This window comes from Ursus americanus, chromosome 14 (assembly GCF_024610735.1).
Source record: "Ursus americanus isolate L20-20 chromosome 14, mUrsAme1.1.p, whole genome shotgun sequence".
NCBI classification, from domain to species: Eukaryota; Metazoa; Chordata; class Mammalia; order Carnivora; family Ursidae; genus Ursus; species Ursus americanus.
Window position 1 is genome coordinate 41,985,272 of NC_142140.1, and position 104,309 is coordinate 42,089,580.

General features: G+C 48.5%; 2 protein-coding genes and 1 non-coding gene across 8 annotated transcripts; 2 read left to right on the top strand and 1 right to left on the bottom strand.

Annotated features, from left to right (window-relative positions):
- The first annotated feature begins 4,017 nt into the window (after positions 1–4,017).
- SLC6A20 (solute carrier family 6 member 20) lies at positions 4,018–37,301 on the top strand. 6 transcript variants are annotated; one of them, XR_006776301.2, is made up of 11 exons: positions 4,018–4,202; positions 17,641–17,781; positions 19,284–19,375; positions 21,586–21,813; positions 25,468–25,578; positions 26,429–26,670; positions 27,599–27,761; positions 30,672–30,876; positions 32,670–32,829; positions 33,055–33,960; positions 34,961–35,058. XR_006776301.2 is itself a non-coding variant. In XM_045778545.2 (11 exons), exons 1-10 carry the CDS (start codon positions 4,082–4,084, stop codon positions 33,068–33,070), a joined length of 1,479 nt encoding a protein of 492 aa, XP_045634501.2. In that variant the 5' UTR covers positions 4,018–4,081; the 3' UTR covers positions 33,071–33,112; positions 33,830–34,954. The 6 variants fall into 6 exon arrangements, 4 of the variants coding, with proteins under 4 accessions (XP_045634501.2, XP_045634499.2, XP_045634502.2 ...); XR_006776300.2 differs by lacking the exon at positions 34,961–35,058 and having other exon boundaries at positions 33,055–33,590; positions 33,830–34,954; XM_045778545.2 differs by lacking the exon at positions 34,961–35,058 and having other exon boundaries at positions 33,055–33,112; positions 33,830–34,954.
- A 5,748-nt stretch (positions 37,302–43,049) lies between these two features.
- Positions 43,050–101,997, bottom strand: SACM1L (SAC1 like phosphatidylinositide phosphatase). The gene is made up of 20 exons (XM_045778415.2): positions 101,846–101,997; positions 85,385–85,482; positions 82,745–82,819; positions 81,179–81,306; positions 78,962–79,111; positions 76,443–76,502; positions 75,534–75,567; positions 70,123–70,224; positions 67,891–67,976; positions 67,001–67,087; positions 66,428–66,496; positions 60,590–60,669; positions 56,817–56,915; positions 54,284–54,422; positions 52,076–52,145; positions 51,882–51,954; positions 51,068–51,161; positions 50,859–50,951; positions 49,689–49,746; positions 43,050–44,909 (listed from the first exon to the last, which is right to left on the bottom strand). Exons 1-20 carry the CDS (start codon positions 101,875–101,877, stop codon positions 44,773–44,775), a joined length of 1,764 nt encoding a protein of 587 aa, XP_045634371.1. The 5' UTR covers positions 101,878–101,997; the 3' UTR covers positions 43,050–44,772.
- Positions 101,998–102,283: 286 nt separating this feature from the next.
- On the top strand, positions 102,284–102,356 carry TRNAR-ACG (transfer RNA arginine (anticodon ACG)). The gene has a single exon. It is a non-coding gene; the product is annotated as a tRNA-Arg (tRNA).
- Positions 102,357–104,309: the final 1,953 nt, after the last annotated feature.

Genomic DNA, 104,309 nt, shown 5'->3' on the forward strand with positions numbered 1-104,309 from the left:
TGCCTCTGCCTTCCACTCCCCCTGCTTGTGCTCTTACAGGCTCTCTCCCTCCCTCTCTCTCTCTCTGTTAAATAAATAAAATCTTTAAAAAAAAAAAAAAGTGACACCAGCCATGGAGCAGAGGGGACACATATCTTGCACTCTTCGTGACAAGGCTACCGGACATCGGACAGGACAGCGTTAGAAACTGGATGTGCAGCCCCAGGCTGGGGGGCAGGAAGAGGGAGCCGCATAGCCTGGCCCCAGGGCGGGCAGGGTGCTGGGCTTCCAAGGAAGGGTAGTATTTCACCTGGGTCAAGAAGAATGGAGAGGCTTCTCCCAGGTCAAGAAGGGAGAAGGTGTTCCTGGCTTAGGGAACAGCCCAGGAGTATAAAATGCACCGTGTTTTCCGGAAGGTGAAAAGTCTAGGTGAGCAAGGGTCAAATTCCTCCTGGCCCAATTTAAAAATAAATTCCTCAGGGCCGAACAGACCAGGCTCAGGAGTTTGGACTTTATCTCGTGGGGAACCAGGGATTGATGGGGGGTTAAGTGGCAGCATTATCTCGAGGGCGAGCACATTAATTATTGAAAGTGGCGTGGCTGGAATTGGTGCGGAAGAGTCTAGAACCCTGGCACGGGGCCATGACCACACCCGTGCAACTGAATCAGGACCGCCCTTCCTTTCTCCACCACCTTCCTCCCCACATCAGATAACTGGGGCGGGCTGGCCTTCTGTCCTGATTGACAAGACACCTGATGAGACCAGACGGGCGGGTCGGAGGGGAAGATTTCTTCCATGCTGGCAGTGGGAGCTCCCAGGGAGCACTCAGGGTGGGGCTTCCCTTGGGCACCGGACTGCCCAGACCTGGACTCGCTCCCCTGGCCCCTGCCACACAGAAGTTGCTCCCCCATCCCCGAGGCCCTGTGAGGTGCTGGCCCCAGCTCCCACAGACTCGCGAGGGCCGCTGGTACCCCTTCCAGAATCTCATGAGCTGATTGTTAAGGGCAGCCATTATTAAAACTTCAGTTAGAGAAACTAACAGGTAAATGGTGTAAAACAGGGGTGATCAATGCCTTCAAACCCCACTACTTCCTAATTATTCACTGCACCTCCCCCATGCTCTCGAGCTGGGTCTACCGCGCGTGTGTAATGGAGACCCAGACCACGGTGCGCTCCCCCGCGTCTCCGCCCCACTCCACGTTCAGTGGCAACCTGCTGGAAACTTGGACTTGGCCACAGGGGGAGCATTAACACCGGCGACATCGGCGAGCACCATGAACAAGAGTTCTGTAGGAGCCCGTGGCTTTAGCATTTGCCACCACTCTCCACCCCCCTGCTTTGCTGGTTCCCCTGGAAGCGCATCCGCCCCTCCCAGGCCTTTATGCCTCCAGCAGCACAACCGGTCTTGTGAGATCAGAGAGAGCTGTCAGGTGGGTGTCAGGAAGGAGTGAGGACCTTACGGGGAGTCCTGAGCAACTGCCCCTGAGGATTTACTTGGTCCTACTGTGCGCTTCCCACAGCCTCCCCCCAGGTCCCCACCCCCCACCCTGATCAGGCTCCTGGGGCGTCTGTCGGTGTGACTGCTGGGACCCGCTGCCCTGACCTCTGGGGGTGGGGAATGGACGAGGGGCACTGCCTTTGTCCCACCAACCACCTGCAAGCAGGTCACTGGCAACCTGCGTCCATCCGGGGTGCCAAGCTCCTGAATGCCACCATGGGGCCAGGAAAACTCATCTACCAGAGTTGTCCGTGAAGAGTTTGTTAAAATCAAGACCGTCCGTTCATCAGGAGACGCCACTGATGGGAAAAAAATACAACCTGCAAACATAATACCTAAAACTGACACGGGGCTCACATCCAGGAGGCATACGGAACTATCTAGGCCACAGGAGGAAGAGACAAGTCAATGACAAGCTGGCAGAAGGACACGCACTTCATGATGGAGGATGTCCTGATGACCCAGTTAGCCTATGGAAAGGAATGCAGCCTCCTTCGTACGCAGGGAAATTAAAATGAAAAGTCACAGTGAACCATCACGACACACCCACTAAGTCAGGTAGCACTTTTAAAACAGAAGGACAGATGTTGGGGAGGATACGCAACAACCGAAACTCTCGTGGGAGTGCAAACTGGTACTACCTCTCCGGGCAACAGTTTGGCAATATCTGCTCGCCCTCAACCTCCAGTTCCCAGCCAGCCCGGAGTTCCAGGCGGTGAGTGTCGTCCCTTGGTGGCACTAGAATGTTCATCCCCACCTTATTCACAACTGCCCCAAACTGGAGACAGTACCATGACCTTGGGGCATCGCCTAGAGTCGGTTCACAGCATGGAGAACCATGCAACGAGCGGCGCGCACTGGAGCCCAGTGACTCGCACAAGGACGCCGGGCGCAGAAGAGCACCTGCTGCCCGAGTTCATGCGTGCAGACGTCCAAACAGCAGAAACTAACTTAGAGCCACAGACCCCAGGATGGTGGGTCCCTCTGGGGAGGAGGCAAGCTGTAGGAAAAAACACTCACTAGAATCCCACGGTTGAAAAAGCACAAAGACTCTCCCTTGTTGCATCACGGACTTCGGCTGCGTTGGCTGTGGGAGGTAGAAAGTTCTAGGACAGGCAGCATGTCCGAGGAGTCTCCACCTTCCCCACGGCATCGCCCTTCCTGAGCCACCGGCTGGGCAGGGTCTCTGGGGAACCCAGAGGGGTGATTTCATTTTGGCTTCAAGGAAGACGTCTCCTGGCAACTCCGCTTTTCGTCTCTTTTTAATTTTATATATGTCTCCAGCATTTTCCCACCAGGCACTGTACCGGGCACTGTTCGGAGTATACCATTATTATTAACTGATTTAGGGGGCTGCCTTTTCCATTCACCCAGACCTCCGGGGACTTATGTCTGTGGCCCCTTTATCGAGCACGTACCACGTGGCAGGTCGTGAGCTAAGTTATCGATTAATTCTCACATGAGCCCTTGGGAGGGGCATATGTTTGTTTCCATTACAGATTAGGCGACAGAGGCTCAGAGAGGCGAAGTGACGTGTCCGAGGTCGCACAGCCCAGTGGCAGAGCTGAGATCCAAAGCCGGCTCCTGCACTTCTCCAAAGCACCAGGCTTAGGTCTAGTGACCACCTTGAACCAAACAACCTGTCCAGACTTCCCTGTAATGAATCAGAATCTTTAGCCCTTAGACCCACTTGAGTATCCCACAGAGGTTGTTCAAAACTGGATTCCTGACCGGCACCCGGCACGACAGAGCCAGACTCCCCGCCCAGCACACAGTAGGCAATTAGGGCCTGTCTGTGGATGGAGGGAAACCTGGCTGCCGGGCTGCTCTTCCTCCAAGAAGTGTGTGTGTGCGCAGGAGCGGGGCACTGGAAAGCCCCTCCCTCCCTCCTTCCTTCCTCCCTTCCTTCCATCCTCCCTTCCTTCCAGTATCTGGGCAAATGGCATGTCTCCTCCTCTGGGAAGCCCTCCAGGACCACCCCAGCCTACCTCCACGGTACTGCTCACCCTTTTGCTTTGCCTTAGTTCCCTTCCTCGAGCCTCAGCCTTTTATACGGACTAAAATGAACCACATGAAATTGTCCTTTCTGTTGGTCAACAGTAGTTGAAAATGAGACCTTTTATCCCCGGTCAATTTAAGCCTTTCCCTTCCCGGAGTGTCAGTTCCCGGAAGGGTTGGGGGGTGTGCGTGTGGCTCACAGCTGGTCCCCAGACGAAGCCTAGCACCCAGTAGGCACCCAGGAAACGATGGGTAGGTGGCTGGGAGAACCTGACAGCCCCGAAGAGCCGCGCAGCAGCACACGGGCCCGACGTGCAGCCGGAGAGCCCCCGGCGCCGCCCCGTGCCCCGCCATCCCGGGCGCAATCCCGGGCGCCTGCCCGGCCGCGGCGGCCGGGCGGGGTGGGGCTCGCCGTCATCCATTTACCAGCCTCGCCCCTCCGGCGGGCGCGCGTTAATGAGATTAGCAATTAAAAAGCGAGCGAGCGGCGGCGGCCAAGGCGCGGGGCCACCCCCAGGCCGAGCGGGCGGGACGCGCCGGGCAGCCGCGCTCCGAAACAGCCCCGCGCGGCGCCCGAGGGGGGACCCGGCGCCCAGCTCGCGGCCATGGAGAAGGCGCGGCCGCTGTGGGCCAACCCGCTGCAGTTCGTCTTCGCCTGCATCTCGTACGCCGTGGGCCTGGGCAACGTGTGGCGCTTCCCCTACCTGTGCCAGATGTACGGCGGAGGTGAGTACGGTCCGCGCGGGGGCACCGGGGTCCCCGGGCTGCGAGCGCGCGGGGACTGCTGCTCCGACTCCAGGCCGGTAAACTGAGGCCCGCCGCGAGCGAGCGGCAAGAGAGTGCAGAGCCCGCCGTCTCGGACCCAGCACGTCCCAGTCCCCCAGTCCGCTGCCGAGCTGTTCTGCAAAACCGCGCTCCCGCGCCCCCTGCAACCCCCCACCGCACCCGGGGCCGCCGAGCTCCTCCGCACCCCTGCTCTTTGCACCCCCGCTCTGTGAGCCCCCCGAGGCTCTGGACGGTTTCCCCCACCCCCACCCCGAGCAAGAGTCTGACTTCTAGTGAGTAAAGCTGACATTTAAGTGTAAAAACTGAGCAGGAAATTGGCTTGTTCAACAGAAACTCCTGCGACAGTTTTCAGATCCGGAACGTGTTCCCGGCAGTTCGGTTTGAAGCCGGTTAAAGGATCCTGAGCCAGTTCTTTAAATTTTTTTATTAAAACATTGGTTTGGATTGGGAGCCACGGATAGCAGGAAAAGCAAATCATTCAATTTCTAGTTTTCGTTTTGTTTTGTTTTTTGGTTTTGTTTTGGGGTTTTTTGGTTTGGTTTAAAAATGTTTCCTCTAAAGCGTCAGGGCGCACTCGCTACATAGACCCACCCACGCCCCTGGAATTCCCTTAAGGTCACAGGGAGCTGGGGACATCTCCGTGAGGTGCGGGAGAGCCTGTGTGCAGGCCAGCCTGTGGCTTCGCAGGGCAGTGTGGCGAGAGGGATTGAAGTCTCAGCATTAAACAGAGTTTTCCTCCTTGGTCCCATTTCTAGAATTCTGCCGAGAGGAATTTATCAGAGGTCTGACCGAGGGTGGCGATGGGAGGACGGTGTCAAGCTTTTAATAAGAGTAGAACGTTAGAAACTTCCTGAGCCCTCAGCGAAAGGGATTTTGGTTCAGTTAGTTACAGAACATCCTAGCAATGGTGCTCTTTGCAGCTGCCGAGATGGAGTTTTCAGAAACTTTCATAGTTTTCTCCTGTCATATACTCAGCGGAGGGAGGGGAAGTTTGATTCAAAACTGTATAAAAGGAATGGCCTCAGTTATGTTTAAAAATAGGCCAAGAAAAGAGAATGTGAAAAAAAATACACCAAAATGTCAACAATAGTTATCTCAGGGTGATTTTTCTTTGCCTTGGACTGTGTGTGTCCGTGTGTGTGTGTGTGTGTGTGTGTGTATGTGTGTGTAAGAGAGAGAGAGAGAGAGAGAGAGAGATGTCCTCTATAATCGGGAATGTTTTCTCACCATAAAGGACAGTAAAAGGGGCGCCTGGGTGGCTCAGTCCGTTAAGCATCTGCCTTCGGCTCAAGTCATGATCCCAGGCTCCTGGGATCGAGCCCCGTGTGGGGCTCCCTGCTCAGCAGGGAGCCTGCTAGTCCCTTTCCCGTTCCCCCTGCTTGTGCTTTCTCTGTCTCTGTCAAATAAATAAATAGATAAAATCTTTAAAAAATAATAAAGGACAAGTAAAAGATGTTAAACCAAAGTATTAACCAGATTTAACCCATTTAAGAAGGACCAGGACCTAAAGTACTGCTCCCCTTTCCCCTCCCCCTCCCTGCTCAAAAAAAAAAAACTTGACAAAAAGTTAATTCTCTGATTCCTTTTTTTATTTGAAGGGCATTAATACATCATAATTGTGGGAAGGGCATGCATTGCCATGTGTTGTAACAGCTTTATAACTGACTTTTGAAAGAATTGCTTGTCAGGATGAGGTTTCCAGGTCCTTCTGTGCTCAGCACACCTACCTGCGGTATCTTTGTCCTGGCTGCGTGTTTTCCTGCCGTCGGGCCAGGTGAGCCTTGCTGTCACATGACTGTTAATTCCTTGTTTCCAACAACACCATCCCTGGAATAGTCTGCAGGTGACACAGGTTGGAAATAGAATATATGTAAGGAGTTGCTAGGGGAACCGCAGGACCTTCAGGACCCGGAAAAGGAAAGTAGAAATCCTGTGTCTGGTCCAGAGTATACTCGGGCTGCTGGCTGGGTGGATGCAGAGAGTTGCATGATGGCTTGCGGACGGGCAGACACCGAGGAGAGGCTGGACGGGTGGCTGGCTGGGTCTGGGGCGGGCTAGATGTAGGCTGGGTGGGTGGCACCCTCTTAAGCCTAAATGTCTACAGAATAAAGACCCAACAGCTTATCCTGGCCCACTGAGGGCTTCATCACCCACCACCTGCTCCTTTTTCCACCCTATTTCCCACCACTCATCTTCCAGCCCCACCAAATGTTCTGGACAGTTCTCTGTCGGCGAATGCCTACTCTCTGCCTCCACATGTTGCACGAGCTGTTTCCTCTCCCTGGGAAGCTGTCGGGAGCCTGGAGCCCTCCTTTCTCTGCCTCCTACCAGCCCCACTGGTGCGGTCAGAGAGGCACCGATGAGTGTCCGTTAGACGGCCGCGCAGGCTCTGTTAGGAAAAGCGCGGGGCACGTGAGGCGGGGATGCTAGTGGTTTTCCCCGAGCCTTTCCCTGTCCAGGGGTGTTGCCTATTAATAAGTGATTTATGTGGCCCGAAACCCAGGCCGTTTGCAGACCCATTCTTTACCTAAAGCTAAAGGATAAACCAAGCACATCAGGAAAGCTTCCAGAGGAGTGTTTCCCTGCTTCCGCACAGCGCTGTGACCCGCCGCCTTGGGCCAACAAAGAGCTTGTTTATAAAGTACCGAGGCAAGCTGTGTCAAAAGACTTCCCAGAATAAAGCGGATTAGGGGTCCGCGCTCCCTTCCCCGGGGCTGGGCCTGTGACTGGGGAGGCTTGTGTCCTTCCTGCTATCCAGGCCGGGCCCAGCACGAGGAATGTTAATTCTGCAGATTACGTTTCGGGTACAGCACGCCATAGCTGGAGGGAAAAATCAAAGGCCGCCCTGAACCGCTTCTGGAACGAGTCAGCAGGTCTCGGCCACCGCGGCAGCGCCTAAGGCAGTATTGTTCTGGAAGAAATCCGGGATGCAGATATGCGCGCACGCCCTTGTAGAAAAGAAATGCCCCAGCAACTGCTTCTTATACAAACGTGCTCGAATCATGGAAGAGACGAGGACAAATGGGAACATTTGCGTGGCTGGTGGCAACGTGGATGCTTTTCCTTCTAAGTTTTCTCTCTATTCTATGTGACTGTGAGGAGGAGGAAGTTGGAGGACACCTGCCTGTATTGGTTGGATGACATTCAGTCTGGATGTCCCATGTCCCCTTGAAGCCCCGTCCGCTCCTCTGTGGTGCTTACAGCATCACGCCTCTGACACCTCCGACCATAGCCTCCGACCGTAGCCTCCAACGGTAACCTCCGACCGTAGCCTCCGACCGTAACCTCCGACCATAGCCTCCGACCGTAGCCTCCGACCGTAACCTCCGACCGTAGCCTCCGACCGTAACCTTCTGTGGGAGCCTGAGGGACCGCAGGTCTCTGGCCCCTGACCCCAAGGGATTCTGCCTGAGACACCTGCCGTGAGACAGGGGCAGGATCTGTCTAGCAAGGTCCTAAGTGGTGCCGATGCTGCTGGTCCTTGGAGCACACCTTAGACCGAGGTTAGGGTTGTTCTCATGCCGTCCCCAGGTCACCAGCTGCGGGGAGCCAGGGAGCAGGGTGCTGGGAAAATGTTGAGTAGCTGGCTTTTGCTGGGAGAAATAAGACCTAATTTGTAGCATCCAATGATTATCGCTGTGTAAATACTGCCACCATGGCCGATTTCACACTTGAGTGTCCTGGGACATGTCCAACGTGAGGTCCTGGGATGCGGGGCTGGCAGAGGGGTGCACCGCCGGCTCTCTGAGCTGGTCTGAGATGGCCCCACAGGCCACTGCAGCCACGGCCCTCCAGGCCAGCGCCCGGCCTGGGACGGAGCCACAGCGGCTCAGCACACGGACAGACAGGTGGATGGCACCTGCTGCGGCTCATTGTACAGTGTGTGTGTGTGTGTGTGTGTGTGTGTGTGTGTGTGTGTTTCTACAATTCTCCTGGGTGGGACGGAAACCTGAGGTTCAAAGGTTATAGTGCGTGGAGCCCATAAAATTTCCAAAGTCAACTCCAGATGGTGGGTGAGAGCATGTGCTCGGTGAGTCCCTTGAAAAGCCACATCTGGCGCTGCTGCTGCTGGGGCTTCTAGACTCAGTGCGGGGAGCCAGCACGTCTGGGCTCCTAGCGGCGGCTGCTCAACGTCCTCCTCCCAGCACCCCTGCAGTCGGTCCTGTCCGCCCCACTCAGAGATGGGAGACAAGTCCAGAGAAGACAAGGGGGCTCCTGGAAGCAGAGCTGGGGCTCAGCCCTGCTGTCCCCAGACACCCTGGTGTCAGGGTTCCCTGTTCTGATAAAGGCAAGACAGAAGTGACCGCTGCAGAGGCCCGGGCCTCCTCCCAGGTCTGGACTTGCCCTGGCTCAGGGCCCTTCCCCACACGGTTTGCTGAGACACTGAAGCACAGCTTCCTTGCACACCAGAGGGGCCGGCCAAGCACCTGCTGTCTGCCATGTCCACCCAGGAGAAGCACCTTCGCTTGCAGGCCAGCCATCCCTTCGCTCCTCCCTTCCCCCAAATGTCTGGTGCCCCTCTCTGCGGGGGCTACCCATGCTCCTCGCCCTCTCCAGGACACGTCCTCGTCCCTAAGTTAAAAGTGGCTCTAAAGCCATGTCTCACCGTGCACAGCACCGTGCACTCTGACGCGGCTCACACCCATCCCCCACAGTGGGGAGGACCACCTGCCAGTGGAGAAGCCTCTATCCCATCTGCATGTTAGCATCCGCCAGGAGCTGGGCGACACGCTGACCTCTGGGTCCCAGCCCCACATCCTGACGGAGCTGGTCTCACGCGTGGCCGGACCAGTAGGCGTTTTAAAGCTCCCGGGGGGTCCTGCTGTGCACCGGGATGAGAACCACTGTCACAGGTCCTTTCCCAAACAGGCACGAGCGCAGAAAATGAAACAGTCAACAGTACAAACCTCTTAGGAGTTTAATTTCAGCCCCTCAACAAGCGTGGATTGAGGATGTGCTGCTGGCCAGGGACAAAGACAGCCATCGCCCTTGAGGGTGCGACACCAGGACAAAGTCCCTTCCGCTCGGAGGCGCAAGAGCGTCCACAGAGGGCTGTTCGGGAGGCTGGACTGGAGTGATTCAAGAGGAAAGGCTAACGGCCCGAGAGAACCCAGGAAGGCTTCCGGCGGTGGTGGCATTCTGTCTAGGCCTGGACAGATAAGTGTGAGCTCAGCAGGTAGACGGAGGGACAAAATCATTCCGGGCAGAAGAAACCATGTGTGAAAAAGACGCAGAAGGGTGTGCATCTGAGGGGAGGGGCTGGAAATGCTCCGTGGCCAGGAGGTCTGGGGTGGGGGCAGGGCCACGGCGGGAGGGCATGAATGCAAAACGAAGGGCCTTGACTAACGGGGCCGGCAAGACGGAACTTCACTCGGGCAGCAAGGCCAGGATATCAAGCAGGGAAGCGGTGCCGTCGGAGCTCACAGAGCCAGTGCCAAGACGGACGCCAGGACCGCGTTCGCCAGGGCGGCTGGTGAAGTGATGCTGCTGGCGGAGGGGCTGGGCCAGGAGGGGAGGGGGCCGGTGGGATGGGCATCTACGAGTTCTGGACCAAGGCACCAGGCAGGGGAAGCGGGACTTTCATTCTTCTTACTTGTATCTCTGTTCTTTGTTTCCAGAAGTTGACCAGAGTTGACTCCAAATAACAAACATTTTGGGGAAAGCCAAGATGGGAGGGGGAGAAGGAGGAAGAGGGAGGCGGTGGGATGGGGTGCTGCCGAGACTGGTCCTCGGACTGGCAGCTTCCGCATCACCTGGGAACTTGGGGCCTGTACCCCTTAAACACACAAACACACACGCACACACACACCCCAAAAAGAAAAAAAGTCAGGTTAAAAAGCCCCTATGTGGTTTTGTAGAGACAAAGGTGTGGCGGTGGAAAGAGCATGAGTTCGAAAGCCCGAGCAGACTTTCCCCTGCATCTGATTGTTCGGGCTCTTTGTGGGTCTCGAAGGACAGAGCGAGATTTGCAGAGATAAATTCCATACAGAGAGGAATTTCTCTTGCAGGACTTCTTGGCTCTAGCAAACAGCTATGGGACTGACGGCGATCATTAGAAAAATACGTAGCAACGTGCCCTAGAATGACACATCCGTGCGTGTATGTTGGGGGAGGTCACGACGTAATAATACATGCTCAGGGTAGAAAATTTGGAAAATAGAGAAATATAAAAAGCAATAAAATACCAAATCACCCCAATTCCAGTATCCAAAAAGTCATGACTATTCCTTTTTTTTTTCCCCGAAACAACTAGAGGATATTTTGTATGTGATTTCGTGTCTTGCTGATTTTACTTTCCCTGCAACAATCCACGATCGTTTACAAAATCATTTAATATTCTTTGAAGCTGGGGACTGACACAGCTCTCCAGACTCCATTTGCAGAGATAGCCCATTCTCCAGGGCGGGACTCGAACTCACACACCTGGCGGGCTGTGCGTCTAGGTAATAAGTACGTTCTCATCAGTGTTGCCTCGGGCTAGTATGGCTCCTGGCCTGCAGGGTGCAGACCCTTCCCCATGTTCCCTGCTGATGACAAACATCTCGAGCCAGCTGTCGACCCCCTGGAGCATGCACCAGAGCTCCTTCTGAGAAGTCAGTCCTTTTTGCAGATATTAGCCCACTCGTCCTTGTGAATGGGCTGCTGGGGCTGCCTGATGGGCCGGCTGACAAGGTGAAACCCTCAAGGGTGAAACCCTCGCTTCCCTGGCAAGAGGGTCCAGGCGTCCCCCCTGCCGGAAAAGGCTGCTCTGTCCCTGGGTCCTCTCCTCCCCCCTTTCTTGCAACATGACGCTCTGCGGGTCCAGGTTGGTCAGCGGCAGACAGGGCTGAATGACCCGAGTGTTCGGCAGGGGAATCCTGCCGGTGGGGACACTCAGAAGGGCGCCTCCAGGGAGCCCACCGCGTTGCCTCCCTGCTTCTTTTGCTTACAAAACTTTTTAAAAAATGTTTACGTGGGACTAGCGAGCCCTTTCAGTGACACGGCCAGGGAAGCATCTGGTAGAATTTGTTGTTGCAGCTGCTGTGTCCACAGCCTTCTCTCCTGCTTGGTTCTTTCTAGAGACACAGGAGACGCAGGCTTGCCGTCCGTGCCTCGACTCCTGTCATTTCTGCTTTATCCTCTTCCCCTGGGCTATGGGGTAATTTTTTTTACTTTTTACTTATAGCCTCCATTGGCTTTAAATTCATCTGCCATATTTTTTTTTGTCTTCATAAAATCTTTTTCCTCCTTAAATTGTCCTTTCTTCCTCATTGCCTGGTGCTGTTCCTTAAACACAGTGTCTTGTTGACTCTTAGAGACCAGGTGCTAGAAGTTTGCTACCAATTTCTTCTGCTTCTCACAGCAAATTGATTTGGGAGAAAGACATTTGCTCAAGATGCCTTGAAGGGGCCCTCGTGTCTTGATCAGCTCTATTATCCGAGGGCCAAAGACGGCCTTCTGAGGGCTCATCCTTTCTGAGGGAGGTGCAGGCCAATATAGACTCGCCCAAGGTCCCTATTACCTAACGCAGCCACAAATGAAGCAAGAGTTCAAAGGAACCTTCTGTGAAATGTTATGGTTTTAACATGACGGTTTTAGCAACCATGATGCTTTCCCAGACCTCTGTCGTCGGCCTCTGGTAAGAGCTTCACAGATTGCCCACCCACGTAGAACCACCACCAAAACCACTTACCATCAAGCAGTCACTCAGCAAACACTCCCTGAGCCGGCACCGACTCCGTATCGGGCCCTGTGGTGGGAACTGGAGATCCAGGCAGACCCCATCTCTGCACTTGCGAGCTGTTGAGGGAAGTAGGGTGGACAGAGCAGTAGACGGTGAGTAGGGGCTGTGAGGGGGGCACCCCAACTTAGCTTTGGGTGATCTGGAGAGTTTGCTAGAGGAAGCCATGTGCGTGGAAGGTCCAGTGAGCCTGAAGGATTCTGTCCCGCACCCACCAAGTAGCCACCATGCTCTGCGCTCTGCCCAGCTCTGTCCCGAGCAGACGAGCGAGCGAGAGCATCCGATGTAAGGGGAGACAGGCGGCATGGAAACAGCTAAGATGACAGCATCATTTCACACGGGTAACTGCTCGGAAGGAAGGTCCAGCGGGGTGAGAAGTTGCAGGGTCACTCTGGCGTGGGGGCCGCGGTCACTAAGGCAGACCAGGAGGCAGGCTCGGCAGAGAAATGAGAGAAGGGAGAAAGCGTTCCAGGCAGAGGAAACAGCGAGGGCAAGTGTGCGGAGGCCGGACCAGAGGGCAGGGCCCCGGGGCTGCAGTGGCGCGAGGGAGGAGAGGGGAGCTCTGTGTCTCAGAGTCTCAGAGGCCACAGGAGGGAGTGGGGGTGCTATTCTAGGTGTGAGGAGAGCCAAAGAGGCTTTGACCAGGTGTGGGGGGTATGGGGGAGGCAGAGAGTGACACAGTCAGACCATCAGCTGTCGGGGGGCAGCTGTGGCGTGGGCGGACGCCAGGAAGACCAGCCCCAAGCATAATGGTGGGCACTGGGGAGGTGGCAGTAAGTAAGAGTTCTCCGGGCTCAGAGCTGTCTTTCCAACCTTGGAATGGAAGTGTCCTCTGTGACTGTAAACATCCTCCTGGCCCAGGGTTGTGCGGACGCACACAGGCCTGCGCCACCCGCGCTCCCTGACCCATCTCGGCACCCCAGAGCGCTCTGGAACCTAAGGACTTAGAAAGAATGATGGAATTAGAGGGTCACCTGTCGGCAGCCAGCACGACGGTGTTTCTGTCCCACAAGAGTCCTCAGGGGCTGCTGAATCTAGCAGACGGAGGTTTGATGGGAAACAGGAAGGCGACCCCGGCTCAAAATATCCCAGCAAAGTCACAGCATCGTTTCCAAGGGCCAGACCCGGAACTTTCCGCAGAGAAACCTGGTAGAGAGCCCACCTTCACCAGGGGAGCCAAGTGAACCCGGCCGTGAACAGGGCACGGCAGCATCACGGGTCCCTGGACGAAGACCCAGGTGGCTTCGGTGTTCCTGCCAAAACCCAAAGCGAGGGACATTCCACAGAAGAACTGGCAAGGACTCTCCAGCAGGTCAAGGTCATGAAAGACGAAGAGAGCCCGAGAGGCTGTCCTGGGTTGAAGCTACGCGGTGAGACGTAGGCCACGCGTCTCCTGGTTCTGCTCATGGCCCTGGGATTATGCAAGACAATGTCCTTGTTTTAGGAGCTGTGCGATGAAGTATTGAGAGGTAAAAAAGGGGAAAAAACCCCAAAGTAGTGGCTAGAGCAGTGAATTCTTTCTCGCAGTTCTGTGGGTGCCAGGCCTGGCTGTTGCGGGGATGTCCGCTTGGAAGCCCTCACGCGAGGGCACCTGGCGCTGAGTTGAATGGGCCCTCGGGTCACCTCCACGTGGCTTCTCATCCCCAGGCCACAGGGAGCAAAGGACCTTCGTCCGCCTCCCCCTGGAGGGGGGGGGTCTCCTCCTACTAAGGCAGGGCCAGAGGTTTTATATCAAAGGCGTGCGGAGAGCAGTCCAGACAAAGAGCGTGGGTTCGTGGACTTGTTTTCAAACTGATCACAAAACTAATTTTTCTGTTCTGAGATGTGCAGAAAAATACACTTTTTTTTGGTGTCCCGTTCTAAGAATTCTAATAAATGCGTGGTTGCATTACCACCACCATGCCCCTTACAGTCAGCCCTTCCCTTCCCAACCCCCAGCAACCCCAGATCTGTGTTCTGTCCCCATAGGTTTGCCTTTTCCAGAACGCCCTATAAACAGAGTCCTACAGTATGGAGCCTTTTGAACCTGGCATTTTTAACGGAGCGTAATGTTTCTGAGGGTCTCCGGTGCTGTTGCGTGGATCAGTACTCTGTTCCTTTTTGCTGGCTGAGTGGTATTTCATCGTACGGCTGTCCCACGATTGATTCATCCACTCACCCAGCGGAGAACCATTTAGTTCCCAGTTTCTGACAACTCTGAACAGAGCCGCTATAAACGTTCCTGTGAAGGTTTTTGTGCGAACGCTGTCACTTGTCTAGAGTAGACACGTAGGAGCACAATGGCTGGGTCACACAGTGAGTGTGTGCTTTACTTATAAGAAACCGCCAAACGCTTTTCCAGAGTGGCCATACCATCTTACACGCCACCCGCAATGCACAAGAGTTCCCCCGGATCCTTGCCAGCACTTGGTATTGTCAGCCTTTTTAATTTTAGCCACCCTGATAGGTGTGCGGTGGCATCTCACTGGGATTGGAATGTGCTCGTTTTCGTAGTGAACGCCGACGTTAAGCATCTTTTCATGGGCTAATTTGCCATTCGTATATTTTCTTCGGTGAAACGTCCGTTCAGATCTTTTGCTCACTTTTTGAATGGGTTCTTCATTTTCTCGTTGAGTTTTGAGCATCCTTTATAAATTCTAGATACTGTCTTTGTCAGATACGTGTTTTGCAAAGGTGGCTCCCAGTCTTTAGCTCGCCTTTTTCATTTTCCTTTTTTTTTTTTTAAAGATTTTATTTATTTATGTGACAGAGAGACAGCCAGCGAGAGAGGGAACACAAGCAGGGGGAGTGGGAGAGGAAGAAGCAGGCTCCCAGCAGAGGAGCCCGATGTGGGACTCGATCCCCGAACACTGGGATCACGCCCTGAGCTGAAGGCAGACGCTTAATGACTGTGCCACCCAGGCGCCCCCTTTTTCATTTTCCTAACCATGTCTTTCACAGAACACAATTTTAAAACAAAATCCGATGTATTGATACCTTCTTCCATAGATCGTGCTTTTGTTGTGGTAGCCAAGAAATCTTGGCCTAGCTTGCGGTCAGAAAGTTTTTCGCCTGGGCTATCTTCTAGAAGTGTTATAGTTTTGAGTTGTTCATATAGGTCTGTGATCCACTTTGAGATATTGGGGGGGGCGGTTCTAAAATGTAACATGTGGGTTACAATTCACTTTTTTCTGCACATGGGTGTTCAGTTGCTTTAACACCATTTGTTGAGAAGACGGTTGCAGAGCAAAGTCACTGGGATCATGTGTTTGGAGAGTTGGAGGATGGGCGGTGATAGAAATGTCTGATGGGCAGGCCTTGAGAGCCCACATGCCCCCATGTCCCCACCTGGGCATGAGGCCTTGGGTTTCCAGCCTTCCCATGGGCAGTAGGCCATCGGGCAGGGCCTGTCAAAGAGAAAATCCGCCATGGACCTTGCCAGGCCTCGTGTGGTTACTGTTTAACACCTTGGGTGAAAATGAGCTTTCCTTGCAACCGCTGAGGGTTTGAATGTTGTTCCAAGCAGGCAGTGCCAACACAGCCTTTGTTGCTAGGTTGGTGGTGGGCGGGACCCCCCAGCAGCCTGCCTCTTGGACTCCCAGCTCCAAGAAGAACGTGGTGAGATGCCAAAACACGTTTCTGCAGGGCAGGGTGGGAGGGGCCTGGCAGAGTCGTCCGAGCAGAGTCCAGAAGTGAGAGGGGAGCGCTTGTTGTAGGCCCCGGTGTGAGCAGGGAGGACGGAGCCGGGAATGCGAGGCCTGGGCGTCCCCTGCCCACAGCCGGTGCCTTTCTTTCCGTGGTGGGAGATGGCCTCTGCTTGGTCTCTGCTTGGTCTTGGCTCCAGCCATCCTCCTTCTGGGATTTTTATCCTGAGGAAAGAACCAAACACGTGGGCCAGGCTTTGGCCCCCTGCTCTGTTTAGCATGGCAGGAAACTGGCTACGGCTAAGTGTCCAAGGACGGATGAAATGAGTCTGGGCGCGTTTTCCTAGTGGGATGCTGGGCAGCTGCTGGAGGGGTGATGCACACAGACGTGCTGTGGTCTCCCGCCGCCAGGGGGAGAAAAGTGAGCTCTGGGACCGCACGTACGTACAGTGAGGGCATTTTTATAAATATTAGATGTTCGTGTAAGCATCTGTATTTCATTCTTTACCTGAACACTTTAGGAACCAGTTCCTTCTGTAACCAGCCCTTAATCCCCACAGCTGTAGTGTCAGGGTTTTATTTTAATCAGGAGTCCCGCCCTCTTCTCCTCCTGGACCTTTTCTCAGGTCCACTGCCAAGGAGCCAGGAGCTGGGGGAGAGATGAACAGAACTTCAGAGAAGAAGGGAAGAAGGGGTGAGAAGGGAGAAGCAACAGGGCAGCGCTCTGCAGGGCGGGGTGAGGGGAGCCCCCAGCAGGTTGCCCACCTCTGTCCAGGTGTCAGCAGCGGGGAGGGCTCCCGTAGCTCCAGCCGCACCCCTGGGTCCCCACTATCATCACGGCACTTGTCTGCAGCTGGCTCCTTGGGAACCAGTGGGCTGTAAATGTGTGTAAATCATGGTACTCTTTATTAAAATAAAATTTTAGGCTGAGAGCCCCTGTATAAAACAGATACGCATGCAATAAAGGTTCTCTGTAACAGAAGGTGGTGGCCTAGGCTCTGTCGGTTGGGGACCCCTTGTTTCCCCATACGTACTCACCAAGCCCCTGCCTCTGCCATGGTTGCGACAACACAAGATGGACTAGGGTTTCTGGCAGAGGAGCTTGGGCAGATGAAGCGTTGAGGAAGGCAGTCAAGGGGCTTGGGACAGTGGCAATGTACCATCCGGGATGGAAGTATTTAAACATTTTAACTGTCAAGTCCACATGTCATCCATGGATGATGGATGAACAGACGGATGGATAAGTAGAAAGATGAATGGATAGAAGGATAGATGGATAGATGGGTGGATGGATGGATGGATGGATGGATGGATGGATGGATGACTGGGTGGTTGGATGGGTGGATGGATGTATCAATGGATAGAAGAATGGTTGGATGGTGGATGGATGGATGGATCAATGGATGGAAGAATGGTTGGATGGTGGATGGATGGATGGTTGGATGGGTGGGTGGGTGGATGAGGAGTGGATGGATGGATGGGGGAGTAGATGGATGGGTGGGTGGGTGGATGTTTGGGGGAGTAGATGGGTGGATGGGGGAGTGGATGGATGGGTGGGTGGGTGGGTGGATGTTTGGGGGAGTAGATGGGTGGATGGGGGAGTGGATGGATGGGTGGGTGGGTGGGTGGATGTTTGGGGGGGTGGATGGGTGGATGGGTGGGTGGATGGATAGATGGATGGATGGTTGGATGGGTGGATCGATGGACGGGTAATGGGTGGATGGATAATGGATAGATGGATGGTTGGATGGGTGGGTGGATTGATGGATGAATGAAAGAACACAGATGGATGAATGACAGATGGGTAAGAGGAATGAAAGAACACTGGGTTGTGGAATAAGGTAGAGGCAGAAGGATGGAGGATGGAGGAAAGGTGGGAGGATGGGTGGGTGGAAAGGTAGAAGGATGATTGGACATGTGGAAAGACTGAAGGAAGGGAGGGAGGGTGGATGGAAGGACACGTGCATGGAGGTGCTGTGGGCTCCAGAGGAAAACCCATCAGTGATGGCCTGATCTTGGCTCTGGATGCCCGCAGGTAGCTTCCTGGTGCCCTACGTCATCATGCTTATTGTAGAGGGCATGCCGCTCCTGTACCTGGAACTGGCGGTGGGGCAGCGCATGCGACAGGGCAGCATCGGTGCCTGGAGGACCGTCAGCCCCTACCTTGGTGGTGTCGGTAAGTGGGTCCTCTCCCATCCTTGGCCACCTGGAGACCCCCTGCTGCATCCCGGACAGCAGGGGCTGGGGGTGGGAGCCCATTGCCCAGCTGGAGCAAGGAGCAAACACGAGGCCTAAGAGAGAGCCCTTGAGTGGGTGGACACATGGCCAGGAGGGGGTGCCACAGAACGCCGGCTGAGCGGGGCTGGATTTCTTACCCACAGGCCAGTGAGAAAGGGGGGACGCCCCCCCGCTGGGGAGCTGACGCCACATGGCTTCTCTTCTCCAGGGAACTAGCGGCCCCACCAAGGAGCTAGAACTCAGTGTCCCAGCCAGCTACAAATCTGGGAGCTCATCTAGCTAACTGCTCCCGACTAACTGTTAGGAACAAGGTCTCCCTGTCCGTGAGCACCTACCCCGTGCCAGGTGCCAGCCTGTAACATGATGCACGTGAGCCCACGCGATCTTTGTCACAGCACCGAGAGGGCGCGCGGTGCCGCTGACCCCTCCAGGGCACAGAGGCGCGTGGGTGCGGCTGCACGTCCAGCTGCCGCTGAGCGACTTGGAGCTGGTGTCCCGGGCACCTCTCGGGGGTGGTTAACCTGTCCGCACAACCCTCACGTTCCAGGGCTGCCTGGGAGGGAAGGAACTTTGACCCGCATTGGCCGTGGTCTCTTCTGCTCCACCCTCCAGCCCCCAGACAGGAAGGCAGGGGGGGAAGCAGACTGGTGTTTCGGGGGCAAGGAGAGGACATACAGGGCACAGGGGTTTCGCCTCCGATGCAGAAGCAGCGTGTCCGTGGCCTCCCAAACCATCTCTAACCCCGACTGCCTCTTCATCTTGAAGGGCTGTTAATTTCTAACAAGAAGGCGTGTGGTTTTACAATCTGCCCAAGTAATCAATCACAGAGGGCTTCTCCGAAGTGGCATTTGCTGCCTAATAGGAAAGATACCCGATGCTTGTGCCAAGCAGGGTTGCGGGTGAATGTTTAACCACCAGCCCTCGAGGAGGGGAGGGGGCAGGGAGGGCCTGGCTGCGGCGTTCACGAGGCGGATGGTGTAAATACTTGTACCGGGCAGATTGCAGACCCCCCACGGGATGTCCCACAGGGTGGAGCTGGGCAGAGACACACACAGTGGCTCTGCGGGGCTTGGGCAGGTGGGCTCCATGCCCTCGTGCCCCAGGGCCCTGCAGGCTGGCAGGGTCAGAGATCCCTTCCCCTCCTGACATCCTGCCCCACACCCCTGCTCCCTGCCACCACGAGGGCACAAGGGAACCCACTTCAGGGGAACCCCAGGGGAAGCATCTGTGATGTCCAGCATCCAGGTGGCCCTGGGCAGGGTCAGCAGGCTGCTTACACTCCGCGCTGAGCAATCTCGGTGCCTCGTTTTCTCCTCTGGGAAGTGAGGTAATAACGCCCCCCCCATCCCACCCCTTGACCACGTTGTTGCGAAGACCTAAAGCCCATCAAACGCTCAGCGGCCCCGGGGCAGGCCTCAGTGCCCCTCTCCCTCCTCACAGGCCTGGCCAGCGTGGTGGTGTCCTTCTTCCTGTCCACGTACTACAACATCATCAATGCCTGGGCCTTCTGGTACCTCTTCCACTCCTTCCAGGTGAGCCGGCCCAGGCGGCCACCCCCAGGGGGCAGCCTCGGGGCCGGGGGGCGGGGGGCAGGCTGAGCACCCCATGCCAAGCAGAGGGTTTGCAAGCCCGGCCTCCACAGGCGCCTGCCGTTGTGTGTGCCCGCGTGTGGGTCCACATTTCTGGGGAGCAAGCTTCTGGCTTTCATTGGGTTCTCTCTGAAAGATGTGACCCCCCCACCCCCCTGCAAAATATTGAGCACCACCCCCAGAGAATCTGTGGAGAGAGCCAATGGGGAGGGATTCCCCCAACCCAGCAAGACAGGAGGAGGCCTTCCACCTCCTCGGGTTCCCCCCCCTTGTCCTTCCAGCTTTCGAACTCCAGGCCAAGCCCCACTTCTCCCTGCAGACCAGAGTTCTCCTAGAAGGACCACTGGCACCCCTGTAACACAATAGGAGCTACTCCCAAAGAGAAACATTTTAAACTCGTATTTCTGATTATGGCCACAGCGGACGCTCATGGTAGCAAATGGGAGGGGGCCGAAAATCATAGAGAAGAGAGAACCCCAATTCCTCACTGAGAGGTACTCTTTGTATCCAAGCCAAGAGGGGTCTTCCCGTCTGTCGCCTATACTCACTGCTTTTCCTCAGTGCCTGCCCACTGCCCCCTCGTGCCCTCCAGCAGCCCCCTCTGTCTCAGACATAAGGTCACTGGGCTGATGCCACACCCTTTGCCCCTGAACCAGGCCTTCACAGGACAGACACTGTCCCCCGATTCCAAAAGCAAGGCAGGGCTGGCCATGCACTGTGGACTAACCCCAACTTGTGGGGCCACTCTCCGGAGCACTGGGGCACAGCCTTGACTCTTTGGCACCCCAAGGAATACTGGGGTGAATGACCTCAATAATTGGAACTTGACATCTACGCTAGGAAGATACTACATTCCCTCCCCACTCTGGCTACCCAATCAGCCCTACCTGGTCACCCCACTGGAAAATGCCCTGTGTACATCCTTGACAGCTTAGTTGAAGCCCCACATCCTCTCCCTGACTCCACAGCCCTGCCTCTCCTCCACCTTCTGGGTAGAAACAGCAGTTCCTCTCACTCTCCACTCTGGTGATGATTCTTCCTCCTCTGTGCAGAGCTGTCATATCTAGTTGGGCAGGTTGTGCACTGCACAACAGCACTCCAACTAAAGACTTGCCATACCCATCGCCGGCATTACAGATCTGTATACTCATAAAGACAGTTTTCCAAAGGTGGAAGCAACGTGTCTTGTTCTAACAAAATCAGAATAATTTGACCATCCTCCAAGGCGAAAATAAGGTGGTCTCAAGAAATGAGACCCATCTTCCTAACTCTCAGAAGTTCGAGGACCAGCAATTTATTGCTTGTCCATTCATTCCATCCTTCACCCTCAGTCCCTCTATTCTGGAGCTGTCTTCCGTGTTCACATAAGGAAAGTACCAGCCGCCGACACTCACTCACACTTGCTCTGGGCCAAGCATAGTTGCAAACGCTTGAGTAGCTGTGAGCTTGGACACCGCCGGCAGCCTGGCCTCAGGGGCCCTGCTCCCGTCCATCCCACTACCTGGCGGGCTTCCCCGCCTCCTGTCTAACGTTCCCGCAGTGGCACCAGGGGCTATTGGAAATGCAGATGCAAGGGATGCCTGGGTGGCTCAGTCGGTTAAGCGACTGCCTTCAGCTTAGGTCATGATCTCAGAGTCCTGGCATCGAGTCCATGTCGGGCTCCCTGCTCAACAGGGAGTCTGCTTCTCCCTCTGCCTCCGCCTATCCCCTGCTTGTGTTCTTTCTGTCTTGCAAATAAATAAATAAAATCTAGAAGGAAGGAAAGAAAGAAAGAAAGAAAGAAAGGAAAGAAAGAAAGAAAGAAAGAAAGAAAGAAAGAAAGAAAGAAAGAAAGAAAGAGGCAGATGCAAAGACCCCAGCCGGACCCAGAGGCCGCAGTTCCCACAGACGCTGTGGCTGGAGTCCCCGGGGCCCGTTGCTACAGAGGTGTGGAGCCCTCGGCCCACCTCTCTCCTACCCCTGACCCCATCTGTGCACTTGACCAGCCCCCCCTTCCCTGTCTGCCTTCAGGCATCAGGCTGCCTGTGCTTTGGGGACCAGCACCCTTCTCCACCCCTGAGCCGCCCCCCCATCAGGGCTATCCCCATCCTTCCCACTCTGCCCTCCGGCCTCAGCCCTCACCTGTCTGCCTAATGCTGCTTTTGATCCCAAAGGAGCCCCTGCCGTGGGCCGTGTGTCCGCTGAACGACAACCGCACGGGCTATGATGAGGAGTGCGAGAAGGCGTCCTCCACGCAGTACTTCTGGTACCGGAAGACCCTCAACATCTCCCCGTCCATCCAGGACAGCGGGCGCGTGCAGTGGGAGCCGGCGCTCTGCCTCATCCTGGCCTGGCTCGTGGTCTACCTGTGTATCCTGCGGGGCACCGAGACCACCGGCAAGGTGGGGACAGCAGAGCCGCTGCCCGGGCCCGGGCAGTGCCAGCGGGCTGCCCGCCACCCTCGGGGGAGGGGGGCGCGGGGGAGGACCTGCGCTGGGGAGGAGGGTACGGACACGAGTCACCGGCCAGGCCACCAGGCACATGGCCAGTGGTGCTCGAAGTTGCAATCTTGAAAGGAAGCCTTTCCCACCACCTCAAGAGATGAGCAAGTCTGCACCCGCCAGCCCCAAATCCGTACCACGCAAGGGGCACCCAGCAGCTAGGCAGTGAGCTTTCCCTTCCCTGGAGATGTCCCCGAGATGCCCTAGCCGCTGGCCCTCAATTTAGCAGCCCATCAGTGTTATCCAGAGAGCTTCTAGAACTCTGGTGTCTCCGTCCTCCCCGCCCCCGGGAGGCCCTGGAGTCATCAGTGTGGGGAGGGACCTGAGCATCGGGATGATACAAGCTCCCCCAGGTGGGTCTAATCGGCTGCTGAGTCTGAGAACCTTCGCTCTAAGCTGCTGTCGATGACCCTGCAGAGCTGTCCGGCCTGATTTACGAACCTTCTCTCCTTGGTGCACCCCCAGGTTTATACTCTTGCAGGGGCTGAGATGCTCTTTAATCTGCCCCATGGGGAAAGTGTTCCTGCAGTCTCTCCGGCACCTGGCATCTTTCTGGAGCTGCAGCAGACGTCCTGGCCCCCAGGGGCGCGCCCCGTCCTCATACTCGCGCAATCATTCTGGCTAATCCCCTGGGGGTTGGGCGTGTACCTCGTCTCCATCTGGCAGGAGCCCTTCATAGTAGAGTTCATCACCCCACTCACGTGAGGCATCAAGGGGCGCAGGGACCTGCCCAAGGGCACCAACCAGTGAGGGCAGACCCGGGGGCAGACCCACCTTGGCCCCTGAGACGCCCCCTCCTCTTGGTCTGGTGAGCTACCTCCTGTTTGTTCTCTCCATACTTTCAAGACAGAATTCATCCCAACTTTTCCCTTCAGAAGGTCCTAAGAGGCCTCCTGTCCTCATCCTCTTGACCACCTGGGTCGCCTCCTCCAGCCCCACCATGTTTTCTCTTGAGGCAGCAGGACTAGAACTACTCATGATATTCTAGGTACACTGGGATGACCCCAGTACCGCGCCCATCCCATGGCCAAGCCGAGGGACTAGTGACTCTTCTCCGGAAGAACTTACAGCCTGCAGCTACTCGCTCTGTCCCATCTCAAAGCTTGGCTCCTCTTTGGTGCTCAAAAAAAAAAAGTTTTTTGCAATTTGTCTTTGCCAGATTATTAGGAACGTGACAAAAGATCTGAGGGTTGCGTCTGTAAACTTGGAGATTTTGTGAGGCCTTCTCTTTTCGAGATCATTTATAAATGTGCGAAACAAGGTCATGTCATGCCGTGAACTCTTTACTCTTACTGTTTCCTCTGCTCGAGCCACAGCCCCGTCTCCATGCAGAAGTGCCCCAACAGCTTTATTTATGGGGAGTAATTCTGTGTGCCATTTCCTGGCCTCTTCTCTTGGAATCTCCCCCCCACACACACACACGCGCCAAGAGATGTCATAGGTGGGTCAGAAATGGTTTCTCCCGGGGCGCCTGAGTGGCACAGCGGTTAAAGCGTCTGCCTTCGGCTCAGGGCATGATCCCGGCGTTCTGGGATCGAGCCCCACATCAGGCTCCTCCGCTGTGAGCCTGCTTCTTCCTCTCCCACTCCCCCTGCTTGTGTTCCCTCTCTCGCTGGCTGTCTCTATCTCTGTCAAATAAATAAATAAAATCTTTAAAAAAAAAAAAAAAAGAAATGGTTTCTCCCCATGGTGTAGGCCGGATCACATGTCCAGCTTCCCTAATGGGGGAGGAATGAGCCCAGAGTGCTTCCAGGAAACTTACTGACCTGAGGGGAAGGAGGGGAGTTCCAAGGGCCTGCCCTCAGTATCCCCTAAGTGTCCCCTGGTTATGGACATTGGTCAGCCCTCTCCTGTCCCCCTCAATGTTCTTCAGCTCCCTGGCCCGGTGTCCTCGCCGTTATAAAACCCGTCTCCATCTCGCTCCTGGATTATTTTCTTGTCAAGTCAGCGGCTTGATGACTCTTCTCAAGTTAGGACAACCTCAGGAAAGAGTCAGCGATAAGAGATGCGCCCCCTCTCTGCCTGCTGTGCCCCCAGGGTGAAAGGGCACGGACCCCTCCTCTAGTGGCCTTGGAAGTTTCCAGGGAAGATGGGGCCACACCTCCACAGGAATGGAGGGCCGAGTGCAATCCAGTCCAAGCCCACCTGGACAGGGGCCTCCAACCAGATGCCTCACAGGAGGACCCAACCTTCAAGCAAACTGCTTTCGCAAGAAGAATTTTTGCAAAATATTCCTGTGCGTTACGCAAAAAGGCTCTGGTGCCTATAAGAGTCCATTCAGAGAGGACGTGCCGGGCCTGGACGGACACGTGTGCACCTGGAGGTCCCCGTTTGAAGGCCGTGTAAGACTTCGCGTGAGCAGGACCAGAGTAGCGACTCCTGCCGAAACCACCACGGAAACCAAGGATCAGACGTCTTTGAGCTTGTGATGCTTCTCAGCAGGAAAAGATTTGGTGGACCAAAAATTCCGTTCATGTGCAGTTTTAAAGCCCGCGAGAGGGAAGCCTTTCATAGAAAAAAAAATCAGATCGTTGAATTTCTGTCGTATTTCTAATAGGGACATCGCCCCCACACCAACATCGTCACTTTTCCTTCACGAGCCCTCATGGCCAAACTTCTCTTGGGTCTCAGTGCTGGAGAGACATGCCCTTGCTCCAAGCCCCTGAGGTTTTGGGGTTTTTTTTCCCTCTCAAGACAATATCAGAGGTGTGAGTACTGGTGCTTTCTGCAGAGCTGGGGCCGCTGGGAAGCTCAGAGAGGAAGGAGGCTGGCTCCCGAAGGGTCTAGCCTCACACACACAGCCTGTGGGCTGCCTTTCTTTCTTTCTTTCTTTCTTTCTTTCTTTCTTTCTTTCTTTCTTCTTTCTTTCTTTCTTTCTTTCTTTCTTTCTTTCTTTCTTTCTTTCTTTCTTTCTTTCTTTCTTTCTTTCTTTCTTTCTTTCTTTCTTTCTTTCTTTTTCTTTCTTCTTTTTTTTAAAGATTTTATTTATTTACTTGACAGAGATAGAGACAGCCAGCGAGAGAGGGAACGCAAGCAGGGGGAGTGGGAGAGGAAGAAGCAGGCTCATAGTGGAGGAGCCTGATGTGGGGCTCGATCCTATAACGCGGGGATCACGCCCTGAGCCGAAGGCAGACGCTTAACCGCTGTGCCACCCAGGCGCCCCTGCCTTTCTTTTTGGGCTCATCTTACTGGATCGCTCACACTGTCTCTCGTCTAGCAATTAAAAATAGCAATGTGCTAAGTCTACTCAAATCCTTTCTGGAATAAGGTCCAGTCGAAGGGAGGGTGGAAGGCAGAGGCCTCCTACCCATTTTCCTCTGGTCTACGGACACACATTTCCTGGCAGTTACAGAGGCAGGCAAATGCGCCCGTGCGCCAGCTCCCCAGCCCAGACTCAGAACCAGTGGTCCTGCCTTTCCAGCCGTCAGTAGCCTGTGCCGGAGACAGTGTGCTATGCTCTATGGGGACCACGGGTCTGTCCCAGGGACAGAGGGGCCCGGTGGGCGGGTCCCCGGGAGGCTGACTCTGCTCTCTGGTGCCCTCTGGTGCCCGCAGGTGGTATACTTCACCGCGTTGCTGCCTTACTGTGTGCTCATCATTTACCTGGTCAGGGGCCTCACGCTCCACGGAGCCACCAACGGCCTGGCGTACATGTTCACACCCAAGGTAGGGACTGGAGGGAGGAGGACATGCCGTCTTCCAGGATGGGTGGAAAGGGGGAGACCCGGGAAGGTGGGTGGGACCCCATCAGGCTGGGTGGGGGAGCTGTGTGGATTACCTGTGGCTCTGGGTCCCCTCCCCAGCCAGGCTGGCCCCAAGCCCTGTTCATTCTGGGGGCACTGGCCTCTGGGCCCCCACTCTCAACCTCGCACCCCCCTGGCAGCCTGTGGACCAGGTGATTTATCATCCAGCCTCCTCTCTCTCCTGCCTGCGCACCTCCACGCACCCCTTTCCCTACAGGGGTGAATCCACACTCTGCAGGGTATTCTGTGATCCCTCCCCACCCCCCCTGCTCCCTGGCCCCCCGCAGCTGATGCTCGTCCATTGGCAGGGTATTGGAGATAAGGGGGGCACTATTGCCTTTTGGACAAAATGGTTCTTCATTTAGCAAATCTGGTCCCTGGAAACAAAATGACTATGGCTCTGGCCCCCCCCCCGCCCCGAAATGCCCCCCACATTCCAAATGGCCCCCGGTGTCAACCCAGACATAGACCTCCCGCACCAGGCCGCGCCACCTCCATCTCGGGCGTGCAGCCCCCCGCGGCACCTGGTCATGGATCAGGGGCTCAGTGCCTTTTTAACACACTTGACCTTGCACGTTTCGACGGCACACGTCCCCGGGAAAAGCGCTGTGGAGGATCGGACGTGAGCGATGCATGTGTGTGTCAGCTGCTGGGGTGTGGACAGGCTCTGGCCCGGGGGGCACAGGCATGCTCGGACCCCCGCCAGGCCTCCCGCCCCCAGGCAGTGGGTCACAGTGTTGGTTCAGCGGCCCCGTCCCCTGCCGGCTTTGCAGTTGGAGCAGCTGGGCAACCCCAAGGCCTGGATCAACGCGGCCACCCAGATCTTCTTCTCCCTGGGCCTGGGCTTCGGCAGCCTGATCGCCTTCGCCAGCTACAACGAGCCGTCCAACAACTGCCAGAAGCACGCCGTCATCGTGTCCCTCATCAACAGCGCCACCTCCATCTTTGCCAGCATCGTGACCTTCTCCATCTATGGCTTCAAGGCCACCTTCAACTACGAGAGCTGTTTGAACAAGTAAGCCCGGCCCGGGTCTGCCCCAGGAGCCCTGGGGCCTCGGGTGGGGGCACGCCCCCCACGCTTCCAGGGCCACCTGGGAAGAGGTGGGTGCCGGGAAGGCAAGGGGTGAGGGGCAGAGGGCACCGGCCTTGCAACCCTCCAGCCAGGGCCCCAACCCGGGCACCCCTGCCTGAGTGCTGAGGGCAGTTCATCAGACAAACCTTAGTGTCTTCTGCCCCGTCTCCCTGACTTCGAAGTAACCGAGCGCTCTCCGGGTGAGCCGTGGAGGGGATAGAATCTGCTCTCTGAGCCCCCCTTTACCCAAAACACGACAAACCTCATCCCCATCCCATATGGGAGTCACTAGCCACAAGCGGCTACTTACAGATTTAAATGGGATGGATTTACATAATTAATTAAAATTTTGATTAAACCAATTAAATTAGTTGATTAAATTTTTAATTAATCGAAACAGTTGTGATTTTAGTTCAATTAAGTCCATTAATTAAATTTTTGTTTAAGTTGGTTTCCATTTAAATGTGAATGAATTCAAGTGGGTTTCTCAGTTAGACTTGCCACATTCAAGCGCTCAGCCGCCCCCGCCCCCCCCCCCCCCCCCCGTGGCTAGTGGGGGCCGCACTGGGCAGCGCTGACATAGACTGTTCCCATCATCGCAGACATCCTGTCGGACAATGCTGGCCCAGGGGTGAATGTGGTCTAGCCGGGCTGGTTGGTTTCTCATCTCTGGTCCTCCTTGAGGCTCCTTCAAAGCCATTCAAAATCCGCTTCCCCTAACCTTTAAAAGGTCACCGATGCACAGAGTCCCTTTGTTGGAGAGACCGTGCTCCATCAAAGGGGAGGGACCCCCGGCAGCCAGGCTTCAAGAGGGTTCGGTGACCGTGGCCTTTCTAATCAGCGACGGTCCATCTGGTGCTCTGCTCTGCAGGGTGATTCTGCTGCTGACCAATGCTTTCGACCTGGAAGATGGCTTTCTGACAACAAGCAACCTGGAGCAGGTGAAGGGCTACCTGGCATCCGCCTTCCCCGACAAATACAGCGAGGTGCTCCCGCAAATGAAAAACTGCAGCTTGCAGTCAGAGCTGGCCACGGTAAGGCGCGGGCAAGGTCTTGGCTTGCTTCTCTCCGCCGAGAGCCGCCCACCGGGGACAAGGGCAAGGCGAGGAGGGTTCTCCAGTCAGCCTTAGTGTCAAACCTGTGTGTCATTTCCCAGATGCAGTGACACCATCTTTGCAAATGCCTAGGACAGCGGGGGCACTGTGAGTGGGGGAACCTGCAGGTTCATACCCAGCGGGAGGCCTTTTGTCCTCCTGAGTCCATCCGAGGGTGCCACATTTGAGGAACCCCAGGGCCTGGAGCTGTTTCTGTCACCGTCATGCTGGGATCACGAGCCTTCTTGTCTAAGCCATGGCTAGAGGTGTCTGTCTCCATGGCCAACCGGCCAACGGGTGGCTAAACAGCTTAAAGCAACTGGGAATGCGGGTGCCCCAGGGCTCCTTCTCCTGTGGCTGACGAGCTTGATGGGCCCAGCCTCCCTGCAGCTGTGCTTGGTGGCTTGAACCCTGGCACCCTGTCCACGTGGGTCACCTTCCCCGGGAACCTTGGCTCTGGCTCTGGCAGTCGGCTTGCATCACTAGTATTGACCCGCCCATTGCAGGCACGAAGCAGCACTGTCTTTCCTGGCTCCCTGCCCACCCTTGGCCTGTGGCCTGACCCCCAGCCCCTCGCCCCCACCGCCTGGCCCCCAGCCCCCAGCCTTTGAGGCCTTGATCCATTCCCTTTGGGCCTCAGCTCCTGTTGGGTGTTCTCATTTCAAAGTTCCTTTTTGTTTGGGGGCCCCTGGGAGGTTTCCTCCCTGACTTCTGAGCTTGGCTCAGTGTCCGAGAATGAGGGGGTTACTGATTTATTCAGACTTTTTCTTTTATGTTCGTTGCTGGTTTTTCCCTCCACATGCAGCTTTATTCTCTGCTGTTTGGAACTGACCTAGCGAATTGCTCCTCTCGAATTTGTCCTGTGCCTATTTGACCCAGATCTGAAATTCAACAAGATCTTGACTTCCCGCCCAAACAGCACAAGGACGTAGCACGCATTCATCTCGTCCCTCTAGTTTGAAATACCATCTGTGTCCACGTCTGTCTTTTCCTCAGCCCCCACGTAGAAGCTGGGCTGTCTCACAGGACAGTGTGTGTCTTTCCCCGTGTGTTTGCCTTTTTACCGGTTCACCATTTCCTCCGGCACCAGACGTCTTCCAGGATTGTTTTCTCCCTTAAAATGCATTCCTTTAGAGTGCTTGCTTTTCCCCCCCTTTTAATTTTAATTCCAGTATAACTGCAGCACTATATTCATTTCAGGTGCATAGCACCTGTTTCTTGAGGATAAATTTCCTCCGGTGTCGTCTGTATGCAAATGTTCAGTCCCCTCTTTTTGAAGACCGTCTCCCCTGCATAGAACATCCCAGGTTTACAGTTACCTTCTTGGGACACTTCGGAGATGTTTGCCATGTGATTCTGGCTTCCACTGTTGCTTTGGAAATGCCTGTCCTTCTTGGAAGCAATCGGCTGCCCAGTGCTTTCGCTCTGATTTCTCTGTGCCCTTCCCTTGGACTCTGGCCTTAGCCACCTAAGCGCGGATGTATTTTTTATCTATCCAGCGTGGGCTTGGGTGAGGTTGGGCTTCCTGGATCCACAGATCCGCGTGTCTTATCAGTTCTGGGAAATTCATACCTGTTACCTCTTAATCATTGCCTGTACTTCTGTCTCTCTGCTCCAGAATTCCTTCCAGACCTTTGTACCCCACCCTTCGTGTCCGCTCGTTTCTCCTTTATGTTTTCCCAACTTCTTATCTTTTTTTTCCCCTTCATTTTGGATCCATTTCTGGGATGCACCTCCCAGTTCGCTAATTTTCTCTTCAGCTCTATGTGGTATTTAGCTGTCGATGGAGCCTTTTGGTCCGATAACTTGTTAGACAGGATTTTTTTTTCTCGAATTTGCTTTGCATGCTAATAGTTTCTTGTGCTACATTTATCTTGGCAATTTTATCTGCTTCTTTGAAAAGGTCACACGTAGCTGTTCCGAGGGTGGCCTTGGGCAGGAGAGGGAAGGCAGTCTGTGTTATCGTTGACGCTGTTGAGAATTTGTTGGCTCATATTAATGATAAAAAGCAAGGCAACTTTAGCAGGTTTTGTTGCCGTTTGTAGATTCTCTGCGAGGGCTCACGCCCTGCTGTCCGCACCCAGAGCCGGAGAACCCCACTACGCTCATTGGCATGCCATGAGTCTGCCGGTCCAACCAACATCGGCCATTCTTGGGGAATTATTCTTGCTGACTCCTTCCTCAGTGGCTGTCTTCTCGTGGGTGTATAAATGTGTTTGCAAGCTCGATGCTTGATCCTCTCTGGTGGTCCCTCGGGTCTAAATTGGGGGAACTTGCCCCCAGCGAGGGTTTGCTTCTGCTGCTGGTAGCCAGGGGGCATCCCCCCAACCGAAGACCTCTTCCAACCCTCTTGGAGGGTCTGTCTTTAAGCAGGAGCGCCGGGGTCTGTTTCCGTGGGTCGATATCTCCACACCAGTGGTATCCCTGCAGGGATCTGACCATGGAGCAACCCTGTCCTCCCAGGTCCTGTGACTCCACCCGCCCACCTCTCCTCCCAGCCACTGAGGCTTCAGAACACCTCGGTGGTCATGATATTGGAAGCAGAAATTATCCAAACCTTGTTGACTGTATTTCATCCAGAATTAATGTGAGTTGGAACCGGAGAGGGGAGCTCAGTGTTCCAAAATGACTGAAATATCTCCTCCCACTTTGCAAACACGGGCTCCTGACAACTCACATTTCTACCCAGCTCCGCTAAGCCCGAGGGGCCGGTGTGCAGATGGCAAAGCCAACTCAACCATGTGGTTTCTCCTGGCCACCCCCAGGTCCCTCAAGTAGCTTCGCATCAGGTGTGCCTAAGGAGTCCTAAGCCCCTTGGGTGTGTAACTGGTGTCTTCTTACCACGGGCAGGCGGTCCAGGGCACTGGCCTGTCTTTCATCGTCTACACCGAGGCCATTAAAAACATGGAGGTGTCCCAGCTGTGGTCGGTGCTCTACTTCTTCATGCTGCTGATGCTCGGCATTGGGAGCATGCTGGGGAACACGGCGGCCATCCTCACGCCTCTGACCGACAGCAAGGTCATCTCCAGCCACTTGCCCAAGGAGGCCATCTCCGGTGAGGGGGCCCGTCCGTGGAGGAGGTCGGGGCTCAGGGAGGGCTGGGCGTGGGGGCTCGAGCAGATGGACGAGCTGTGTGCTTCAGGCGGCCACCTCCCAGCGGGTCTGCCACCGTCTCTCCTCCTCGGGGCCATCTGGGACCTGGTGCGCGTGACTCACCCGTGCCTCTGGTTCTCCATCATGGGGAAGCATGGTGGCCACCCCAGCCTTGGGGAAGGCCAAACCCACCAGTATGGTGCTCAAAACTCTTCAGGCTAGAAGAGAATCTGCTTTGATCTTTGTTTCAAATGAGAGTAACAATGATAACATGTACATTTCTTAAACAGAGATTCAATGATTTTTACATGTTTTCACCCAAGTAACCACCACCTAAGTCAAGATACAGAGCATTTCCAGCACCCCCGAGAGCCCCTCCCCGCCCCTTCCCAGTCAGTACGCCCCCAGCCTCAAAAGCCACCTCTCTCTGACTGCTACCATTTTAGGATTGTTTTTCCCACTCTTGAACTTCATATAAATGAAATCACACCATCTGTGCTCTCTGTGTCTCTTGTCTTCACCAAACTCTGTACAGACCACCCCGTTGTTACAAGTGGCCGTTGGTCTGTCACTTTCGCGCCTGCCTGGTAACTGATCCCCTGTAAGACCACCCACCACCGTGTATCTCCCATTCTGCTACTGGGGGGCATTTGGGTTGTTAGGGAAAGAACCTGTTTTTCTAATCACCCCTCTCCCTGATTCATTCCACCATCCATCTGCTCCAACATCCTAGCTGGTGGGGTCTGGGGGACCCTGTGGCCCCCACCCCTGCCCACGATGACGCCATCCCACCACATGTAGGATGTCCCTTCTCCCAGCCCGAATCCTAGCCAGCTCCCATCCCATCCCCTTAAAGTCCTGACCAGCCAGGTGGAGCTGCCCGCCCTTTGTCGGAACGCTCTAGCACTGAGCATCGCTCCTCACACCTGGTCTCTGTAGCAGCAGGATGTCTGCTGTTAGCTCCCGGCCAGCACGGAGCCCCTTCTCCTGGTGTGTCCCCTCAAGATGGCATGGGGGCTTGGTGTCTGGTGGGACATGGTGTGGCAGTGGGAAGAGCAGGTGGGAGCTTGAGAGTCAAATACTTTGTGGGGTCCCTGGGGGACTCAGCCAGTAGAGACTGGGACAAGAACCTGGGTTATGGAGGCAGAAGAGCCTCTGTCTGAATCCTGACTCCACCTCTTACATGCTGTGGGATGTTGGGACAGTTCCTCCATATGTCTGAGCCTTGGCTTCCCCGTCTGTTAAAGGGGGTTCCCCAGGCTATCAGACCCAATGCATAACATGTGCCTGGGGAATGTATAGTGGGAGCTGGGGAAACATTCCTGTCTTCCTCTCCACTCCCTACTCCCTCTTCTGGCCAGCCATAAGTCCTCTCTAGGAGGTTCTGAGAGGGGTACCCCAATTCGCCTCCCATGAGCTCAGGGGCTGAGTTGTTGGGGGTAAACAGCATCACCAGACCCACAGGCCAGCTGGGACTCCTCCACCAGGACAGCAGTGCCCACAACTTTCTTTTTTCCACCCAGCTCGATGCCCCCTGCAGGACAGCTCCCTGAATTAACATCAGTGACTTGTGCAGACACACACTCCTTGGGACACCTTTGCGGCCCCCTGAACACACACACCTGTGACATACACAGGCAGAGAGGCCAGTCCATGGCCGAGTCCCCGTGGGGTCCATGGCTCTGCTGGTGCATGGGAAACTGGATGAACGGGTGGGGGTCTCAGGCAGGTGAGCATGTGGTCTCGTGGCCCTAGGTCTGGTGTGCCTTGTCAACTGCGTCATCGGCCTGGTGTTCACCATGGAGTCTGGCAACTACTGGTTCGACATATTCAATGACTACGCTGCCACGCTGTCCCTGCTGCTCATTGTCCTGGTGGAGACCATCGCCGTGTGCTATGTGTACGGGCTGAGGAGGTGAGGAGGCCCCGCCCCTGACACCTGCTGGGAGACGTGCCCACGAAGGCCACGCCCCCACAGAGGCCACGCCCCATAAGGACGATGGGGGGCTTCCCACATGCACTTGGCTTTTCTCTTCCAGCTTGGCATTGCTTTTCCCTTTGCCCGGCTTTCTCTGCCTGGCTCCCACCTTCAACCAGTATCTCCTCTCCCCGCTTTCTGTATTTTTACTTTTTATCATAGCATGTTCGCCTGTTAACCCTGCTGGACCCCAGTGGCTTTTTCGAACACGCTGACCAAAGTAAGTCCAGTTGATACACCCTAGAAAATGTGGCAAATTCAGCATGTCCGGTTCTCGATCCCAGGGCATGATACAGCCCTAGAACGTTTTCAGTCTCCCCAGATGACGGCATGTGCTGCTGGGCTGAGACCAGGGGTCTAGAGCGGCTTCCAAAATTGAGCGCAGAGGACTGGTTCTGACGTTGACCTCTGGGCCTCACCCCAGGGCTTCTGATCACATAGGTGCAGAGAGCCGCCCAAGGACTCACGTTGCTAACGAGCTCCCAGGGGAGTCCGGCATTCTCGCTCTGAGAACCACTGGTCTAGAGAGCCTTGCTGCTCCAGGTGTGGTCCCAGAGCAGCAGCCGCAGCGTCCTCAGGGAGCTGGTTGAAAATGGGCGGGGGGGGTCTTGGCCCGCCCAGGCCCGCTGACTCGGACCCTGTACTCTAACATATGAGGAGCCCAAGGCACATGACACTTTGGGAGGCGCTACTTAGAGGTGAGCTGATTACTAAAGGAGTGTCAAGTTGTCTCAGTCTTTTCCAATCCTCCAGACCGGTCTGGAGGATGGTGAGGGTGGGGAAGACCAGCCATGACCCTAAAAACCAGACCCCTTGAGCCACGTTTCCCACCGTGTCCCTGGAAGCTCTGGGGTTCCCTGTCACACCAAGGGATTTCCATGATCAAATAATTTCGGGACATCACAAGTTAAACAAAGCCAACATTTCTTTCCTATAGGATTTCTTGGAGCCTCGAAGACCATTGTGAATCTCAAAGACGGGGTATAACGTGTAGCATTTCCAAAAGGTTTTCGGTCAAGAAAGACTAGTGTCCATCCTTCCCATTTGCTACCTGTCGAGAACATTCAGGTTAAAGTGACTCATTCTCCCTGTTTTCCCGGGACCAAGGGATTTCCCGGGATGTGGGACATTGGGTGCCAGCACTGGGGACGTCCTGGGTCCACCTGGACAAGTTGGGTACCTAGGAATTGGCAGTCTAGAGGGAGAAACAGATTGGTCTCCTGAAAGAGTAGGTGTTTCCCAGGAAGTGAGAAGGTTGAGGAAAGAGGAACAGAAGGCAGGGCCCAGGGGAGGTGCCGGAGAAGGGACACAAGTCCATGCAAAGGGGTGATGCTAAGTGGTGAGGGCTGGAGGGAGGGAGAAGCAAAAGGTGTCTCAGGTGTCTTGCAGAGTTTGTAAGCAGCAGGATCCGGGAATGGCCGGGAGAGGGGAGTCCCTCTGCTCGCTCAGGGGACAGCGCCATCTAGTGACCATCGAGCAACAGTGCCATGTCACCCTTGCTTCTGCAGCCAGCTAGCTCTTCCCACCTTTCTCTATGCAGGAAAGTGGGGGGCAGGGGATGGGAAGGGACAAAAGAACCCCAACTCCTTCTGCCGCGTGTCATCTTGAACACCCCAGGTATGCACATTAATTCACACCCAGGGTCCAGCTAGGTCACCAGCAGCATGGGAGCAGGGGGCGGTCTGCAGGCTTATGTGGGAACTCAGGACAAGCCACAGACCCCACCCCACCCTGGCCCCTCTCCATGCCTACTTCTCCCTCCATGGGGCGTGGCCCCCTGGTCTACACCAGCGGCCTTCATCTGAAGGTGGAACCAGGAAGGTATCTTCTGATGTCCCCATAATTATGGGGTCGTTGCTTTGCTTCCCCGCTCTGTGGCGGCCTCAGCCCTTCTCCCCTCCCCACCCGGCACAGCCTCTCCCCAGGAGGTATCAGACAGGGACCCCGAGAGGTCATCGTCATCGGTGGTGCTCAGAACAGAATCTTCCTAAGCAAAGGGATGTGACCCCCGGAGCCCCCTCCCCCAACAGCGTGGATAATCCAGACTTTCTCCCCCTTTTCCAAATAGGTTCGAAAGTGACCTCAAGGCCATGACTGGCCGCGCCCTGAGCTGGTACTGGAAGGCCATGTGGGCCGGCGTGAGCCCGCTCCTCATCGTCAGCCTCTTCGTCTTCTACCTGAGTGACTACATCCTCACGGGGACCCTGCAGTACCAAGCCTGGGACGCCGTCCAGGTACCCTCCGTCTCGGGGCCCCCAGGCTCGCTCTCCAGCACCAGCTTCACGTTTTCTGAAACCAAAGACCCACTTCCCTGGCGTGAGTAGGCTATTTGTCACGACACAGAGACATCAGCCAGGTATTGAAAGCACTCAGCCCGGGACAGCAGAAGTGGGCCTTGGTTTTTCGACAGGTGCTCCAGTAAAGTGAGTAGGATTCCTTCCAGAACTTCCCAGGGGGCCTTTCTGGCAGCTGGGAGAAGGTCTCCTGCAAGGTGCTGGTTCCCGCCCCGGGCAGTGCCCTCCTCCCCCTCCCCTGCAGGGCCTCTGACCTCTGTCCACTTCCACCTCCTCGGGGAAGGCAGAGCGAGGCTGGAGGCCCTGGCCCCTGACCTCTGGAAGGGACGTTGCAGGAGCCCGAGGGGACCTGCGTTAGCACTTGGTGGCCGGATCCTGGCAGGGCCTGGCTCCGGGTGTGGCTGGGACACAACAGGCTCGCTCAGGGCACGAGCAGCCTCTGTGCCCCAACCAGGACAGTGTGTCAGTATCCGCACAGCCAGGGCGGTCACACAGGGGCCCTCGGCCTGAGCGCCAGCCCGGCTGTCCCTACACAGACGCGCTTTCATAGCGACCATGGGAAGGCGCCCCCACCCCTGGTTCCAGCAGTGGTGCCCAGCAGGGCTTCTCCAGCCGTGGTTGGGGGACTGGGGTGTCTTCCCCAATCCAGAGCAGCCTGGTAGTTTCATAAAATGCAAGGACAGTGAACCACTTGAAAAGTGAAATGAAAACAAGACCTACAGACTATAAGCTGCAATTATTCATTATATTCAACCGACATAAGACGAAGCTGTCAGATTGCTGCAGCAGCTTCTAAATGCCCCCGCCCCCCAGTTTCTTCACCGGCCAGGACAGAACGAAAAAGGGGACTAGGCGAGTAACAAAAAGTTTGTGGGCTGGTTTCGCACACCACACTGAGCGGCATTTGGTTTACAAACAACACTGGGTTGACAGCCAACACCTGCCCCGCCCCCGCCCCCCCCACCCCCACGGTGCCTTTCTTGGCTTTTTGGCCTCATTCCTCATCAGCTTTAATTTGCATTCAGGGCAACATCCACCAGCTGAATCCAGAGGTCCATCAGGCCTTCTAGACCAGGGCTGTGCCCTCCAAGATGGCAGCCAACAGCCGCATGCGGCTATTTCCATTTAAATGCACTGCAGCTGAATGACATTTAAAATTCAGTGCTTCCCTCTCACTGGCCACGGTTCAAGCGCTCGGTAGCCCCCTGTCTGGTGGCTGCCATGTTGGACACCACCAATATGGCGCATTTCTGTCATCACAGAAGGTTCTGTTGGCCAGCACTGGGCTAAGGCTAGCCCCCTACATGGAGGTGCCCCGACCCGTGCCTTGCAGGGAAGGCCCCTGATTATTCTTGGGGTGACCCTTTGGGGATAGTGCCAAAATAGCGGTTGTACGCACGCGGGCTGACGTTTACGGCAGTGAAAGAAGGCGCCGGGGACCAGTCTACCCAGCACACGTGCTAGTGAGCCACATGGCCCCAGACACACCCACCGCACACAGCCTCTCCGCCAAGCCAAGCTCTGCCCGCAGTGGCCCCTCCTGCTGACCCTCAGTTTCTCCTTTCAGGGTCAGCTTGTGACCAAGGATTACCCCCCATATGCCCTGGCCATCATCGGCCTGCTGGTGGCCGCCTCCATCATGTGCATCCCCCTGGTGGCCCTGGGGACTTTCGTCACGCGCTGCCTCAAGAGGGGAGACACGCCCCCCGTGGCCTGAGGACTGGGCTTCCCAGAGACTGTGGTCAGCTGCTCCCTGTCCTGCAGCTACGATTTACAGGTGGAATCTCCTTGGCTGCTTGTAAAATATTTACTCCAGAAATTCTCAGCCTGTCGTCTTCCTGGATCCATCGAGAACAATTGTGGAGGAAGAAGGCTCCCTTGGGGGGACCCACACCCCCACCTGCGGAGCAGGCCCCTGCTCCCCTCTGAGTCCCCCCCAAGGTCGCATCGTGCTGCCTCCTTGTCACCAGAGTCGCGGGCTTTTCAAGGCCAGTCTTGAAGACAATTGCTTTCCTGAGTCTAGAGAGGTCCTACAGTTAGGACTTGCTGTGAGTTGAAATTGGACTATAATTTTTATGGAATAAAATTTAAGTGGTTTATTTTCTTCTGAAGAAATCCCCGAATATTAGAGGGCAATCGTTTTTAGATCAGCAGGGAAAGAGGTTTTTGCAAGTGCCTGAGGTCACAGATCTGAATGTCACTGGTGCAAAGTCACGTCTCCTTTTTCTTTTCGTCATAGCAAGTATGCAGCTGCTGTGTTCTTTACTAACAGGACTGACTGGCCATGCAGAGGGGAGGCCTTGGTTGGGGTCCACAAAGGGGGTCGCTTCTGGGATCTGAGGTCTCTCACAGTGGGTCCAGGACCAGTCCCCCCAACTCCAGTACGCGGTCCATGCAGACGGCCCCTACCCCAGGGTGTGGCGCATTGGAAAAGGTGCCCCAGCCACGTCCAGGGTGAAGGGAAATCCAACTTCCCCATAGACGGTGCCATATTTGGACATGGCGGCCCACTCTTTAGAGCAAAGACGGTGAACATCACTTACAGTCCATTTTAAATTATTTGTACCTAAGTTTTCCAGAGTGTGTATAACTCCAACAGAGCATCTTGTAATGAAGACGCCGTGTTTACGACACAGCATCAGTCCACCGTGCCAACGTCGCCTGTCTTAACTGCAATAAGTAGGTCAAGGTTATCCCTAAGCGGAGAGGGCCCCTGCCTGCCCTAACACTCTGTGCTTCCCCCACATACGGAATTCGGGGAAGTTTCTTTGGGTAAATTTGTACAAACATTTTTGTGGGGCATCAGTTGGAGGTGGGTTTTTTTGTTTTTAGGGTTTTTTTCACCTCTTTTTCGTGCTCTAAGTGTCCTATGTAACAAAAATAGGCATTAGGAAGGCCTTCTGCCGTCTTTTACAACCATCTCATCAACATTTCGCAGCTTCACCTCACGGCCAGTTATAAAAAGTCACTTGCCTTTAAAACGTGCGCACCAGCCTGCACGAACCACAAATACGCAGTCCTCTGATTTCTCATCAGAGCGTTTAGTGTCGACGAACCTTCCAGACCAGGGCTTGGAGAGTGGGCACACTCAAGGTCAAATACACGGCATGCACAGTCTGTTCCTGAATCCCTACAGCGAGGCTCCCTCTGAGCCCGCAGGCACGGTCACGGTCACAGTCACGGTCACAGAACACGGGCCGCCCCTCCTGGGGTCCGGCATCGGCAGGGTGTGTCAGCCCCAAATGCCAAGTATCCTCAGGACCGTGGAGGCCAACACTGTCCTAACTCATCCGTGTACTCGGTTACTGTGTGTCACTGCTTTTACCCCTGGCCGCCCATCCGAAGCACCTGCGAGCCAGCCTTGACATCTCCCTGTGCCTACCCAGGCCCCGCCCGGAGCCAGCCAAACCCAAGGGCCAGGGCCCCATGATGTCATGCATTTAGGAATATTTACATCAAAAATGAACTTCAGACCTTTGAAAGCATTTTTGAGCACTTCAATTGTATGGAAAAGCCACTTCTGCTGAATGATTTTTGTGCCTCAAAGTCGGACAGGTGAAGTCACGCTGTTTTAGAATAATGTACTCCAGAGGAAAAGGCCTCAGGCCTTGGCTCGGTTTTACTCTGGTCTCTGTGAACTTCACGGAGAGCAGAACAGTTCTCAAGTATCCTCTTGAACCCGTAGTAAGTCCTGTCTCAAAAAAATCCTTGGCTGAGCATTTTCTAGGTACTGCACGAAAGTGGCCATCTGGCGTTCGTCCACCCTCCTCCCAGAGGACTGGAGGGGGAAAGGGACGTTCCATCCCTGTCCACGTAACAGTCACCTGGATGCCACGGCCAGATCGTGGGCTCCAGGAAGCTTTCTATTAATGCTGGAGACATAATGGCCCTTGGCTTAGCTCTACGAAATCAGGGAGGGAAATAGCTGGATTTTTAGCAATTGTCTTCATAAATAAACGCCTAGCCAAGTGTATCTGTAGGTTTTCGGTCACATACTGGCTGCAGTTTTAACAGCTCTCTCTTCACACGTGATTTTCCTTCATTATGTAAATGGACGAGCTGATTCGGAAAACACGGCAAATAAGGAGAATCCACCTAGTCTTGTTTCCATCACCTTCCCCGTGTTTCCCCCCATACAGCCAGTGAAGCCAGACTGACGCAGCGTACAAAGACCCTCACGTGATGGTTAGAGTCCCTAAGAAAAATCAGAAAAATAATGTCTAATTCGCTGGGTGTAAAACAGGGTGTGAGCTCAGTATCTTTTCAACCCTTCTGAGTGGTGTCCTGGGCAGCCTGCCCGTGTCAGGGTCTCTCTCTGGCTGAGGCCATGAGAGACCACATTAGGCATGAGTGTGCCCTTACAACAGTCCTGGGGGCGGAGGGGGCGTGTGCAAACTATTGTGTTAGACTTTTGTCCGAGTTATGTAGAAAAATTAATTTGTGGCTGTTCCACTTCATTGACAGAAAAGGGGGGCAGAGAATTAACTCCCCATCAGCTTCTACTCAACATTAGTCCGGGGAAGAAAAATAAATAACAGATTTAAACATCCACTTGTAAGGCCATAACGTCATCGACAAATAGGAAATTCTTAACCAGAATGTCCTGACCAGTCTCTGACACGGGAACCACTTCCCTTCCTGACTGTGGCCCATCTGCATAGTATCAGCCTTTATTGAGAACACCCACTGGTGTATTACAAGCCAGTCCTAGGGTAGGTGCTGGGGACGGTGCTGAACAAAACAGACATGGTCCCTGGCCTTTATGGCACTTACATTCTGGGAGGGAAGAGTGACCATCATGGGGAACAAATGAGTACAGACCGTGATTGTTTCTAAGGCAAGAAATGGGTCAAGGGGTGGGGTGAGAGGGAGGTGGTGGAGGAGGAGCTCTGAGGACGGAATGTCTCTCTAGGCAGAGGCAAGAGCAGGTGCAAAGGCCCAGGGGTGAGAAAGCAGAAAGGAGGCCAGTGGTTGGAATGGGGAGAGTGATCAGAGGTGGGCTTGGAGGGGTGGGCAGAGTCAGGTCAATAAGGCCTTGTGGGCCAGGCAAGGGGCTTAGGCTTTCTTCAAAGAGCAACAGAACCCCACTGAGGGTTTAACATGGGAGCCCTGCCCTGCATGATCTGTGGGAGATTTACACAGCACATATACCCAACAAGCAATTCCCTAGAACATAAAGTTGACAAGAAATCAAGAAGGCCAGACAATCTAACAGAAACCGGCAAAAGATCTCAACAAGGCACAGGACGGGAACACCGATGAGCAAAGAAAGAATTATGAAAAGATGCTCAGGCTCGTCCGTGATTGGAGAAATGCCAGAATGAGATACCACGTTATACCTACTGGATGAAAAAATTAGGCAGTCTGGCATACCGAGCATCGGTCGTCACGTGGAACCACTAGGCACATAAATGGCACAACCCATTCAGAAAACGATTTCATGTTATTCTGGTGTATTTCTGGCTCCTCGTTCTCCCACCGGGCAGACAACAGGGAGAAACACGCTCCCATGTGAGCCAGGAGGTGTGGAGAAGGCGCACAGCCGCAGGAAGTAGGAAGTGCAAGAGCTACCAGCCAGAAACCACCGAAATGTCCATCAGCATCAGACCGGATAAAAAGGGAACTGGGATCTATAAATCCGAATGAACACAGAGACTGTCGTAAATCCATTCCCTACAAACAAGCTGGCAGGAAGGGATGACAGTGGGGTCCGCCAACGTGGATGGGCCCTAGAAACATCAGGCCGAGTGCACGCACGATACACCTGCTTAGGGATACACGGATGTGCCGGACTCGTAAGGCGTGCGAGGAAACGAGAAGCAAGAAGGGCAAGCAAGGCCCGTGGTGACCTCTCCGGGAGGACGCAGGGGTGGCCCTGGGAAGAACACAGGCATCCACAGCGGCAGGGCCTGGTCACCCCCATTCTGTTCTGGGCCCCAAAACACAGGAGGGAAGCAATGAGGCTTTAGACTAAGCCCCAGAGGGAAGGGAGCCCAGAGCCACGGTAGCAGCGGTGAGGCTGTGCCCGGCGCGGGGCACCCGGGCAGTGGCTCTGGACGGGGAGGTCCTGGCACACAGCCGTGTCTGTCTCCTCCTCCGCCCTCCCCACCCCCTTCTGCTTGCACTCCCTCTCTCCCCCCTCTCCCCTTCCCCCGAGATGCCCACCTCCTGGCACTTGAGCTCCCATGCAGTTCCTCCCCTCCCCTCGCGTGAGCTGGGGCCAGTGACTGGTTTCGGAGCCACAGAGAATAGCAGACGTGATGGGACGACACTTCTGAGATGAGGTTACGAGAAAGACGGGCACTTCGGTCTTGCTGGCTTCCATGGGCCAAGCGGCCATGCTGGGGAGCCTCACGGGACAAGAGACATGGGATCCTAACAACTTATCATAACATATCCTTATTGGGAGACTTTCTTCTGACATCAGGACTCTTGGGACGATAAAACCCCAAGACCCTGATTTAAGCTGCTTCCCCCTACACCAGCCCCAGTGCACCTCCAGTTCCAATCCTAACTGACCCCACAAGTCCATCCCAGTCCATCAGGACTGACCAATCTTCGTCACAGGACTCTGGGGACCGGCCCCACCCCTGTCCACCCCCAGCCCCGGTCCCAGAACCTCAACAGGACAAAGCTCGTCATTCGGGAGCTGCAAGGAAGAGCAGACGCCGTGGGCAACACAGTCTGACACCTCGTTCGTACTGAAGTATAACCAGGCCATCGGAGCATCGTTAACCTTTCTCTTTGCCCCACGGAAAGAAGGAGCTGGAGATGACTGGGCACACAACACCGACTGGTGTATTGGAGGGAAGGACAGAAGGTCACAGGCGTGGGTGGTAGAGAATTCCTGAAAACCCTTTGGCAGGAAGCCGCTAGGGCGCCTCCATGTTCACCAGTCTGGGCAGGAAAGGAAGCTGCTAGAGCCCGGGCAGACAGCCGACACCGGGGCCGGGCACAACACAGCCCGAGGCGGCTCTGCTCGGCTCACAAGGGGGACGGTAGGCCCATATCCATCTGCAAGGACTTTCGCCTCATTCCCCACGTGGGTGGAGGCCTCCGAGGTGCATTCCCACTTTGTCACGGACACATTCCCGGGGCCCGAGAGATCAGTCTCTAATCGGCAACACGGTCCCTCTGCCCAGGTGAGACCTGTATTGTTTTGAAAAACTAGCGGTGGGGGTGTGGGGAGTGCGGGGGACATCTTTTTATGGACAACATACTTTACTATTTTCCTGGTTTTATCTTTAAGAAATAATTATACAGAGGGGCGCCTGGGTGGCACAGCGGTTAAGCGTCTGCCTTCAGCTCAGGGCGTGATCCGGCGTTGTGGGATCGAGCCCCACATCAGGCTTCTCTGCTATGAGCCTGCTTCTTCCTCTCCCACTCCCCCTGCTTGTGTTCCCTCTCTCGCTGGCTGTCTCTATCTCTGTCAAATAAATAAATAAAATCTTTAAAAAAAAAAAAAGAAATAATTACACAGACAAACACAATTTCTCAAGTGATAACTGGAAAGCAGGATTTCAGAAGCTATGGATTTTCTTGCTTACTTACACTACTTTTCTATAAAGCCCCTGCACGCGCTGCTCTGTGTGAGTTCTAAAATTCTAAAATCAAGGGGCGCCTGGGTGGCTCAGTCAGTTGAGCATCTGCTTTCGGCTCAGGTTGTGATCCCAGGGTCCTGGATCGAGCCCAGTGTCGGGCTCCCTGCTCAGCGGAGAACCCGCTTCTCCCTCCCGGCGCCCCCCCGCCTGCTGCTCCCCCTGCTTGTGTTCTCTCTCGCTCTCAAATAAAGTCTTTAAAAAAAATGGTAAAATAAGAAAAGAATATCCCTTTCAAGACAAAGTATGGGAACGATACCACCGGTGGTTAGAAAAGAGTACGACATTTATTTTCACTTAAGGATGTACAGTACATGAATTTAGAAATAAAATCACGGCAGGGCTCTGCATACGGACACGTTAGGCTCTGACACACCAGCGTCAGTCCATCCGCTGGGAGCAGCCACACGAGCCACATGAGCGGCTCTCAGCTGGTCTTTGCTGTGGTCGTGGAAGTCGGTTCTTCACGGGAAATGCCCAGTAGCACTTGAGTAATGTATGACAGTAGACATGAACCAAGTTTCAAACATTTCATCTTTGGAACAAATTATGCTTATTTACATGTTAAGAACAGGTAGTTCTAATTACTTACCCTACTGGAAGTTTTAATGACTGATTTTAAGCTACAGAGGGCTTCCAGCTATTATCTCCTTTAGAGTTTCTAGAAGCAACGACTCTTATTAATGTTATAAAAAGATAATGTTGAAAAAAAAAAGTCATGTTGAAATAAAGGCGCTTTGAGAGATATTTAAGGACCACAGAAGGTCTTACTGTCGAAAAAAACTGTACATATTTTCAAGCACAACACAAGTATTGTAGCAGTATTTAATCGAACGGTTTTAAAATAGTGACAAGTGTACTACCCTACACACATTGCTAATATTTAAACTTCATAATTACAGTTTGAATATACAGTCCAACTTATAATTAGAACTATGCGCAGATTCGAAATCGTATTTTTCAGGCTTGTTTTTGCACATAAATTAACAATGAAAGTTGGTCCTTGATTTGCAGAACTCTGACTCCTGGAAGCACTAAATTTCACACACTTATTGAAAGCTAACAGGAGCCTTTACAGAGTGAGAAGCGCGGACGGTGCCGTGCGTGGAAAGCAGCTGCTGTCCGCCAGTGCAAGACCACGTCCAGCGAAGAGCCCCCGAGAGGCTCTCGCGGCTCGATGAACGCACCCCAAGGGAACCAACCCAGCCGGGAGGGAGGAGCTGACCCACCGAGGGTCTTTCCCACGCGGGGGCAAATCCTTCACACAGAGGCGGCTTTGGACCTTTAGCATAAGACACAGACTTTACATTCTTTGATTTCATTTACACCTTTAAAAAAGATAAAGTCTATCTGAACTTCTTTACACTCAAGTTCAAGCTGAACTCAGAAGGCAGCCCAGCCGGAACTCCCACGGAACGCCGGAGTCGGCTCCCCTGCGCCTTACCGGGGGGTCACAGGCTCTTTCAGCAAACTCCCTACGCCTGCGACGTCTGAGAGACTCACGCTGCATAAACATAGGTGCGTCAGCTTATTACCCAACTTCAGAGAAAAGTCCAAAGACGTGTGGGGTCGTCTGCTTGCAACAGCAACTGCCTCTACAGTGACAATGAGGAAACTGAGCTAGAAAAATAATTTTACCATTTTAAATAAGGAAAGAAGCTAGATTTCTTAAATATATTACTTATTCTGCAACAGTTGATTAAATCGACAGGGAAGAGGAATTCCTTCTGTTCCAGGAGCTGGATTCAGGTTATGTTTTAATTACAGAAGAGCTTCCAATTATAACTAGAGCCGTGCCAGCAGCAAGGAGATGGTCAAGGCAGGAACATGGGGCTGATTGTAGGTCCTCCCCCCACATGGAGCACAGGGCTGGCTTCTGGAGAAAGGCTTTCGAAAGACCTCGGGCTGATGTGGAAAGCGGGTCAGTAAAGACTCCAGTTCTGCATAATGGAATCTTCCAAGCCAAGCCGCTTTCCACAGACACAAATTCAGTCCATCTTTTCTTTCTGGACCAATCTGGGAGCATCGACAAAATCTTTGCCATTATAAAGAATAATGAAAAATGTTCCAATGCTTGCAACTCCCCAGAAGAGCACATAGGCCAGTGTTTCTGTCCAAGTGTCACCTGTTGATATAAAAAAACAAAGAGCTGGGGCACCCAGGTGGCTCAGTCAGTTAAGCCTTCGGCTCAGGTCATGATCCCGGGTTCCTGGGATCGAGCCCCACATGAGGCTCCCTGCTCAGTGGGGAGTCTGCTTATCCCTCTGCACCTCCCCCTGCTTGCATTCTCTCTCTCAAATAAAAAAATCTTTAAAACTAAAAAAAAATAGAAAAATATTTTAAAAAAACAAAGAGCTGATAAATAAAAATCATTTTACTGAGGGGAGCCTGGGTGGCTCAGATGGTTGGGTGTCTGCCTCTGGCTCAGGTCACGTTCTCTGGGTCCTGGGATCGAGCCTTGCATCGGGCTCCCTGCTCAGCAGGGAGTCTGCTTCTCCCTCTCCCTCCGCCCCTTCCTCCACTCCTACTCTCTGTCTCAAGTGAATAAATGGGATATTTAAAAAAAAAATTTTATTGATCCCAGATCCAGCTTTCAGCTGCTTAGCAACATTAAAGTCTAGCATTTAAACATTAAAATTTAAAGTTTAATCTTAACATCAAAGTTTATCAGCACATCTACAAGAAAAATACAAGAACCTCTCAATTCAGGTTTGAATGAGTCGTTCTTGAACTCTGGCTGGCATCAGAATCCTTTCCAGGGCTGGGTAAGACATCAGCGGCCAGGCCAACCCGAGATTCTGACTCGGCAGGGCGGGGTGGGGCCCAAGAATCTGCATTTCTAACAAGTTCCCAGATAGCGTCACTGCCACTGGCCCAGAGCCACAGCACGAGAACCACCTGACTGTTCTACGTGACATCACGCAAATGATTACTTACTTTTAGATCACGTGCCGGCAGACTGCAAGAAGCTATTACTAATACACTTGCCACACTCAAAATGCCTACACAAAAAATAACTTTATAAAACATACATGCTTCAGGAAAGCTATGTATGAAAGTGTATAAGACAAAACTCAGTAACGTATTTTAATGACCTGTTTCACACAACGCTCCTCATAGGCATTTTTTTGCAACACCTGGAGTTCATGAAGGTGAGCAGTGGCGGGAAAAGATCTACTCTGTTCTACTCCTTGCACAGTTGAACCGAGTGCTGCTTCTCTCCCGTGACAGGACCCGCTGCGGCTGCTAACAGGGGGCCGGAGACGTGGGGGGGGGCGCAGAGGAGGAGACAGTGAGCGCTCGCCAGGGGAGAAGAGCAGGCCCCGCGCTCCTCCCTCAGCCGCTGTCGGAGCTCGTGCTGTGCTTATTTCCTCCCCGCGCTCTAAACCCAAAGTACAGGCTAGAAACCAGACGCTACCCTATCTAAACATCACAGCGCTCAGCACCTTATGGCAACGAACTGCCGGGAGACGGTGCCACCCACGGCATCAATCTCTGTACGCAAAACCACATACAAATCTACGTGATCGCTAACGGTCACACCTTTGAGTTTTAACATTCTTCTCGGACAAAGAAGAACGGCAGCTCCTCACAAGCCCAACCGGGGCACCCCCAAAGGAACTGTCCATCTGTTCCGGCCGAGCTCTGTGTCTTGGCCTGCCTGCCTCTCCAGACGTTCCACAGCGAAGTCAAGGAAACAGATCAAAGCAACAAAACGAATTCAACAGGACACAGGCCCCCAGAAAACGGCATCCACAGGCAGTGTTTTAAAGAAGTCAGAGAGTGTAGGGAGCGAAGAGCATGGGCCTCGGAGGAATCGTGAGCGGCACGGCACGTGCTGGCTGGCCCTGTCCTCTTCCTTCCTGCCCCCAAACCAGACCTGGGCCCCGAGTTACACCACACAGCTCTGCCTGTGCTCTAGAGCCCTCGGCCTGTTTTTGTAGTCTGAGCTAAGAATGGTTTTCACATTTTTAAGGAGTTGTAAAAACAATGTGCAACAGAGATAATACGTAGTTTAGGACATCTAAACCAGTCATTATCTTGCTCTTTACAGAAAATGTTTGCTAACTCCTGCCCGAGAGTACCAACAGGGTGGCTCCTTCCCCTACGTGGTGACTGTCTATGGCGCTGAACCCCGAGCAGATTACGGGGATGACAGAGACCATCAGGAGCCTACCGAGCCTCCCCTCTAGAATGCGTGTGGGGGGTGGGGTTAAGAGTCCTTAGCTCATCTTTGGGCAACTAATATTTGATAAAGCAGGAAAAAACATCCGGTGGGAAAAAGACAGTCTCTTCAATAAATGGTGCTGGGAAAATTGGACAGCTACATGCAAAAGAATGAAACTTGACCACTATCTCACACCATACACAAAAATAAACTCCAAATGGATGAAAGACCTCGATGTGAGACAGGAATCCATCAAAATTCTAGAGGAGAACATAGGCAGCAACCTCTATGACATCGGCCAAAGCAACCTTTTTCATGACACATCTCCAAAGGCAAGAGAAACAAAAGATAAAATGAATTTATGGGACTTCATCAAGATTAAAAGTTTCTGCACAGCCAAGGAAACAGTCAGAAAAACTAAGAGGCAGCCCACGGAATGGGAGAATATATTTGCAAATGACACTACAGATAAAGGACTGGTATCCAAGATCTACAAAGAACTTCTCAAACTCAATACACGAGAAACAAATAAACAAATCAAGAAATGGGCAGAAGATATGAGCAGACACTTTTCCAATGAAGACATACAAATGGCTAACAGACACATGAAAAAATGTTCAAAATCATTAGCCATCAAGGAAATTCAAATCAAAACCACACTGAGATACCACCTTACGCCAGTTAGAATGGCAAAAATAGACAAGGCAAGAAACAACAATTGTTGGAGAGGATGTGGAGAAAGGGGATCCCTCCTGCATTGTTGGTGGGAATGCAAGTTGGTACAGCCACTCTGGAAAACAGTGTGGAGGTCCCTTAAAAAGTTAAAAATTGAGCTACCCTATGATCCAGCCATTGCACTACTGGGTGTTTACCCCAAAGATACAGACGTAGTAAAGAGAAGGGCCATATGCACACCAATGTTCATAGCAGCAATGTCCACAATAGCTAAATCATGGAAGGAGCCGAGATGCCCTTCAACAGATGACTGGATTAAGAAGTTGTGGTCCATACATACAATGGAATATTACTCAGCTATCAGAAAGAACGAGTTCTCAACATTTGCTACAACATGGACGGCACTGGAGGAGATAATGCTAAGTGAAATAAGTCAAGCAGAGAAAGACAACTATCATATGATTTCTCTCATCTATGGAACATAAGAACTAGAATGATCAGTAGGGGAAGAAAGGGATAAAGAAAGGGGGGGTAATCAGAAGGGGGAATGAAACATGAGAGACTATGGACTATGAGAAACAAACTGAGGGCTACAGAGGGGAGGGGCGTGGGGGAATGGGATAGGCCGGTGATGGGTAGTAAGGAGGGCACGTATTGCATGGTGCACTGGGTGTTATACACAACTAATGAATCATCGAGCCTTACATCGGAAACCGGGGATGTACTGTATGGTGACTAACATAATATAATAAAAAAATCATAAAAAAAAAAAAAAAAAGAGTCCTTAGCTCAGCAAACTTTTGCTGAGGGCTTACTCTATCCCAGACACAGGAGGAAAAACAATGAGAAAGACACAGTCTCTGCCCTCAAAGAGTTGCTCATCCAGCGAGAAAGACGAGTATACAACTCATGACTCAGAAAGAGAAATACACTCTGGGGACACCGGAGAGGAGAGATGCACCACCTCTACCGAAGAGATCCCCAGGGGCTTCTGCGGTCGGAGGACCACGTGCTGTAGGACAGGGACACAATGCTGTGGCGGTGAGAAGGGGGTAAGGTCTGTGGGAGAACAAAGGGTCACGGTGAGAGGGGCGCGTGGGAATGGGGCCCTGACGGTGGGTGGGGCTCAGACAAGACAGCCCCGAGTGCACAATACAGCCAACTCACACACTCCTACCCCACAGCACCGAGGAGTACTTAACCGACACACTTCCATCCTAAATGCTCATTAGCTTAGTAACACAGGAAAACACTGAGAGCAAAACAGAAAACCAGTAAAGACCTTGTTAGCGCAAGTTCCTATTAGGCAATTCTGCTCTCAATCTACCAAAAAAAATTTTTTTTTTAAGAGATGGGGAGAGAGAGAATATCTTAAGCAGGCTCCAAGCTCAGCATGGAGCCCAGTGCGGGGCTCAATCTCACAACCCTGAGATCATGACCTGAGCTGAAATCAAGAGTCAGACGCTTAACTGACTGCACCACCCAGGCACCCCTCAACCTACTAAAATTTAATGACAAGGAGTGGGTTATCTATTAATAACATTTGTCTGATAATAGGCGGTTGGTTAAATAAACTATATATCCATAAATGCATTTTAATGCGGCCATTAAAAATAAACGGGGGGAAGTGCTTCTATTGCTCAGTGAAAACAGATGATAAAAAAATGCATCTTTCACTTGTGAAAAAAAATTACACACACTTACAAAGATTAAAACATCAAAATGTTAGCAGTAGTTAGCTTATCTCTAGAAGACAGGATGATAAATTACATTTTCTTTTTTCTTGCCTAAGTGTATTTTCTATAATTCCTACGTATTACTTGGGTGATAAGGAAAAAAAAAAGTTTAAATCTTAAGGAAAAAAACAAAAAACAAAACAACAATTGTCAGTATACGTGAGTGTATGTTCTTCCTCCCGCCACATGTAAGGACTGATCGCATTGGCTCACTCTGCTCACTAAACATCAAGTGCCGAGCACACTCGCAGGGTCAAGATGCCGTACAGGGAAGGGCCACGTCCTCAGAAATCAGCGTGAGTCTGGGAGGGAAGAGCAGACTTACCGGCCATCAGCAAACAGATAATGCACATCGAGAAGGCAACAACCATGATTATAGGCAACTGGAAAGAAAAATGGAGAGACAAGCCATCACTTAAGAATGCCACTCAATGGTTGTGAAGTCAGTGGCGCTTGGAAAAGAATAAAACCCTTCTGTAACCTAATATGCAAAGTATCTTTTCCCAACGAAACATCATTATCTTGGGGGTTCAGTCACAACTGCCCAAGTCTTCAGACCGGTTAGGTCACAGCCGCTGAAGAAGCACGGCTCCGGTCCAAACCCGGGAGTGCTAGGTGAGGGGGCGCCCGCAGGAGAAGCCGGGACGCCAGCCCGGGCCATTCGGGGACACGCTGCTCACTAGATGAGACCCCAGAGGGGCTCTGGCAAAGTCTGGGGGGCAGAGGAGTCCAAAAGGAGAGAAGTGTCAAAAACACACTCTGCATTCCGTGTTACAGGTTGGCCCCCAGCAACCCCAAACCGTGATGGGAGCGGAGTCTTCCGGAAACGAGAACCTTCCACGCTCCCTTTTGCTCATGTGTTCTCACATAAAACGACAGTGAAGTGTGACAGAGAACGAACACCCCACAGTTACTTTACTCCTTTCCCTCATCTCCTCCTCAGGGAAACAAAGTATTTACAGTCCATTTAGAACAATGTATAAAGCTTTCAATCAAGGGGAGTTGGCACAATCTATACCCTCAGACATAATGCTTTTAAAATCTTGAAAAACAGGGGCGCCTGCGTGTCGATTAAGAGTCCGACTCTTGGGGCACCTGGGTGGCAGAGCGGTTAAGCGTCTGCCTTTGGCTCAGGGCGTGATCCCGGCGTTATGGGATCGAGCCCCACATCAGGCTCCTCTGCTATGAGCCTGCTTCTTCCTCTCCCACTCCCCCTGCTTGTGTTCCCTCTCTCGCTGGCTGTCTCTATCTCTGTCGAATAAATAAATAAAATCTTTAAAAAAAAAAAAAAAGAGTCCAACTCTTGACTTCAGCTCAGGTCATGATCTCAGGGCTGTGAGATGAAGCCCCGAGTCAGGCTCCAAGCTCAGCGGGGAGTCTGCTTGAGATTCTCTCTCCCTCCCGCTCCCCTCTGCCGCTTGGACGCTCTCTCTCTAAAATCAATCAATCTTAAAAAAATAAAATAAAAAAAGCTTGAAAAACAAAGGTTTCTTACAGCCAGGAATTTCAAATCCCGTGGAACACTTAAAGGACTATGAGCTTCTAATTCGTCCACTGAGTAGTTCCCAAGAAACAAGTCTATGGAATCCTAGAACAGAGGAAGGAAATTAGTAACTGCCCAGTGCGATGTGAGTCCATGACTCAGGAACAGTACAAAGATCCAGCCACCCCAGGACCAAACATGAGCCCCAAATACAAACCTACCTGCCTAAAGCCATCCGAGAAGTTGTTCTTGTAATACCGTATCAGTGAGTTCCAGCCGTCCATTAGAAGTCCCAGCTGGGTTCTCTTCCCGGTTCTGGTGAAAAGAGGTGAATTCCGAGTTACAGCTCTGTCTATTAAATTCTCCCCCAGTTTTGTGGCCAGTATGTGCTATGGAGATAAGTGAGTTACAAAGACTTTAAAAATCACCCCTGAAAGTATAAAGGAGACACCTCACGAAGGAAACCTCTAGCGGGCCCAAGACATATGCGTTCTTTTTCTAAAATATTACCTAAGTAGGCACAGAGAGAAAAACACTCAGGGCCAGCTGCAAAGGTAAGAAATGAGAAGAGAAACACCCAGCCCAGGTTAGGAGGTCAGAACACGGCAGAGACCAGGAATCTTCGTTTGCTCCCAGGGAGTCCCTATGGCAGAAAAAGACCCACGTCTCTAACAAATCCCCAACGTCCTGACCTCTCACTAACCAGCGCGGTTCTGGAAAGCCACACGGGCATCACCTGGCTGCCTCCCCCCAAGGTTCAGAGTCTCAGCCCCACCCCGGATCGCAGTGACCAGGGTGCATGACAAGGTCTGGGAGGGGCTGAGGGGCCACGGCTGCCTCTCCATGGCACGACCACCTAGGGAGACTAGTAACCCTCCAGTGCCCGGGCCTCTCCCCTCCCAGCAAGCCTGACTCCACTGCTGTGACCCGAGGCCCTGGGGGCTGGAGTTCTGCTGCGGTCCGAAAGCTGCCGGGGCATCCTGAGGGGACTTGAGACCCGCAGACCTGCAGTGCTACTTGAAAAGCGCGGCTTGCCTGGTAAAGTCCGTCTTCAAGGCACCGGTGCCCGCATACTGTTTGGCACAAGCATTTGCGTTGTCAGCCCAGGCTGTGAAAACAAGGAAAAGTCAACAGACAGTGATTTACGTGACAACCAGAGTTCCTAAATCCAAAATATTAATTTACTTCACCATTTGAGTAACTCTGCCTCTATTAAAGAAATTACCTACCGTTTTTGTAAATCTTCTCAAATTCATTTTGTTCTTCAAGCTTCTGTCCCACATGCAAAACTCCTAGTCTCTGGAATCAGAAGCACACCATATTCAGTGCACCAAAAGCAGACAGTCCCACACGGTATCACACGGTTCCTGGCCGCAGCCGGGAGATGCAGTCCTTGCCTACGCGGGGGCCCCAGCTCACCACGGCCTCCCCCTCTGAAGACTCCTCCCCCTGCAGCCCCCCTCCCCCGCGCCCCAGCCCCACAGGAACAGAGAGGCAAAAGGGAGAGCAGCGGTAGGCCCCCAGCCATCACCTCCTCCTTCCCGGCCGCCCCCCAACCTCCCACTGCCTCCACCCTCTAGCCTCCCCTCTAGCTTCCCTCGGCCCAGCCCTCTCGCGGCCTAATGCTACACACCTCCCTCCCGACAAAGTGCACATACACAGCGCCCTTCACACATCATCTCAGAGGATTCCTGGACATGCTGAATCCCACTATGGACTCCCCTTCGGGGGTCACTGAGCACAGACTAGGAGCCCCTGCCTTGGTCCTCGTCTCGGACCTCAACCACCTTAGAGCCCCCATCGTCACTGTGCACCTCAGATGACAGCTCACAAACTCTACCCGAGAATGGCGCTCCCACCTCAGGGCAGGAGCCGCCCTCGGTGACCCTCAGCTGGCAGGGGGAGGCACAACTGAAGGCCCCCCAGCAGCTGGCACTGACACCCCAAGACGCTCTGAAGGTTGGCTAGATTTTATAATATTACATTCAGCACATGAAATAGTTAAGTACAGATTACAGAACTTAGTTCGATACGCTTTCGTTCACTGCGCTTGGAAACAACCGTTGCTGCTACTGTTTTGTTTTGTTTGCTACTATTGCTTCTATTAAAAAATCCACCTGAAGTCAACCCAGCAGACTGAGAAGGACAGGGTCCGATACAAACCGGAGCGCTCTCAAACAGGGAAACCGCTCCTCCAGCCTGTGTTACTTCGGGTTCAAGGGCAATCCATTGTATTTTTTTTTATTTATTTTTTAAAGATTTTATTTATTTATTTGACAGAGAGACAGCGAGAGAGGGAACACAAGCAGGGAATGGGAGAGGGAGAAGCAGACTCCCCGCTGAGCAGGGAATCCGACGCAGGGCTCGATCCCAGGTCCCTGAGATCATGACCTGAGCCAAAGGCAGAGGCTCAACGACTGAGCCCCCAGGCGCCCCAAGGGCAATTCATTTTAAAAGAGGTGTTTTACTTCCATAATTCCTTCCTGTATCATAAAATTATCATAAACAAAGCTGAATTGTCATAAACGAAGGTTACCATTTAGGCAAGAAACCACTTAGCACGCGTTTTGTTTGCCCCTCGTGATAAATGCCAATGTGATCCGGAAACCTGGGCTTTACGTTTTTAATTCCAAGTACAAACACAAGAAAATATTTATAGCTATTTTTCTCAATAGCCCAATCTTAGCGGTAAAGCAAAGCTGTGTCAGAAACTTCTTACCTGGAGGTTAGTATCGCTTGCCAGTAATAAAATATGCAAATGAAAACAACCTTGAGGCTCTACTATTTACTAACGGGAAAAAAAGTTTTAAATAAAAACATCTCACGCTGGCAAGAGCTCAATGAAACGGATTCACTTATCATGCTCGCTGGTGTCAGTGGAAACTACTGTGACCCCCTTGGAAAGCATATTCTCTTTAACACCGTAAATTCCACTTCTAGCAATTAACCCGAAGGGAAGAATTCAAGTTAATAATAACATATGCAGATCTGGTCTCTACAGTGCAATTTATAAGCCAAAAATGTAGCAACTTCGTAAGTGCAACTCTTACAACAACTAGGGCTCCACAACATGCTGGAGGAAAAGGCAAAATTAAAAACCCTGGAAAGGGGCACCTGGCTGGCTCAGTCAGTAGAGCACGCGACTCGATCTCAGGGTCGTGAGTTCAAGCCCCACACTGTGTGCAGAGATTACTTAAAAATAAAATCTTGAAAAGAAGGCCCCCGAACTGCGTACATACGCTGACCACAGGTATGGAGATGTGCACACCCACGGATGGAAAGACACAAATACAAACGAAAGCTGGGTTAGGGTGGGGAGCAATGTGAACGTTTTGTCATTTGCTTCTGTAACGTTTTTTGTCAAGGTTTTTAAGGATGCAGCTTCTTTCATTTGGGGCTCTATGGCTGCTTTAGTAAGAGAGACAAAGCGCGTGCACCTGGAGCTGGGCCTGCAGCGAGCGGCGGGCCAGCAGGCTCTGGATCACGTTGGTTCTGTCTAGACAGTCCATGCAGTTGCTGCGGAACACGCCCTCCTGGCTCGTCACCACCATCCCAGCCGTGTCCACTAGAAAATAACTAAAACATATTTGTATAAGCACCCTCATACCAGTCAGTCCGGTGCACTGACGACCACCTCTTGCGTCACGGCTCCCGTCGGTAACGTTAGGGAAACTGGCGCATTCCAAGGTCAGACGGAAGTGTGTGGCCCAGGGGTATGGGATGACCAGAGCGCCAAAAGAAGTTTGAAGAGCTGAGGCCAGAAGCAGGCCCCCCTCTGACAGCTGTTCATCATTGGTCCCGTGTATCGAGATTTCTCAAAGCATGGCCCTACACTGTCCGTATCAGTATTCCCTGAGCTGTTTGCTAAAAAATGAACATACTTGGCCTTGAGATAAATTCAAGTCAGAGTCTCTGAGGCAAGGGCTGGAAATTGTGCATTAAGAACATTTTTAAAAACCTTTCTTAAAATGGGTAATACATGCAAATACCATGAAGTTTAAAAGGTTCAACAGGGTATTGTTTGAAAAATCAAGTTCCCTTTCTCCCCTTCACCACCCAGGTGTCCGCACTGGAGCCAACCATGGTCACCAGTTCCTGTGTTTCATTAACTTTTAACAATTTCCTCAGATAATTCTGTGGACTCAAAAACTGGACAACGCGCAGCACGGTGGGGAAGAGCGTGGGCCCCGGCAGCAGACAACTGGCTTGCGAGCCCCAGCTCCTCCGGCAACGTGCTGGCTGTGCAACTTCAGATAATCACCCTCATCTCTCTAAACCTAAGTTTTTCATCCACAAAATGGAGGTGACGCTGCTCCGAGGTCTGAATGAGGTCACGCACAGGCATAAAGTGCTCCGCAGAGTGCATGGGACAGAGCGCACAATGAATAATTTTATTGCAATTACTCCCCAAAATCAAAATGGGCAGGGACACACAACAGATTTACCACGGCCACATAAAAATCATGACCTTAAAAGTAAGGGCCTAGGAGCATGTGCTGAGGCTCAGAATCCACACGAGGTGCATGCAGAGCTGGTGAGGGTCGTCTGGAGCTGGTGTGTGTACGTACGTAGGCATGAGTGCCTGCGGGCGCTGGCACCCCATGAGGACGTAAAAAATAAATACTAGGGATTTTACAAATGTTATTTCTTCAACTATACACTGAGTCTATGAGGTAGTAATATTATCTCCACTTTACAAATGGAGAAACCAAGGTTTGAAGGTAACTAACTTGCCCCTGGGTCACATGGCTAATAAGAAACGAACAGATTTCGGGGCACCTGGGTGGCTCAGTCAGTTAAGTGTCCGACCCTTGACCTGGGCTCAGGTCATGATCTCAGGGTCATGAGACTGAGCCCCAAGTCAGGCTCCACACTCAGCGGGGAGTCTGCTTGTCCCTCTCCCTCTGCTCCTCCCTCTGCTTGCACTCCCTCTGTGTGCGCTCTAATAAATAAATAAAAATCTTTTTTTAAAAAACCAACAAATTTCAAAATAAGACGTGTCATACCCCGAAGCCCAGATTCTTTCCACTTCCCCAAAAACCCCTGGGAAAAATGTCCAGAGAGGTCATATGCAGGTCACTGTCCCCATGGAACACAGCGGGTGGGGAGGGAGAGAGATCCTGGGGTCAATCCTCCTTTCTCACTCTTGCGTGGCAGCAATTAATGGGCAAATCCAAGGAGCCCTCTCCTCTAACAGTGTCCCAGGTCCAGCCGGTGTCACTCTAGCCCAATAATGACATACGCAATCCCCCTTCACTAGCTGTTCCTGACAAAACCTCGCAGGAAAAAAAGCAGATTTAACTAACTGTAAGCTGACTACTTCATATGTATTAAATATATTTCTAAAAACTGAGAAACGCCTAGAGGAGAAGTTTTACTATGTTAACGTGTACTAACGTGAAAACATGCCCATGGGTTGCCAGGGTCAGAACTATTCACAGGCAGAACAACACGACTTCTTCTGGCTTTAAGATAAGTAAAGACAGACACAGGCCAAAGGGACCAAACACCTGGGCGCCAACATGGTAAATAACACAGTAAACACACATGGAAAGTACCGTAAGTTATTCAGACCCTTCGAACCATTAATCCCACTCTCAAGAATTTATTTTAGGAAATAATTTAACACACACACAAGTAAGAATATATATACCCAGAGCGACTCACTGCAGCTCAGTCTTTTGTGGTAGAAAGAGAAAAGAAATTAAGTAAAGCTTTGTAAACCAGTGGCAACTGATTCATAAACATGTGAAAATACCTGCCCTTGGGTTGCTTTTAAGAATTTAAAAACATTCTTCAATCGTTAAGCCTCATCTTTCCAATGAAAAAACTAAAAATAGTGGGACAGACAAGTGCTGTGAAGCCAGAGACCTGGATCTGCGTAAGTCTGCTGGGTAAGGCATAATAACGATGCTTCATACACGCACGGCCCTCTTCCCTCGCACTCACGGGGGGAACAAGATAGCTTACCTTAGCTCGTCCTGTATTTCCGCCACCTGATCCAACAGAATACTCAGTCGATCCCACCTCATATTTTTACACTCTTTATGGAAGTCAAAGGCAATATATCTACCAAAACAAAAGATATGCAGAAACTGACCAAAGGTTAGTCATTTTCCTTCTACTACTATGCTCATAAGCTGAGTTTCCTCTCTTTGAGCGTACAGATTTCTTCTTCACTGCGGGTTTACACACACACACACACACACACACACACGTACGCACGCTCGCTCGCTCTCTCTCTCCTACCTTCACAAGTTCTTCTAGAGGCCCTGAGATGGCAGTAGGGAAGAAACCCCGCAAAAAGCAGAAGTGAGCTCAGGTACCACAACTGGGTATATAACATAAAGTAGCCTTATCCAAATGAACAGCCAGGGTATATTCACTACCCCCATGTACAAAGAACAGGGTCTCTTGGTTTTATTTTTCAAAGCAATTAAAATGTTGAAAATGCTCAAACTCAAATGAGTGCGAGGAGGATTCGACGAGTGTCAGATGTGTACTGGGGTTTGTCAGAAGCACAGAGGCGGCATGGCCCCCACGCTGGTTACATACTGTCCATCACCTTTAACGACTCAAAACATCCGCTGTCTTTATCACTATCTGTACATCTCAGATGTGGTAGAGGGACTTTTCCTGTCGATCTGTAATGGGTTGTTTTTGTTACCTGGTATTTAACACATCTGACAGTGAAGGTGTCCTACCAAGAGCTGGAAAATGTTGCCCACTGACAGGGGAAAAAAACCCATGAGCCAGTTCCTGAAAGTTCAGGGAGTCAGGAACCAAGTCAAGCCGTAACTAGGAGGACTGGAAGGACATCGAGCTCTGGTCTACAGAGTGAAATGCAGATGAGGCGTCTGCCCTCGTGGGACTCCCCTGGCTCCAACAGACTGAAGGAGCATCAGCAGGGCACGGGCTTCTAAGCAAGTCCGGAGGGGCTCCTGCCACCTCAATGGTCATCTCACTGATGAGGGGAGAATGGTCTCCTTAGAAATCAGTACAAAAACAGAGGTCAGCTAACCTCGAGGCTAGACTCGGTGAAGACTGGGAGTGGGGGAAGCACTTCCAGAGGCCGCTCCCACAAGAGTGACAGAGTGACAGTCCCTTTGGGGTACTCCCACCAGAAGCGAAAGCCCTAGACTGGCTTGAAGAACTTAAGCAGCTGGCCAGCACCTAAATGCATTTGGATTCTTAGCGTACACCCTTCTAAAATCACACTGGTATCTTCTAAGAATGAACTGCACAGTTATATTTTGACAATGCATGACTGTAAATATATTATTTTACTTCTGACCCCAATAGTCAAGAAGTTGTGCTTCTTTCCAAGCTCTAGGAAGAAACCCTCAGAGACACATCACCTTGCACGGCTCATTTTCTCATCCAGTTCCCAAAAGAAAAACTTCCCATTGCTAACGAGTCCCACCATTCTTCACAAGTGCAACCACACGATCTTTCTCCTTCAGATCATTCACCAATCCATCAACTTCATTCATTTAATTTACACAAAGCCACAATCATTAAACAACTAAAAAGTGAATCAGTCCAGTAGACCGATTATCTGAAACATGACAATAAGTCTACCGTTTAATTTCACTTTAACCAACAAACTGATTTTTCCAACTGCCAGAACGTGGATTTACTAAATTAAAAAATATTAAAATATACTTTTTTAAGATGCTTCTCTGTCCGGTGATCTTTAGAGCTCACGGAAGGAAAATGACAACAGCTCTGGGTGTTCACTCTTAAGTGAAGGCTATGGGTGCCCTCCAAGCTCCCTGGAACACCAAGAGCGTAACTCTAGACTCTGACTGATGCCGCAAGTTCTCGAAGTTAGCTGCTGCTACAAACTCAGATGACTCTGGAAACAAGTGCATCCGTGGAAACACCCTGGGGCAGACAGAGGACCTTAACAAGGGGCGGACACAGCAGCCAGCACACAAACTTCTCTCAGAGTCCACATGCTGGACTCCAAACCCAGGGCTCTCATTTTTCAGGTCTAAGGTATATTCTAAGTTCCTCTGAGTCCTCCAAAGAGTGTTGAAGAAAGTTCCACTGTGAGAAGGCAGAATTGGGCATGCAGTAGAGGTCTGATGAATTTGCTAGAGCCTTTGAGTTGGACAGAAGACACTTAACATTCTTCCCCAAAGGTTCATTATATCATTCTATTTTTGTGGATGTTTAAAATTTCTCGTAGGTTAAAAAAATTCCTCCCCAAATAACCCCATACCATTTCTTTGGAAAGTTCCCCCCCCCAGTGCCTGTGACCACTTCCTACCACAGTGCACCCTCACCTCCTGCCCAGTTTCCTGCTGCAGAAAGCACCAAGTGGGCTGACTCATCACCCCACCTTTCCACAGGGTAACTGTTGGATGTTTTAGGATCCCCCCCTTTTGACAAGGCTGCCCAGTTTGCAACTGCAGCCTGGTGACTGCTCCGGACAAGGCCACCAGCAAGTGTAACTTTCTCCACCTCACGTGGTGGTCAGGAGCACAGAGATCACGCCAAACGGTCACGAGGAACTGAGATTCATGACCCGGGGCCATGCGACACAAAGCCTCAAGGAGGGGATTTTGATCAGGGACTGAACTTCCACAAAATTCAAATTAAAATCTGACTGTTAAGAAGTTATTCTGCAGTACCAGGGCGCCTGGGTGGCTCAGTCGGTTAAGCCTCTGCCTTCGGCTCAGGTCATGATCCCAGCGTCCTGGGATCGAGCCCCACATCAGGTTCCCTGCTCAGTGGGGACCCTGCTTCCCCCTTTCCCTCTGCTTGCTCTCTCTCTCTCCTCTCAAATAAATAAATAAAACACTTTTTAAAAAGTTATTCTGCAATATAATTATGCCAGAGAAAAATTTCAAGTCAACAAAATCCTGCTTTGATCTAGTATTGGAAACAAACAAACAAACAAAAAGCCGAGCTGTAATTCAGGTTTCCTCTACTATCCAAAAGCAGAGTGTTCCTAGGGAACTTCTCGTGACCTGAAGTAGCCTAAAGCGAAGAGCGCCCCCTGCTTTCCAAAAGTCCGCCTCACGCCACGGGCCGCTCTTAGGAAAGACCTCCATCAGTGTGGTAATGACCGTCTCATGAAAGCGCAAAATCGTCTTTGGCTTTCTTTCGGTCAGTGACAACACGTACCAACGCGGGTCTTTTATAAAACGAAGTGGTGTGATGCAGACTTTTGAAAAGTGGGGTCACCCGTATGTCTCGTGAGAGCCACGTACTGGTGATGACAGTCGTCTCCCCTTATCCACGGTTTCACGTCCCACAGCTCAGTTCCCTGCAGCCAACCACCGTCTGAAAGCAGATGATGTTCCTCCTGACACGCAGTCAGGTCGCTCGTGGCCTGACGCGCCATCACAGTGCCTACGTCACTGGGCTTACTTTATCGCGAGGCGTCTATCCCCTCACGTCATCACAAGACACACAACGACAGTATGGCAGGTATTTTGAGAGAGACCACAACCACATAGCTCTTATTACAGCATATTGTTTTAATTGTTCTATTATTATTGTTATGATTCCATGATCAGTTTATCTGCTACCGTGCCTACAGTATTTACTGAGATTTATCACAGGTGTGCGTATCTCAGGAAAATCACAGCACACACAGGCCTCAGTACCATGTGTGGTCCCAGGCGTCCACCGGGGGTCTGGGAACGGATGCCCACGGATGAGGAGGGACGGCTGGATGTGTAAGTGCACATCTAATCTGAAAAGACCTGCGCAGATGTCTAGGGAGGTACCTGATCATTCCACTGCCCAAGGAAGACACCATTGTTGCAAATGCCTGTTCGAGTGGTTTCTCTGAGCCCTTCTGATTCACCTGGAAAAAATTAAAAACACCACAGCTTGCTTTTAGGTTCCTTTAAAAGGACAGAGCGACATCAGCAAAATGGTGGACCAGGAAGCTCCAAGCTCTTGTTCTCGCACAGAAACACTGAAAACAACGGAAGCTGTCTGAGCCAACTCTGTAGGAGCTCTGGAAAACAATGAAAAGTTTCAAGCAATGAAGCAAATGCCCAGGCAAAAAACAAACAAACAAACAAAAAAACCTTCAAAACTGCAGGACAGTTTTGTGACACTGTTACTTGGCCTTACCCCCACCCCATCCCTGGGGCAGTGACGGTCTCAGTAGTAAGAAGTGGCAACCAGGTTCTCAGTTCACCTCTTCAAACCGGAGAGAGGGCCTCAGACCTTATCTGCAAGTTATCACATATGTTTTGTTCTGACCTGAAGAATGGGTTTGTCTGTCTCTGCCTTGCATAACTCTGAACACAAGCAGGGGAAGAGTGAACATGGCTCATACAAGCTACAAGAGGACTATAAACCAATAGCCGCCTAGAGCAAGGGATTTCGGAAAACATAAAACAGACCACGGACAAGCGGCAGGAGAAGCTGGGGTGATACTCTGGGAAATTAGGACATTCCAAAGCAGCCATGTGTAAGGAGGATTTTAGAAAGCCACATGCACACCCAGGCAAGAGGCACATCTGAAAGTTCCTGCGAAGACCTGGAGCCCTCACCTGAGGCTGACCGCTACACGCTCGAGCAAGCCTGGCTAACCAGACAAAAACTGCTCCAGCACAGAACCAGTGTGGAGAGACTGAGAGATGGGGCTGTTCTCTCTTTTTCGGTTTTTGCCTTTGTCTGTTTCAGTTCCTGGCATTCAAAGAAATCTCTGTCAAAACAGCTGAACATGAGCTCAAAGAATAGAGGGTTCAGTGAGCATAAACAAGGGAGTCTTTTCAAAAATGGCTGGGAAACAACTGAAAACAAACAGATTACTACAGCCTTCGACAATCAAAAACTAAAATAAAAACACCGCAAAATCCCGGGAAAGGAGAATCCAACTTCCAGAGTTACCATATTATAACCACCGAGTGCCTATTTTTCAACAACAAAAATATCAAGGCCTACAAAAAAATAGGAAAACAAGGCTTATTCAGTGGAAAAGGATAAACTGACAGAAACCATCCCGTAGAAGACTTGTCATAAGAAGGGTTTCAAACGAGTGTCTTGAATATGCTCAGAGCTAAAGGAAAACACAGGGTATGAAAGGAAACCAGGAAAACGGTACATGAACAATAGATTACCAGCAAGCAAACAAAAATCACTCAAAGGAACTAAACAGTAAGTCTCAAGTTGAAAAGTACAAAACAAATTAAACACACACTAGAGGAGTTCAAGAGCACATTTGCGCAGGAAGAAAATCAAATCAGCATGCTTGAAGACGAGACAAATGAACTAAGTCTGAGGAGCAGAAAGAAAAAGGAATAAGGAAAAGTAAGCAGAGCCCTGGAGACGTGTGGGATACCACCAGGAGACAACACACCCATTCCAAGAGTCCCAGAAGGAAAAGAGAGAGAAAAAGGGCTAGAGATCTTTATTAAAGAAAAAAAAAATGGCCCCAAACTTCCCAGATTTGATGAAAGACATATTCAAATCCAAGATCACCCAATTCCAAGTATGATAAAAGAAACCCACACTAAGCACATTCTAATCAAACTACTGAGACAACGAGAGGATCTTGAAAGCAACAAGAGGGAAGAGACGTATCATATACAAAGTATTCTCAATAGGATTACGGGCCAGTTTCTTTTCAGAAAACTTGGAAGCTAGAAGGCAGTGGACTGATATATTTAAAGTACTGAAAGAAAAGAACCCTAAACCAAAAATTCTGTATCTGGCAAAACTGTCCTTCAAAAATTAGAGAGACATTAAGACATTCTTGGATAAATGAAAGCTGAGAGAGTTCATTATCACTGGGCCTACCCTACAAGAAAAGCTAACAGGGATCCTTCAGGTTGAAATGAAAGAATGCTATAAAGCAGCCTGAAGCCACATGAAGGTATTCAGATTTCCCATAAAGGTAATATAAAAGGCAACATTACTGTAATCTTGGTCTAGACCTCCATTTTTTAAAAATATATATATTCTACAAGACTCAGAAGTCAAACACATGTAAGAAATTATACACCTATGTTACTGGGAACAAAATGTATAAAGATGTAATCTGTGATATTAATAAAAAGAGGAGGGACAAAGCTTTATAGGAATCAAGCTTTTGTTCGCAAACTGAAGTTAGGTTGGTATCGATTCAAATTACATATTACAACTTTAAAACATTATACGTAATCCTCAGGGTAACCAAAAAGAATATATCTGTAGAATATAAACAAAAGAAAATGAGAAGGTAATCGAAACGTGTAACTACAAAAAAATTCAACACAAAAGAAGACAGTAATAGAGGAAGACAAGGGTTAAAAAACTAAGACGTACAGAAAACAAATAGCAAAATGGCAGAAATAAGTCTCTATAAACACGTAATTACTTTAAACATAAACAGATTAACTCTCCAATCAAAAGGCACAGATTGGCAGAATGAATTAAAAAACATGATCCAACCATACGCTGTACAAACATTCACTTTAGATCCAAAGACACAAGTAAGCTGGAAGTGAAAGGATGGAAAGATATTCCATGCAAACAGTTAGTAATCAAACAGGGCAAGGCTATCAATCTATCAATACCAAACAAAACAGACTTTTTTTTTTTTAAAGATTTTATTTATTTATTTGACAGAGAGAGAGAGGGAACACAGGCAGGAGGAGTGGGAGAGGAAGAAGCAGGCTCATAGCAGAGGAGCCTGATGTGGGGCTCGATCCCATAACGCCGGGATCACGCCCTGAGCCGAAGGCAGACGCTTAACCGCTGTGCCACCCAGGCGCCCCCAAACAAAATAGACTTTAAGTCAAAAGCTGTTGTAAAGACAAAGAACATTATGTAGTGGTAAAAGAGTCAACTCACCAATAAGGTAAAAACAGTTAAGATATATATGCCCCCAACATCAGAGCCCAAAAATGTATGAAACGACACTGAAAGAACTGAAGGGAGAAATAAGCATTTCTACAGTAGTTGGAGACATCAACGGCTCCCTTCCAGTCATGGAGAGAACAACTAGACAGATCAATAGGAACAGGGAATCTAACGCCACAAACCAATCAGGCCCAACAGACATAGAAAAAACACTCCACCCAACAACAGCAGAATATACATTTTTCTCAAGTGTGCAGTCTCCAAGACAGAGTAATTGTTAGGCCACAAAAGAAGTCTTTTTTTTTTTTTTTTTTTTTTTTTTTTTTTTTAAAGATTTTTATTTATTTATGTGACAGAGAGACAGCCAGCGAGAGAGGGAACACAGCAGGGGGAGTGGGAGAGGAAGAAGCAGGCTCATAGCAGAGGAGCCCGATGTGGGACTCGATCCCGGCACGCCGGGATCATGCCCTGAGCCGAAGGCAGACGCTTTAACGACTGCGCTACCCAGGCGCCCCAAGAAGTCTTAATAATATTTAAAATAACTGTCACAGGGCGCCTGGGTGGCTCAGCTGGTTAAGTGTCTGCTGTGGCTTGGGTCATGATCCCAGGGTCCTGGGATTGAGCCCCGCGTTGGGCTCCCTGCTCAGTGGGAAGCCTGCTTCTTCCTCTCCCTCTGCCCCTCCCCCTGCTTGTGCGCATGCTCTCTCTCTCTCTCTCTGTCAAAATAAATAAATAAATAAAATCTTCAAAAAAATTTTAAAAGTTGAAAAATAAATAAATGTCATACAAAGTATCTTTTCTAATCACAGTGGAATGAAGCTAACCCTCAGTAACTAGGAAAATATTACTAGAGATTTCATAAATATGAGGAAATTGAACAGCACACTTTTTTTTTCCCTAAAGATTTTATTTATTTTTTTGAGAGAGAGAGTGCACAAGTGGGGGTAGGAGGGGCAGAGGGAGAGGGAGAAGCAGACTCCCACTGAGCAGGGAGCCCAATGCGGGGCTCAATCCCAGGACCCTGGGATCATGATCTGAGCTGAAGACAGACACTTAACTGACTGAGCCACCCAGGTGCCCCTAAACAGAACACTCTTAAACACTGTGTTAAGGAAGAAATCACAAGAGAAACTAGAAAACAAATAGAGACCAATGAAAACAAAAATATAATATAATATACCAAAATTTATAAAATAAAGCCAAAGGGAAATTTACAGCTATAAACATACACATTCAAAAATAAGACCAGGGCACCTGGGTGCTCAGTCAAGTGAACGGCCAACTAGTGATTTCGGCTTAGGTCATGATCTCATGGGTTGTGAGCCCCACAATGGGCTCTGCACTCAGAGCGGAGTCCGCTTGAGATTCTCTCTCTGCTCTCCCTCTGTCCCTTCCCCCACTTGTGTGAACTCACACACTCTCTCTCTAAGTAAATAAAGAAATAAAATCTTAAAAAATAGAGAAAAATTAATGGAACCAAAACTTTGTTCTTTGAAAGATCAACAAAATCAACAAACTGTTAGCTATAATGACCAAGAGAAAAAGAGAAGACTCGACTTACTAAAATCAGGAACGACAGATGGGATATTACTACTAATTCTGAAGAAATAAAAAGGATTATAAGAGAATTCAATGAACATTTGTATGTCAATGAACCAGACAACCTAGATGAAATGGACACATTTCTAGAAACAATCTACCGAAACATTAATCACGAGAAAAGAGAGAATCTGAATAGACCTTACAGCTAGCAGTTATCAAAAACAACACAAAGAATGGGAGAAAATATCTGCAAAGCACATCTAGTAAGGGATAAGTTCCAGAATATAAAAAGAACTACCATAACTCAACAACAAAAACAACCACTGCTTGATTTAAGAGGAGCAAAATACTTGAGTAGACCTTTCTCCAAAGAAGATATACAGATGCCCAACAAGCACAAGAAAAGATGCTTGACATGACCAGTCACTAGAAAGATGCAAATCAAAAGTACGATGACACACCACTCCGTGCCCAGAAAGACGGCTATAATCAAAAAACAAAACGAATCCTGAAAATAACAAGTGCTGACAAGGATGTGGAGAAAGTGGAGCCCCGGCGCACTGCAGCAGGAACGTAAAATGTAGCCACTGTGAACAACAGTAGTGGTTCCTTCTAAAAAGTTAAACCTAGAATCACCATATGATCCAGCAAGTCAACTTCTAGGTATAGCCCTAAGAGAACTGAAAGCAGGGACTCAAATGGATACCTGCACAGCAGTGTTCAGAGCAGCATTATTCACAATAACTAAAATGTAGACAACCCCAGGTCCATCGACAGATAAACGGATAAATAAAATCTGGTACGTACAATGTGATGTCATTCAGTCTTAAAAATGAATGAAATTTTGATACATGCTGTACTGTGGACGGGCCTTAAAAACATTAAGTTTGGTGAAATAAGCAAGACCCAAGAGAATCAGTAATATACGATCCCCTCATGTGGGGAACCTAGAATAGTAACATTTATATAGATAGAAAGTAGCATGGTTACCAGGGGCTGAGGGGAGAAGGATAAGAGGAAGTTACGTTTAGTGGACACCGAGTTTCTGTTTGGTATGATGAAAAGTTCCAGAAATGGTCAAGGGTGACAGTCGCCTGACACTGTAAAGTACATTAATGCCACTGAACTGCACACTGCAAAACAGTTACAACGGTAAATGTTGTATTTTTCCAAATGTTAAGCTTTTTGTTTTGTTCCCCCCAAGAAACATGTAAGAAACATACCAGATTGATTATTACTTGTTTTCCATAAATAATTACTTGTGAATCAAAATGCCTTTGGAAACCATCCATCTAGAAAGAGAAAAGAGTTATACACTTTACCAAATTACACTATATTCACAGAACTTTTTAAAGTATCGCCTTAAGTGTCCTGTTTGTATATTCAAGAGAATGACACTAGGACTGGGACCAGATCTTCGGATGTTCTAAATACCCTGCAGTAAGCAGCAATTACAAGCCATTCTATTCTGAGCAGCAGTACCAGACTTTAACTCTGAGCACGACCTCAAACAGAACACACCGAAGACTCCAGAACAGCATGAAGCTGCAAATCTTCCACGATCTCTAAAATCTGAATTTGCCACGCTGTCCCATCATCCGCGCGTCTTCCACATTTCCAACATGCCAGCTCTACAGCCTCTGGGCCAGAGGTGCACTGGGTGCCAGAACCAAAGAGAACGGCTGCAGAGATGCTGGGTTCTGACTCGTGAGGAATAACGACGTGCTCCACATGCAAACTCGAAGGCCACTAAGCTGCTATTTTTAGTCAATGAGAAAAGCACAGAAGATACTCACATGATTTGCTACTTTGTTGATTAGTGGTCGTGGTTTGTACTTGAGGTTTGGTCTTTGAGACCAGAAAACAGGTATTGATCCTCGAGTCTGAAAGAAAAGAGAGAAATATGAAAAGAAACATACACATGAATTTGTTTTTCTCAGCTTATTTACTGTCGTGTGTGTGTGTGTCACTGACTACAAAGGAAAAAACATAAATACAACCTACCAACTATGAAAGGAGTCTGAGTGCGCCCACTCCTAAAGCTCCTATTCTGTGGGGATACATTTGGAAAGGACTTCTTCTCCTGATTTTATATACATGTTTACAAGTAGTAAACATGCTGCGTTTCCCCTAAACTCCAAAATAAACCAATTTATCTACAAGCCATTAATAAGTTATGTCTGTTATATAATCCGACATGATGATGAAACCAGAAGACTGCTTTATTCGTTCTCAAATGTGTATGGTTATGAACTTATAAATATGTTGAGTCACCACGGCTCTGAGCAGCGAGTGACCCACAACAAGGAGGCAACAAGAGACAGATTGTCCCCCAGAGAAGTGCAAGGCGGGGTAAAGCCTTCACAAGCTGGCTTCTGTCCCATCATCACTGCCTTGAAGAAGTCGAGAGGGTGAAGCGGAGCAGTGGTTCCACCTCTGTAACCCTTGGACCTCCTCGCCTCCCCTCTCCTTAGGGACTTAATTAATTCAAGGGCAGGAAATGTGGGCAGGTGAGTGCCAGGTTCATGCAGTAGCTTTGCTCTGAGGGAACTTTTCCCACATCGTAGACAACGGTATTCCTTTAAAAAACAGGGGAGCGGAGAGAAATTTCAACAACGGGGCAGAAAATTATGATGGAAGCAGAGGAGGCGAGCTGGCCGGCCACCTCACAGACACGTCCACTTGCCTGCACAAATGAGGCCCTGCTCCCGTTGTAGTGCACGATTTGTTCTGTTTCTACAAAGTTAGCGGCATGGCCTTCAGAATCAATTCCTAAATCGAAAAAAAGTCAAAGTTAACTAGATTTATTACATGAGAAACACAGCAGAAACTCACTAATTCAGTTTAACTTGGAAAGAATTAAGTCAGTTCAAATTAGTGGAAAAGTACTTGTAAAAATAAATTTCAGACAAACGCATGGTACACCATCCAAGAGCTAAGAGAAGCTCACTCATTCCAACAGGCTGAAGGTGGGGTATTAAGGACCTGTTATTAATAAACAGATGAAGTTGGTTGCTGTTTAATATATCAATTGTTTATACATACACGATTCCTCTAAAACAGTGCTTCTCAAACTTGAAAAATATTTTCAAGAAAAATCAAATTCTCAAGGAGTATGCCCATTGATGCCCAGTTTGGAAAATACTATTTTGAAAGTTAAAACCATTAAACACAATAGTAAACAAAAATGTGCATCATCATGTGAACAGTATTTTGTTGTAATAAGGCAAACGGTCCAACAGATGTTTATAATGATTCCAAATATCAAAATAAAAGCATAAAAACTGTATGATCCGAGAATTCTTGTAACTCTATGAACACACCCACAAAGCCCAGTTTGAAAAGCACTACTCTAAAGCGTTTAGTCTTCATGTTGGTTAGTTCTTTCAATTATTTGAAGAATCCTCTAAAATCCTGTTCACATAATCTACTTTTACTATGAAAAGCTTGCAGAGGCAACTTTCAAGCTAGTCCCTGACTCAAATTACCAAATTATCATTAAGAAATCAATAGATTTTTTAACCACCTCAAATATTTCTTAACATCCTTTCTAGCTGATCTATTTCTCAAACATGACATTTGGAGGTGAAGCAGGGGGTTTTGTTAGTACCGACAGGGACAAAATTACTGAGTCAAATCAGCAACGAAGTGCTTTCTCAAAACCTTCTAAAATTACTTGTCAGAAGCATTCTATACTTGGGTTCTTTCCGTAATTCTCATTAAGGAATATTTTTAGAAGTTAAAGTGAGACTGGTGTGCACGAGCGGGGGTGCAGGGAGGGAGGGAAGGAGAGAAGGGGGGTGGGGGCCAGGTGGGGAGGCAGACCTTTATGAAATGATTTCTAAGATATATGAAATTTAAAAAACAGAAAAAACCAAGCTGCAAGAAAATATGCTCAGGACACAACCACTGTCACAAAAGGGGGAGGAGAACAAACAACTGTAACAGCATAAAGAAATGATCTGGAAGGATCAGAAGCTAACAACTGAGTAACATGCAGATGATGGGCCCAAAGCTAAGAAATATTTTTTTATTGCACATCTGTTTATATTTATTGATACCCGAACCATGTGAATGCATTACCTATTAAAAAATTTTAATTAAAAATATGTCTCCATCCAAGAAAACCTAGTTATGAAGGAGTCGCTAATTCCAATTCTGATTCTGTGATCTTGGCTAGGTCACTCACTAAATGCCTTTCTTCTGCTATATCACCTGTAATAAGGGAATAACCTTTACAACTTCGTGGCCTAAAAGTTCTACAATTTATCTAATGGCCCGTAGGATTTTATTCTGCTACGCCCTTCCAGCTTACAAAAAAGAAGGAAAGGAGAAAAGAAAGGGAGGGAGGGAAAGAAAGAGGAAAGAAAAGAAAAGAAAAAAAGAAAATAGGAAAAGTTAGAGAAACTCCTTTTCATAATACAAGCAATTTTTAATGCAGATTTTAAAAGCTTGGTTTAAGTAAATTAGCATGTTGCTAGTACAAATCCTAAGGAATAAATGCTCCAAATGTAAATCCTTAAAGTTGAAGGCATAAAGTCAAATGTCTAGCTTTCTGCAAGCAAAGAAACCAAAAGCAATGAAAGACAAGACTTTCTGATATGAGTTCAGGCTACTGAAGACACACTGAGCTCGGATGGTTTTCAGACATCCCGCAAACAACACGAACAATCCCTCTGAAGGCAGCAAGCAGCCTACAGGGTCTCATTACCATCTGCCACATGACTACAGTAGCTGCAGTAAGCACAGGAAACCTACCTAATTATTACAGTGAAGCAGGAGATAAATATTTAGTGAGGCTATCAAATGATAAAGAGAACAAATACAATACAAAAGGTTACATTCACGTCACCATATGACAAAACATTAGTGATAGATAAAACCCAGTACTGAATCACGCTGACAAAATTAATCTTACCTCTTACATAATAGCGCACACCGGCTCTGAAACAACTCCTCCTCGAGATGAGAATCCAATCGAAGTATTTTCCATTAATAGAACACGAGTGCATAGTAATAACTTAGCTATGTTAAGAAAAATATAACATTTATAGAAATCCTAGGTATGATTTTCAGATTACATTTGAACCTATTTACCCTAGCAAGAATGACTCCATCTTTAAGAGAAAAATGAACCAAAAATATACAATCTCTTTGGGTTCTTCATGAATGTTCACAAGCTTTTAGTACTGTAATATTCAACTGTGAAGTTTGGTCAGGTCAGTAATCCTATAATGACATACAGACAGTATGTTTAAGTGATTCATTATGTTGTTTCTATTTTTAAAATATGATTTCCTTTCCCTGCTATCCTTAACCACTTTCTAGAAGTAAAATATTACCTATATCATCAAAAAACCCTGCTTAGAATGAAAAAGAAAAATGTAATGTAGTTTTGCCTTCAAATAAGAAATGGAAAAGGGGGGGTACTAGGCTACTGCAATTTAAAAAAACAAAAACAGGGGCGCCTGGGTGGCACAGCGGTTAAGCGTCTGCCTTCGGCTCAGGGCGTGATCCCGGCGTTATGGGATCGAGCCCCACATCAGGCTCCTCCACTGGGAGCCTCCTTCTTCCTCTCCCACTCCCCTGCTGTGTTCCCTCTCTCGCTGGCTGTCTCTATCTCTGTCAAATAAATAAATAAAATCTTTAAAAAAAAAAATAAAAAAAATAATAAAAAAAATAAAAAAACAAAACATACGTATAATGACAACTACAAATCCGCGGTAACAGTTGGTAAGCATATGAAGATTTACAGATCAAACTAAGGGTTATCCAGAAACAAATTCTGACTCTACTTTTTCCTTGAAACAGGAAAAGTGAAACTTGAATATGAAAAAAAAAAGTATCTCCCCCCAAAACTTTTCTTAATCTAAAACTATCTCCCTAACGACTGGTAACGGTATGCACTCTCCGCCTGCTCACTACCGCTCAGCAACGCAAAGGGCTCTGTTCCTGGGAACCCCAGGGCGCGGGCCTCTCCACCTCATCGCCAGGATGAAGGGTTGCAGAAGCCTCTGGAGATGGCGAATCTGTTACATTAAAACAATGTTATTAGGAAACATAACAAATAGAAAAGAATACACAATGTATCTAAATATTTACAAAAAGACCCATGTCTGGGAGCTATTGCTTATCCATTAAGATCCAGAATTTCCGACTGGGGAGAGAGAGATGGCTTCATGCTCTTTGTACATTACAAAGGCGATGCCGTTTACTAAACAGTATACTCAGAATTGGTTAAAATGGCCAATTGGTTAAAATGGCCAATTTCAGTTAAATATTGTCTGATCCTAACAAAAATCATAAATCTGCTCACACATCACCCCCACGCGCACCCCCAGCACTTTGAAGCACCCAGAGCGGTCGTCCCCCCACATCTAGCTTCCCTGCTGCCCTCCACGTGCAGACCGCTAGCCACGCAGTTCACCACTCCCTTGCTGGTCTTTTCTAGTTCTGCCACTGAGCAATCTGTTGGTTAGACTGAAGAGTGTACCTTTTTCACCTACAAGGAAATATACTGTGTCTGTCTTTTGGCTTGCTCTCTTTGTTCAGCAGTATGTGCCTGGGGTTCCCTCGCTGCTGGGGCTGGATTCTATTCCACCGCACGGATACTGGCTACACTGGTCTGTCCAGCCGACTGTCCAGCTTGTTTCCAGTTTTTGCTAGCAGAAAAGTGCCGCAAACAAACATTTTGGGGAAGTGGCTCCAAGCAGCGAGGACTGTTGGGCCAAGGAGTATACTCATCATCTGATTTTATTAGGAAATGCCAACCTCCTAAGAATTACTTTGACTTTTCATCTTGGCTGCTTGATATTGTAACAGAAAGGTTTCTTTCACTGTCTCGACGGCCTTATCTTTCTTCCTTCCTCATTTGTTTGGGTTTGTCCTATGCTTATCTTTTATATATAACATATTTTTCTTAACACAACTTGAATCATCCAGTATAGAGCATAACAGCACGATAAATTAAGTATCTCTGAACCTCTCATCCAACTTTAGTACAGTATCAAAACCCTGAATCTAATTATGTCACTTCCCCGTCCCGTCCAAGTGTCTTCTTGTCCAGAAGCAACAACTATTCTCAGGAAACCACACTCCTGCCTTTTTAATTTCACCACAGGCAACCACGACTTAAAAACATGTGGCCTGCTTATGTTTGAGTTTTATAAACAGCACCACATTCTTGACAAACATCAGCCCTTGTTTATTTCCACCAGTAAGTTCCTAAGATGCACGCTTGGCCTGCACGAGCCAGTAGGCCACTCCTTCTCAGGGCTGTGTGCCACCTGTGAGGACCACACCATGAGAGCCCTGACTCTTCTCTGATGGACCTCGTGGTGTCGGTTCCATCCAATGGTGGTGCTATGAACACTCTTGCAAACACCCGCTGGTATAAACATATTGGGCATGCACAGGGGAAGTTCTGGTAAATTCACAAGAGAATGCCAAATCATTTTCAAAATGATGGTACTGAGGGACACTAGCAATGTGAATTTCTAATGATTCATCCTTCTCTTTGACCTGGGATCATCACACTTAACGACTCATCCTGAACTCCCAATTCACTTTTCTCTAAAACCCACAGCACTAGAGAAAGAATCCAAAACAGTATTTATTCATTCGCCCATTACCTATTTTGGGCGAGGGCACAAAGATGAGTAAGATATGAGCCTGCCCTTAGAGAACTACGTATAGCACAGAAGACGAGTGACTGCTTTATGAATCATTTCCTCGGATTACAAGAGAAATACATACACACTTTAAAAAATCCAGAAAGCATGGAAGGAACAAGAAGAAAATAAAAATCATACAGCAGCCCATCACTGTCACTTTTACCATGTGAACCGATGTACTTCCGGTCTATCAATGAGTTACGCCCAGGACCACGTGCTCCCACTTGGATGCCTGTACCGCACTTCTCAGCCTCCAACACTCCTCCCTCATCCCACTCACCCAGCTGACATGGTTTCCTGGTCCTCCGTGGACGTAAAAGCCATCCCCGTGTGCTCTGCCACAGCTATCAACTGGCGTCCGCACATCCGGGTGTCTGCTTCCCTTCCCGGCGGCGGAGGACCTGGGCACTAGACTCCACCTGTCACACACTCCAGGACGTCACTCCAGCACGGGATTGTGCTCTCCCCTTCTGTGAAACCTCATCAGTCATATGCCCCATTTGGGAAGGAGAGTCAGGGGAGCGCATGCATAACCTCCCTCGCGAATGTTCACATTTCACCACCCAGCAGCGTGTCAGCTGACTACCCCGGGGCCTGCAAGCAGGCTCTTCATGTGCTGGCGGGACGCCACACTCACTTGGGTGGTTCCCCGCTTCCTCCCTGCCTTTTGCTGGTTCACCTGCATTTCTCCCATCCTTTCAGTTCACTCGCGCTGGTTCCCCCACTCTGTTCTCACTGAGGCCTACAATCTGTGGCTCCAGCCTCTGTTCACCATCTAGAACTCCCTTCAGACCACCTTCTTTCTCCAGGCCTTTTCTCGTCTCTAGATGCATTCCCTCCTTTGATGAGCTCATCGGCCTCGTGGCTCTAAATGCCATCTGTGCCCAGACGACTCTGAAGTTTATGTCTGCAACATGACCTTCCCTTGTAAACTCCCGCCCCATTACTCCATCTTTTTCGTGACATCTCGACTTGGAAGCTAGAGAAATCTCAAGCTTAGCGTGTCCCAGTGGAACTCTGGATACTGTGGCCTCACTCCCACCTCCAGACTCATCCGTGCGTCGATGGATGGCTTCCTTCCACTTACTCTGCCCAAAAACCTTAGATTCGTACTTAAACCCCCTTCTTTCATACCCCATGTGCAATTTCTCACAAAGTTCTGTAAGCTCTACCTTCAAGACGCATCTGGAACCTGACCATTTCCGCCACCATCACTGCTGCCATCCTGGCCTCTCGCACCTGAACTGCTGCGATGGCCTCTAATTGGTCCTTGCATCGTCCCATGCTCGCCTCTGGCGTGTTCTCCACACCGCTGTCAGAGTGAGCCTGTCTCATCATGCCCATCCTCCACTCGAATCCCAAGTTTCTCATCACAGTTACGGTACAGAGCCTATAAGGCCCTGCAGAACCCAGACCGGCCCCTTCCCCGAGGTGGCTCCCGCCTCTCCCATCCGCACACGAAGCCCGGGCAGGCTCCTGCCTCGAGGCCTCTGTTCTTGCTCACCTCTCTGTACATACATCAAACACTGAAACTCTGTTAACCGGAGGCTTACTTAAAGCTTTAGATTTAGAGCTAAATGAATGGATAAGCTGTTTCTAAAACCGCCTAAAAAAAGTGTTCTCATCTGCTATCATTGCTATTACTGTTCGTTCACAATCTCATTTTGGGAACAGACACACACACTCAAGCACACACAGCTGGCCCAAACCCCGTAAAGCACTACCTAAATTCACTGCTTATTTTAGTCTTAGGAGAACGTGGAAATATTCCAGGGTGGGGAGGGAGAGACAGAATAAACCAGAGCTTTTATCCCCATCGTTTCTTGTTTTTATTCTCCCACAGCCGTGAAAAATGTTTCCTCTGTACTTTTTTGCTTTTAACAAGAATAATTTAAAGAAATCATATTAACATAACGAACAAACAGATCACAGACTGTTTCTGTAACAAGCTTCTTGGGGGTACTTGATACAAAGACTGCCTCGGTTTCTGCACGGAGAGCATAGTGCTGGTTACAGGCGCTCACCGGCTACCTGTCCTTTATCGGCCGGCTCACTCTGCTTCCCTGTTTTCATTGTGATGCCTATGGTAAGTTTTTAAAATGAACTTACAATTAGACGGTGACTATTTATTCTGCATCTGTATAGACTTTTCCCCCTTTAAGCATTCCTCTTTGTGTACCATCTATTCCCATTTTTTTGTGGTTATTTCAAATGACAAATACGATTTTTAATTATAATTCTCCTCTCTACATTGCTTTTCGCCCTAGTTCCTGAATCTAACTATTTTAAGGGGAAGGGGAAGTTTTCATTTCACTAGTCAGGTTCAAACTACTCTTTGTTTAATGGTACAAAGTCTAACAAAGACAAAACACAGCCTGATGTTCCTTCTTTAAACCACCAGCCCCAGAACTCTTGAACAGAGAGAATAATTCAGTCTCAAGAATTCATTTAGGAAAAAAAAAAAAAAGGGAGGAGGTCATTTATAACCAGTATTCTAAGATTTTATATTAATGGGTTTGATTTTGTTATCAAGAACAATTTCTATTAATTCTAAAACACTCTCCTCATACGATCGAGACTGTCCCTACATCTGCCTCATACTCATACCGGACTAAAGACTGGCAGACAACGGGATTGTGATACTGTGAAAGGATACAGCCGTGTAATACAGGAAGCGCAAACCGATGGACCTGAAACGAAGACAGACAGGACGCTGAGGAATACATATGCTCTTCAAATAGAAAGGAGAGCGCATAAAACATGCTTGTACTATATAAAAATGTTTGTGTGTTATGGAAGTAACATACAAATACTACAAGGTATCAGGCTTGTGGGTAACTTATTTTTTTTAAATGTCTCTCACAGTCCCTTGTCTTTCCAATTAAGACCCAAGTTAAGCAATTTGGGCTGAAACGTTCGGGTTTTGGAACACTAATAAGACTGTGAGAAGCTGCCGACCGTCTGCCTCCCTCCCTGTCAGTCTCTGCCTACAGCAACCTCACTGCTCCAGGGAAAGGAGACACCCCTGCGAACTGCGTGCAGCTCAAACCACTCTTCCAAAAGAAGCGGAGCAAACGACGAGGAATAAAAACACTAGGCCAATCTACGTACCTAGATCCGAGACACTACGCTTCCCGGCTGGGCCTCCCTGTTCACCCCTCATTTGTACAAACTAAGGACAGAGAAGCTGACATCCGTGCGTGTCTCTCTTGGGTGACTAAAGACAAATAGAGAGCTCTGCATTTGCCCGGGGACCTCCTGGGGCCCCTCATTTCTCCACTACTGACCCACCAAGACCCCCTTCTCTCCTACTCACAGAAAGCAATGTATTTTTATGTAAGTATTTCTTCTTTTTTAAGGCTTCCATGCGAGAGCAGAGTAAAATAACTGGGCTTCTTCAAATCAGAACAATGTGAGGGGGCAGACCTATCACAGCTTATAAGTTATAAACTGAGTTAAATGAGAAGTAATCACCAAAATCCCTGGTGATTAGGCAGCCATTTTATATATGTATTCAATTCAAACTTGGACTGCAACAAATAAGGTTTTATTTAGTGTCCATTACCTCTGGCTGGGCAGAAAGTTCTCTTAGAAGATGACCATTCCATACAAACCGCTGATCTGCCTGAGAGAGAAGATTTAAAATTAATCAGATATCTCCCACCAACCTGAATTTCCACAAAACAAAAACTCGCAACAATCAATGTCTCCACCTGGTGGCTACACGCAGGTCTTCCCCTCAAATCCGACCCTCCTCCAGGTGTCCCATCCCACCGCTCAGGCCACAGCTGCAGGCCCAGGCAGAAACCTCGGAGTCCTCTGGGGTCTGTCTTTCCATTATCTGTAGTCAACTGCCAAATCCTAAATCTCCTTCCAAATCCGCCCCCTCTCCTACATCCCTGCTCCCACCGCCACGACCAGCACTCGACTCCAGCCTAACTACTAAGGCAGCTTTTCCTGCCTCAAGTCTTGGCCTTGCCCCTCCAGCCCACCCCTCCACACGCTGCCAGCGGGAGCTCTCCAGCGTGACCTGTCTCCTGTCCGCTGGGAATTCTTCACTGGCTCACTGCCGCCGGAAACACCTCTGCGTGGCCTAACCCGTGCTGGCATCCGGCAGCCCCTACAGTAGCTGCCTGATGGCATCTCTGGCCGCTCTGACTTTCAAACTACAGCTACAGGAGAAGTGCCCTCAACAACACGGGAGATGAACCGACTCTCTCCGTTCTCTTTACAGTAAACACACCGACTGCCACTCCCCATTCTTGGCCCCAGCTGAGAGTCCCGGAGCGGCCACAACCAGCCTTGAGGCACACCTCCAGCTCAGGTGTGGGCTCCCCATCGCCCGGAGCCAGCTGCACGGGTTGGTCGGCATTAGGTAACCAAACTCAATGTCCTACACGTCAAGGAGACAGGACTGAAAAACAAACTACTTTTTTTTTTTTAATAAAGCTGAACGATAACAGAATTTAAAGCGATTAAAGGTAAGCTGCTAGAACAACACTGCTGTTGGATCTGGAGGAGGAGAGGCAGTTCTAGAAGGTTAGAGAAACACAGTCAAAATCGACAGGATTCTGCCAACAGATCGCTCTGTGGGTGTCCAAACCTTTACAGACTCAAACTGGAAAGTGACGTGGATGTATTTAGGCAGGAATCAAGGTACCCAAAACAAAGAAAAGCTTATAGTTAGTCCTCTATCAAATCATCAACCAGTCAGTGTAGAATTTTATGTTTTAAGTCAGATAAAATGTCTAAGATATGTATAGTTCATTGGTCACCTTCACGATTTCCTATGTTACCTGACTCCTGATTAGCTGACAAATTCCCTTCCCAACGTGTGAGATCGCTGGCTCAGTTTCGCATTACACTGCCACCCTCTCTGCCCAGAACCCTCACTCTCCCACTGTCCCCTGGCCAAGACGGCCTATTCAGAATAGCATCCAGTCTCCACTCAAAAGCCCCTTCCTCTGTAAAGTCATCCCCAGCTCCCCCAGACCGAGTGAGACCCAAGTTTCCCTCGGGATCCCACCCCATTTTGGTACATAGCCCCCTGACAGCAACTGTCCCCTATTTTGTGACTGCCCAGACTTCTGCTTCCCCAGGAGACTGCAGGCTCCCACAAGGGGCCATTCTTTGCAGTCTGTGTCCCCGCTGGCTAGTACAGCGCCTGGTACACAGCAGGCATCTGAGAGACACCTGATAAACAAATGGGAGAATGCAGCATAGCAACTGCTTTTAAAAGCAACTGTCTCTGTAGTTAAAAGCCAAATTGCTTGATTGCTTAGCTTACATCTAAATTTACGTCCAAGCCTACATATAATTTTACTAGATTAGAGCATAAAATCTTAAAACAGCCAGTCAACTAAAATATTGATTTAGGTTGAACCATATGAAATTATCCTTTTTACTGGTCAAAAATGGTCAATTACTGGCATTTCATAGGGTCTTGCCTAACAAGTAACAGACAGCAACCTTTAAAACTCTGTCTGCCCCCTAAATACATCTAAGGTTTGTTACTGAAATATCCAGGCAGCAATTATCCAGGTTCCTGAACAGCAGGAATTTTAGGATGATATCATCTGAGACCTAGTTTTAAAGATACACTCATATGGGGGGAAGGTAAAATAACAAAAAAAACCCACCTTAAACAAATCAATATTTGTCAAGTCCTTACATCAGTAAGTTCTTACTTTTCCAGTTGCAGAAACTATAAATAACACCAGTGCAGAAAGAATACTGCCTGCTGGCACATACATTCATTTTATAAGGATAATTATGTTGTTAATGTTAATAACTGTCATACAACAGAACACCGAGAGCCAGGAAACTACCAGCATGTCTGTTCAGACTGGATTTCCGAATTCTCACACCACTGGTTCTCAATCCTGTCTGGGTCACACGTACACATTCTGGGATCCTGAACTCGCAATTGTGACGGAACTGAGATCATGGTGTGGTGTCAACCCCACACGTGTGTCTGACGTAGCCAGGACTGCTAAAAATCCATAAGTATTTTTATGGATGACACAGAGATAAGGCCCTCAAAAAAAAAAAAAAAGAGTAAAAATCACTGAAGATGAAGCTTACCCTTTCCAAGAGACTCATTTCTTGGAATTCTGGACTAGTGTTGGACAGCCGCTGCAAAGTATGGGTCAAATCATATGTCGTTGAGAAGTAAAATCCATCCACATTCAGGACATGGTTTATCATCGCTAGGAAAGTTTTATTATCTTGTAACTGTAAACAGAGGGGACGAAAACATCAGTCTGTTTCCTACTTGAAACGGAATCTGTCCAGATCTGTAAGTCGGCTGGCCCTGTTAAATACCACTGGCATAGGAATGACGGAGAGGAGATGCTCACCATTTCCCCAGGACCTAGGCCAGCTCCTGACCCATGGAGGAGGTTCAATCCACAGTGTGGGGTATTGTTACATTAACTGATGGGGCAGAACTCCTGCCCTTTGGTATCCCTCAGTTTTTGCTGTAATGGGCAGAAGTTATTTTAACAAAACATCACCACGTTAGGTGATGACCTCCCACATGCCAGACCTTTTAGAGACTCTCTTTCATCCTCACAACAAACCCTGCAGTTTAGTGTAATTGCTCTCATTTGACAAGTGAAAAACATAAAGTCACGAGAGGCCCAATAACACAGCGAGTAAATAACAAGGGAATAATACCATCCTCATTCCTATGAAACTTTACTGGGCTGGATGGGGATTAAATTCTTCTTTTACAATGCAAAGATTAAAAAGAAAAGCCCAGTAAAATAATACTTATCTTTATTTTCTGATAATAATTTTAGCTGGCCTTCCCAAGGAATACTGGGACATTTATTTTTATCCTTGCTTTAAGAAACAATGGATAATGTTTGGTAATGCTTAGTGATTATCAAATGATTAACATGTTAATCCATCTATTATAAATCTAAATTTTTAATTTGGGCTCAGATATATATAGATATATAGATAGATAGATATAGACATATCTATCTATATATATTTTTTAAGGACAAAAGGTACAAAGCAAAGCATATGCAGTGGGCAATGTTAAAATTAGTTGCATGGCCTGACAACCAAGTATAGTAATCAAGAAAAAACTGTTCAAGTAAATTTTACTGGGCTAGTAAATAAATACAACCATTTTTATTGCCTTAAATACCATGTCTTATAGTGGTGAATATATTGATCTATGGAGTATCTTTTCTACACCCTGGCCAAATGTCATATACCTTTCTTTTTTCCTTTTTTTAAAAGATATATTTATTTATTTAAGAGAGAAAGAGAGAGAGAGCACGAGCAAACTCCCTGCTGAGTGTGAGCCCAAGGCGGGGCTCGATCCCAGGACCCTGAGACTGTGACCTGAACCAAAGCCAAGAGTCAGATGCTCAACTGAGCCACCTGGGTGCCCCTAACTGTCCTATCATCCTTAGGCCTTATCCTTGGCACTCTCAAGGTCATGGAATACCCCAGAGAGCTCCTTTCCTGTGAAGTCTGTTGCTGACATTACTTCCTCTGGGACATCTTCAACCTTCTCATCACAACCACTGCGTCATGAACGTCGAGAAGTTCACCTTCACAAAGAGCCCTGGCTGCGCACCCAGAGCCCCGTGAAGGGCGAGGGCCGGCAATCCCAGGGTCAGCCAGCACGCCTCTACCCCACTCCTGTGCGATCCGCATTTCCCTTCTAGAGCTGCTGCTTTTGTTCCTTTGTGCTTCCAGCTCGCTGCACTAAGGCCTGACTTCATGTACCACGGTAACTGAGATTTAAACCACTTTGTGGGGGGACCACATTCCCTAATACCTGAAGCAGGGTAACTAAAAGCCGTGCGTACAGCAATCGTGCTAAAGGGGGGCTGCTGGGACATAAACATACAGGCTGCTGTTCACACATGGTAAACTCAAAGAAAGCTTCTTCTCCGGACAAAGAGGGAATGAACGGATTCCGTGGAACTTCAAACATATTTCGTATTTGACTTCTTTAGAAAAAGGATATGAAGTTAATTCTGGTTGTCGGACACAGGGGCTTTTTCTGTTTGTCCTTTTCTCTGCATACGAAATTTCAATACTTAAGAACTTGAGTCAGTTTTTATAAAAACAAACCAAGAACAATAAACTATATAAAGGACTTTTAGAAAGCATGTTTTCTGGTATACAGGTGTGCAGAGGAACCCTGCTCGCTGGGCTGTTGAAATCATTAGGCTTAAAAGAAATCCGTCCAACGTTCTTTGTCCCACTGCCCCCACCGCGGCCCCCACGGGACTACATCAGCTTCTGCGATGAGTAAGTGATTCCAGTTCTTACCTGAATATCAGTTAAGTGCAACATCGTTTTCTTATAAGAAAGGATGTCAAAATCTGTTGCTTTCCAGATTACGTGATTGAAAAATTCTCCTATTTTTGTCTTTTTGGTAATAACGAGCAGATAATTACCTGCAAAAAACAAAGCCACACACAACATAAATATAAAAGAGGCAACTCTACGGCCAACAGCAGCACTCCGTTATTCTTTAAGCCCCACAGGCCAGCAGTGTGAGACCGCACGTGCCGTACGGATAAAAGGCCCAGGACTTTTTTTTAAAGGAAATCTTAGGATTTATGAATAGAAAGAACAGCACATTATTTAGAAAAGTTCCTACTGAAAGGTCAAACCTTTTCTTAAAAAAAAAAAAAGCAAAAGCAGTGATCTTAGCAGATGAAGAGTAAAGCCCAGAAAACGCTTCTTTCTCTCTCCTGCCATCCCCAAGGCACACAGGCCTCTGCTAATGCATTTCCCAGCGTGTAGCTTAAACACCATGTGTCATGAGATCTGACCACTGCGGGAGAGGTAATGTCCCGTCTACACCATCCCTAGGGCCTCCATGTCCTGGTAAATGGTAGAGAAATGTGCTGGGGCAATATAACTGGTCACTGCAACGTCACAAAGATGAACAGTCCAGAATTAAGAAGGCATCACAGCACCATGAATAATACCCCAACCGTGATCCTGACCGCCGCCTCCTCCCAAATAAAACAGGGTAAGCCTTTAGCACTAAATTAATTCTTCAGCTCCACTCAAGGCTCTCCCCACAAGTGCCCTTCCTGGAAGTTGTCCTGTGTACCCCTCTCTCCCAGAACTTGTCACACCGCACTACAGTGATTTACTACTTAAATGCATCTCTCACTAGACTGTCAACTGCAGGAAAAAATGGGGGGGGGGCTGGCATCTTCTCTAACTCAGCATCTAACATGCTGCCTGATGATACAGGAATGTTTTTTAAGTTTAGTGAAATGAAATTTAGATAAACAAAATCACTTTCCTAACAACTCAGAAGCAGGTAACATTCTCTAACACGCACTAGGTCACATTCAACCTCAATACGGGGCTGACGGTACAGAGTGCTCTGGTCCATCAGTGCATTAAAATGTTCATTTAAATACTCTTCGAATGTATGAAGAAATGTCTAGTTGACTAGGGATTTCAACTCCAGTTGAAATGAAAGCAAGAACAAAACTTTATTCAACAGAACTTCAGGCTGATCGATTTAACCGCTTGTCATTTGGAGTATGTCACTTCTAGAAATTTAGTGACAAATATCTAACCTACAGATTTACTGCCTCAAGCACGACAGGAAGTATGCCTTCATCTTATACTGTGCCAATTTAATTAACTTCTTTGCCCATCTTTTTTTTTAGGAATTTATTTATTTGTCAGAGAGAGCGAGCCCACAAGCAGGGGGAGCGGCAGGCAGAGGGAGAAGCAGGCTCCGTGCTGAGCAAGGAGCCTGATGCGGGGCTCAATCCCAGGACCCAGGGACCATGACCTGAGCAGAAGGCAGACGTTTAACCGACTGACCACCCAGGCGTCCCATGCCCATCTTATTTTTCTTACCTGCCACCAGATGGATTGTGCCCAGTATACCAAATATTGGTCTTGTAACAGCTGAAGGAGGAATATCTTTCTTGACTTTAAAAGAAAAAAAAAAAAGAAAAAGAAAAATCACATAGAAAAAAGCTCACCAATATAAAAGCAGAGTTAGTTTGACTTCTGTAATTACTCCAAAATCAATATGCATGATTTGTTAGTTTGACTTCTGTAATTACTCCAAAATCAATATGCATGATTTGTTCTAAGAAAGCAATAGTCCTTCATTAGTGTTAGACCTGCATTTTGGCAAAATACAAAATAAAGATGTCCATGCGACATATCAAGACCTCTGCCTGTCTAGATAAGGTGCCCAAAGTAACGTGCTTCAGCATCCTCATCAAGTAAATCGTGGGATACTTCCATGGTCATTTTTCAACCAAATTTATTCAACCCCTTGCCAGAAGCTAAGTCCATGTCCATTTAAGAAAATTAGAAAGTTAATGGGGAGGAGGGTATAAATTTAATACCAACATGGAACTAATGGAATGCAAACAGAGACCTGCCCATCCACCTCTACAAATGTGGGAAGTAGAGGCAAGACCCAAGGGGCGAGGGAGAAAGGAAACGCAGGTGTGCAGGGAGGCACCACCATTAACCATGACTTTACCAAAAACACCCTTAATAATAAAAAAGTATCTTTGATTATAGGGTTCATTTCATAATTGTTAAACTTTAAGTCAACGTGTTTCACAAAACACATCTGTAGAACTCTAGGGATAATGCCCCAAAGTGGGGAAGGTAGGAGTCCCCATCAAATGAGCTGATTTTGCTACAGACATCGACATCACCTCTCTTCCCTCGCATGGGCCCGAGGAGGCCCCCAGGGGAACAAAGCTGCTCCACGGTTTCACTCACAGCTCCCAGATTTATGCGGCTCTACAAGTCTTCTTTCACAGTTTAATTACCATCCTAGAACTCATTTTGAAACAAGTCCTGTTTCTTAAAGGCAGTCCTGTTATTCTGAATAAAGTAATTTCGAATAAGGTCTGAAATTCACTTCTGTTTCTCTCAGTGATTCAATCTGCTCAGCAATGCTGTGCCCCAACTAACGAACATGACGAATGGAAAGGCAGTGCGGGGAAAAGCTTAGAGAAAATCCTGAAGACACCGAGATCATCTGATAAACTTATATGTACTATTTATTGATGGAGCTCTAAGTTACATTAATTGGAGTATAATAACAATAAAACTGATAATTCCTAAGAACACATTAATTTTTCATGGAAGGAAAAAAAAATCCCTCTTTCCCTGGCAATGGTCTGCATTCCCAATGGCAAAAAAAAAAAAAAAAAAAAACCTAGCAGAGCAACTGTGAGTGAGTCAGCCTCTTATCACCACTGGCTTTGGGTCAAAGTATCTCTTCATGTGTCTACTAATGACTACTTGGTATCCTTTTTACATCCAAACTATTGGTGACCTTTAGCACTGTCACCTCTAATGGGTCTGCAATCTCTACTTACAAATAAATGTCACTGAAATTTCAAAAATAATTGAAAACACACCCATGCTAAAGCTTTTACAAGACACTAGGTTGTACCAACACGGTCTAAAGAAGTAGTGTTACTAGACTTCAGAAGTGCCCTAACATTGGTTAAAACCAATTGGCTATTTTGAGAGAGCAGCCACCAACCAACAGAAACAGGAAATGCCAAATTATCAAACTAAAACAGACCTCTAATTCCATTTGGGCAAAGGAAAACTATATACGGTACTTGCCAGAATAACCAGATAACTAAGAAAATAGAAATGTATAGCCATCCCCTTCTTATACTTTACTATCCTATTCAAAATATTTTCATATTTCGCTTTATCTATTCAAAGGATATTTACATTTACTGAATTTCTACTCTGTGGTTACTCAAACACGATACTTAAAAATACAGAGAACTCTGTCTAGAGGTGAATATTTAAACACATGAAATATGAAATTCTAAATGTGATATCATGTGGTACATTAATTTATCACTAAAATTATTTCACATTTAATGAGAAATCAGTGTTCCATATGATTGGGGAAAAAAATTGTTTTTCACACCCCAGCGAAGCAAAACCAAAATATAACTGGAGAGACAGACAAGATATTGATAGACAAAGCTTAGGAACATTATTTGCCTACAACACAAGTTTTAGTCAGTGATACGTATGTGTGTGTGTGTGTGTGTGTGTATACATGTAATTTTCATTTATTAAATTATCCTCAGAGTCATGAATATTTTCAAAAACAAAAGCAGCCATTAAAATTCCATACACTTAATGCTCAAACAACTCTCTCATCCTCAAATACCTTAAGTCTTACAGCTAGAAAGGAACTGACCTCAACAAAACCAATCCTGTTAAAGTACAGATAAAGGAAGAAATAAAGAAATAACTATGTTTTTAAGTCCTGACAAATAGCAAAAATTTCAAGATCATTCCTCCTTTTCAGAAAAAAGGAGGAAGCATAAAATGAACGCATAAGAATCAAATGAGGTGGCAGGAATTCAAATTTTGTAGGACGATACTCAGCCGCACACGGCTATACCCCCGATCCGTTTATTTTAATTACGGCAACTGCGGGAGAGTCTCTCGTGGCCGCTTCTCCGCCCGCCCCCCGCTGAGAAATACCTGACAGGGTAACTTCTGTGGACACGCGGTCGATGACAAGCACGTCATCCGCTCCATCATCGCAAGCTTCCACATAAAATTTTTCAGGTGTGACGTGCCTAAGAAGAAATGAAAAACTATAAATAACCAAGCAGATGAAACGCAGGTTTCTAAAAAAAGAAAGAAAGAAAGAAAAACCTATTTATTGTACCAGCCTCAGCAGTGCTTAAATCTGACATCAAATTGATTTCCCAACTACTATGAATAGATGTTTTTGCTGTCCTGACGCCTTCGCGGCAACTGTTTTCACTATTTTATGCTCACAAGGTTTGCTGTTAAAACCAGTGTGACTTACACAAGAAAATCATAATAAATTAACTAATTACGTTCGACGAGGTGCAGAATGTAGCAAGCCCACTAGTCAGGAACCCCGCCTATAGGACCAGGCTACCTGTGCTGCGGGAACTTATTAGGCAAGTTACCCATCCTCTCTGTTCTTCAGTTCCCTTATTCGTAAAATAGGGGACAGATCAGACATGAAACAGCACTGTCCTGAGGATAAAATGAGCTCATCTTTGATAGGCACTCAGAATAACATCTGAGTAAGCAAGATATACTAGCTAAAAATACTAAAAAATACATTTTAAATCAAACGCTTTCAGGAAATTGTTTAAAATAAACTACTTTAGGGGCGCCTGGGTGGCTCAGTTGTTAAGCCTCTGCCCTCAGCTCAGGGCATGATCCCAGAATCCTGGGATCGAGCCCTGCATCGGGCTCCTCTGCTGGGAGCCTGCTTCTTCCTCTCCCACTCCCCCTGCTTGTGTTCCCTCTCTTGCTGGCTGTCAAACAAATAAATAAAATGTTTTAAAAAAATAAAATAAAATACACTATTTTAACATTTGGGCATTTTTGTTTATGTTGTTAGAATGCCATAGAAAAAATGAGGATAAAAAAAACCTTCTCATTCTGCAAAATAAGAAATAAAGGGGGTAAAATCAGGGTTGGAGCTGCTTCCAGCTAGAGACAGTATGAATAAAGGTCCTGTGCACATTCTTGTACAAGTCTCGGGCGGACATACCCCTTTTCTCCTGGGTGACTACCTGGAGGTGGAATGGCCGGATCGCATGGGAGTTGAACGTTTAACTTGTACAGAGCGGGGGAGAGGGCGGGGTTGCTGGCACAAGGAAACTTTCCAGGGTGACGGAAGCGTTCAATATCTTGAGACTGGTGATGGTTTTGTGGGTATAAAAATACGTCAAGATGTGTAAAACTACTACACTTGAAATATGTGGCGTTTACTGTCTGCCCAAATATACCTCCAATAAAGCTATTTTTTTTTAAAGTGAGAGGTCCTGAAACCAACTAATAAAGCAAATTTGCAGACAACCTACTCATTAGGGTAGTTATCTCTAGTCTTAGATCATGAAAACAAAACAAAACCAAACCAACATGTCAGTCCTTGTCTGCAGATGTTGTGTGCAAGCATAAATTGCTAAGAGTGAGTCAATAAATTTACTGGAAGCTAACCATGTGTGAAGCATTACACAAGCATTAGGGACTGGGACGTAGGGGAGAGATGAAAAATAACAAAGAGGAAAAAAATTTCAATAAAAAACAGACCTCAAAAACAAGACTTCTTTATAAACTATAAAAGCTTTCAAAGAAAAGTGCTGTCTCCAAAGCGGAAGCCATTCTGCGCAGACGCAGCCCAGATGCCCCAGGGCATTCTTCTAGGCTTGAACAGGCTCAGCACCTGAAAGAGTACCCGTGGCTGGTGCTCTATCAGAACATCCTGTCCCACCTCTGATGTCTGAAGAAACTCCAGGAGTTCTTTTCAAAAGGTTCAAATGAATAACAAAGAATCTCTCCTCTGTTCTCTTGCTTCTAAAATCATGATTACAGCATTGCTAAGGAGCAGTCCATTACCCACGGGGCTTCAGTGTTAAGTCAACTCCCAAAGACTTGTTCTAGGCCCAGTAGCGCCAAAGAAACCACTCAGAATCACGGTCAATCAACAAACACATGGAGGCCTTGCTTAGATGGAAAATTACAACTGATGGTTAGGGTTTGAAGCCGACCGCCAAGAAAGAATTCTTGAGATGTCTTTGGTGCAAAAAGGTGGTTTTATTAAAGCACGGAGACAGGACCCCTAGGCAGAAAGAGGGGCACTGGGGTTGTGAGGAGTGGCCCATGATACACTTTCAAGTTGGGAGGGGGTTAGGGAGAGTGTAAGTCTCCCAGGTATTTTGGCAACAGGTTCCAGGATCCCAAGGGGGCTAGCTATTGCTGGGAAAGGTATGAGACCTCAGGCATGAGACCCTTCAGATGTGTATTGGTGGGTCATATGCTTGGAGGATGATTGCCAACATGTATCTTGGGGGGGGAAGGGTAGAGATAAAGGGCCACATTCAGGCAAGAGGCTTGGAACCTGAGCAAGGCAAAGGGGCTCACATCGACCACCAAGCTGAAAGCAGAGGCAATGCAACAGGTTTATTAAACGACCCACCGTGAAATAGCCATCGGGCCTTACTAACCAGCGAGCTACTTACAACCAGGCAGTGATGTCCCCATGGTCCCTCACTCCACCCTCACCCCTGCCTTGTGGCAAACAGCCTCTCCTCTGCTGTCCTGTCCGCAGCTTCCCTGAGGTGTATTCAGTAAACTTCTATCTCTTTTGTTCCGCCTTGTGTGAATTCTTCCACTGTCCCCCACTGCCAGCCCCCACCTGATGGGTATACCCCACAATCTCAGCCCTTTATTAAGCCTGGGGATGAAAATGCTTAACCCTAACTACCTCACAGACAACGGGTATTAAATGAGCATTTATGAAGGACTTTTGCAAAGAATAACAGGTCTGCCTCATAGGTGTGGTAACTCTTTCTCATTGACAAAAACATTCTTTAACAGAGAAGAAGGGAGAAAAGTTGCAAATTTTCAAGACAGGACGAGAAAAGTTATTTAATTTAATTCACGCTTTAAAGAAATAATACAATGGAAGGAAGGTTCTGATATCTTTGCCACATGGACCACCTCTGAACAATGTGGTGTTGATAGGAAGATACTGGAATCAAACTATATATATCTTCTAAATATATATCCCCAAAGATCAAGACCACATAAAACAGAGCTCTGATTTATCAAAACAAATATTCCAGAATAATACAGAATGTGAATAAAAATTATGAATGAATGTCTTTCTTGATTTATTTGTAAATATGACTCTATAACAAGAAAAAAATTTTTGGTACAAAAGACAATGTTAGTTTTAAGAAACCAGGATGAAATACTGGTCATACCTTGCTACTTCTTCCAGCACTCATTTTTACTTTGCATAGTTAAAAGTTTGAACAATTAGGGGCACCTGAGTGGCTCAGGCGGTTAAGCGTCTGCCTTCGGTTCAGGTCATGATCCCAGGGTTCTGGGACTGAGCCCCGCATCGGGCTCCCTGCTCAGCTCAGTGTCTGCTTCTCCCTCTCTCTGCTCACGCTGTCTCTCTCAAATAAACAAATATTTTTTTAAATATTTAAAGATAAGAGTTTGAACAATTAAACCACAGAGAGAATATGCTAGAAATTAAAGTGTATCATAGAAGTAACTGTGGTAGACCGCATTCTAAAGATGTCTCCCCAAGACTCCCATCTCCTGATTACTCATTCAACCCAGGCACTGCCCTGCGGATGGAATTAAGGTTACGAATGAACTGACCTTAAAACAGGAATAGTTTGGGTAGTCGGGCTGGGCCCAATGGAATCACAGGAGCCCATAAAAGCAGAAAGAGGAAAGAAGAGCCAGTCAGAGGTACAGCAGAAGGGGAATGAGAAATTTCGGGCATAAGACGGATTTGATAAGCTGCTGACGGCTCCTGAGATGTTGGGGCCACATGCAAGGACAGGAGAGAGGTTTCTAGAATCTAAGAGTGGCCCCATGGCTGACAGCCAGCAAGGAAACAGGGACCTCAGTCCCACAACCACAGGAACTGTATTTGGCCAACACCCTGAATGAGCTTGTAAGAGGACTCTTCCCCCAGCGTCCCGTGGAGAAGGCAGCCCTGCTGATACCCTGATTTCAGCCCACTGAGACCCGTGTTGGACTTCTGACCTGCAGAAGCGCTACGATAATACAGCTGTCTTGTTCTAAGCCCCTCAGTTTATGGTCATCTGGTACAGAAGCAACAGAAAACTACCTGTGATCAAATCCCCTGAGAATGAACTACCTTCACACTAATCCCTCGCCAAAACCCAATCCACAGTTACAGTATCTTCCCGACACTAAGCAATGAGATGCTTCCCTCAATGGAATTTTTTGATACCTGGTGTTTGGGGCTCTAAGTGATAAAACTTTTTTAAACCACTTTTAATGGAAAAGTCTGTAATTTAAATGTTATTAAACCAATGCCTCTCCTCATTAATCTCGATATAAGGAACCATGTTTTCTTGACTGACTAGGGTCTATCCTGAACACACCAGTCTCTGTGCCATCCCATGAAAAGATGATGGTGTCTTCAAATTCTAGTAATAGAGCATGCTGGAGAGGTTATAGCTTTTTAAACTCTTACAGTGCTGGTTTGAAGCTCAGCCCCATGAGTCCCGGAACAAACCAACGAACTTCTGGGCTCAGCTCTCTCCATGAGAGATGGGTGGCAGAACACATGCGACATGTCCAGCATCAAGAAGAGACTCTGAGAAATGGCGGCATTATTACTTTACTGAATGACCTCAGACCACTGTGGGTTCTATTTTTTAACTCCTGTGCTGTTTTCAGTCTCTTGAGTCTCTCCTACTCAAGTGTTTCAGTTTTACATCTCAAACAAGGCCTGAGGAGGGCGACACAATTGTGACCACCGTGTGAAGTCCCTGGGTGTTACTGTATCTATGTTCTTATCTTGCTCAGGGGCCTATGCTCCTCTCCGTCCATAGCTGTATTTGGGGGGACAGAGTTGGCACAATTCTCCACATGAATGGTGTTCACTTCTTTAATAACCCATGTTACTTTTCATACCAAAAGATGACTAATCAACATACAATCTCAGAAATCAAATTCCTCCACTTTTTAATACAACGCACAAAACACAGAGCTTGCAGCTCAACAAAGAGCCGACAGAAAAAAGCACATTGTTTTCCCTCAGTGGCTCACCCTCTTACACTTTATCGCTTTTTTTTTTTTTTGAAGATTTTATTTATTTGAGAGAGAGTGAGCGAGCACATAAGCACGGGGAGGGGCAGAGGGAGAGGGAGAAGCAGACTCCCTGCTGACCAGGGAGCCCCACATGGGGCTTGATCCCAGGACCCTGGGACCTGAACCAAAAGGAGACACCCAACCGACTGAGCCTCCCAGGAGCCCCAACTACCTTTATCTATACAAATGCATTTAAGCTTCTCACTTGCAAAACTTCTATAATGAAAATAAATTATTTGAATGAAATCAATCAACTGAAAAGTCACACTTGCTTCCATACACAAGTTGTGGTGTGTATCCTAACAGATAGCTTTCAGGTACTGATAAAGTATTCATTGTAAAATCCAGTGTTTATAAGAGTAGAAAAGTCTGATATTAATATTTACATATATATAACTTTATATAAAGTTATATAAGATGTGCACATATATATCCTTTCGAAAATATATATGGAACGGGGGTGCCTGGCTGGCTCAGTTGGTAGAGCATGCAACTCTTGATCTCAGGGTCATGAGTTTGAGCCCCATATTGGGTATAGAGATTACTTTAAAAAATAAAAGGTTAGGGGCACCTGGGTGGCTCAGTCATTTAAGCTTCTGACTCTTGATTTCAGCTCAGGTCATGATCTCTCAAGGTTGTGAGATCGAACCCCACGTCAGGCTAGGCGCTGAGCATGGACCCTGCTTAAGATTCTCCCTCCCTTTCTCTCTCCCTCTTCCACTGCCCCTAACCGCCTCTCTACCCCTACCTACTCTCTCTCTAAACATAAAATAAAATAAACAAAAGTTTTAAAATACCTATGAAATAAAAAGTATCCTTATTATAAGCAATTAAAGTTTTTCCCTATTTGGCATTTAAACTTAAAACTGATGTGGAAAGGTGTGGGAACACTGATAAAATACATACATCTTGGATTAAGACTTTTAATCATATACAAAAAAAGTAGAGAGCTATAAAACTAAGCCTTTACTAATTGTCACATTCCTGAGATCACAAAACTAGTGACTTCACTAAGTCCTTAGAGTCTTGAAAATTATGAAGTTAGAAACTGAAATTTCTTTTATAAGAAGATGAAAAATACCATCTATAACACTTCTAGTATAGACAGACACATTTGACATGAGAAGATCAACAAATTAAAATTTTAACTGAAGTAGAATGAAATGAATTTCCAAGAGTGAACACCATCCATTAAAAAAAGCCCTGATACTCTTTCGGAACATGGAATCTGGGGTACCGGTACCAACAGGTGGGTGCAGCGCATGGGGCAGCCACTGGCCATTCTAATGCAGGCTTAGACGAGGGACAGTACTTGGAAATGGGCTAACTCACTAAGTCACCACAGAGACTCATCGCCAGTAGGGTGAGAGGGTAGGGTGAGAGCCAACAAAGCAAGCAGATTCCAGCAGCAGAATGCTGAAAAGCCTCCAGAACCAGAAGGAAAAGGTAATAAGGACTGGGGTACAAGTGAGGTGGCTCACAGTCTGTGTAAGCTGCTCAGATCCCCACCCAAACCTACGCAGGCACCTGTCCTACTGACCCTGGGATTTAATGCTTAGAACAGTTCAACAGAAGATGCTCTCTGGCCTCCAGACATCAGGCACAGCTGAGGACCGGGGTGAGAGAGCCAAGTGTAGCCGGGAGACAAAGGTCTACTTAGAGACTGGAAAACTCATTCAACCCTCTTCCTCTGCCAGATTCCCAGAATGCTGGCAGCCCAGCTCACATATCCCTCTCCCTGAGCCTCACAGGAGTTTCAAATAGTGTCTCTGAAGAAACTTGTTGTCCTGAAAGCGACTGCTGACCTTTAGCACCCCCCCCAACACGAAAGAGTTGAGTTCCTGTGCAATCACTCTACAGCGAAGGCCACCAACTGGTAAGTCCTGACCCACAAGCAGACCCTCCAATCAATTTTTAGTGCCTCCTTCTTCAACATGAAATGACAAGCAAGGATCACCAGATACTAGGAAAGGTTCCATCACATAAAAAAGAGTCCAAAACAAACAGAAAAATAACTCTGGATAAACAAACTATGCCGAGAACGGACTACAACCTCAAAACACATTTATAATTGATGGCCTCAGAGACAAGACATTGCATTCACGAAATAAGAACAAGAAAAGCACACTCAGAAAGCAAGAATATATTCTCGGACTGAGAGCAGAAATAGTTACTTGGCCATTCAACAGGAAGACTGGAAGAACCCTCCATGAGAACAGAATAAAAAGATAAGAGCTGTAAAACAGGAAAGCACAGGAAGGAAGTGGGGGGAGTAGGGGAAAGGGGGAAGGAGCAGGGGAGGGAGGGGGATAGAGAGAGGAGACTGATCCAGGATATTCAACATAAATTTAGCAGGAATTCCAAAAGAGCACAAAAGAAAAAAGGAAAGAAACAGTTCAAAGAAACAGTGAAAAACAAGAACAAGAACAGAAAACACACACACACACACACACACACACACACACACACACACACACACAGAGGCGCATCAAGCATTAAACTTCAAAACACCATACAAAGACAATCCTAAAGTTTCCAGAAAAAAATAAAAATAAGAGAGAAAGAAGCCTTGAAATGTTCAACAGTCACACTACTGGATTGCCCAGCAACAACACACTGCACGATTCAACAGCAGGTCTTTAAAATTCTACGGATAATAATTTCTAACTGAGAATTCTATACTTAACCACACTATCAAACAAGTGTGAGGACAGAATGAAAACACCTTCAGATGTACGACATCTCAAAAGATACCTTTCTTAGAAAGAAGGAAAAGTCTGTTTCACCAAAATGGAATAAATCAAGAGGTAGACTGAGAATCCAAAACAGAACAGAGGTGAAAGAAATTTTCCTGACGAAGATATTGTCCGGGGCCCCAGCTATGCGACAGGCCTAAAGAAAACCCAGTACGGATTAAAGCAGGGGGTACGGGGCTCCCAGAAGTAAATCTCAGAGAAGAAAATAAATTCATAGTTACCCAACATGTTTGAGAGGAATTTTCCTGCTATCACAGAGAATGAAGATTCATTTAGCAACAGGCACATTTTTTTTTAAGTCATGCAAATAAAAAGAAACAAGGCACTTTTCAGTTCCAGGAAAAGCAAAACATTTTATGAGGAAATATACACTGATTCACTTGAACCATATCTACGTGAGCACAGCCACGTGAACACTGAATATCTTACTATAAATATAATGAGAGGAGAAGGGAGGAAAAGAGGGAGATGTATAAAAACCAAATTCTCATCCTCAGAAGTAGGAAGTCATCAGATAACTAAAACAAAAAAATTCAGGAAACAGCAGTACAAGCATGCTGTTCAGAAATGTGGAGTTAACGGGGCATCTGGCTGGCTCAGTGGTTGGAGGCCTATGACTCTAGATCTCAGGTTGTAAGTTCAAGCCCCACGCCGGGTACAGAGATGACTTAAAAAATAAAATCTTTAAAACAAAAAGAAAGGAAAGAAAGAAAGAAATGTGGAGTAAAATACCAGAAGAAGTTGCTTAAAAAGTTGAAAGTCGATGTCCCTAGACAGTGGGAATCAGGAGTGCAGAACCGTACTCTCTTTTATTATAAGCTCTGTGTACTGCTGACTTTTAAACCATATACGGGTATTATATTAAAATAAAAATAAGTTTTAAAAATGTGCTAAGGGGCGCCTGGGTGGTTCAGTCAGTTAAGCGTCTTCTTTCAGCTCAGGTCAAGATTTCAGGGTCCAGGGATCGGCCTGGCTCAGTGGGGAGTCTACTTCTCTTTCCCCCTAACCCCGTGCTCTCTCACTCACTCTCTCTAATAAACAAACAAAAACTTTTATAAATAAATAATGTGTTAAAATAACAGAAACAAAAATAAGCGTAATCATGGAATCGGAGTTCTAGCCCAACAAAGGCTCTAGGACAGGTGTTGGATCTTGCCTCTCAGAGAGATGCTGCTAGAATCAGAGTTGCCGGTGCTGCCACCAGCCCATTCTGATAACACTATTGAAAACAGCTTAAGAACCAGAGCAGTGAAGACACAAGAGTGACTGCCAGCTAATCAACATTTCTAAGAAGAGTCTTGCTAAGCGATGACTCAGAATCCCACTAAGGATCACAGCAGGTGTCATCTCAACTCAGAGACAGCTACACATCCCTTTGCTGTCTTCCTCTCCCCACCACTCTTTAATCGCCCGTAATACTGACCTGAAGTATATACACTTTATCCAGTAAATTGTATTCTGTAAGTTTTACGCTCCCCAGGTTTCCTTTCAAAAGCTAGTGAAATTAACGTCAGCTCTCTAGCACTTACCATCAGAAACACTAGAGTAAACCACCCAGTGGTGTAACTGTTGCTGGGGTGCATGGTCTTACTGTTACTTTTGTTTGGGGAGCTTCACCAAATAGCCTACCAGGTCTCTGTAGACAAGGACTCTGCTTATCCATTCTCCTTGGTCTTTCTCACCCAAGAAGACAGAGGAAGCTCAGTAACTATTCTTAGAAAATATAACATAGTCAGCAAATATCTACATTAAGTTGGGTTTTTCTATGGCCCTTAACTAATGTTTTCTTTGGCTCAGAGACAGAGTAAAAAGGATTTAAAAACTGTTTTCCTTTCTCCTAGCTAATGAAAGATCTTGGTGGGTCAAATGTTAACTGGATTGGAAGGTATGGTGTAACTAAACAGAGGACAAGGAGGGAACAGCAGTGGTTCTCTGATTAGAAAGCCTACAGAGTGTCACTGGTGCCAATTTCCGCCTGGAGCTTTTCAAAATTAACCAGTCAACAGGCTGTACTGAATTCTCAACATAAGAAATACATGGAAGCCAAGACAGAAGCCTCAACGATAATCAAAAATCGGGGAGAAAATCCTTTCTCTATAGCCAATGAATGGCCCTTAATTGCTATAAAGTCTCTCATTTTATTAAACTCTCTCACATTACTTTCTTTATGAAATAGATTTTAGAGGTTAAGACAAGGAGGTTCCATCCAAGAAGATTATCTGGTCATTAACTATGCTGTTGATATCAATCTCTGAAGTTCAAAGTAATACTGGACAGTAAAAAGAGCTCTGGTCCTGTGTAAGCTATCTGGAGAGGTTGTCTGAATCCAACAGGCATGAACCATGAACTCCAACGGACAAGACTACTGCCCCATTTCTCTCAACCCTGGATTCTGCTTTCTGTTAAGAGGACACATATTCTGGAATAGCAGAATACTTAAATAACAATTACTTCCTACTCTGACTGCTTTCATTTGGTTGACTATTTCGCTTTTACAGACTGCTGACCAAGTATGAGATAAAAAAGAAAATTCAGAGGACTAGGAGTTAAACTCAATGCAGGAAATTCTATTACACTTAATAGAAATGCATTTAATCTTATAGCCACCTGGGATTCACTAGCTCTTAAGAGTGCTTTTTAAAAAGTACCCTTGTCAAATTTTAAGAAAAGCAATATATTTAATTACATCATAAACATAAAATATTCTTTTTCGGGCTTGGCAATATGATTTTCTAGCGTCTAAAAACATCCCTTTTTTCCCTCATGTAACATTTACATCTCTAGGCAACAACTAACCTCTTCAAAATCCTGTCCCATCCCAAGAGCAAATTTAACCCACTCCAAAAATATTACTATTTGCTGACCTCACACCCATTACAAGGGCTATTATGAAAAACAAACAGAGAATAATGAGTGTTGGTGAGGATGTAGAGAAACTGGAACGCTGGGCACTGTTGGTGGGGATACAAAATGGTATAGCTGCTGCAAGAAAACAGCGTGGTGGTTCCTCAATAAAATTAAAAATAGAATGACCGTATGATCCAGAAATTCCACCTCCGGGTACATGGTCAAAAGAATTGAAAGTGAGGTCTCAAAGAGAGATTTATGCATCCATGCTCACGGTAGTATCATTCACAACAGCCAAAAAGGTGGAAGTGACCTAAGCGCCCACCGACGGGTGAACGGGTGAGCAAAATGCAGTATATACATAAAATGGAGCATTATTCAGCCTTAAAAAGGAAATTCTGACCTATACTATAACATGCATGAATTCTGAGTACATTATGCTAAGTGGAAATAAGCCAGTCCCAAAGGGACAAATACTGGATGATTCAACTTCTATGACGGACTTAGAGAAGTCAAATTCACAGAGATAGAAAGTACAATGGTGGCTGCTGGGGACTAGGGGGAGGAGGAATAGAGTTTTTGCTAGAGTCACAAAACTCTAGCAAAAACATATATCCTCAAAAATCTTACATAAGAATTAAATCGAAGTCTTAATAATCAAACCTCTCCTATCTCTGATTCAAAACATACAGGAATAACATTTTACTAGACCTGGCTAGCAAAAAGTAAAAACCCCGACAGTAAAGGCTCCTCTGAGCCCCCTACGCCTATACCCAGAAGGTGCTCCCACCACCCCTCATCCATCCACCCTCTGAGTCCCAGGGGTTCCCGCCTCATGGAGCCATTGCTAGGGTACATTTCTTACAGCCCACGTTCATCCCGCACAACCCTGGAGCGCAACCCAATCCCAAACAGTTGATGTTTTCAGGAAGCTAATGCGCTTTAACTCCATCTTCTTCCTCAAAACCCTGAGGTCCCACCTACTTCCTATTCTCTGCACATCCTAAAACCCATTACCTCCAAAACTCAGACTCTTTCACAGCACCAAGTCTGACTGCCACCTCATCTGAAGCTCTAATGCACAGCAAAACCTTCCAGGGTCCCCAAGCGCTCCAAAGAATGCTGTCCTACCATCCCAGCATGCTTTGGTTCTCAGGCTGTAGAGTGCTAAGAACCACAGGGACTCCTAGTTAAACATGGAGATTCCCAGGCCCCACCTTGAGAGATTTTTCACTCACTAGGCCTCATGTGAGGCTCTGGAATATGCATTTAAAACAAGCGCAGCAAACGATCTGATGCAGCCCGGCACTAACCTAGACTCTCCAGCCAGCAAACACCTTGGATATAAACGCTGCGTGTGTGTGCCCGCATTTATACCCTTCCCTTCCCTCCATGAGTGAATAAGCTGACTGCTGCTTGTACTGGACAGACCACATAGGTCTTCATCCCCGCGTGACTCAGTTTACATCTGGACAGGGCTGCATCACAGCTGTCCCGCTGACCTCACAGCTATGGCCACCTTTTACAAAGACAGGGGACTTCCTAACAGAGGGAACAATGCTTCTTTGGAGGCAAGCTGCAGCCTAATTCACTTTCTAACGGATTTCCCGTCTTACACCTATTTCAGCGGACCTTTTAAAGGCAGGGGTCCTTTAAATGTTTCCAACAATGGATTTCTGTTGTAACTGTTTCATGATTTCAAATTTATCATTGTCTGACATTATCGACGCTTTACACAACTAACTTAAAAAGGAAAAAGGAGTCACAAAATAGATTATTTAGAACTGTCTGGATGTTTTAAAAGCATTTTAAATTCTGAACATCTCAACACTGTTTTCCATATTAAAAATCCATATGGACATGTCAACTATTTTCAAATGTAAGTGACTCACTCCTATACCAGGCACATCCAAGGACTAAGGTGAAAGCAATCTGATAAGAAAAAAAGGCAATTTGAATAATGCAGTGTAATGGAAAGATCTCTGGACTCTGGGCCTGCTGTGTTCCAAGGCCAGTCCTGCCATGGCTTGGCTGTGTGACCTGACTGTGGGGCCAAGGGCAATTATTTCCATCTTCAACAATGATGGAGGACATACATCAACCTATGACTTCACTGAGGCATTGGAAAGACAATCATATACACAGAGTGACCTAAGCTGCTGCTACTTCAAAAGAATACATTCCAAAGTAGCCCTGAGTGTTTCATTTCGAAATGCTGGGGTATCTCTACACTGGAAAGTTCATTTACTTAGGTGATTCACTGAGGATCTCTCTGCACAAGGCTTTATGCGAGGTACTGAGGAGGAGTAGAGAAGAAATCAGCGCTAAGGTGTTTTGAATATGTTCGACATATTTGCAATCTAGTAAGAGAACCAAAGCATATGCACTATAATGATTTCATCATTTCTAGGTGGCAAAGTCAGTTCAAACAGTGCTATGGAGGGACGCCTGGGCGGCTCAGCGGCTTAAGCGTCCGACTCTTGATCTCAGCTCAGCTCTCGATCTCAAGGTTGTGAGTTCAAGTACCACACTGGGCTCCCCGCGAAGCCCACTTAAAAAGGGAGGGGGGACACCCAGGTGGTGCAGTCAGTTAGCGTCTGACTCTTGGTTTCAGCTCAGGTCCTGATTTCACAGTCAGGAGACTGAGCCCCACATCGGGCTCTATGCTCAGCACAGACTGCTGAAGTTTCTCTCTCCATCTGCTCTGACCCTCCCCTGCACTCCCCTGCATATGCGCATGTGCCGCTCTCTCGTAATCTCTCAAATAAATAACATTGGGGAAAAAAAGGCAAACAGTGCTATTGATTGATCTTTCTACTTTCAGTCTTCTTGTCTATGAGGTAATAAATACACTGCACATCAATTCTAAGAGAAAGAATGTGCAAGCCAGACAGACGTCTGGTGTCCAGTTCCTGTGACAGTAGACTCTTCTGGGAGCTCAGTGAAGGGAAAGATGTGGGGAAAAGTCTTCTCAGAGAAAGTGAGTCTCTGTAAATTACACTGGGTATCTCATTTACACTCTCTTTCAATCGTTATAATAATCCTGTGAAGTAGGACCGTTTTCATTTGATTCAGAGATTAAGTATCATGGCCGTGACACAAAGCAAGTAACAAGGTCAGGATCTGAATCCAAGGCTCTTCTGATCAAAAACGTCTGCATCTCTCAGCTCTACCATGGATCCATGACTGTGATTAGCATGTAAAGACGGGAGAGAAGAAGGCATTTTGGTAGAAGGATCAAAATAAAAGAAGCCCAAGCTTGAGGCTAAAAGAGGGTGGCCCCGTCGGTGAAAAGAGGAAAAAATGCACTGAGCAGTTAGGCGAAATAAGGTTAAGGGTTAGCTTAGGAAGAGGCTGGAATCCAGATGACTAAGAAACGTGGGCTCAGTCCTATCAGCAAGATAGAACCAGAGACTGTTAGCAAGAGAGCAGCTGATAAAATCTTGGCAATAATGAGGAAGGTGAACTTCACAGCAGGACAGAAACGGACTGCACATGGGTGACACAAGGTAGAACATATTATGATTTAACATCCCAAGCACTTCAATATTGTGACAAACTCAGTAGTAGCAGCAGTTTTGTAATAAATGATCAAACTATCTCTTGTATGCCTCTCTCTTAAAACATCTCTAGGCACGTTTTAAAAAATGGCTGTTTTGTCCTACTAATTCTTACATGGGTCAGAAACTACTGCCATGTCCAAATGCATCTAAAAAAGAACACCCCTTAGGTCAGAGGCCACTTCAAGAACCTTGAACAGCACGCCTCAGAGCAGGAACAGCCAAAGAGAGATTCCAACTCACAAAATTCTTGGTAAGTAAAACAACATTATAGAAAAGTCAGATCTTCAATACACACTGGGACTCAAAACTTCTCTCGGTGGAATGAAGTTAAGGGCTGCAAATTTGAGACTGACTTTCACATGACCCCAGATTTACTTTCTCAAATTCATAGTCTCCACTTCTACAAAAATCAATAGAAAACCATCATCCCCACCACTTAAGGGCCAAATTTCTTTTCTCTTGTATGGATACAGAGCTTTTTTTCTTTTCTTTTCTTTTTTCTTTTCTTTTCTTCTTTTAAGGTTTGGACTGATGAATTTAGTGAGTCCTTAGCAACATAAAAGAAATCATCAGAATTCTCAAGTTCTCCATCCCATTCAATCTTTGCCACAGGAAAATTCAACTGCATTCCATAACCTAACACTGAGCTGCATCGAGCCAAGGCTCCATATTGCTTAAACACATTTGAGACCTGGTGTAGGATCATATTAAACCCTTCAGTGACTATCAGATAGTCAACAATAACCTAATTAGCCAGCAGAGCACACGTGACACTGGCCCAGCCAGTACCCTCGTCAAAGACATTTTGCAGGATTCATTCACCAACAAGGTGATCACCTTGCAGAGGGGAACAGGGAGAGAAAAAGGAAAGCTGGCAAGGGTGGAGGGAATGTGGAGGGAAGTGCGCAGCTGGGGCTACAGAAAAGTGGCAAAGGAGTGGGCTAAGGAAAAAATAATAATCTTTTCTGCAACACATTTCATTTCAAGTAGATGACCTCACTCCCAATTTTGCACCCGAACTTTAAATTGAACCTTCCAGAAAGTTAAGTGAGTTTGAGGTTCCAGAGAGCACAGGAAGTGCCCAAACCACATTTTGATGTCCTCATATCCCTACAAAGGAAATATGATACCTCTGCCTAAATCCCAAGGTATATTAGCTCATTTAGGGATAGGTAAGCTTCCCCCAAAATTACATTTGCTTCTGAGGCCAAGGCATCCTCAGACTAGGGCAACTGGCCTTTCAGTCTAGAGGTAAAGTATCAAACCAAAGTAGAACAAAGTTATTCAGAGACAAGAAAACCAAGGGGCTGATGGTAATTTTAAAAGAAACGCACGTTTTTATTTATTCAGGACAAGCCAAAAAAGCCTACAAATACTTAATTTACAACCCTAACAACCAGAGCCTATTTCTCAAAGTCTCAAGAACTTGGCTTTAAGGAAAAGTCAATCTGCAGTGCCAAAATTCTCGAGAATGGCCTCTGGCTGTCAACAGGAACTTAACCTGTTTTGTGCTTGAGCTGTATAATACTTAAAACCAAGTAAATCCTTGAGGATCTCAAGAGTATTGACTGTTCTTCTTTTCTGCATCCTAAAGGCTGGTCAGGCAGGCTTTGGTGCCCAGATAAGGTATGTCGATTTGTGTGTGGACTCTAATGTGTTGTTATGGGTTCATTACACAAGAAGAAAAAAAACAAAAACCCACAACAACAAACTTCTCTTTTCCTCTGCTAAGCAATAAAGATAAATTTAGCCGCCACCTCTCAAACAAAGTGGGTGGGGAGGAGCGCGCCCCGAGCTTGCCGCATCGCAACGCCGACCCCTTCTCGCTGGAAGCCGGTCTGCAGCTTCGCTCTCCCGCCGTGGGCGCCGAGGCCGAGCAGGGCGAAGAAAGGCCGGCGACGCTGTCATTCCCGGGCTCCCGGGCCTGTGGCGACTCCGGCGGGGCCTTCGGGTGGCCGCAACCGACAAGCTCCCGGACGGGCCGCGGCGGGAGAGAAGGGCGGGGACTGCCAGGGGCTCCCACACCCGGCCCGCAGCCCTGGGATCAGGAGCCCTGCCCGAAACCGGCGGCCCGCACCTGCCGCCCCGCCCGCCGCCCCTCAGGCCCCTTCGCTCAACGGCCTCCGGCCCGCGGGACTCACAGCTTCAGCCGCTCGTAGGTCGTCGCCGCCATCGTGCACCACTAGCTCCTTCTTCCTCTTTCCGCCCGCCCCGCCCCGCGCCGCCACCTCGGCCACCGCGGTACCGTTCACCCAGCTCCGCGGCCTCAGCGCCCGGGTCGTCCCACCCCTCTCTCCACCCCACCCGACCCCGAGCGGACGGAAGGCGGCCGGGGACAACCTTAGCGCGCGCGCTAGAGAGCGCGAAAGAAGCGGTCCGGCGCGCGGATTGGAGCGCGCCGAAGAGCGCCGTGACGTAGACTCTGCGGATTGGCGGAGAGCGTTTGCTTGAGAACGGTGGAGCGTGGGAGCCGTGGGCGGGAGCCGCGGCGCGGGGCGGAAACGCGACACTAATGTAGGGAAACCTGTTGAAGCTGCGTAATGGGTGATCTGTATCACTGAGAAAACCCAACTAGCACGGGGCCAGTGGCGCAATGGATAACGCGTCTGACTACGGATCAGAAGATTCTAGGTTCGACTCCTGGCTGGCTCGGGGCGTACTTTTTGCCCCATCTTGTTTGATGTTACAGGGTCTCCCTGGGAAGGACTCTGGCTAGAGTGTGAAGGTTAAATATCTTGAATTTTACCGACACTTTGCCCGAAATGTCATCTTTTCAGCTGTGTTTGGCACCCGGAGTTGTGTGAGGTGTAAATTGAGGTGTAAATTGCAGAGCTCCTTCTTGATGATGCAGGAGTCCCTGTAAATGGGGTACATATAGGAAGACACCCCTAAAAAGGTGGCCGTTTGGAGGGGGGGGGCGCTCTGTGGCCGGAGGTTGGCCACCTGATGACACCGAAGCGCCTTCCAGGCAGAGGTTCTGACCTCCTTCCCTGGGGCAGGGAGCCCCGTAGGGACGTGAAAAGCGGCGCAGCACATTTCCCGAGAGGGCGTGGGCTCCCCCGCATCAGAGACAGAGCACGGCAGTGCGTACAGACCCCTTAGTCTTGTCCTCGGAGGGCTCCGCGTGCAAAGGCCACCTGGCCCTCAGGTTTCCCCGCGATGCCCTAAAACACGCGTGTTTTTGCGGTGAGATCAACCCCAGGTTTTCTGGCCTATTAGATAATGCCTGGCTCGAAGACCTCAGAAGTCACGAAACCTCTGCGGAGGAAAGCGGACTCGAACCCGTGGACTGCCAAGACATGCGACATCGATTAATCTTTCCCATATGACATTCTTTTTCCTCCTTTTTATAGAAAATTTGTGAAATGCAGAAAACTATTTGGAATAAAAATAATGTGAGTTCCCATCCCAAGATCATTGCTATTAATAAAATTTTTTCCCTTTCAGAGATTTTTGCTTCCACGCTTTTTAATATGGATATACCTGCACGCGTATCTTTCCAAATCTGGGGTTGTACTAGAAATGTCTTTGTGTTCCCGTTTTGTTCCCTTACCTTTCTGTCTGAGATTTAAGGTCATTAAATACACTTTGAAGCTACCCCATCCAAGAACTAGATAATTTTAAGCATTACCCTCTTGTTGGGAATTTGGGTTGTTGTCAGCTTAACACTTTTAAAGATAATGCTGTGCTGGATTATTTCTGATGTGTCTTATAAATTTCTAGATGTGGAATGATCGGGTGGACGTCTTTTAAGGCCCATTTCATGGACATTTTTGAGACTTGGAACATATTTACAAATTGCCCTCCAAAAAAATAAAACCAACACACTTCCATTAACAGCATCTGTTTTCTTGTTTGCTAACCAACAGAGTATTATAGGTTGCATTATGATTTCTTTGCAGTTCTCGTAATAGAAAAACAGAACTTCTTTTTACCTATATTACTTGATGTATCTATTCTCTTGATGTATGCGTGTATGTATTCAGTTTTTTCTTAGATCTGTTAGGTTTTTTAATATATAAAGAATATTAATTCTTTGGCTATCAAACACAATGCAGTCTTCTTCCAGTTTATCAATTACCTTTTCCTTATAATATTTTTGAAAATGTAATTTTCACTACTATATATTCCAATTAACCAATATTTTACTTTATGGTATCTTCTATGGCATATGTGGTCTATTCAAAAATTTTTTGTGTGTTTGTATTGTTTTTCCCATTGAAGCTGTTTGTAATTCATTTTTTTGGTCTTCCCAATGGAAAGATCAATTAAGTCTTAAAGTCTATTACTCTTCTTGAGCAATTAAGAGCTCTAAACTCTTTGCTTGGACTGATTCAATCAATCCCACAATAATCCTATAAAGCAAGTTCAGTTATCCCCATTTTTACATGTGCAGGAGCTAACTTTGCTTAAGGTTATTGAGCAATTAGGTGGCAGAGCCTGAGTTAGAACTTGAGTCTGGGCTCTTGATCCCAAAGCTATCCTGGCCTTGAGCTTACTGTGTGCCAGAGGGTGACCACATGAGTGGACTCAGGGTCATTCCGTATCTGGCATGAATGACGATCATATGTGCACCTCAGCCTTCAATCAGAAGATCTCATCTCT

Excerpts from the sequence above, each read along its gene's own strand:
- SLC6A20 (XM_045778546.2), top strand. The coding sequence starts at position 4,082 with ATGGAGAAGGCGCGGCCGCTGTGGGCCAACCCGCTGCAGTTCGTCTTC. Across the intron at positions 26,671-27,598 it reads TACGAGAGCTGTTTGAACAA|GGTGATTCTGCTGCTGACCA; the intron begins GTAAGCCCGGCC and ends TCTGCTCTGCAG. Across the intron at positions 32,830-34,960 it reads TATGTGTACGGGCTGAGGAG|GTTCGAAAGTGACCTCAAGG; the intron begins GTGAGGAGGCCC and ends TTTTCCAAATAG.
- SACM1L (XM_045778415.2), bottom strand. The coding sequence starts at position 101,877 with ATGGCGGCGACGACCTACGAGCGGCTGAAGCT. Across the intron at positions 67,977-70,122 it reads TGTGCGCTATTATGTAAGAG|GAATTGATTCTGAAGGCCAT; the intron begins GTAAGATTAATT and ends TTTTCGATTTAG. Across the intron at positions 56,916-60,589 it reads TTGGGCAGTGGAATGATCAG|ATATATTGCCTTTGACTTCC; the intron begins GTACCTCCCTAG and ends TTGTTTTGGTAG.